The 144,179-nt window shown below is 41.7% G+C and overlaps 2 protein-coding genes and 1 non-coding gene across 22 annotated transcripts in view; 2 read left to right on the top strand and 1 right to left on the bottom strand.

Moving 5' to 3' along the window:
• The first annotated feature begins 24,130 nt into the window (after window positions 1–24,130).
• On the top strand, window positions 24,131–98,419 carry ZMYND11 (zinc finger MYND-type containing 11). 13 transcript variants are annotated; one of them, XM_043480651.1, is made up of 16 exons: window positions 24,132–24,290; window positions 40,983–41,117; window positions 58,724–58,883; window positions 66,155–66,199; window positions 68,832–68,993; window positions 84,657–84,734; window positions 85,187–85,279; window positions 87,156–87,243; window positions 87,729–87,784; window positions 88,905–88,982; window positions 89,812–89,930; window positions 92,391–92,598; window positions 92,976–93,044; window positions 93,812–94,084; window positions 94,399–94,584; window positions 96,305–98,419. In XM_043480651.1, the coding sequence occupies exons 2-16, from the start codon at window positions 41,002–41,004 to the stop codon at window positions 96,425–96,427; spliced, it is 1,854 nt and encodes a 617-aa protein (XP_043336586.1). In that variant the 5' UTR covers window positions 24,132–24,290; window positions 40,983–41,001; the 3' UTR covers window positions 96,428–98,419. The 13 variants fall into 13 exon arrangements, with proteins under 13 accessions (XP_043336593.1, XP_043336586.1, XP_043336585.1 ...); XM_043480650.1 differs by lacking the exon at window positions 24,132–24,290 and adding an exon at window positions 24,320–24,542; XM_043480655.1 differs by lacking the exon at window positions 24,132–24,290 and adding an exon at window positions 24,696–24,842 and having other exon boundaries at window positions 87,732–87,784.
• Window positions 98,420–111,022: 12,603 nt separating this feature from the next.
• Window positions 111,023–144,179, bottom strand: part of DIP2C (disco interacting protein 2 homolog C) — a 308,890-nt gene continuing 275,733 nt past the window's right edge. For 4 of the 8 annotated variants that reach the window (XM_043480646.1, XM_043480643.1, XM_043480639.1 and 1 more), the window contains 9 exons: window positions 136,638–136,806; window positions 133,214–133,384; window positions 127,313–127,342; window positions 125,861–125,922; window positions 122,553–122,610; window positions 121,089–121,163; window positions 119,295–119,469; window positions 117,159–117,282; window positions 111,023–114,868 (listed from right to left, as the gene is read on the bottom strand). In XM_043480646.1, coding sequence (XP_043336581.1) covers window positions 114,616–114,868; window positions 117,159–117,282; window positions 119,295–119,469; window positions 121,089–121,163; window positions 122,553–122,610; window positions 125,861–125,922; window positions 127,313–127,342; window positions 133,214–133,384; window positions 136,638–136,806 — 1,117 coding nt within the window. In that variant the 3' untranslated portion in view covers window positions 111,023–114,615. The remainder of the gene's footprint in view (window positions 114,869–117,158; window positions 117,283–119,294; window positions 119,470–121,088; window positions 121,164–122,552; window positions 122,611–125,860; window positions 125,923–127,312; window positions 127,343–133,213; window positions 133,385–136,637; window positions 136,807–144,179) is intronic. The other 4 variants (XM_043480648.1, XM_043480647.1, XM_043480640.1 and 1 more) reach the window with 2 other exon arrangements.
• On the top strand, window positions 118,095–118,163 carry LOC122449036. Its single transcript, XR_006271854.1, has one exon. It is a non-coding gene; the product is annotated as a small nucleolar RNA SNORD31 (small nucleolar RNA).

The raw sequence follows: 144,179 nt of genomic DNA, 5'->3' as shown, positions 1-144,179 counted from the left end.
GTACAATGGGCCCCAGGCAAGGAGTTTCGAGCTGCCTACTTGCTTCAGAAATCCCAAAGGGTGGAGCAAAGCTAGCACTGTCAGAAGGAAGAAAACAGCAATGGTTGGATTTTCAAGCAGCTGCTAGGCTGCACCACGTTAGGGCCCCCATAGAGAAAAATGCCAATTTTGCCCCCTAGGCCCAATATCCAGGTTGACACACAGGCAGGATCCAAGAATGTTCCAGACAGACCTAGGCTCACTAGATCTCTCCTGCAGAGGAAACAGGATGGAACAGACGTTTGGATGTTGCTTTAACTTTCCCTCTGAGTGTGGGACACCTCCCTACGGGCAGGGTCTCAGGATATATTGCCACTGAAAATTGACCTCCAAGCAAGCACTTTCAAGCAGTGTGTGACTCTCAGCATGCAGGAGGCTGGGAAAGCTATCTTCCTTCGAGAAAGGGAAGGCATCCACAGAGAGTGTGTTTTCAGGCCTCTATCTTGCAGCAACTGTTCTGCTTCTAAGACGTGAGACCTCCAGGTCTGCTCTGAGGACCTAAATTCCAGAGTCAGGGCCGTGTGTCTCCCTGCACTTTCTGAGCCTTGCAAATACATTCCTCGGTCACAGGGGTAGTGTCCATGAAGAAGCAGGCTGTGGGAGTGTGTCTGAGAGGATTGGGTGCCATATTGTGGTCACCTTGTCGAGGTGACATTCCACTGCAAATGGGCCCAAGGCGAGGAGTTGTGAGCCACCCACTTGCTTCAGAAATCCCAAAGGCTGTCAGAAAGAATGAAACAGCAATTGGATGGATTTTCAAGCAGTTGCTAGGCTGTACTGCGTTAGGGCCCCTGGAGAGAAAAACGCGAATTTTGCCCCCTAGGCCCGTATCCTGTGTCCCCACAGGATCCAAGAAAGTGTCAGACAGACCTTGGTTCTCTGCATCTCACTACAGAGAAAACACGAAGGAATAGATGTTTGGATGTTGGTTTGCCTTTCCCTATGGGTGTGGGGGCCTTCCCTACAGGTGCACCATCAGGGGAAATTGCTTCTATAAAATGACCTGCAAGCAAGAGTTTTCAAGCAGCTTGTGATTCTCAGCACACAGAATCCTGGGAAAGCCATGACCCTTCGATGCAATGAAGACATCAACAGGGAGTGTGCATTCAGGCCACTATCTATCAGGAACTGTCTAGCTTCTACAATGTGAGAATACCAGCATTGCCCAGAAGAGCTGAATTCCAGGGACAGGGCAGTGTGTTTCCCTGCACTTTCTGAGTCTTGTAAACACATCTCTCATTATACCGGAACAGCCCATGAGGAAGCAGGCTGCGGGAGTGTGTCTGGGATTGCTGGGTCCTTACTGTGGTTACCCAGACGAGGTGACATTCCACTGGAATTGGGCCAGTGGCTAGGAGTTGCATCAGAAATCCCAAAGGGAAGACCAAAGCTATCTCTGTCAGAAGGAAGAAAACAACAATTGGATGGATTTTCAAGCAGTTGCTACGGCACAGAGTTTTAGGGCCAACCTAGAGAAGAAGGTGAATTTTGCCACCAAGGTCCTATATCCAAGTTTCAACACAGATTGTGTCCCCTCAGTACCCAAGAAATTGACAGAAAGACCTAGGCTCTCTGGATCTCTCATAGAGAGAAAACGTGATGGAGAGGATGTTTGGATGTTGATTTGCCTTTTCCTGTGAATGTGCTGGCCCTCTCTACGTCAACATTGTTAGGGGAAATTGCTTCTGAAAAATGACCACCAAGCAGGCGTTTTTAAGCAGTGTGTGACTGTCAGCACAGAGAATGCTGGGAAAGCTGTGTTACTTCGAGGAAGAAGAGATATCAATAGAGAGTGTGTTTTCTGGCCTCTATCTAGCAGGAACCATGTTGCTTCGAAGATGTGAGAGCTGCAGGTTTACCCAGAGGACCTAACTTCGAGAGACAAGGTAGTGTGTTTCCTTCCCGTTCTGTGCCATGTAAACACATTCCTAGGTCATGCTGGGACTAGCCATGAGGGAGCAGGCTGCGGGAGTGTCTGGGAGTGCTGGGTTCCATGCTATGGTTACCCAGATGAGGTGACTTGCCACTGGATATGGCTCAGCAGCTAGGAATTGCAAGCCAGCTGCTTGGTTCGGAAATCACTAAGTAAGTGAAGTCGCTCCGTCGTGTCTGACTCTTTGCGACCTCGTGGACTGTAGCCCACCAGGCTTCTCTCTCAGGAGAAGCCCACTGGGATTCTCCAGGCAAGAATACTGGAGTGGGTTGCCATTTCCTTCTCCAACTAAGGGGGAAACAAATCTATTGCTGTCATAAGTAAGAAAACAGCAATTGGGTGAATTTTCAAGAAGTCACCAAGCTGCACCAGTTTAGGGCCAACAGAGAGAAAAATGCCAATTTTGCCACCAAGCCCTGGTATCCAGGTTCACACTCAGGATGTCTCCCCATAAAATAAAAGAATTTTCCAGACAGACCTAGGCTCTTGGGATCTCTCCTACAGAAAACATGATGGAGCAGATGTTTGGATGTTGGTTTGCATTTGCATGGGAATGTGGAGGCCTTCCCAATGGCCACACCGTCAGGGTAAATTGTTACCAAAAAATGACCTCCACGGAGGCGTTTTTGAGCAGTGTGTGAGCACTGCTCACATAGAGCAGCACATAGAATGCTGGGAAAGCTATGTTCCTTCGAAAAAGCAAAGACTTCAACAGAGAGAGTGTATTAAGGCCTCTATCTATCAGGAACTCTCTACCTTCTAAGATGTGAGACCTTCAGGTTTGCCTCAAGGACCTCACTTCTAGACAGTCTGGACAGTGTGTTTCCCTGCACTTTCTGCGCCTTGAAAACATATTCTGCGCCTATGCCATATTGGGACTTTCCATGAGGAATCAGGCTGTAGGAGTGTGCCTGGGAGAGCTGGTTGCCTCACTGTGGTTACCCAGATGAGGTGGCATTCACTGGAAATGGGCCAGCAGCTAGGAGTTGCGAGCCGCCTCCTTGCTTCAGAAATCCCAAAGTGTGGAGTAAAGCTATCACTGTCAGAAGTAAGAACACAGCAATTGGATAGATTTTCAACCAGTTGCTAGGCCGCACCTTTTCAGGGCCAACTGAAGGAATATTTCTAATTTTGCCACCAAGGTCCAGTATCCAGGTTCACATTCAGTATGTGACCACGCCAGAATCCAAGAGTTTTACATACAGACCTGGGCTTCCTGGATCTCTGCAACAGGGCAAATTGCTATTGAAAAATGACCTTCAAGCAAGCGTTTTCAAACAGTGTGTGACTGTCAGCACACAGAATGCTGGGAAAGCTGTGTTACTTTGAAGAGGAAGAGGCATCAACAGAGAGTGTGTTTTCCAACCTCTATCTAGCAGGAACTGTCTTGCTTTGAAGATGTGAGAGCTGCAGTTTTACCCAGTGGACCTAACTTCCAGAGACAGGGTAGTGTGTTTCCCTGCCCTTTCCACGCCTTATAAACACATTTCTAGGTCATGCTGGGACTGATTATTAATCTTCTGATTCAAGTTATTCATATAAATTAGCTGCTCTGATTCTGTTGGAGATGTGATAGGAATGAAACAATATAGAGACTTGGGGACGTGTCCTCACATGCTTCTCTTTTTTCAATTGACAGGAGGAGGAAACGAAGTGAGAAAGAGGCTTATGCTGTGAGTGCCGCTCCCATGTCTGTGCATTTTTTAAACAGTAAGCTTAGCCCCATAGGGATATAGGGTGTTTGTATGGCTGAGCTACTGGTTCTATAAATGTGCCACCTAAGAAATTATTTTGGCAGCATGGCTCGCCAGTCATTCAAAACCCAAACAGGCATAGCTAATCCACTCTCCCAGCAACCACACAGCAGGCTGTAGTGACTACAGGGCCATTATTCCCTCCAGCCAGGCATAAAAATAAAGGCTGAGTATACAAGGAGGTTTGTTTAATGGTTACAATCAGAGCCCACGTAACCAAGACCCACAGGGATCAAAAGAGGGAATTCTTTAAGCTATGCGGAGGTAGTGCCTCCTGAGAGAGAAAAACTATCATAACTTGGAGAGATTTTGTTCCTCAGCCGTTGGCGAATCCATGACTGAGTTCATGTCCAGGGTTAAACAGATCTGCTAAACACTTCTTTAATGGTGATCACTTTCACATGAAGGACTTGAAATTTAACTTTACCCAACTTTGTCAACATGCAAGATAAACATTTATTTTCTTCTAAAACACATTATTTAACAAAGATAGTTTAGGTAGAGAAAATCTTTCTGATTCTCTTTGGTAATCATTGCACCTTGTGTGAAATGACTGCCAAGTGCAGAAGCTGAAGGTGAGATAGGAGATATGTGTGCTCCAGCTTAGGAGCCTCCTGTTTGTACTTTGAAATAGAAATAACAAGAAAAAAGTAAATAGTCAGGTTTTGTCTCCTGAGGACACGTTAAGACAGCAGTCATGGCAGAAACAGAGAGGGGCTAGACCCTGTTTTGGGGTGAAAGATCAATAGGTGGTTTATCTCCCATCCTTGGGGCAAGGGAAACATTGTGCATACACAGAAAGCCTCCTTGAGGGTCAAAAAGAAGGGGTCACCACCCCAGGATAGGTGATGCCAAGGCCATCCTGCAGGCCTTTGGGCTGGAACCATCCTGGAAAGAACCTGCACATGCGTGTTGGGGAGGAATCCAGGGCAGGGCAGGTGTGGAAAAAGAAACCAGACAACTAACCAAAAGTAAACAAAGACCCAGAAGAACTGCTGTATATAAATGATTTAACCACCTCTTTACTGGGCTCCTCCTCCTTAGGGAGCTGCCCACAGGCTTGCTCTCCTGTGTATATTTCTGCCCTGCTTCTGTCTGAAATAAGCAAACTGTTTCTCTGCGTGATTTCCCATTTGTTGTGCTTTGTCTCTAATAATAAATTTTGTACCTGGTTTCACAGTTTTGTTTTTTTTTTTCTCCTTGAGAAATGAATTTTTCAATGGGGGCAAGGGCCAGAGGACTTTTGCTTCCAGCCTATAGCCCCTGGTAGACTAGCGGCTACCATTCCCAGTTTTTATCCAGGCTGCTCAGGCTCAATCCCTGGGCAAAGAACTATGTGCAAGAGCACTTCATTCTAATTGAACTCCAGCTTATTCTATTAGATTACCGTTTTCCTAAAAACACAGTTAAGTATGGTTTACCTCTTATTTTTCAAAATATCCCACTCAGGGAATCTGAAGACCAATACTATACGCGTGAACAACATAAAAGTGTCAATATTCAATTCCTTTGACCTAGAAAAATATTTAAATTTTGGAACAACTTCTTTTATGATTGCAAAATGAATACAGGATCAAGAAAATAAAAATAGAAAAAAGAAAAAGTAAACTATATATAATTTTATTTGTGGAGATGAATGTATTTAGCAATTTACCACCTATCTTTCTTGTTTTTATCTATTAATACTTATTTGTATATGGTTGTGATCATTTTCTCCAATGAATATCATAGGTTTTACTTAATATCTTTATCAACAAATTCTTTAATAGTTACATTAAACATATCTATGAATATATCACAATTTATTTAGTCAAGCTGCTATTGTGTGTGTGTGCCCATACTCATGAGAACTTGTTGACATATAACACATTTACATAAAGGATTCCAAAATGTTTTTTAACACAGAACAACTAAACACCTCTAGTAGAAACTCTTGGTTAAATATTAAGTAGAAATAAATACATAAGCATATGAAACAGCAAATTTTTATTTCTGTTAGAGGCTTAGCTAGAATGGAGATATACACTTAGACAGTTTTATAATTAACGTTCAGTAGAAAAAAGATCTTCATGACCCAGATAATCACAATGGTGTGATCACTCACGTAGAGCCAGACATCCTGGAATGTGAAGTCAAGTGGGCCTTAGCAAACATCACTACCAACAAAGCTAGGGGAGGTGATGGAATTCCAGTTGAGCTATTTCAAATCCTGAAAGATGATGCTGTGAAAGTGCTGCACTCAATATGCCAGCAAATTTGGAAAACTCAGCAATGGTCACAGGACTGAAAAAGGTCAGTTTTCATTCCAATCCCTAAGAAAGGCAATGCCAAAGAATGCTCAAGCTACTGCACATTTGCACTCATTTCACATGCTAGTAAGGTAATGCTCAAAATTCTCCAAGCCAGGCTTCAGCAATACATGAACCATGAACTTCCAGATGTTTAAGCTCGTTTTAGAAGAGGCAGAGGAACCAGAAATCAAATTGCCAACATCTGATGGATCACTGAAAAAGCAAGAGAATTTCAGAAAAATATCTATTTCTGCTTTATTGACTATGCCAAAGCCTTTGACTGTGTGGATCACAATAAACTGTGAAAAATTCTGAAAGAGATGGGAATACCAGTCCACCTGACCTGCCTCCTGAGAAATCTGTATGCAGGTCAGGAAGCAACAGTTAGAACTGGACATGGAACAACAGATTGGTTCCAAATAGGAAAAGGAGTACATCAGGCTGTATGGTGTCACCCTGCTTATTTAACTTATATGCAGAGTACATCATGAGAAATACTGAGCTGGAAGAAGCACAAGCTGGAATCAAGATTGCTGGGAGAAATATCAATAACCTCAGATATGCAGATGACACCACCCTTATGGCAGAAAGTGAAGAACTAAAGGGCCTCTTGATGAAAGTGAAAGAGGAGAGTGAAAAAGTTGGCTTAAAGCTCAACATTCAGAAAACTAAGATTATGGCATCCGGTTCTATCACTTCATGGCAAATAGATGGGGAAACAATGGAAATAGTGGCTGACTTTACTTTTTTGGGCTCCAAAATCACTGCAGATGGTGAATGCAGCCATGAAATTAAAAGACGCTTACTCCTTGGAAGGAAAGTTATGATCAACCTAGACAGCATATTAAAAAGCAGAGACATTACTTTACCAACAAAGGTCCGTCTAGTCAAGGGTATGGTTTTTCCGGTAGTCATGTATGGATGTGAGAGTTGGACTATAAAGAAAGCTGAGCACAGAAGAATTGATGCTTTTGAACTGTGGTGTTGGAGAAGATTCTTGAGAGTCCCTTGGACTGCAAGGAGATCCAACCAGTCCATCCTACAGGAAATCAGTCCTGGGTGTTCATTGGAAAGACTGATGTTAAAGCTGAAACTCTAATACTTTGGCCACCTGATGCAAAGAGCTAACTCATTTGAAAAGACCCTGATGCTGGGAAGGATTGAGGGCAGGAGGAGAAGGGGATGACAGAGGATGAGATGGTTGGATGGCATCACCGACTCAATGGACATGAGTTTGGGTGGACTCCAGGAGTTGGTCACGGATAGGGAGGACTGGAGTGCTGCAGTTCATGGGGTTGCAAAGAGTCGGATATGACTGAGTGACTGAACTGAACTGAACTGAACATAGATGGGACAAAGGTGGAAAAAGTGACAGATTTTATTTTCTTGGGCTCCAAAATCACTGTAGACAGTGACTGCAGCCATGAAACGAAAAGACACTTGCTCCTTGGAAGAAAAGCTGTGATAAATCCAGACAGTATATTAAAAAGCAGAGACATCACTTTGCCAACTAAGGTCCATATAGTCATAGCTATTGTTTTTCCAGTACTCATGTAAGGATGTGAGAGTTGGACCATAAAGAAGTCTGAGCACTGAAGAATTAATGCTTTTGAATTGTGGTGCTGGAAAAACTCTTGAGAGTCCCTTGGACAGCAAGGAGATCAAACCAGTCCATTCTAAAGGAAATCAACCCTGAATATTCACTGGAAGGACTGATGTTGATAGCTGAAGCTCCAATACTTTTGCCACCTTATGCAAAGAGGTGACCTAGTGGGAAAGGCCCCAATGCTTGGAAAGATTGAAGGCAATAAGAGAAAGTGAAAGTCCCTCAGTCGTGTCTGACTCTTTGCAACCCCATGGACTATATAGTCCGTGGAATTCTCCAGGCCAGAATCCTGGAGTGGGTAGCCTTTCCCTCCTCCAGGGGATCTTCCCAACCCAGGGATCAAACCCAGGTCTCCTGCATTGCTGGCAGATTCTTTACCAGCTGAACCACAAGGGAAGCCCAAAAATACTGGAGTGGGTAGCCTATTCCTTCTCCAGGGGATCTTCCTGACCCAGGAATTGAACCAGGGTCTACCTGCATTGCAGGTGGATGTTTTACCAACTGAGCTATGAGGAAAGGCAAGAAGAGAAGAGGGCGACAAAGGATGAGATGGTTGGATGACATCACCGACTCAAAGGAAGCGAGTTTGAGCAAACTCCGGGAGATGGTGAAGAACAGGAAAGCCTGGCATGTTGCAGTCCATGGGGTCACAAAGAGTCTAACACAACTTAGCGACTGAACAACGAACAATAACATTAGCAACTATGTAAGAAACTCCATACTTATCCTTTGATCTTGTTCTAATCTGCAGATTCACTTAGTTTTTCTTTCAGCAACTTTCCTTTTAAAAACTACAATTGCCAATTAAAAACATTGTGCTGAGTTTCACTTTCTCTTTGACTTTCTTTGCCCACATTCTGAAGTTTTCAAACTGGCAATAAGAAAAGGGAACTGAGTACAAATAAGAAAGGAGAATTCACTCCTGAACGACGTGTGTGAAAGTTAACACAGGCCTTAACCACTGTGTTTGAATGGTAAGAAAGGCAGATAAAGCCTCGACTGCAAGAGGTAGCCTGTTGGACCGACTCAGGTCAGAAACAGAAGCAATGCATTGATTGGTTTTTGCATGCAGCTGTCGAGGAAGCAGAACTTCCTGTGTTTGAAATTCTGTGTCTGCAGTTAAATAAAAAGAACAAAATAGGAAGTACATAGGGCTCTCTGCAGCTTGTCTCTAACTTTATCTAAACACACATGAGCCAAAAAGATCAAACTGGAGATATAGAGACAATGACCAAATGATTTGGGAAATATTTTTAGACTGTAATAATTTTAAGAAAGTATAATTTAGCCCTGAAATTATTTACTTTACATTTTACTGTTCATCTAGATTTTTAACTGGTACACATTTCCCCTGGGAGGTCTAAAATGTCTCATACATTCTTCTTCAGCTCTTTAAGGGATTTTTCACTGGGCAATACAGTGATATAGCTGTTTCTCTTTTCAAATACTACGGAGAAGGTAAGAACACAATAGGACAGTTTATATTTCACTACTGCTGCTGCTAAGTTGCTTCAGTCATGTCCGACTCTGTGCGACCCCATAGACGGCAGTCCACTACTAACAGAAGACAATTTTCTCATCAACTACTTATTTACAGTTGTAATCTTTAGTGTTCCTGTCTCTTAAAGCTCTAAAAAATTTCTCTCAGCTCTGCTGGCATTACATATCTGAAACATGCATAAAGATAATACTACTTTTAAATCTATGTCAATTACCCAAATCTGACAAAAACTTCTTTAAATATTAAAAAATAGAGGATCCTTCAGGACAAGAAACAATTCCAAAGTCAATGATAAAAAATACTCTGACTTTTCTTTTATTATTAGTTAATTAATTTTAAAATTGAAGTAAATTAAATTCAGTTCAGTACAGTCGCTCTGCAACCTCATGGGTTCCTTGCACTCCAGGCTTCCTTGTCCATCACCAACTCCCGGAGCTTGCTCAAACTCATGTCCATTGAGTCAGTGATGCCATCTAACCATTTCATCCTCTGTTGTGCCCTTCTCCACCTCCCTTCACTCTTTCCCACACTCAGGGTCTTTTCCAATGAGTCAGTTCTTCGCATCAGGTGGCCAAAGTATTGGAGCTTCAGCTTCAGCATCAGTCCTTCCAGTGAATATTCAGGGTTGATTTCCTTTAGGATGGACTGGTTTGATCTCCTTGCAGTGCAAGGGACTCTCAAGAGTCTCCTCCAACACCACAGTTCAAAAGCATCAATTCTTTGGCAGTCAGCTTTCTTCACAGTCCAACTCTCACATCCATACATGACTACTGGAAAAACCATAGCTTTGACTAGATGGACCTTTGTCAGCAAAGTGATGTCTCTGCTTTTTAATATGCTGTCTAGGTTGGTCATCGCTTTTCTTCCAAGGAGTAAGCGTCTTTTCATTTCATGGCTGCAGTCACCATCTGCAGTGATTTTGGAGCCCAAGAAATTAGTCTCTCACTGTTTCCATTGTTTCCCCATCTATCTGCAATGAAGTGATGGGACCAGACACCATGATCTTAGTTTTCTGAATGTTGAGTTTTAAGCCAGCTTTTTCCACTCTCCTTTTTCACTTTCATCAAGAGGCTCTTTAGTTCCTCTTCACTTTCTGCCGTAAGGGTGGTGTCATCTGCATATCTGAAGTTATTGACATTTCTCCCAGCAATCTTGATCCTAGCTTGTGCTTCATGCAGCCTGGCATTTCACATGATGTACTCTGCCTATAAGTTAAATAAACAGGGTGACAATATACAGCCTTGATGTACTCCTTTCCTAATTTTGAACAAGTCCATTGTTCCATATCCAGTTCTAACTGTTGCTTCTCGACCTGCATACAGATTTAAATTAATTTAAATTGATTAATTTTTAAATTTTGCATGCTAGTGAGTTTATGCTCAAAATCCTTCAAGCTAGACTTCAGCTGTATGTGAACCAAGAACTTCCAGATGTAGAAGCTGGATTTAGAAAAGGCAGAAGAACCAGAGAATAAATTGACAACATTCTTTGGATCAAAGAGAAAGCAAGGGAATTCCAGAAAACCATCTACTTTTGCTTCATTGACTACACAAATACCTTTGACTGTATAGGTCACAACAAACTGTGGAAAATTCTTAAAGAGATCGGAATACCAAATCACCTTACCTGTCTCCTGAGAAACCTGTATACGGGTCGAGAAGCAACAGTTTTAACTTTACATGGAACAACTAACTGACTGTTTCAACATTGGGAAAGGCATAAGACATGGCTGTATATTGTCACCCTGTTTATTTAACTTATATGCAGTGTACATAATGTGAAATGCCAGGTTGGATGAATCACAGGCTGGAACTTAAGATTGTCGGGAGAAATATCAACAACCTTAGATATGCAGATGATACCACTATAATGGCAGAAAATGAAGAGGAACTAAGACACTCTTGAAAAAGGTGAAAGATGAGAGTGAAAAATCTGGTGTAAAACTCAACAATAAAAAAACCAAGATTATGGCATCTGGTCCCTTTACTTCATGGCAAATAGAAAGGGAGAAAGTGGAAGCAGTGACAGATTCTGTTTTCTCGGGCTCCAAAAGTACTGCAGCCATGAAATTAAAAGATGCTTGCTCCTTAGAAGGAAAGCTACAATGGACCTAGGCAGCATATTAAACAGCAGAGACATTACTTTGCCTACAAAGATCCATATAATCAAAGTTATGGTTCTTCCAGTAGTCATTTAAGGATGTTAGAGTTGGATCATGAAGAAGGCTGGGTGCTGAAGAACTGTGGTCCCAGGGAAAAACCCTTCAGAGTCTGTTGAACAGCAAGGAGATCAAACCAATCAATTCTGGACATCAATCCTAAATATTCATTGGAATCAGTTCAGTTCAGTTCAGTCGCTCAGTCGTGTCCGACTCTTTGTGACCCCATGAATCAGAGCATGCCAGGCCTCCCTGTCCATCACCAACTCCCAGAGTTTACTCAAACTCATGCCCATTGAGTCGATGGTGCCATCCAGCCATCTCATCCTCTGTCGTCCCCTTCTCCTCCTGCCCTCAATCCCTCCCAGCATCAGGGTCTTTTCCAATGAGTCAGCTCTTCGCATGAGGTGGCCAAAATACTGGAGTTTCAGCTTCAGCATCAGTCCTTCCAATGAACACCCAGGACTTATCTCCTTTAGGGTGGGCTGGTTGGATCTCCTTGCAGTCCAAGGGACTCTCTCCAACACCACAGTTCAAAAGCTCAGCTCACAGTTCAATTTTTCAGTGCTCAGCTTTCTTCACAGTCCAACTCTCACATCCAAACATGACCACTGGAAAAACCATAGCCTTGGCCACACGGACCTTTGTTGGCAAAGTAATGTCTCTGCTTTTTAATATGCTATCTAGGTTGGTCATAACTTTCCTTCCAAGGAGTAAGTGTCTTTTAATTTCATGGCTGCAGTCACCATCTGCAGTGATTTTAAGCCCAAAAAAATAAAGTCTGACACTGTTTCCACTGTCTCCCCATCTATTTCCCATGAGGGATGGGACCAGGTGCCATGATCTTAGTTTTCTGAATATTAAGCTTTAAGCCAACTTTTTCACTCTCCTCTTTCACTTTCATCAAGAGGCTTTGTAGTTCCTCTTCACTTTCTGCCATCAGGGTGGTGTCATCTGTATATCTGAAGTTATTGATATTTCTCCTGGCAATCTTGATTCCAGCTTGTGCTTCTTCCAGACCAGCGTTTTTCATGATGTATTTTGCATATAAGTTAAATAAGCAGGGTGACAATATACAGCCTTGACGTACTCCTTTTCCTATTTGGAACCAGTCTGTTGTTCCATGTCCAGTTTTAACTGTTGCTTCCTGAACTGCATACAGGTTTCTCAAGAAGCAGGTCAGGTGGTCTGGTATTCCCATCTCTTTCAGAATTTTCCATAGTTTATTGTGATCCACACAGTCGAAGGCTTTGGCGTAGTCAATAAAGCAGAAATAGATGTTTTTCTGGAACTCTCTTGTTTTTTTGATGATCCAGAGGATATTGGCAATTTGATCTCTGGTTCCTCTGCCTTTTCTAAAACCAGCTTGAACATCTGGAAGTTCATCGGAATAGCTGATGCTAAAGCTGAAGCTATCATAGTTTGGCCATCTAATGTGAAGAGCCAACTTATTGGAAAAGACCCTGATGCTGGGAAAGGTTGAAGGCAAAAGAAGAGGGTGGCAGAGGGTGAGATGGTTAGATAGCATCACCAATTCAATGGACATGAATTTCAGCAAACTCTGGGAGGTAGTGAAGGACAGGGAAGCCTGGCATGCTGCTGTCTGTGGGGTTGCAGGGAGTCGGACAAGAATTTGCAACTGAACAACAACAACAAATAATTGATTTACAATGTTGCCTTAGTTTCTGGTGTACAAAGTGATTCAGTTATTCATAAATACACCTATATTCTTTTTCATATTATTTCTCATTATATTTTATTACCAACACAAGATATTGAATACAGTTCCCTGTACTATACAGTAGGACCTTTTTGTTTATCTATTTTATACTCAGCAGCTTGTATCTGCCAATCACAAACTCCTAATTTATCCCTCCCCCTAGCCTCCACTTTCCCCTTTGGTAACCACAAATTTGTTTTCTATGTCTGTGAGTCATTCTGTTTTATAAATAAGTCTGTAAATAAGTCTGTTTTGTATCATATTTGAGAATCCATATATGTCATATTATATGATATTTGTCCTTCTCTGTCTGACAAATCATTGTATGTGATAAACTCTAAGTCCATCCAAGTCACTGCAAATGGCGTTATTTCACGCTTTTTTATGACTGAGATGTGATCTATACATCACTCTTAAATGCTTCCATGTCTTGGCTATTGTAAATAATACTGCTACAAACTTTGGGGCGCATGTTTCTTTTTGAATTAGAGTTTTTATGATATATGTCCTAGGAGCAGGGTTGCTGGATCATATGATAGCTCTAATTTTAATTTTTAAAGGAACCTCCATACAGTGGAGTGGCTGAACCAATTTACATCCCCACCAACAGTGTAGGAGGATTCCTTTCTCTCCACACCCTCTCCAGCATTTGTTATTTGCAGACCTTTAAGTGATGATCATTCAGACTGGTGTGAGGTGATACTTCATTGTAGTTTTGACTTGCATTTCTTTTATAATTAGCAAACTTGAACATCTTTACATGTGCTTATTGGTCATCTGTATGTCTTCTTTGGAGAAATGTCTATTTAGGTTTTCTGCCCAGTTTGTTGGGTTTTTGTTTTTTGTTTTTTGTTTTTTTTTTTTTTGATTGAGTTGTTTAGCTTTTTCATTATTGAGTTGTATGAGCTGTTTGTATATTTTGGAAATAAAACCCTTGTTCATCACATCATTGGAGAATATTTTCTCCCATTCTGTATGTTGTCTTGTCATTTTGTTTACGGTTTCCTTTGCTGTGCAAAAGCTTTTAAGTTGGATTAGGTCCCATTTGTTCATTTTTGCTTTTCTTCCTTTCTTTTATTTATTTGACTGCATTGAGTCTTTGTTGCTACAGACAGGCCTAGTTGCCCCACACCATGTGGGATCTTAGTTCCCTGACCAGGGATAAAACTTGCATCCCCTGCATCTCAAGGCAGATTCTTAACCCCTGGACTGCAAAGGAAGTCTTTGCATTTATTTCTTCTGCTTTGAGAGACTGACTTGAGAAAACATTGATACAATTTATGTCAGATAATGTCTTGCCTATGTTCTCTTCTAGGAGCTTCACAGTGTCATGTCTCATAAAGTCTTTAAGCACTTCATTTTGAGTTTTTTTTGTGTATGATATGAAAGAGTGTTCTAACTTCATTGATTAGCTGTGGCATGGCTGTCCAACTTTTCCAGCACCACTTGCTGAAGAGACTGTCCTTTCTCCAATGTATATTCTTGCCTCCTTTGTTGAAGTTTAATTAACCTTAAGTGTGTGGATTTATTTCTGGGTTCTCTATTCTGTTTCACTCAACCATATGTCTGTTTTTGTGCCAGTACCATGCTGTTTTGACTACTGTAGCTTTGCAGAAGTGTCCAAAGACAGGGAGGGTTGTGCCTCCAGTTTTGCTCTTTTTTCTCAGGATTGTTTGGGCAGTTCTGGGTCTTTTGTGGCTCCATATAGACTTTAGGAAAATTTGTTCTAGTTTGGTGACAAATGTCATGAGTAATTTGATAGGGATCACATTAAATCTGTACAGTGTTTTGGGTAGAACAGTGATTTTAACAATATTATCTCTTCTAATACAGAGTATGGGATATCTTTCATTTCTTTGAATTATCTTCAATTTCCTTTATCAATGTTTTATAGTTCTCAGCATATAAGTCTTTCACCTCCTTGGTCAGGTTTATTCCTAAGGGTTTTAAAAAATATGTTCTAGAAAAAGATTGTTTTTGGACTTCCCTGGTGGGGCAGTGGATGAGAATCTGCCTGCCAGTGTAGGGGATGCAGTTTTGATCCCTGGTCTGGGAAGGTTCCACATGCTGTGGAGCAACTAAGTTCATACGCCACAATTAAAGAAGCCCATGTGCCCTACAGCCCACACACTGCAACCAGTGGGCCAATGTGCTGCAGCCACTGAAGCCCACACGCCCAAAGCCTATGCCCCACAGCAAGAGAGGCCACTGCAGTGAGGAGCTCGCACACAGCAACGAAGAGTAGCCCCTGCTTGCTACAGCTAGAGAAAGCCCACATGCAGCAACAAAGACCCACCACAGCCCAAAAATCATTTTACAAAAAAGATTTGTTTTCTAAATTTCCCTTTCTGATATTTCATTGAGTGTACATAAATTGAACAGATTTCTGTAAGTTAATCTTGTCTCAGATCTGCAGATGACACCACCCTTATGGCAGAAAGTGAAGAAGAACTAAAGGGCCTCTTGATGAAAGTGAAAGAGGAGAGTGAAAAAGTTGGCTTAAAGCTCAACATTCAGAAAACTAAGATCATGGCATCTGGTCCCATCACTTCATGGCAAATAGATGGGGAAACAGTGGAAACAGTGGCTGACTTTATTTTTCTGGGCTCAAAGATCACTGCAGATGGTGATTGCAGCCATGAAATTAAAAAACACTTACTCTTGGAAGGAAAGTTATGACCAACCTAGACAGCATATTAAAAAGCAGAGACATCACTTTGTCAACAAATGTCCGTCTAGTCAAGGCTATGGTTTTTCCAGTAGTCAAGTATGGATGTGAGAGTTGTACTATAAAGAAAGCTGAGCACAGAAGAATTGATGCTTTTGAACTGTGGTGTTGGAGAAGACTCTTGAGAGTCCCTTGGATTGCAAGGAGATACAACCAGTTTATCTCAAAGGAGATCAGTCCTGGGTGTTCATTGGAACGAATGATATTGAAGCTGAAACTCCAATACTTTGGCCACCTGATGCAAAGAGCTGACTCATTTGAAAAGACCCTGATGCTGGGAAAGATTGAGGGTGGAAGGAGAAGGGGACGACAGAGGATGAGATGGTTGGATGGCATCACCAACTCAATGGACATGGGTTTGGGCGGACTCTGGGAGTTGGTGATGGACAGGGAGGCCTGGCATGCTGCGGTTCATGGGGTCGCAAAGAGTTGGACATGACTGAGCGACTGAACTGAACTGAACTGAATCTTGTTTCCTTCTACCTCGCTGAATTTGTTTGGTAATTCTAGTAGTTTTTTTGTGGATTCTTTAGAATTTTCTATATAGTATCTTGTCATTTGAATATAATGACTGTTTTACCTCTTCCCTTCCAATTTGGATACATTTTATTTTTTTTACTTGTCCAATTGCTGCAGTGAGGACTTCCAATACTGTGTTGAATAGCTCTGGCATTTTCTTAAATATGAATTTGTATTGAATTGGGAAGGGAATTGTATGAATAGGGAAGGGAAATAACTACCCAATAACAACTATCATGAAGTTGAAGAAGGAGAATAAAAAAGAATACCTTAAATACTATATACCACAGTGCTGGGTTTTAAAGAAACTCAGAATATTTCTCAGAGGTTCTCATTTGTTAGGTGGCAATGAGAGAAAAGAATTTATGTAAAATGTAGCATTGAAAAGGAACTTCAGTTCACAATTCCTTGTGATCAGGTGGGCTCATCCACCATCTTTGAGAGTATAGACCTTGGTAATGATGGGTAATAAAGGGTAAATGCCGCTGTCTGTTATTTTAATGTAAACTCAATGCAAGAAATTCTTATTAAAATGCTGTTGTAGAATGTGACTAAATTTTGTCCTCCCTAAAAAGTGACAATTATAAAGGTATCTCTGACAAGAGGTTGGAGGATGATTACAAAAATGTACATGTGCATTTCCTGGTGTTTTCTATGTTTAAATGAAGAAGACGGAAAGAGGTGTCTACCCGGAGCCAACAGGTCTGATGGTGTTCGGTCAGAGGCCAAGGAATCATTTACCATCTCCCCCTCCAAAAAACAAATAATAATAACAGAAAGGGGAAAATGAAAGTAAGGAAACCAGGGGTAATGAGAACAACGGCATGTGAAGAGAAAGAATATCTGATAAGCAAACTTTCACGAGGGTCTTTAGAACAATAGCGACAACAGGACCTCTGGGAGCGGGTGTGAGACTAACATAGGAGGTCCCAGAACTGTACTGCTGATGGAGCCGGAAAAGGCAGTGAGATAGCCTTCCTCCTTTACAAAGCAGAAAACCAATGCCTGGAGACGTTGCTCTGATAACTACCCACATATATTCACATTCATTTTTATTAGCTTCAATTGCCCAATAATTATATTTTTTGGCTTTTTACATCAAGTTTTAGATGTGAACTATGGATAGATTGCAGCCACTAAATCTCTCTACACGCTAACCAAAGAAATCAATGAAAAGTAAGATGCTATAGAACTTAATTTTAGTGTTCTAAAAAGCATATAGTATTTCAAGTAAGGGACAGACAGTGTTATAGTAACAACCAGTCTCTTAGGCTATTATTATTAGCAATTTTTTTCCTAATTATGAAAAAAGATTTTTAAAAAGAGAAGGTATCTTGTAACCCAGAGAAATATTCATGATTAACACTTTCTTCCACAGTACTTCTTTTAATATCTCACAGAATTAAAATATATATACATATGTGATTTTATATTCTTTCCCAGTTAACAGTTTTTAATGCTGGATTTTTATCTTATTTTGACTTTTTTTATTGATATTACAAAAACATTATGATGAATCTCATTCACTAATTTATCAAATAGTTTTGAGTGCCAAATATTTTTGAGTTATAAATATCAGGAAAAAGTGTCTAACCCTAAGCAGTTATAAACCTTACTGCCATTTTCCTGCCTCCTCTCTTCCCGAATTTCATTCCAGCCACCATCCTGGGTAGTGAAGTTCAGGTCTCCTATGCCAGATCTGTAACTAAAAAAATTTTTTTTTTTAATGGTATACAGGATTTTCTTTCCTTTCTTCTTCTTTTTTTTTGCCACACCTCACAGCTTACAGGATCTCAGGTTCCTGACTAAGGATTGAACCCAGGCCCTCAGCAGTGAAAGCGCCAAATCCTAACCTCTGGACCACCAGGGAATTTTCTTTCCTGAAACTATCATAACATTGTTAATCAGCTATACTCCAATACAAAGTAAAAAGTTTTAAAAGAAATGAAACTGTTTTAAAAAAGAAGAAAAAGTGATTTGGAGAATTGCATTATAACAAAGCCTTGGTTGTAATCCTTTCATCTTGCTGCAGATTAATATTTCTTATTTGGGGTGTCAGCTACCTGATATTGACTTTCCTTCTATATAAGTTCTTGCTGTGCCAATCCTAATGCCCTTGAAGGTATATGAATGCCTTAGACAAACTGGGGAGTTTGTGCATGAAAATGCAAAGGAGAAAAGCATATTAATATGTTTCAAAAATATCATCCCACGTATACATACGTCTTCTGTTTCATACACACACACAGACACACACACTCACACACTCACTCATGCATACATGGCCAGAGAGAAAATTATTTGGCTCCTCTCAGGGTTTGGGAGACCTGCATTTATAATATTCTTTATCCCACAGTCCTGAGTTAGTAACCAAAGTATAACATGATCTGATTAACATATAATTTAGATTAAACTGCATTAACGTCTACTTTTCTTGAATGACAAAGCTGCTGGTATTATGTTACTTAAAAGCAAAACACTAATATCTTGATAGTACCTTCTCAGGTGCGATGAGACCACCAATTTTTTCTGTGCTATTTTTTTCCACTTAACCATATTCATTAAGTACCTTGGTATGCTATGGAGAACAAATTATCTCATTAGTCTATAAACTCTAAGGTAAATATATCACTACAATAATCTTATGTTATGGAGAAAGACACAGGTTTTAAACCGGGGACTTAGGAAGTTCTTTTTTGAAAAAGGGACAATTGAATAAACACCTAAAGAATGAGTAGGATCATGCCCAGGGAGATGGGGTAAGGATATTCCAGAAGGAGGGAGCAAACTTTATTTATTTATTTTTTTGAGGGGGAACAAACTTTATACTGTCCTGATATGGGACAAAGATTAGTGAGGCAGGCGCGAAATGTATAATGAGGTTAAAGTTAAAGGAGATAGGTAGAGGTCAGACAAAGCTGGCCTTTGTGAGCCAAAGAACAGAGTTTGATTTCATTCAAGATCCAACAGAAAATCTTTGATGTTTTTTAAGTTGGGAAGGATAATTTGTGCATACGTTCTTGCTTGTCTTCAGAAGATATATTTAGGATATATTTCTAAATGTGGATGTCTGAGCTTAAAGATATTAAATATAAATATTCTTAAGGCTCTGGTATTTTCAAAGTATTCATACCAATTCAACTTCCTATCAATAGTGTATGAAAGTATGTCCATCTTGCTAACCCTTGATAATATTATCATTGAAGAAGAAAAGCAGTGTTGTGTTACTTTGTCATTTTATTATTAGTGAATTTGAACATTTGTCAAATTATTAATAATTTATTTTTCCTGTTTTGTAAATCATCCATTATTTTGTTTCTTTTTTGGTGGAGTATGTGGCATCTTTTTTCCCTGGAGAAGGATATGACAACCCGCTCCAGTATTCTTGCCTGGAGAAATCCATAGACAGAGGAGCCTGGTGGGCTACAGTCCATGGGGTTGCAAGGGGTCGGACAGGACTGAAGTGAAAGAGCACACGTGCACATGACATTTATCTTACTAATGTGACACAGCTTTTTATATTTAAAGATTGTTATCCTAGTTCTTACTTCTTGCATATATATATATATATATGTATATATATACTCATTGTTGTTCAGTCGTGAAGTCATGGCCAACTCTTTGCAACCCCATGCACTGCAGCATGCCAAGCTCCTCTGTCCTTTAACAACTCCTGGAGTTTGCTCAGATTCATGTCCATTGAGTTGATGATGCCATCCAACTATTCCATCCTTTGCTGCCCACTTCTCCTGTTTACTTCACTACTTCCCAGCATTGGGGCCTTTTCCAATAACTCGGCTGTTTGCATCAGGTGACCAAAGTATTGGAGCTTCAGCTTCAGCATCAGTCCTTCCGATGAATATTTAGGGCTGATTTCCTTTAGGATTGACTGGTTTGATCTCCTTGCAGTCCAAGGGACTCTCAAGAGTCTTCTTCAGCACCACAATTCGAAAGCATCAATTCTTTGGCACTCAGCCTTCTTCGTGGTTCAACTGTCACATCTGTACGTGATTACTGGAAAAACCATAGCTTTGACTATATGGACCTTTGTCAGCAAAATGATGTGTGTTATCTTGACAAAACTCTGCTAGCCTTTGCCCTGATTCATTTTTACTCCAAGGCCAAACTTGCCTTTTACTCCAGGTGTCTCTTGACTTTCTACTTTGTCATTCCAATCTCCTATGACGAAAAGGACACCTTTTTTGGTATTAGTTCTAGAGGTTCTTGTAGGTCTTTATAGAACCAGTCAACTTCAGCTTCTTCGGTATCAATGGTTGGGGCATAGATTTGGATTACTGTGATGTTGTGTTGTTTGCCTTGGAAACGAACCAAAATCATTCTGTCGCTTTTGAGATGCACCCAAGTACTGCATTTTGGACTCCTTTTTGACTATGAAGAAATGACTACTCAATGACTACTCAAATGACTACTAAACAAATACTTTGTTACCAAGAAACCATTCATGTAATTTGAAAATGCAGTTACTATTATTTTAAGTTCAGTTCAGTCGCTCAGTCATGTCTGACTCTTTGCAACCCCATGGACTGAAGCACGCCAGGCTTCCCTGTCCATCACCAACTCCTGGAGCTTACTCAGACTCAGGTCCATAGAGTCCCTGTTGCCATCCAACCACTTCATCCTCTGTCGTCCCCTTCTCCTTCCACCCTCAATCTTTCCCAGCATCAGGGTCTTTTCCAATGAGTCAGTTCTTTGCATCAGGTGGCCAAAGTATTGGAGTTTCAGCTTCAGCATCAGTCCTTCCAAAGAATATTCAGGACTGATTTCCTGTAGGATGGACTGATTGGGTCTCCCTGCAGTCCAAGGGACTCTCAAGAGTCTCCTCCAATACCACAGTTCAAAAGCATCAAAAGCATCTTGAGCACTCAACTTTCTTTAGAGTCCAACTCTTAACATCCACACATGACTCCTTGAAAAACCATAGCTTTGATTAGATGGACCTTTGTTGGCAAAGTAATGTATTTTAAGTTACATAGGGTGATATACATATTCCTGAGTCTCCATAAATGAAAACACCAAGTCTCATTCAAATGGACTTATTTTACTTCAATGGTTTATAGTACTGTGATAACACAGAATAATAATTTCTATCCACTAATTTCTGTATAATCTACTGTTCATCTGCATTCCTGAAGATTTTCCATAGTTATTCTCTATATTACACTTAAGACTATGTCCTCCAAAAGCATGCATTCAGTATTCATGCATTACATACAGTGCTTATGTAATTCAACCTTTGAAGCAAAACAGAAACATGAAATGAAATTTTAAAGAAATAAAAGCAAGCCTTTCAGGAGCACATGCATGAACTTATTATTGCTATATACTAGCAAGCCAGAAACACTCTGAGATGGGAATTTAGCAGGCAAACCCAAACTCTATATCCTCTCTAAACTGGCCCTAAAAAATCTGAATTCATCCTCATTATGTGAGGAAAGTAGAGAAAAGGATATTAGAAGAAACTTCTTAAAAAGTATAAAAGTGGTAACCCTAATGGGCATATTTTAAAATAGGTCTATATTTTCTTTTGACACATTAGAGTAATAAATTTTTATATAGTCAAATTTATCACTCTTTTCTGATAAAAATAATTGGCTTAGAGCTTAGGATAGCACTTATTGGCCTTTTGGTTAAGATCAACTGCAGAGCTTCATATGTTTCCACATTAATCTTACTAACATTCACCTATATTTTCTTCTACCTTTAGAATAATCATTTTCAGTTTCTACAGTTGTATTTTTCAAGTCATTTGGATTATTTTAAAGTATGGCGTATAAGGTAAGGATATGATTTGATTTCGTTTTTTAAAGAAACAAAAATTCCACACCAATTTGTTGAGTAAACCATGCCCTCTCTATTTACATGATATTTCTTAAAGCAGAATCTGGAAAAAGTGATATGTTGATCAAGTCAGATGTTACTTAAGTGCCAGGTGTCAGCCAGGGTTGGGGAAGAACTAGGAGTGTTGTGTGGGTCCTTCTTTGGGTAGTGCTAAGTCCAAAATCACTGCGGATGGTGACCGCAGCCATGAAAGTAAAAGACGCTTGCTCCCTGGAAGAAAAGCTGTGACAAACCTAGACAGTGGATTAAAAAGTAGAGACATTACTTGGCCGACAAAGGTCCATCTAGTCAAAGTTATGGTTTTTCCAGTAGTCATGTACAGATGTGAAAGTTGGACCATAAAGAAGGCTGAAAGCCAAAGAATTGATGCTTTCGAACTGTGGTGTTGGAAAAGACTCTTGAAAGTCCCTTGGACTGCAAGGAGATCAAATCAGTCAATCCTACAGGAAATCTCCTGAATATTCATTTGAAGGACTGATGCTAAAGCTGAAGCTCCAATACTTTGACCACCTGATGCAAAGAACTGACTCATTGGAAAAGACCCTGATGCTGGGAAAGATTGAAGGAGGGAGGAGAAGGGGACGACAGAGGATGAGGTGGTTGGATGGCATCACTGACTCAGTGGACATGAGTCTGCGCAAACTCCGGGAGATGGTGAAGGACAGGGAAGCATGGTGTGCTGCAGTCCATGGGGTCACAAAGAGTTGGACACGACTAAGCGACTGTACAACAACAAAGTCTCAGACGTTGGCAATTTGGTGTAAACCATTCCTCACAGCCCACTACTCTCCCTTTCGCTCCTCTTCTTGACACCTGTTCCTTGCCCTCTCTTTGCAGTTTGACAGATAAATTCATGGTATAACCTAAGTTGCATGGAAATAATCCTTTGAGTCTTCTGGGCCTCTCCCCAGCTCCCAATCCCAAACCGGTTGTCTGCAACCATCTCCCCTGCCTATTACTTATTCAGCTGGGAGGAAAATAAGGTAAATAAAACTGTTCTGAAGGGAAAATAGGGCCAAGGGTTAAATTCTAGACAAAACAACAGAAGAATAAGAGATAATATCCAGGTACAAAAATAACAGTGATGGCTAAAAATTTAACGGGAGAAAAATGTGCAGTTAGGTTAGTGATCTCTCTCCTAAAATGTAAGTTTCCTTTTACACATATGTGATGTCTTACTTGAATGGCCTCTGTGAAATATGTGGGAACATGCAGTCCTCTATTTTATAGATGACTTTCAAAGAAAGATGATTTACTTAAAGCTATTCATCCTGAAATTCCTGGTCCCACATTCAAAGGCATGGCTTGATTTTTTCTGACATCTTTAACCCCTCTGCCTGATTTTATTGGCATATATTTATCCGTACAATTAAAATCAGTTAAAATTATTTTGTAATGTTCCTTGAGACAACGAAAAACTCTGGAATGAATCAGAACCAGGGCCTATGAAAGGCCATGTTTCTTAGAACTCCCTTTCTAAATTCTAACTGAGCCCTAGAGACCAGCTATGAAAGATTCATGAACTGAATTAGACTCCAGCATTTCTTGGACAAGAGTCTTTCAGCGATTTTCGGGTATATATGTCCAAAGAGAATCAGAGTAGGAAGTTTTGGTTGGTAGGTCTTCTTTCCAAACTCTTATGGACAAAGATCATTAGAGAAAATACTGTGAAATCTGTAAAAGTGTGCTTATCACTGATACTTTCTTAACCCACATATTGGGATCTCCTCAGGTTGGATCTAGAATTACAAACTAAGAAAGATAACCTCCTTCTCCTTACACAAACTGGTAGTGTTTTTGCCGAAACGATAATGCTTGCTCCCGTCCTTTCTTAAGACCTGTTTGTGTACACACGGAATGAAGAATTCAGCATGTTCCTGCCATACGTTTCGTTAACAGAATTTAAAGGGTATTAACATCCTTTTGCCGATCTCGCCGATTCAGGCCTCGCTGCTTTTCCAACCCGTGCCCTCCGGGCCGCCCAGGGCCGGCGCCTGCAGCGCCCGCGGCCGCGGCCCGCGCGGGCGATGCTCCGGGCGCCGGATCTTTGTGCGCCCCGCGCCCGGCTCCGCGCGCCCGCACGTACGTAGCTTTCACGTGCGTGTGGACTCGGGGTGCCTGTGTGGGTCCATAGGAATATGCTCGGATTAGGGAGAGGCGCGGAGCACAGGACGGCGGGAAGGTGGGTGTGGGCGTGTGGGCAGCCCGCCGGGAGGGAGCCCGCGCGGAGCCCCAGCCCGCGGCCGGCGGCGGCCACACAATAAAGCCCGAGGGCGGCGGCGGGCGGTGGGAGGCCGAGCCGGCGGGCGGCCGCCCCGCTCAGCCCGCCGTGTGAGCGGCTCCGCGGCCCCGCAGGACGCGAACTTTCCCGGCGGCGGCGGCGGCGCCGCAACTCCGCGCCCGGGCCCGGCCCGCCGCTCGGCGAGGAGACCTCGTAAGTGCGGCGGCGGGACCTCCGCGCCGCCTTGCCGGGTGCTCGCGAGTTTCTGTGGTGGAAGCTTGTAAACATGGCGCCCCTGAGGCGCGGGGTCCAGGCGGGCGGCGGGGGGAGGAGGCCGGGCCGGGGCGGGGAGGAGGGGAGGCCGGGGCGGGGAGCTGGGCCCGGAGACCGCAGCCCGCCCCCCCCCCCCCGCCCCGCGCCCCGCCGGCCCGGCCCGGAGGAGGCGGCGCGGACGGCGGGCCGGCGCGGAGGGGCAGGGCCTGGCGCGGCGGCGGCGAGCACCGGAGCATAATGGTGGGGACGCTCGGCCTCGGCGGGGGTGCGGGCGCGGGCGGGGCGCGGGCGGGTGTCCGAGGCGGGGGCTTTGTGAGGCCCGGCCCGGCCGCAGCCTTTCGGGCCGCGGGCGTGACCGCCGCTCGCCTCCGGCCGGCGGAGCTTTGTTCGCGCCGGGCCGGGCCTGCTGGGCCGCTCTTGGCCGGCGGGGGAGGCGGGCCCGCCGCCGGGGGAGGCCCCGCAGGAGCAGGGACGCGCGGGGCCTGCGCGGGCCGCGAAGCCGGGGAGTCGCGTGAGCGCCGCCCGCCAGGCCGGTCCTCCTTGCGCGGCCAGGCCCCTGGGCCACGGTCCGGGTCGGGGTCCGCCGGGACACGGCCCTGTGAGTGTCTGGGGTGGGTAGGGTGGGCTGGGGGCGTCCGCGGCGGCTGGGCAGCGTGGTCGGTCCGCAAGGGCCCTGGCGAGGCTCGGCCCCCCGGGTCCGGGAACCAGGCGGCAGCGAGGCCTCCGCCTCCCCCGCAGACCTCTGCACCGCCTGCGTGTCCGCCGCCCGTCCTGCCCGGCGTCAGGAGGGGAGCTGCAAGGCTGCGGCCCAGCGGGCTGGCCCGGGCCCCAGCTTCCGCGTGGACCGTACCCTCAGGCGTTTCTGGCCCAGCGGTGCCCGGTGTTTGTACGGTGGGGGCGTGAGAACCAGTGTCCATGGTGCTCGGTGTTACAGATCGTGTGGGCTGGCTGCCCGGTGTGTCCGTGGTGTGCGCCTGCTGTTACATACGTGGGAGCCTGCATGATACCTGGTGAGTGTGTGGTGCTCGTGTGACATGTGGTAAGGACGTGCTACCCGGTGGAGTTACTGTGCCGGGTGACACACCAGGTGTGTGCATGATACCTGGTGTGGGCATGTGATACCCGCGGTCACACACTGTGTTCATGGTGCTTCGTGTGCTCCTGTAGGGTGTGGGCCCAGTACGGGGTCCTGTTGAACTCAGAGACGGCACCCCGTTGAGGGATGGAAGAGATGCTTGGGTCAGACCTTGAGAGGCCCAGGCAGGGCCCTCTGAGATTTAGGTCCTGGGTCCTCTGGTCTGCTCACCCAGGTGTGCTGCATCCTACAGTAAGCAGAGTCCTGTGGAAGCAAGAGACTGGTTAAAAATAATTGTTTGTCTATTCAAAGGCGGGAAGTAAAACCTTTATTTTCTTTTAGACTGAGAAATGTAGGAGTTGTAGCTTAGTAATTATGGGATGCATAAACTTTTCAGGTTTGGGGGTCATTGATTCTCATGAATGGTTTGAAGCAATCAGGGAACTCGTTTTAGCTGTACTTTAAAAGTTTGAGTGCTTTCTGGTAAGCAGAGTCACCTGCGTGACTTTTCTGAATTCTAATTTGTATAAGCAGGAGATAAGATGTGAATTTTGTTCTAGCATGTTATTTTCCTTGTCTTTAGCATTGGTTACAGTCATTATTTTGGTGGACTGTCCTTTATAAATGGCCAAGTTAGAAAATTAGAGGTCAGAAAATATGATTATGACAGACTCAATAAAATATTTTTCTTGCTTAACTCAATGCATGATTAATAGAGGATCTCTGTTGCTTTTGTGGTACTTTTCCCACTTATATGCTGTTTATATGAAAACAGAATCTCCCTTTTACATTTTGTAATTGGGCAATTTATTTTTTCAGTTACCTGTTGCAAGGTGCTTAAATAAACATACATGTAAATGTTCCCAGCTTTACAAAGAAAAATCAATTAAAGTGTTAAAATTATCTCTTTATTTCATATGCGGTATTCCTAGGATATCATTATGTTGATACTTTGAATGCATGTCATGTTGCGTGTTTCCATGAATTGCCCTGTGTGTTCGCACTCTCACCCTTTTGTAATTGTACCCTCTTTTCCTTTAAGGGCTGTTCAGATAGTGTGTAAGAGTTCATATCCTTTGGCATCCCTAAATCGAGATACTAATTGAATGTAATTAAGAATTTTAGCATTCATAATAAAGTATGGAATGCTGTCCTACTGTTGCCTAAAGCCCAGATTTTGTTTACCTACCTCTCTGATAAATCGCTTCAGTTGTGTCTGACTCTTTGGGACGCCATGGACTGTAGCCCTCCAGGCTTCTCTGTCCATGAGAATTCTCCAGGCAAGAACTCTGTAGTGGGTTGCCATGCCCTTCTCCAACCACCCTTCAGTTGAAAAGCAAAGAGGCTGTGTCTGGAAAGGGGAAAATGTTAAGGAGAAGAGTCAGACTTGAAAAAACAGTTTCACTGTTTCAAAACCTTAACTTGGACTCAATAGTGAATTTCTTTACAGGTTGATTAGATTTTTGGTAATTGATTAGAGGTGATTACCAGCAGAGTTTGAGGCGGTGGCTTGGGTCTGAATCTCACCTCTGTCATTTACTAGCAAAGTGAGCTTGGACGAATTATTTAAATTTGCCTTGCCTGGCCTCAGTTTCCCCATCTGAGAGAGTTTAATTGCTAGCACTACTTCTTACGTGATGACTTTCAGTTACTTTCTTTCAGTGGCATTGTCAGAAGTTCAAAAAGTTTAAATCTCCTTTGGTACAGTGGTCTGTTCTCCTTTGGTCTTGAGTTTTGAAATGTTTTGGTATCCACAGGTTTGTTACATAAGTGAGTATCATGATAAAAATAGGTGTCATATTGTATGTTTACTAAGTCTCAACCATTTCACAAAGTTCTTTATGTATACTATCCCACTTTAAAAAATCATACATATGATCATCTTAAAAGCATGGCAGTCTTCCTTTTAATTGTGTAAGGTCTGACCTCCTTGTAGCACCGCCAGACCCCTCAACACATATGCATACTCTCTCATAAAAAGTGAAAGAAGTATTAGTAGTCAAGAGAATATAATCCATGTAACATTAAAATTTGAGATCTCTGTGATTAGAGTTGAAATGATAGAAATGAACATAATGGAAGGGAGATAAAATTCAAATCTAAATACCCAGCAGTGTAATGTAATAACTCACATGTAATGTCTTAAACATATGTACTCCCTTAAGATTTTTTTATGTGCATATGTGTGCCTGCTATTACTGATTTTCCAGTTAGAAAATTCTTGAAAAGCTATTTATAGGCATTCCTCAGAGATACTGTGGGTTTTGCTCTAGACCACCACAATAAAGCAGATATAATAAAACGAGTCGTGAGTTTTTTGATTTCCCAATATATATATTTAAAAGTTATATTGAGGCTATACTGTAGTCTGTTACATGTACAATAACATTATGTCCAAAAAAAATGAACATACCTTAATTTAAAAATACTTTATTCTTAAAAAATGCTACCCATTACCTGAGCCTTTAGTGAGTTTTAGTAGTAGCATCAAAGATCACTGATCACAGATCATGCTAACAAATATAATAATAATGAAAAAGCTTAAAATGTTGCAATAATTACCGAACTGTGACAGAGAAACAGAGAGAGAATGAATGCTGTTGGAAAAATGGCACCAATAGACGTTCAATGCAGGATTGCCATGAACCTTCAATTTGTTAAAACAGTATTTGTGAGGGGCTACAAGGTAAAGTGCAATGAGACAAGGTATGCCTGTAGTTTGTATTGTTGAAAATACTATACAATATTTGATATTAAAATTACTTACAAATGCAAATAAGTATTATGAAAAGTTAAAATATTTGGAAATTAAGAAAATATTTATAGAGAGCATTATGTATTTAGTAGGCAAATTTAGCAAATTGTTAGGCTTAGATACTCAACTCAATTTTACAAATTAATTTATGTACAACTAGTAAATATTTAGACATTTAGCTAATCTTTCATTGTATTTTGGGAGCATGCTTTCTATTCAGTCAATACATAAATGGCTAATATTTGCCTAACTTTATGTGAAATTAAAGAAACATGAATAGAAATGACAATGGAATACTGTCATAATAGGGTTTTTAAGGGATCATATGGACTCATCTTTTTTTTAGAGATGAGAGAAATATGTTGAGCAGATTACCCTGTGTTCTTGTATAGTAGTTGGAAAAATGTGTGTTGCTTAAAACTTATACACAGTATTTCCTTTTTTGTAAGCTGAGTAACATTTAAGTCTAGTAAACTCATTTTAAATAGCTGCTTTTATAAAGTTAATTTTGTGAGATCACATTAAAATATATTGACATTACTTATAATAAGTAGAATATGTTTTAATATCTTGCGTTCATTCGTTCATTCACATTGTTATTTATTGAGACTGCTTTATACTAGACACTTGGTAACAAATTACTGAAGCAAGTGCAGTAAAGTATAACAGAAGAAATTAAGTACAGGTGCTGTGGAACCATGTGTGTGAGTTAAGGTATGTTGTATTTGAGCTGAAATTACTTTTGAGGTCTTAACACAGATTTCAGATTCATTCTAATTTGTAACTTTATGACATTTTTTAGCTACTTGATGATTTTTAAAAGCAACTTTGTTATGGTTAGTAATTTTTTTATTCTTTTGTTACCATCTAAGCATTTAAATGAAAGGTAGACCCACTTAAAACCTTTAGTATCTTTTTGTAATTTGACCTCCTTGTATGCTAAGTAAACTTAAAGTTTAAAGAAAGAGGACATCTTTCCTATCCGTTTATTATGTAAACAAAAGAAAGATACATACAAATATTTAGAAGTGTATTGAGAGCTTGTTGTGCAGTGCTGTGCTTGGTCGCTCAGTCGTGTCCGATTCTTTGCAACCGCATAGACTGTAGCCCATCAGGCTCCTCTGTCAATGGAATTCTCCAGGCAAGAATACTGGAGTGGGTAGCCATTCCCTTCGCCAGAGGATCATCCCAACCCAGGGATTGAACCCAGGTCGGCTGCATTGCAGGTGGATTCTTTACCATCTGAGTCACCAGGGACTAACTTTATCGCTAAAGTTTTTGCCTTGCGTTACACGGGGCAGTCATTGTCTCAAGGAAGCTTCTACTGTTCCCATTGCTGGATAAGTTCACTTTGGCTTGAAATAGCTAATTTCTTATTTTTAACCCTTTACTTTATATTGGAATATAGCCAATTACACTGTTGTGATAGTTCAGGTGGACAATGAAGGAACTCAGCCATACATATACAGGTGTCCATTCTCTCCCAAGCTCCCCTCCCACCCACACTGGACAGTTTGCTGTTCTATACAGTAGGACCTTGTTGGTTATCCCTTTTAAATATAGCAGTGTGTACATGTCGATCCCAAACTCCCTATCTCTTCCTCCTATCCTTCCCTGCTGGCAGACATAAGTTTCTTCTCTAAGGCTGTGGATCTGTTTTATAAATAAGTTATCTGTATAATTTCTTTTTAGACTCTGCATATAAGTATGTCATATGGTATTTCTCCTCCTCTGTCTGACTCCACTCAGTATGGCAAGCTCTAGGTCCATCCATGTTGATGCAAATGGCATTGTTTCATTCATTTTAATGGCTGAGTAACTTTCCATTGTATATATGTACCACATTTCCTTTACCCAGTCCTTTGTCTGTGAACTTTTAGGTTGCTTCCATGTCTTGGCTGTCGTAAACAGTGCTGCAGTGAATATTGGGATACATGTATCCGTTTGGACTTATGTTTTTCTCCAGACATGTGACCAGGAGTGGGATTGCAGGGTCATATGGTAGCTCTATATTTAATTTTTAAAAAACCTTCATACTGTTCTCCATAGTCGCTATACCAGTTTACATTCTCACCAACAGTGTAGGAGGATTCCCTTCTCTCCACACCCTTTCCAGCATTTATTGTTTGTGGATTTTTTTGATGATAGCCATTTTGATGGCTGTGAAGCAATATCTCAGTGTAGTTTTGATTTGCATTTCCCCAATAACTAGCACTGTTGAACATCTTTTCATATGCCTCTTGGCCATCTGTATGTCTTCTTTGGGGAAATGTCTACTTAGGTTTTCTGCTCATTTTTTGATTGGGTTATTTTTTTTGGGTGGTGTTAAGCCTCATATGTGTTTGTGTTAGTTGCTCAGTCATGTCTGACTCTTGGCGATCCCATGGACTGTAGCCCGCAAGGCTCCTCTGTCTATGGAATTCTCCAGGCAGGCATACTGGAGTGGGTTGCCATTCTCTTCTCCAAGGGATCTTCCCAGCCCAGGGATCTAATCCAGATCTCCTGCATTGCAAGCAGATTCTTTACCTTTTGAGCAACCAGTGAAGCCTTATGAGCTGTCTGTAAATTTTGCAGACTAATCTCTTGTCGGTCAGGTCATTTGCAGATATCTCTCTCAGTCTACAGGTTGTCTTTTCTCTTTGTTTATTGTTTCCTTTAAATAGCTCATTTCTTGAAAGTTACTCCAAGTACGGAGGCTTCAAGATTCAGAAGGGGTTTATTGTCTAAAAATAAAATAATATGAAACGTGGTGAGGAAAGAACTGATCAACTGATTGGTAGCATGCCTAGGTTCAGATCATGCTGATGCTCATCAGTGGGGATATTACTCAAGGTTTTCTTATATTTAATAGCTATAGGAAGGTTTTTTAAAGAGAAATACTCTTAATGAAGGCTAAACTATCTCAGCTTGAAAATTATTATAAACACTGTAGTTTTTTTGTTTTTGTTTTTTGGTAGATTCTTGATTTATCTGCTCGTTGATTACTTTTCTGTTTCAAAACTGCATCTGATCTGAAAGAGGCACCCCAATGTTCATCACAGCACTATTTATAATAGCCAGGACATGGAAGCAACCTAGATGCCCATCAGCAGACGAATGGATAAGGAAGCTGTGGTAGATATACACCATGGAATATTACTCAGCCATTGAAAAGAATTCATTTGAATCAGTTCTAATGAGATGGATGAAACTGGAGCCCATCATACAGAGTGAAGTAAGCCAGAAAGCTAAAGACCAATACAGTATACTAACGCATATATATGGAACTTAGAAAGATGGTAACAATAACCTTATATGCAAAACAGAAAAAGAAACACAGATGTACAGAACAGAATTTTGGACGCTGTGGGAGAAGGTGAGGGTGGGATGTTTTGAGAGAACAGCATCGAAACATGTATATTATCTATGGTGAAACAGATCACCAGCCCAGGCTGGATGCATGAGACAAGTGCTCGGGCCTGGTGCACTGGGAAGACCCAGAGGAATCAGGTGGAGAGGGAGATGGGAGGGGGAATTGGGATGGGGAATACATGTAAATCTATGGCTAATTCGTGTCAATGACAAAAACCACTACAATATTGTAAAGTAATTAGCCTCCAACTAATAAAAATAAATGGAAAAAAAAAACTGCATCTGAGAAATGCTGTTAGAGAGATAAAGTTCTTAATTTTCAGTTGAGTTTTGACATGAAGCCCTTCTCGAATTATTGTGGATTATATCTACTTTAGCTGGCCAGTACTTGTAGGAACAAGTGAGATTGATTTATTTGGGCTTGCTGTTGATATGTGTAAAAGTTTTTTAGGGTATTTTATTTACCATTAGCAATGTTATCTTTTTAAAAATTAATTAATTACTTATTTTTGGCTGCACTGGGCCTTTGTTGCTGCGTGTGAGCTTTTCTCTAGTTGTGGAGAGGAGTACTCCCTAGTTGTGGTGTATGGGTTCTCTCACAGACATAAAGAACAGACTTAAGGACACAGTGTGGGGTGAGGAGGAAGGAGAGGGTGGGATGTAGGGAGAGAGTAATGTGGAAACAAACATTACCATATGTAAAATAGATAGCCAGTGGGAGTTTGCTGTATGATCCAGTTCAGTTCAGTTCGGTTGCCCAGTCGTGTTGGACTCTCTGCGACCCCATGGACTGCAGCACGCCAGGCTTCCCTGTACTGATTCAGGGCACTCAGGGCAGGGCTCTGTAACAACCTAGAAGGGTGGGGTTGGGAGGGAGGCTGAAGAGGGAGGGGACATGTGTATACCTGTGGATGATTCATGTTGATATTTGGCAGAAACCAACACAATACTGTAAAGCAATTATCCTTCAATTAAAAATAAATAAATTTAAAAAATATTGCACTTACTGTAATGTCAAAATATCTTATGGTTTTTATTTTGAAATACATGCATGCTTATTCTGCACATATAAGTAGGCTCCCAATTGTGATCAGTATTCATGTTAGATTGTTTTAGTTCAGAAACTTCCATTTGAGTAACTTGAAAGTTAAACTTTATTTTAGGATTATTGAAATAAAAAGTTGTCATCTCAGTTATTTCCAAGTGAATTAAAAGCTGAACAGCTACCAATACAAAGTTAGACTTTGTCTTGATTCATTTGCGTATTTTAAACAAATCCTAATGAAAAACATACTGTTGTAAACCTTAGTTGCTGTAGTGTTTGCATCTTTTAAATAAATTCTTTGGGATTTAGGGCAACACCTGGTAAGCTCCTGATAGTACACTGGTTCTCAAGAATGACTGAGCACCTGAATTTTTTTTTTCTTAACAAGAACATTAAGCCAGAATCTCTGGGGATGGTTCTGGGCTCTATTTTAAAGTTACAGTTGGGTTTTTTTGTTTGTTTGTTGAACTTTTTAAGTTCCACATTTTTATTTTTCAGTAGTCCAAGTATATATGCCTTCTTCTAGAAAGTTCTTTTTGTAATGGCTTATAGGAAATGATGTACCCTGTGACGTTTAGCTACCTGTCTCAGAAATTATTTTTCAGGAATCTTAATCTTGAAGTTTCCTGCAGAGGATAAACTAAATGACCTGAAAAATTAATGTGTCCCACAAGAAAACTAGTAGTCTTTTCAGGTTCCTCAAAAATACTCTGGCATTGTCACTTTGCTGATGATCAGGGGGGCTGGATAGCAAAGGTGGGGTTGGTTAGTGTTTCCTAATGGTCCTGCATTGTGTCTGGGACATTGATGTCTAGGCTGCCACCCAATTCAGTGTCTCTGAGATTTCCTGTAGTTGGAGCAGCAGCCTAGTGTTCTGGGGTTGTGGAGTAAGCTTGTGATCCTGACAGGCATCAGAAGCACCTGGATGTCTTTCCCTGGGCAGTCGTTATGCCAGCCATGGTGAAGTTGTGCCTCCAGGTGAGAGGTAGACCACCTGAGGAGGTTTTCCTGGCACTGCTGCTTAGCAGCCTGGGTATCCCTGGCTTTTGTCTGCATGTCAGGAGGTCCTTGATGTTCCTCCAGATTGGGAGTGTTGTTTCCACTTACAGGATCAGAGCAGAGCAGGAGCAGCTTCATTGTCTGAACCGTGTCCCAGAGAAATCCAAGGGAAGAAGCCTGTGAGCAGTGAGATTCACTGCCACTCCAGTCACCGGCGACCGACACCTGCCTTCTCATGCTTTCACACGTCTACCAGAGGCTTCCTGAGGACCTGTGGAGTTTCTGATAATTTCCACGGGTTTCTCTCCTTTCCTGTCTCGTGTAGACTCCGTCAATCTGCAGAAGTCAGGGCTTTTAGAGGAGGAGGAGTGACCTGGAGAAGCCTCCTTTGGCTTGGTGCTGACTGTTGGTGTTGTCTTCAGCAAGTTCTGAGCTGGTCGTTTGCTCTTCCAGCTGGTTGGCATGGCTTCGTCTGCAGTTCATTTCCCTCTCAGTTTTTTTCTAATTATTTAAACATATTTCAAGTCAAATTTTCTTAAATAAACACAATTTTCTCAGTTTTAGATGACTAGATACAGTGAGGAGTTATGGTATTAGAATCCCATTTTAAATAGAATATTCCTATAAAATTGGACCTTGAAGAATAGAGTGGAAAATGTTAGATGAGTATACTATTACAAGTCACTATTTGTTCTTAAGTAAAGATACTGTTTCATAGAATGAGCTTAAATATTATAATAATGGGAAGGGAAGCATATCTGACATCTGATTCATAGGAAAAGTAATTAACTAAAAATTTTGATTTCTGCCAAATGAAATAATGAGCTGAAAACTGGATACTGCTGTCTCTGGTCTGTCTCTTCCACTCAGGGAGGCCACAGGCTCTGTTCCTGTTTTCTTTCCCTGCACTGTGCCCTGAAGTCTGCTAAGAGGCAGTACTTATAGATGATCAGAAACCTCCTTCACATACCATCTTCCAGGGTATATAATCCTGTCATCAGGATATTCTGGAGTCTTAGTCTAATTTTGTGGTCTTTTTTCCTATTCTCTTCAGTAAAACTTTTACTTCAGCAAGTGTTTTCTTTAATGCACAAGTTGTACTATTTTATTAATTATACTTTGTGACTTTTGCTCAGGTATCCTCCTTTCCTTTCCCCATTCCACCACCCCCTTCCTGAAGTTAGCTTAAAATTTAAAATGTGGCATTTGAGCTTTCTATCAGGTTTCGTTTTCTCCATCAAATTGCTGTCCTGCAGTAATCTGTCTCTTTAGTTTAGCTTCTACAGCATTTAAAGTTTGCCTCAACTAGTTCTTATTCTATTGCCATTTATAATTATTTTATCTTCCCATAATTAACTTCCCAGTTCCTTGACCTGAGTACACTAACTTTTAAAATTTCTTTATATTATCTAGTACAGTGCTGTACGTAAATTAGGTCAGATAAGTGCATGTAGGTAGATGGAGGAACACCCCTTTATCCTTTCAGTGCCTGCATTGTATCAGTTCAGTTCAGTCGCTCAGCCGTGTCTGACTCTTTGCAACCCCATGAATCGCCGCACGCCAGGCCTCCGTGTCCATCACCAACTCCTGGAGTCCACTCAAACTCATGTCCATCAAGTCGGTGATGCCATCTGGCCATCTCATCCTCTGTCGTCCCCTTCTCCTCCTGCCCCCAATCCCTCCCAGCATCAGGGTATTTTCCAATGAGTCAACTCTTCACATGAGGTGGATGGAACTCCAGTCCCGTGTGAGTTGACTCTAACAGCATGCTTGCCAGTACAGGGAAACAACAGAGCTCCTGCCACTGTGTGTAGGCTCTTAGAAACCAACTTATGTGGTTGTCTGGGCGCTCTATCAGATTTTATTTATCTGATCAGTTCATTGTCTGCTTTCAGTGATGATTAACAACTCTTTCTTTACTTCCCTCGCACCTTTCTTATCCCCATTTCTCTTGTAGAGAATATCAATCTCTTTTTTCAGAGAAGGAAGGCTTCATGTGGGAAGTAAGTTGCTTTACTCCATATCTGCAGACATGCCTGCACATACCATTTCCTTTTGCCATTCTCTTCACCTGTGTGTCTGTAGATCCTGCCCTCTGGAAACCTCCTACCTACCTCACTTTCATCCTCTTCTGTACTTGCCCTCTTTGATTTCACTGTCTCTGGTTCAGCTTATTCAGAGCCTATGTTCCTATCTCCTCAAGGATGAGGATGGGTAGCTGTTTGATAACCTGATGGCACTGGAGTTGGGTCTGTTTGCTTCTTACACACATTAAATAACATCTTTTATTCAACATCTGTAATTATCCCTATACCTGCTGCCTTCTACTCCCAAATTTTTCTGGAGTTCTAGGCAAGCGGCTTGCTTTCGTCACTGTTGTTGTTCAGTAGCTAAGTCGTGCCTGACTCTTTGCAACCCCATGGACTGCAGCAACACCAGCCCTCCCTGTCCCTCACTATCTCCTGGAATTTGCCCAAGTGCATGTCCATTGAGTTGGTGATGCTATCCAACCATCTCATCCTCTGCCACACCCTTCTCCTTTTGCCTTCAGTCTTTCCCAGCATCAGGGTCTTTTGCAGTGAGTAGGCTCTTCACATCAGGTGGCCAGAGTATTAGAGCTTTAGCTTCAGCATCAGTCCTTCCAGTGAATATATAGGGTTGATTTCCTTTAGGATTGACTGGTTTCCTCTCCTTGCAGTCCAAGGGACTCTCAAGAGTCTTCTTCAGCACCACAATTTGAAAGCATCAATTCTTCAGTGCTCAGCCTTCTTTAGGGTCCAGCTCTCACTTCTATTACCTGACTACTGGAAAGACCTTAGCTTTGACTGAACTTCCCTATGTAAATTTGACCTTCCTCTCTTTGGCCAGAAACATACAATTCCTGTATTCATTGTGTGTCTTCACTTTTTGCGGAGTGTATGTTCTTCAAAGATGTTTGTTTTTGTTTTTCCACTTTTTGGGGGAGGGGCAGAAAGGTCTTTTACTCAGCATCCTAACATCCATGATCTAAGGGTATCCTTCTTAAAGCAGATCACTCGTACTCGCTTAAGTTTAAAATCCTCTCAGTTACTGCCATTGAAATTATGTGGAAATCCACGCTGGTTATTCAGGACTTGGGATCCTGCGTGGTTTGATCTTAGCTTCTGCCTCTCTGCCTCTTTTCACACGGCACCTCTCTTTATGATATTCCAGCCACTGTCTTTTCTCCACTTGAAATATACCAGGTCTTTCTCACTATGACCTTTAACTGGAAACTTTTACCTTTTGACTATTACCCATTTTTCTCCCACCTTCCCTGCCTTTGGCAACCATCAGCCTGTTCTCTAAATATATAGGTTTGGTTTTTAAAAAAATATTTGGCTGCCCCAGGTCTTAGTTGCGGTGTGCAGAATCTTGAGTCTTTGTTTTGGCACCTGGGATCCTTTAGCTGTGGCATGCAGACTCCCAGCTCCACCATGTGGGACCTAGTTCCCAGACCACAGCAAGGAATCTTTGCCACTGGACCACCGGGGAAGTCCCTATTGTGAATCGTTGCAGTGAATATGGTAGTACAGCTGACTCTATCTCTGAGATACAGAGTTTTCATTTTCTTCAGATAAATACCTAAAAGTGTAATTACTGGATCATATGGGAGTTCTGTTTTTCATTTTTTTCTCCATTATATTTTATTACATGATATTGGATATAGTTCCCTGTGCTATACAGTAGGACCTTGTCGTTTATCTGTTCTGTATGTAATAGTTTGCACCTGCTAATTCCAAACTCCCCATCCATGCCTCCCTCATTCCTCTCCACCTTGGCAACCATAATTCTGATCTCTGTGTGTCTGTTTCTGTTCGGTAAATAAGTTCCTTTGTGTTATATTTTAGATTCCACATATAAGTGATATCATATGATGTCTGTCTTTGTCTGATTTCATTTAGTATGATCTTCTTTAGGTCCATCCACGTTCCAGCAAATGGCATTATTTCATGCCTTTTTTATGGTTGAGTAATTTCCATTATGTATATGTACCACATCTTCTTTACCCATTCATCTGTTGGTGGACACTTAGGTTGCTTTCATGTCTTGGCTACTGTAAATAGTGCTGCTCTATGAACATAGGGGTGCATGTATCTTTTTGAATTAGAGTTTTCTTCAAATAAATGCCCAAGAGTGCAATTGCTGATGGTAATTGTATTTTTAGTTTTCTGAGGATCCTCCCTACTGTTTTCCATAGTGGCTTCATCAATTTACATTCCCACCAACAGTGTAGGAGGGCTCCTTTGTCTTTACACACTCCAGCATTTCAGAGACCCAGAACAGCCAACTCAGTATTGAAAGAGAGGAATGAAATCAGGGCCTGATACTACCCAGCTTCAAGATTTATGGTAAAGATATAGTACTTAAAACAGTGCGGTATTGGTGAAATAAGAGTCAGTTACATAGATTAGTGGAACAGAATAGAGAGTTAATTTTGGTTAAAGGCATAGGTTTGTGTTTAGGTTCATTTTTGTATATGTGGATGTGCAGTTGCACAGCAACACTTGAACAGACAGCTTCATTGCATTGCCTTTGCTGCTTTGTCAGAAATGAGCTGACTCTGACTCTTAACAGCTGGTAGGTCTGTTTCTGGGCTCTCTCTTGTGTTCTAAGTCTGTGTGACTTGGATAGGTAGATCTCAGAAATCTTGGTTTTAACTTCACATCTGCTTTCCTGAAATGTAGCATTGCTTAATTCTCTAATCTTGAATTTAATCATTTCTAGGAATTAAGTGACATCACTTTTAGAATTTCTGCTACCAGTCTCTACTGTATTCTCCTAATTGTTATATGATAGTTATATTTGCTATTTATTTTAGTATTTGTAAATGTTAACTTTGTTATTATGTATTTTCTGTATTTCTGAGTAAAGTATTCTTTACCTCTGTGTATTTTGAAAACATCTTATAAGTTGAGTTACATGTCAACTGTACCTGTTTGTATTCCAGTGTTTGAATCAGGAATTGTAGTATGCATCCAGGGATTGTAATATGCATCCATGATTTAATATACTTCCCTTTGAATTAATATAATAAATACCACTTCACATAAAATGTGAGAATTTACAATGATACAACTGCTTACTACCTCTCCCCTCATGTGTATTATTCTTGTCATCTATATTGTGCTTCTACATATGTTATAAATCTAATGATACCTAGCAATTATCTTTATGTTTGCATTAAACAGTCAGTTATCTTTTCAAGACATTAAGAAATTTTATATTTTCCCACATTTACCATTTTGTAGTGTTACTTAATCTAGAAGTAATGTCTCTGTGGATTCTCACAGCATATATTTTGGACCATTTATGTCATATATGATATTATAATTAGTAGTGCCATGTATATGTCAAATTTCCTCTGCTAGTTTTATGTTATTTTCTGTCAAGGACTAGAGTTTATACATTTAAAAATACTTCATTGTGTTTAGCACAATGCCTTACACAAAATAGGCAGCTATTTTTCTTTAAGTGTGTAAGAATGAAATTTTGTTCTTTTATCTGGGTATCTGTATAATCTAACAAGTTGTATTATTATGGTTCACCATTAGATGTCACTTTTACCAATAAATTCCTCATCATAATGTTACTGGATTTGGAAACTTGACATACCTGTATTAGTGCACTTAAACTGAGAAGTTTCTGTATGTTTTAAAATTATAACTTTTTAGAAAAAGGTACATTTGTAAATCATAATTATAATTTTAAAAATCTTCTAGTTTCATATTTCAGTCTGTGTCAACTAATTATCCTGAAGTTTTCTTTAAAACTTGAATGTTGGCGTTATTGTTTTGATTCTGAATTGATTTTGTAATTCTGAAAAGAACTTTCTTATTTCAGGAGCCTAACTGATCCTAGATTCACCAGAAGTGAGTCTCTGGTTTAAACTTTGGCAACTGCTGGCTTTATTTGGGTTTTTTGGAGAAAGAGGGAGAACTGACTTAGTCGTGAAAAGAAGTGTAGAGGTGGAGAAAAAAGAAATTTGTGAGGCTCTGTTGACTAGTCATGGAATACAGTGAAGTGCTAAGAAGGAGTGTTCCTTACAGATGAAAGATCAGGCCAGGGAGATTTCAGCCATCCCCGGCGCTTTACGTGTTTATCTTATGCATTTGGGCCTCAGGTTCGTAACCTGTGTGCTTTAGGGCTCAGGTGTCTTGTTGCCTAACAAGTCTGTGCCCGTGCACAGTGGAGAGTTCAGACGTGTGACCTCTTCATACAGTACCATCGCTCGTCAGACATTTAGGCTGCAACTCTTGTTTTTTCCCCCTCATCTTGCCAGGATGTAGCCGGTGGCCATTTGCCTCAGTCTGTTCAGAATATAGAAATCTGAATAAATTAACAATGTTGATTCCTTATAACTTCCTGAATGGCCAGCACCTGAAACTTTCTAATAATGTGGGTCCTTTCATGTCATCCACTCGTATACACTGCCAGCCTTTGACACCTCAGTCAGAAACAACTGTTCTGTATTTTCTGTTTGTGGTCTTATTTTTCTTTAAAGGAATGTTGTTTTCATCTATCAATATGATAGATATTGAATAAAGATAGAAATTGAATAAAGATATTCACTCTTTGCGACCCCATGGACTGTAGCCCACCAGGCTCCTCTGTCCATGGAATTTTCCAGGCAAGAATACTGGGCTGGATTGGCATTTCCTTCTTCAGGTTATCTTCCCAGCACAGGGTTCGAACCTGAGTTTCCTGCATTACAGGCGGAGACTTTACTGTCTGAGCCAGCAGGGAAGCCCCTTTCATGATGAAGTACCTAATAATTTGGATATTTAGTTTCCATTTTGCATTGATCTGTCAAATTACAGTGTAATATCAAAAAATGAAATTTTATGTAGTAATATTTTTGCTTTATAATAAATTTTATATGTGTATTTCTTTGTCATATTGATATAAGATGACTGCTCCTTCTTCTTGGGCAGACCTTTCTGACTATTGGTCTTTTAGTGTCATTCTTTATGAAGTAATGAAATGAAAGTTTTTATGGAGTAATTGGTGATGTGGATGGTAGAAAATAAAAAGGCTGTACTATACAGTGAGGTGCTGAGTGTTAACTCACTTATATTGATGATAATTCATTTTGTAATCTGTGCTTTTCCCTTATGTTTCCATATATTGCTACAGCTAAAGGAGTAAACAGGTCATGGCACGCTTAACAAAAAGACGGCAGGCGGACACAAAAGCTATCCAGCATCTTTGGGCAGCCATTGAGATTATACGGAATCAGAAGCAAATTGCCAACATTGACCGTATTACAAAGTAAGTCATTTTATACAGACAGATCTCTCAAATTTTATGTGGAATTTTGGGAGAAAAGGTCCAAGAATCATTTCTTTATTTATTAGGTTAATCAACATGTCTTACAAAGTACTAGTCACTTTTTGCCTTGTAGGATTGTAAAGTTGTTAGGGAAATACTGAAACATGCACAAGCACCTTGTGTTTAGAGGTTATGTAGAATGTCAGTGTGTACTGTTTCCGATAGTACACTAATACATTTTTAGTTACCAAAATTTTTTTAACTCTTGAAAGCCAATCTTTATTTAAGTCTTTTATCAAAAGGCATTTGGTTAATTACTTTCTTTCATGTAAACTATCTAAAAGTCTGCTGGTCATTGTTTACTTTAATGTTTGAATAATATATGCTACCATATAATGTAGTGTAGGTACAGTAAATAACTTCTTATTAGTTTGTAGTACACTAACCAGAATTTTTAACAGTTTCATTCTATATTTTTAAGTTACAGACAGTATATCTTCAGCTGAAAGAAGGAAGTTCTTCTTTATTTTATTTTCCATTGCTGTTTATCTTGATAGTCCAACATTCAGAACAGCAAAAAATCTGACTCCTGTATGAATGCTCTGTTTACATGTTATGTACTTACTATAAGGGAATGTTCAAATAGAAATTGATTTTGTTTTGCTTTGTATTTTTAAAGGAATACAACTAAATCTTTTTAAAATGTTTGAATTTTTTAGAATAATTTAGATAGAATTTCTTTATACTTAGTCTCTGACACATCCTTTAAATGCTAACTATAAAAATGGAAAACAGATGATTTACAAAAGCTCATTTAAATAAGTGGTTATTTTTGTCCTTGTTAATAAGCAACAAAGTTAAGTACTATATGTTTATATTTTTGTCACTTAGTCATATTCTAGTGAAGAGGTTTATAAAGGTTACTTAAGAGGGAAAGGCCAGGAGAAAGAAAGATGGTGTTGTATGTTGCTTTAACTCTGTATCCTGTTCTTTGGATATTTTAAAGTTGCCTATGTACAACTCGCTCCTATAGGTGACTCGAAGGGGAAGAAATAGGTAACAGCTGTGTGGAAAATAAGGATAAAATAATAATATATAATAATTAAGTTACCTTTAATATTGGTGATATTGGAATAAAATATTTTTTAAAAACCTCTAAGTACAGAAATATAAAAGTATTTTCCTATGGTTGGGATTTATAAAAAAACAAGTTTGTTTATATCAAAATTTACAGATGAATGGTGGAAATAAGATACTGTTCTTTGGATTTAATTTTTTAAATTAATTTAATCTTGACTGAACTATTTCAACTTACAGGCTGTTACTTCTTATTAATCCATGGCATTTTCTCTAAAGCTCTAGGGACATTCTCTAGGAACCTGTGGGAATCTCCAGGTGAGGTGTTCAGAGTTTGTCTGACAAGGTTGCTGATACGTGTGTCAGAGTAGTCTTTGGATGACCAGGTTGTGTGTACTTATGTATGCATGTTAAATGGTGAGACTCGCAGAGGCCATTAACAGCATTGCATACCTCTTCTCGGTGTGCACAGTGGACTGTCCATAAACATTCTCTCTTCTCCTTTCCTTATCAGTACAGCCTTAAGGGTGCCAAGGTTTATTTTTCTTCATGTCCAAAGGTTCGTCCATAGATCTTAAGATAGATAAGAATAAATTCATTTATCTGTCAGTTAGTCATTGTTGTATCAGTCTTATCTAAAGATGAAAAAAAATGGAAAATCAGAGGATGTGTGTTTGAGAGGTTTCTGGTATTCCTTCGGCCTTGTCTGAGAGTATGCTGTGTCTCTTTTTAGTACGGGATGCATTCATAGCATCTAGTACTTTCATAACACTAGTCACATGTAATTATTTCCCTGCCAGACTGTCAGCACCAGAAAGGAGCTGTCTAGATAATTGCCAGTGGTGTGGCTTCTCAGCAGTGTTAATTTCCTTGCTTGTAACCCTTGCCAAGGTAAGGTAGGAAGAGGCATTGGACCATGACAGGAGGTCAGATCTTTTGCTTTAAAGTCTAATAATCTTATTCTGTTTTCTAAGTAGGTAAGTACTTCTCAAACTTTAATGTTAAATCAAGGTACTCAGTTACAACTAAGTCTGAGCTTAGAAGTGTCTTTCCATCTTTATCAAATATCTTAAGCTGCTGAAGGCTTTAGTGGAGTTACTATGAGAAATGTATATGTAACCATTAAGTTTCATCCTGTATTTGACTGGTGAGCGACTCCCTAAGATAAAAGTTGCACAGTTTCAGTCACACATTACAAGTTTTGGGCTTTGGGGTCATGACTCTTTATACTTTGAAGTCTGACAACCCTAAACACTGTAGTTTATCTCTTGCTGTATAATGTTTTAGTTCTGCTTGTTTTTATTTGAAATGTCTTTTTAAAGACATTTTAAATTTATGTTTCTCATTTATCTTTTTTAAAATAATAGCAATTTTTATTTATTTTTTGGTTATATCACGTGGCATGTGGAGTGTGGGTTCTTAGTTCCCCAACCAAGGATGGAAACTGCCCCTGCTGCAGTGGAAGCCCAGAGTCTTACTGGGGCTGCCAGGGAAGTCCCTCTCATTCAAAAATTTTTTTTTTTCTTTGCAGTTTATTTATCTAAGGACTTGGTTCATTTACTCTGTGGTTTCTTATAGTCTGCCTTTGCGATTGCATCCCTGTGGTGTGCCTTATTCTGGTGCTCATTCCTGTGTATCTCATGGAGGCTACTAGAGATCTCTTCAAGAAAATTAGACATACCAAGGGAACATTTCATGCAAAGATGGGCACAATAAAGGACAAAAATGGTGAGAACCTAACAAAAGCAGAAGATACTGAAAAGAGGTGGCAAGAATTCACAGAAGAACTATACAAAATAGATTTTCATGGCTCAGATAACCAAGATGGTGTGATCACTCATCTAGAGCCAGACATCCTGGAATGCAAAGTCAAGTGGGCCTTAGGAAGCATCACTACCAACAAAGGTAGTGGAGGTGATGAAATTCCAGTTGAGCTGTTTCAAATCCTAAAAGATGATGCTGTGAAAGTGCTGGCAGTTAATATGCCAGCAAATTTGGAAAACTCGGCAGTGGCCACAGGACTGGAAAAGGTCAGTTTTCATTCCAGTCCCAAAGAAAGGCAATGCCAAAGAATATTCAAACTACCGCACAATTGTACTCATCTCACATGCTAACAAAGTAATGCTCAAAATTCTCTGAGACAGTACATGAACTGTGAAATTCCAGATGTTGAGGCTGGATTTATGAAAGCCAGAGGAACCAGAGATCAAATTGCCAGCATCCGCTGGATCATCGAAAAAGCAAGAGAGTTCCAGAAAAACATCTACTTCTGCTTTATTGACCACACCAAAGCATATGACTGTGTGGATCACAACAAACTGGAAAATTCTTCAAGAGATGGGAATACCAGACCACCTGACCTGCCTCCTGAGAAATCTGTATGCAGGTCAAGAAGCAACAGTTAGAACCTGATATGGAACAATGGACTAGTTCCAAATCGGGAAAGGAGTATGTCAAGGCTGTATATTGTCACCCTGCTTATTTAACTTATATGCAGAGTACATCATGTGAAATGCCGGGCTGGGTGATGCACAGGCTGGGATCAAGAGTGCCGGGAGAAATATCAATAACCTCAGATATGCAGAAGACACCACCCTTATGGCAGAAAGTGAAGAAGAACTAAAGAGCCTCTTGATGCAAGTGAAAGAGGAGAGTGAAAAAGCTGGCTTAAAACTCAACATTCAGAAAACTAAGATCATGGCATCCAGTTCCATCACTTCATGGCAAATAGATAAGGAAACAATGGAAACAGTGACAGACTTTATTTTGGGGGCTCCAAAATCACTGCAGATGGTGACTGCAGCCATGAAATGAAAAGACACTTGCTCCTTGGAAGAAAAGCTATGACCAACCTAGACAGCATATTAAAAATCAGAGACATCACTTTGCCAACAACGGTCCATCTAGTCAAAGCTGTGGTTTTCCTAGTAGTCATGTATGGATGTGAGAGTTGGACTATAAAGAAAGCTGAGCAGCAAAGAATTGATGCTTTTGAACTGTGGTGTTGGAGAAGACTCTTGAGAGTCCCTTGGACTGCAAGGAGATCAAACCAGTCAAGCCTACAGGAAATCAGCCCCGAATATTCACTGGAAGGACTGATCTGAAGCTGAAGCTTCAATCCTTTGGCCACCTGATGCAAAGAACTGATTCATTGGAAAAGACTCTGATGTTGGGAAAGATTGAAAGCAGGAGGAGAAGGAGACGACAGAGGATGAGATGGTTGGATGGCATCACTAACTGGAGTGAGTTGGTGATGGACAGGGAAGCCTGGCATGCTGCAGTCCATGGGGTTGCAAAAAGTTGGACACGACTGAGTGACTGAACTGAGCTGAGTAGTGAATCCTACCAGTGTGAGACTTCTTCATAGGTGGTAATGTATTTCATCTGGCAAGGTTAGTACTAAGCCTGTTGTACAGTGGCTAGATCCAGTAATTCATTAAGGATTGCGAAATAGTGATTATCTACCAAATAGTTTATCTTTTCTTTTTCAACTGAAACACTTCCATAAGAAAATAAACTTCCTATCACGTAGGGTGTGGTTACCATGTGGTATAGCTCACATCGAAAAGGTAGAACAACTGATTCTTTTAACTAGCAGTTTTCAAAATAGCATCCTCCAGTGGCGACCAAGTAGTTCTTTCTGGTGTATTTCAGTCTGTTTCTGTTATAATCCCTACTGATGCTTAACTTCCCTTCTTTGACCAGTTGGAGCCTCTTCATGTTGTCTCGTGAAGTTCCTCTCTGCTTTCTGATATGACAGAATTTTTTCGGGCTCATCTAGGATACACCTTGCCCCAAGCCTGGATCCACTGATTTCTCCAGAGGACGCTGGTTTCTTGCAGTTAGAAATTGTGTCTCAAGAGCATTTTCTGGCCCTCAGTATGCTTGTTTCTACCAGGTTGGTCTCTCTATCTAAGCCTTTTAGTGGACCAGTTAGGAAATACATATAGTTGTAAAAGAATAAAACCACATAATGAATTCATACTGATATTTTCCCCTTGAATTTATGGCTACTGGTTTTTACTGAGCTATCTAAAATCTTTCCCTTCCTTCCTTCACAATAAGAGTCATGATTCTTAAGGACACCATGGGTGGTGCATTTTAGATGTCATATGGTTAACTCAGTCATTCCTTCCAGCTTTGTCCCAGGCTGTCTGAGAATACCATCACCGGTGCTGGAACTGACAGCACATCCCATAGAAACCAGACAAGCTCTTTTACCCTCTCTGAACAACTGTACTGATTCTAAACTGTCATAGAATGTAGCAATTACATATCATACTTTGTACTTGAGCTGGCATTTAGTCTTACTTCTCCAAGTGTTTGTTTCATGCTTACAACTGACATCTGAAGTTCATTCTCTAGTAGAGTCTTTAAAGAAAAGTTTTCCACTTCCCCACTCTGCAGTTTTATTGAGATGCAATTGGCATTGATCCACGTTGTTACAAAATGATGGAATTGCCTTCTTTTTATGACTGAATAATATTCCATTTTACATGTATACTGTGTTTTATTGATCCATTTGTCTCTTGATGGACCCTTAGGTTGTTCTCATGTCTTGGTTGTTGTAGGTAATGCTGCTGAGAACACGAGGGTACAGAAGTCTTAAGATAGTGATTTCATTTTCTTCTGATAAGTACTCAGGAGTGGGATTGCTGGATCATATGGTAATTTCTGTTTTTAATTTTTTGAGGAAGTTTGTTACTATTTCCATGGTGGCAGCACCATCTAGTAGATTCATAATCAAGAATTCCTGGGGTCAGAGTTTTGAGTTCTTGTATGTTAACAGTTGGTCTGCAGCCTTTTTACTTGAAAGTGAATCTGGCTGGATATAAAATCCTTCGCTTTTATCTTCTTTCTTTGACGTTCTTATATATGGCTTAAGGCATCATTGTCAGCAAATTGGATGACAACTTGATTTTCTTTCTGCTGTGACTGTCCTTTTGCATAGATTCATAAAGAATTTTTATCTTTGAGGTCTAGTAATTTGACTGTATTGGTATTGGTCATTCTGGGTTGTTTTGTTGGGTATACAGTGTCCCTTTAAAAATGTGTTTTGAATATTGCAAATTTTAATTTAAAAATTGTACAACTGACCCTTGAACAGCATGGATTGAACTGTATAGGTTCACTTATCCCATGTGCCATGGGGCTGCATGCCTCAGGGTTGCCTGAATCCAGATGTGGATTCATAGAGGGCTGACTGTAAACAGGGATGCAGATCTTTGACTGCATTGGGCTGTGGTGGGCTCTGACCTCTATAGGTTCCAGGGTCAATTGTATATATATATCATTCATGGACTTTTATTATCTTGTTTACTTGTTGTTTTGGGGGGCTTTCTCTTATACTCTGTTGGTTTCTTTTCCTGTCTTCTATATTTGTAATTTTCAGTTTGGGCAGTTGTGAATAAAGCTGCTATATAGTTTTGGTTTTTTTCATATTTTCTTTCTTTATGACTTCTACTTATGTCACTTTTTTCCTACATACTGACTCTTGTGTGCCTTCTAGTTTGGACTTCTTCTGAAGTGAATTTTTTCATTCACTTCTCATGTTTACATCATTTCTGAGTTTTCTAATTCTGACATATCTTTCCTGTATCTTATATAATTTTCTTAATATCTTTTCATGTATTTAAATAGTAGTTATAGTCTCATCTGTGTTGTGGGCATGTGTCTTGGGCATGCTTCCACTTGGGATGTTCTACTCCTTCAGCCATAGTCCTGTCATGTGAAATCACTTTTCCTGAACTTGTGTCAAGGGAAGGTGGTTGTGAACAGTTTTTGGAGGTATGGCTCTAAAGCATCTTCTGTCATTCTTATGAAGTGCTGAAAATAATGCCTCACATTTACCGTGATCTCCTGCTTCTGTGCATTTTGCCAGAACCACAATTTCTTTTGTGCCCATTGTCCTTACATTGGAGGTCTTTATGACCAGACTTCAGTAGGGTTTGATACTTTTATTGCTAGCCGTTTCTCTGCACTGTGGAGTTCTGTACTAAAAGGGAGCTTTGGCTGATTAGTTGTGAGTGTTCACAGGTTTCTCTGCTCCAGCCCCATAAGAACTTTACCATGAGCTCATGAATTACCATCGGTTACCTGCAAATGGAGGTGTGCAAATCCTGTCCAGTGTGAACTGCTGTTCTCGATTTGGCCCACTTTGCTCTCCAGTGACTGCCTTTTAGCTGTTTTATCCTCCTGTTCTCAGTGTTGTGTCATGTCCCTCTGCCGCCTCCTGCACAGGTGTCAGTACCAACTGCAGTTGCAGCTTTTGGAGGCTTGTCCTCAGCTACTGGACTTTGGGATTCATCAGAATTCTCGTCACTTGTTTATGTTTTCCAAGGGTTGGGTTGTCAACTTGTTTTTTGCTAACGCTTCTTGTGACTTTGTCGAGGAGGTTGGGAGACATTAAAACCATGTTACTTCTGCCATCTTCCCAGCTCACAGCATCAAGTCATTTTTCTAAAAAGAAAAATAATTGCTAAAGGCACTGGGTATTTTCTGAAGTCCTAAAGCAGAGCTGAAAGCAATAAAAATTCCTTCTAGCAGAGGCAGATTCAAGGAGCATTTTTCATTTTTGTATATAACACTAGAACGTACAGAATCTACAGCAGTATCATCTTCAAAGTATCATTAAAATATTACATTTGTGTTGAAATTTGAAAAAAAATTTTATGAGTAGAAGGTTCAGATCCTCAAAGTTAATTGAACAAATAGGGACTAATAACAACTTCTATAATAAAGTAGGATTTTTTTTTTTTTTGTAGCAAATGTTTCTTCTGTGTAATCTGATGATGTCTAACTTCAGGGTTTATGGCAGTAGCCTTTTGTTAGTTGTCAGTTCACCTCCCTTGGAAAGAGTCCTGAGTCTTTTTAATTCTACCTTTTACGTTCTTTTTTTCCAATTGCTAGTTTTCTGTTCAAAAAAGTAGAAAAGGTGCTATAAATTACAGAGCCACTCTTGAGATTTATGGGCTTCCCTGATAGCTCAGTTGGTAAAGAATCTGCCTGCAATACAGGAGATCCTGGTTCGATTCCTGGGTTGGAAAGATTCACTGGAGAAGGGATAGGCTACCCACTCCACTATTGTTGGGCTTCCCTTGTGGCTCAGCTGATAAAGAATATACCTGCAACACAGGAGACCTGGGTTCAATCCCTGTGCTGGGAAGATCCGCTGGAGAAGGGAAGGGCTATCCACTCTAGTATTCTGGCCTGGAGAATTCATGCACTGTATAGTCCATGGGGTCGCAAAAAGTTAGGCACAACTGAGCAACTTGCACTTTCACTTTTCACTTTATTGAATATTTCAAGTATTTAAAAAATATCAGAGAAACTTCTTTGAAAATTTCTGTTATTTGAGGATGGAAGTTTTTGTGGTTTTTTTGTTTGTTTGTTTGTTTTAATTAAAAAAAAATTATTTGTTTTGGCTGCACTGAATCTTCGCTCCTTCAAGGGCTCTTCAGTAGTTGTGGAGAGCAGAGGCTACTCTCCGTTTGTGGTACCTGGCCTTCTCACCGCAGTATCTTCTCTTATTGGAAAACATGGACTCTAGAGCTTACAGGCTTCAGTACCTGTGGTTCCTGGGCTCTATAGTGCAGGCTCAGCAGTTGTGGCACACAGGCTTAGTTGCCCGATGGCATGTGGGGTCTTCCTGGATGAGGAATTGAACCCCTGTCTCTTGCATTGGCATGTAGATTCTTTACCACTGAACCACCAGGGAGTCCTGGGAATGGAAAGTATTTTTACAGAATGAGTCAAATCTGAAATCAAAATACATGTATAGGGTAAAGTTTGATTGTTTAAAATTAATAGTTAACCTGTGCCTCTGATTTAAAAGCTCATGTTTATAAATATGATTTAATAATGGTATTAACTTCCATACGTGTTCTTACTTGAAAAGTAAATAAGCACAAATAAATTTTGGCTTCTCCATAAAAATACTTGACGTTTTTAGGAGCTGAAGGATGTTTTGTGATGTTTAATCATAAGATGAAAACCAATGAGTCGTTTTATCTTGAAAAAGAATTACATGAGTCAGTTTAGATGAACGTAAGCATAGGCAAGAGTAGCTATAATACTAAATTATAAGTACTACATATGAATTTGTCCGTTTTATGAAATTTGGCTAGGTGTCGTGAAATTAAAGCTGTGAAATATTTGATTACAGCACTTATATAAAACAATTGTTTATAAAATATTTTTATGTTTGTACTACATCATGATGTTTTTAGCCCTTGTTTTACAGTTTTTAAATCAATGAGCAAAGAGATAAAGAACATATGACATCAAAACCAGTAACAGAAATGAAATTTAAGCTTTGAATCCCTAAGATTCCCAATATGATTCATAATTCATTGCCTTGTTATTTTTTAAAATGTCTCCTATATTTTAATATCCAATAAAAAAATAAGTTAACATGTCATTTTTTCCTCTTTAATCCAAATTATTCATATCTAATTTGGATAATTATAATACAATGTTAGACTTTCATAAGTATTCTAAGTAATAGTTACAAGACAAAGACATATTTTTGAAAGAAGTATGGGTTTTATTATAGTCTCTGCCTGTATTATTGGCTAACATTATTGGTGTCATTGGGAGAGATCAGATTATTTTTTGTTGTCTTGGAAAAAGCAGTTGAAATCTTGTTTCCTTTCTGTCTTGAGCAACTTTGATTTTGTGTTTCTAGAGGTGACCACATTTGTGACTAGCATGCTTATCAAACTGATATTGGATTGGTGGACTTAGTCCCATTCAAGTTAATGTTTCAGATTAGGGCATCAATTAATTACATGTATTGCTTACTTTAGGGTCAAACCCCAATTAGAAAATGTGACCTCTGACCTCTTGTGACATATTTGGCATTGAAATTTGAGTTCTCTTGGAGTTCTTCTTGTCACTGCAGACAGACATAAATCCAAACTGTAAGACTTCTTCATGTGTAGGTTGCCTTTGAAGTTGCAACTAGGTACCCATTATTTATTTATTTATTTACTATAGTTCAGTTTTATGAAACCCATGATTTCTAGGAACTATTTATCTTATCCCTGTCAATTTCTATTCCCTCAGTAGATTTATTGTAGGATAGGAAAGTGGCCATTGCCGAAGTTAAAATAAAGTTAGTTTTAAAAAAACTTAACAGTTAATGTTATATTGTATGTGTACTCCCAAGAATTCTTCGTTCTTATAACTACATTCTCATTTCAATCTGGGTTGATGTACTCTTTCTTACATACCATCCTATGGTAGCAGGTTGATAGGTACAGTTTACCACTGTTACCATTGTTATTTTATTTTATATAACAGCCTTACAGAAGAGTTACTGGTTCTGAAGAGCCATAACCACAGTCCCACAGTGAGTTTTGTCCAGCATGCCACATTCGTGGGGCACTCACCTTGGTTGGGATTGTTGTCCACTTGCTTTCATATGTTTCATGTTTCTCTGCAGTTCTGTGATGGAATCATACAGACAAGGCACAGAAAAGTACCATTAAAGAGTAAAAGAATATGGGGAGGGAAGTGGGGGGGCGTTTGGGACGGGGGGTACACATGTATGCTTGTAGGTGATTCATGTCAATGTATGGCAAAACCACCTCAATATTATAAAGTAATTAGCCTTCAGTTAAAAAGAATAAAAGAGTAGTACCAAATAATGGAAGAGGTATCCTAGACAGAATGCAGCTCTGCCCCATGTGAGTGGAATGTTTAATTAATAGTATGACAGGCCTTTGCTGGGAGAGATTGAAGGCAAAAGGAGAAGGGGACGGCAGAGGATGAGATGGTTAGATAGCATCATCGACTCAATGGACATGAATTCTGAGCAAACTCTAGGAAATAGTTAAGGGCAGGGGAGCCTGGCCTGCTGTAGTCCATGGGGTCGAAAAGGAGTTGGACATGACTTAGGAACTGAACAACAATGACAGGCCTTAATTGAAGGGGGAGGAGGTAGTGCTGGGTCACTGAGAGAGAATCAGGAAGACCTTAGGAGGATATGGAATTGATAGAGCCTTGCAAGTTGAGTGGGACTTGGTGAGGCAGAGAGGGGAGTTGAAACAGAGGGACTGTAGAGTCTTCGGGAATGAAAAGTCCAAAAGGCCCAAACCAAGAAGACCTCTAATGCCAGCATTGAGATCTTTATCCTGTGGCTAGAGGGGATGAGAAGTGTGTTTGGAGTACCCTAGACTGAGTAGATTGAATGGTCCTGTAAAATGTCTTTCTTTACCTGGCCTGGTTTTTAGCCTGTGTCATTTCCTGCCTGTGGCAGCTGGTTCCTAATTGGGTTTCTGGCCTCCTCCTGGTCTTGCTGGTCTGTTTCTTCTTTCCATCACTGGTGTCAGAGATGTTTTTCAATAACACCATCTTATCAAATATTCCACAGTATTCTTCTGTTGCCCATGCTTTCCCAGTCCTTGTGCAGGGTATCAGTACCTGACCTTCCTCATTTGCATCACCTCCTGCTGCTTCCTGCTTAGATTGGCCTGCATTCCTGGGCTCTGGAGGATCTGTTATGTTCTACACTCTGCCGAGTTAGACTTCTGGTTCAAGGTGGTGAAGTAGAAGGACGTGCACTCTTCTCCTCCTGTGAGAGCACCAAAATCACAACTAGCTGTTGAACAATCATCGACAGGAGGACACTGGAACCTGAATGCTTCCCAGCCTGGGGACCTGACAAAGGGGTTGGGAATCCACAGAGAATCTGACCTTGAAGCCCAGTGGGATTTGATTACAAGACTTCCACAGGACTGGGGCTAACGGAGACTCTAGACTTGGAGGGCACAAAAAAGACCTCTGTGCACCAAGACTCATGAGGAGTGAAAAGGAGTGTGAAAACTATGAAATGAGCAGTGAATTCACAGGAAACTGAACCAAAACTGCTAGTGTTGGAGGTGTGGGTCTGCAGGGGCTGACTGCAGGACTGGGGAACTGGCAACAGCTGTCTGGGAATGTCCTCTTTGGCATAAACACTCCTAACCTGACCATGCAGTCTGTAGGGCTGGGTCGCCTCAGACCAAAAAACTACCCAGGAGGGAGTGCAACACCACCCATCAGCAGATAATTGGATTAAAGCTTTACTGAGCAAGGCCCTGCCTACCAGTTCAGTTCAGTCACTCAGTTGTGTCCAACTCTTTGTGACCCCATGGACTGCAGCACACCAGGCTTTCCTGTCAGTCACAAACTCCTGGAGTTTACTCAAACTCATGTCCATAGAGTTGGTGATGCCGTCCAACCGTCTCATCCTCTGTCGTCCCCTTCTCCTCCCTCCTTCAATCTTTCCCAGCATCATGGTCTTTTCCAATGAGTCAGTTCTTCCCATCAGGTGGCCAGAGTTTTGGAACTTCAGCATCAGTCCTTCCAGTGAATATTCAGGGCTGATTTCTTTTAGAATTGACTGGTTGGATCTCCTTGCAGTCCAAGGGACTCTCAAGAGTCTTCTCCAACACCATAGTTCAAAAGGATCAATTCTTCAGCACTCGGCTTTCTTTATAGCCCACCAGAGCAAGACCCATTTTTTCCCATCACCAGGGATTTTTTTCCCATCACCCATTTTTTTCCCATCAGGAAGCTTACACAAACCTCTTAGCCTCCTCCTTCAGTGGACAGACAGAAGAAGCAAGAACCACAGTCCCACAGCAACTAAAACAAAACCAAATTACAGAAAGTTAATCATCATGAAAGAGCAGACAGTTATGTCCCGGATGAAGGGACAAAATAAAACCCCAGAAAAACAACTAAATGAAGGGGAGATAGGCACCCTTTCAGAAAAAGAATTCAGAATAATGATAGTGAAGATGATCTAGGATCTCTGGAAAAGAATGGAGGCGAAGATTGAGAAGATGCAAGAAATATTTACCAAAGACCTATAAGAACTAAAGAACAAACAAGCAGATGAATAATACACTGGAATGAATCCATAACAGGATAACTGAGATAGAAGAACGGATAAATGACCTGAGGACAGAATGGTGGAAATCCCTGCTGCAGGATAGAATATAGAAAAAAGAATGAAAAGAGATGAAGACAGCCTAAGAGACCTCTGGGGCAACATTAAACACAGGAATATTTACATTATAGGGGTCCCAGAAGGAGAAGAGACAGAAAGGACCTGAGGAAATATTTGAAGAGATAATAGCTGAAAACTTCCCTAACATGGGAAAGGAAGTAATCAACCAAGTCCTGGAAGCACAGAGTCCCAGAAGGAACAACCCAAGGAGGAACACACTGAGACACATGGTAATCAAACTGACAAAAATTAAAGACAGAGATAAAATAGTAAAAGCAACAAAGGAAAAACGACAAATAATATACAAGAGAACTCCCATCAGGCTATCAGGTGATTTCTCAACAGAAACTCTACAAGCCAGAAGGGAATGGCATGACATATTTAAAGTGATGAAAGTGAAAAACCTACAACCAAGAATACCCAGCAAGACTCTCCTTCAGATTTGATGGAAAACTCAAAAACTTTCCAGACAAGCAAAAGTTAAAAGAACTCAGCACCACCAAAACAGATTTTCAACAAATGCTAAAGGAACTTCTCTAGGGAGAAAACAAGATAAGGAAAAACCCTACCTATAGAAAATAAACCCAAAACAATTAAGAAAATGGTAATAGAATCATACATATCAATAATTACCTAAAATGTAAATGGATTAAATGCACCAACCAAAAGACAAAGACTGGCTGAGCAGATGAAAACGTGCACATATGCAGTTCCACTTACCACATCAGTCTGCTTAACCCCCCTCAATTACACATAATTACTTTATATTGTTAGGTTAATCATGTTCCCATTATGGCCTGCAATTATAATTATCTTTTATTTTTGTCTATTGATTGTGAAAATTGATAAACAACTTTTACTGTTCTGATTATGTAACTATTATTTATTTAATACCATAGTATCGTGATTTGTCAGCAGAAAAATTACAGAAATCTGTATCACTGAAACTACCATTTAATAGAAAACCCTGTAATCACTTTTTAAAATCCAGATGCCTATCAGAATTATCTTGGAATTTTTTGAAAAATACAAAGGCCCAGGTATTGCTTTTATTTTTGCCAGAACTCCACAGATATGTCTTATGAGCAGCCATATTTAAAAACAGCTGGACTATTTGAGGATCTTTTACTTTTATCCAATTTGTTTCATTTTTTCTATTTCATATTCAGTGCTTGCATTTCATTTAGTTTGTGTTTTCTAATTTCTCCATCTCTCTTTTTTTTTATATTCTTTCCTAAGCCTTTATCAGTGTAGTAGAAGAGCTTTTGTATACATATATATAAATAATATATATAATAGATATATTTTAGAAAACTTATGAATTTTTGCCTAACTAAAAATGTATTGACATTTTGATTCCACTTCTATTCATACTGTTTGACAGTATGAATTTTAAATATATTGTGTAGGATATGATTAATACAAATTAGTTATGTATAAATCTATTTAAATTATTAATGACATCATTCAAGATGCTCCTATTTTCATTTTTTCTGCACTTGATAAAATATTCTCAGAGTAATGTTAATATGTCTCACTATGATTATATATTTTTTTCTTTTCCCTTATATTTCTCCTGATTTTTGTTTTTTTTTAATCTTTATTTCTTTGTTGTTAAGGTGCCTAATGGTTTATGATGTCTATCTTCTTTATGAATGGTACCTTTTATCATTAAAAATAATCATCTTTGTTTCATTTTTTAAAAAGACCTTGTTAAGGATGTAGAAAAAGTTACAAATAGCAGTTTTTCAAAGTTAATCAGGAAAAATTATATTACAATTGTAATGGTATTTACCCTCCTCTAATCTAAATTACAGAATGGTTTTCATGAATCTTTGCCAACTGACTTTAAAATCATTATGGATAAGTAAAGGACAGAAGAGCTAAGATGAGTTTGGAAAGAAAGGAAGGAGCCTGCCCAAGACTGGCAAGCCCATGCAGGAGAAAGGAGCTATCGTACATTTGGAGGGGTGGTAAATGATGGCTACTTTTTTTGTATAAATAGTCTTCAGCCAGTAGATACATGAACAAAATAAAAAAGGAGTACTGTTGAAAAAGAAAGTACTCCTCACACCCCTTTTGGGTGAACCCCTGTTCTCAGAAGTAATCTCTTTTGACAGTTCCTGGAATATACCCCTAGAACTCTTATACAGAGATAATTATATAATGTTTTTGAGAAATTGTACCTATACCATGATTTCTTTTCAAAGATCCATTCTCTTAGCAACTTTCAAATATGCAGTATAATATCGTTAACCATAGTCACCACGATATCTACTGTATCTCCTTGAGTTAATTATCTAATAACTGAAAGTTTGTACCTTTTGACCATTGTCACGCATCTTGCCCATTCCCTCCCCACCCCTCATGGCTGGCAATCACCAGTCTGTTCTCTGTTATCTAATGAGTGTTTTTTTGGTTTGTTTCACGTATCAGTGAGATCATATGGTACTCGTCTTTCCCTGTCTGACTTATTTCATGTAGTATAATGCCTTCAGAATCCATCTATGTTGTCACAAAAGGCAAGTTTTTTTATGGCTGTGTAATACTCCATTATATATATATATCTGTATCTCACATCTTCTTTATTCATCTGTCCATGAGCACTTAGGTTGTTTCCATACCTTGTCTACTGTAAATATCTTGGCTGTTGTACATACTGCTTCAGGGAACATGGAGGTGCAGATGTGTTTTCATTTTCTTCAGATCAATACCCAGAAGTAGATCATATGGTAGTTCTATTTTAAATTTTTTGAGGAACCTCCATGTTCTTTTCCATAGTGGCTAAACCAGTTTACATTCCCACTAACACTGTACAAATGTTCCTTTTTCTCTACATCCTTACTAACACTTGTTATCTCTTGTCTTTTTGCTGATGGCCATTCTAACACGTGTGAAGGGACGTTTCATTGTGATTTTTGGTTTGCATCTCCCTGATGATTAGTGAAGTTGAGCATCTTTTCATGTACCTGTTGACTGTGTGTATGTCTTCTTTGAAAAGTGTCTATTCAGGTCGTCTGCCGGGTTTCTGATTGGGTTGATTATTTCTGTTGGTGTTGACCTTTATATATCAAAAGATATTTGTACCTCTACTGCATCATTTGCCACCCTTAGCTGGCAGGCAGCAAAGCTAACACATCAGTCTGTGGACCATTTCACCTTGTCTCCTCCTGCCCTTGTTTGTTACGGCAGTGGGGCATGGGAGTGGGGCTCCCATGTCACTTCCTTTTTATCTCTCAGTTAACTGCATTGGCAGAGAAAATAGAAAATAACTCTTTAAAGTTATCTGATGTCTACACAAAAACCAGTTCTCTTCCACAAGCTGTAGACACAGAGGCTCTGCATTCCCTCTGCCATGATTTACTCCTTGCTTGAAATGAAATTCATCTCCTGAGTTTTGAAGGTTTTTCAGTGATGAGATCTTGGTTTGTGGGTTTTTTTGGTTTGTTTTTGTGTGTGTGTGTGTGGTTGCGCTGAGCAACCCTGGACCGTCAGGGAAGTCCTGAGTTCTTGCCTTTTTTCTTGTTTTGACTGCTCTGATAGATACTTAAATGACAGAGTAACTAGATGCAGAATCCGTCTGTTGTACTCTAATTCCTGTATACCCTGGGGCACTCAGCCCTGTCTTGCAGCACAGGATGTTTTTCTGGAGAGACTGAGGCCAGCATGATTTGTCTCACAGTATGTTTTTGTGTCTATATCTAGACACAAAATATACCCTGGTATCCTAGTTTACCAGGGATATTGGGGATTGGAGTATTGGAGTATGGAGTATTGGGGATTGGAGAGGAATGGAAAATGGCACAAATTCAGTTGTGGCTGTAATGTTTTATTTCCTTGAAAAATGAAATGATATGAAGCAAATATGCCATAATGTTAACCTGAGTTTAGTACAATTGCTGAGTGCAAGAGAATCTGTAAACAGCATTCTCTGTGGTGCAGGGTGTGTTCGGAACAAAATTTTTTAATAAATATGCCATGTAACTATAAATCAGGGAGAGCTTGTATGCTTTAGTGATGCAGTTCAAAATATATTTAATTGAAGATCACATTTTTGCTTTATTGATCATAGCATGCATTCTTGTTTTCTTTATATGTTGACAATCAGCTGTGTACTTTCTGTATTTTCTTTTGTGTCATTTCCTAAGTTTTTAGTAAAAGTATTTTATATTCCAGTATCCTGAAGATGATAAAATTCTAGATTGAGAATCTGCAGAGTGGAGGTTAGCAGCAGTTGCCACAGAGGCTAGAACTAAATGGGATGTTTGACTATAAAATCTGTTAAAAGATTTATTTATGCTGGTTTGGGAGTATTTTGAACAAATGTTCCTCTAAATATGCAAAATAGATTTAAGGTTTAAAATATTATGATAATTGAAAGAGTTCAGTGTTCAGGACTGACTGACTTCTTTCTTTTCTTTCTGTAGGGCTCTCATAAGTATGTCACAATAAAGAAAAATATTTTCTTACTTTTATTCATTTTCATTTTTCAGGACTAAGAGATTTTAAATTTGTTTTCCTCTGTATTCAGGTACATGTCTCGAGTCCACGGTATGCATCCAAAGGAGACCACTCGTCAGTTGAGCTTGGCTGTGAAAGATGGTCTCATTGTGGAGACGCTGACAGTGGGCTGCAAAGGCTCCAAAGCTGGTATCGAACAGGAAGGATATTGGTTACCAGGCGACGAAATTGTAAGTTTTTTATTTTATAAATCTGGAACGTTACTTATGTATAGCCCAGAGAGATTTGTTTTCAGAAGTTTGTTAATACTTCACAGTAAGGACCTGCGTTGGTAGGATGGCTCCTTTCCTTCCTGATTGTTTGGGAGAAAACTCACCTGTGCAGGGAGTCTGCTTCTCCTGTCTGGGTTGCCTTGAATTTGAAAAATAAAGGAAAGCCCTTTGAATGTACACACAATTAATGGTATTCCTTAAGCGTTTTCTTCAGTAAATATTAGTAAAAAGAAGAAAAAGTTTCAGTGAGGATAATGTTCATGCGGTCCAGACAGACTGAAAAGAATATATACTTCTCTACTCGGGGTCACATACAGAAGTACCTTTTTTAAATGTAAAGATTGGTTTCATGTGTAATATGTCTGTCTTTCTTCCTTGTTTGCTATTAACTTTTCTTATACTTTAATGACAAGTCTGTTTTTGGAACAGAAAGGTTTAAAATAGGATAAACATTAATTTTTTAGTTCTAAAATGAATAGATTTGATAATCAGATATATTGAGAGTGCCTTATCATGAATTTTCTAAAATCTAGAATTATAAAAATGACATGGTATCTTAAAATTGGTTCATTTCCCCAGAACATTGTCTTTCCCTTCATGACTCTAGGCAGTTGAGCCAACACAGACACTCACTTGTCAAGTCTGAGAGCAGTGAACTAACAGCACAGTTTTCTGTGGTAGACTATTAGCTTTAACACTGTTTTTGTCAATTTAATAAGTGCTTTTAAAGTTTCAGGAAAGAAAATTCATGTTTTTCACAAATAGAAAACATGGAATAAAAAATGTTTAATTTCACTGGTATCATTTGATTTGTGCACTAGAAATATTCTTGAAAACTTAAGTGAAAATGTTTATATTAGAATAATTCTTCAGTTGCCATCCTTGGTGGTTTAGTTGCTAACTTGTGTCCAAGTCTTGCGACCCCATGGACTGTAGTCCACCAGGCTCCTCTGACCGTGGGTGGAATTTCCCAAGCAAATACACTGGAGTGGGTTGCCATTTCCTTCTGCAGGGGATCTTCCTGACCCAGGGATTGAACCCAGGTCTCCTGCATTGCAGGCAGTCTCTTTACCAAGTGAATCACCAGGGAAGCCCTTTACGTAAAATTAAAGTTTTTGCCAATAAAGAAACTCTGGGTGCCAAGCTATAATAATAATAATAATAATAATGTCAAGTGGTATAAATCTATCTATAGCAGACATTTAAAGGAGGGCCACTGATAATTGATAGCTTATCATATACTCAAAATGATCCAGATAATATAAAATTTTTAATCCACAACCACTTAGAAACATAAAGATTTACTATAGAAGGCTATATGGATAATTTCTGAGATGTCTGTAGCAACTGGCCAGTAGTAAAAGCAACTTAATCCGTAAGATTTTGGTTTGTGGATCATATGCGCAAGTTTTTCATAAAAGTGATTGATTTCTCCTGTTTAGATTTGTGCTTTTCCATATGCTTTTTTCCCTCTTCAAGTTGAAGTTTTTTGTTCAGTTTAATTCAGCAAGCAGTTAATGAGTTATATATGTTCAACCACATTAGGTTCTGTATTCTAGTTTTATGTATACATGTCCCCACTGCATATGTTTTTATAGCATCTTCCTTTTCTTTTTTCTAGATGAAATCTCACATGTAAGTCAAACAACGTATACAGATTTTATTAATTCTGGTTGGTTCTTATTCACAAGCATTTTTATACCAAGTATACATGTATGATTTAAGTACCACTGAGTATAAACATTGTACCTAGTTTATGAAATAGTGAAATAAAAAGAGGTAAGGTTTCTGTCCCATCTCAGATATTGTTTCTAGTTGTGTGAGGGAGTTTCTAACCTCTGATACTCATTCTTCAGCTGTAATATGGGCACATTAATATTGCTTTCATTTGGTTATTTTGAGGATTAAATGAGATTATCTATAGAAAGCATTTAACTATGCACTCAAAGAAAGTTTTTGACCAGTGAATAGATATGTTTAAAACAAGAAATGCCTTTTGTGTAGCAAAAGCACACAAATTTCTTACTAAACAGCAAGCAAAGATTCTCATCATTATTTTTTTTTACTTTTAACCTGTAATTGCAAACACAAGTTTTGTAATGACATTTTCCTTTAGGATGCTGGATCTGTATTTAAGATGTAGTTATAAAATGATGAGGCTGATTATACGTGTATCTCATGGTTGTGGCTGGTGGACCACTTGCTACCCAGGGCTGTTTGTGTGTTGCAGTTTTCATGCCCTGAGAATACTCTGGAGGACACACAACTGACCTGTGTCACCCTTGGCACAGCGCAGGCATCTTGCAGTGGCCAGTTCTGTGTGTGAGTAGGGACTGTGTGGCCTGTGCATGCAGGCTGCTGTGTACGGGGGCTGGTGTGAATTGCACAGCTTAGGAATTGCCACCGTCTCCTCAGATATACTTGTTGCATGTTTATTTAGCAGTTCTCTAGCACATGGCAGTGACGTGTCTTGTTCTAACAAAATTAGTCTTAGGGAAGGTCAATTTTCTAATCCGCACAAAGGTTTTCTGTGGTCTTTGACATCCCTGCATGCTGGCATTTGAGTCTGGGGCTCTTCTTTATAGTTTCTCCACTTCTTATACGAGATGATACCTCTGAAAGCTTGAGGTTTTAGATTGGAGAGTGTGCATTATTATTTATCTCACTGACTTTCTACTAATTATTAAGAGAAGAAAAAAATCAAGTTGATATATATGGCCTATAAAAGTCAAGTAGATTATATATGTAAGGAAAGGGATAGGATTTTTCTACTATTCATTTTTAAACCTTTATTCAGAGTTACAAAGACTCTTTACTCAGGGAGTTCTGTCATTTGAGAAATGTAGTGAAGCTACTCTTCTCTTCATTCTATAGCCTCTAAAAATAGCAGCTATAGCTCAGAGGTAGACAAGTTGGTTCCCCTTGAAAAGTCCTACAAGTTGTATCCCTTGGGATACTGTGTATTAGCAAAGAGGCTGGACTCCTTGTCCTCATGTCCATGGCTCTGTTGAGAGAGAAGGTAGGCAAAAGTGTTGTTTCTTAGGCCACAAAACCATCACTGAACAGAGTCCACTGTGTCATGTTTCTATTCCGCCTTGCTACCTTTTTTCCAATGTTTATTTTAAAAAACTTGATACAGTTGAAAAATATGCATATCTTAAATACTATTGTTTTATTAAATCCAGCTATCATGTAATAAAAGCCTAACTCTAAAAAGACTATTTCAGGATACAATTATATATAATTTTTTTAAGAGGAAGCCTGTGTAAGTCAAAGACGGTAACCTCCATTGTACTGAGTATTCTGCTAGGAATGAATTGATTTCTAGACACTTTGAGATGCTGATCTTAACCACCATTTTGTATCTCTTTTGAAGTGAGAATTCGTTTGGAGAAACTGATGAAATTCAGTAGTACATAAGCATCTTCATGGTGATATTTTAAAATGTCTATTTGAGATAGAATGAAAAGCGTAATTATTAAAAACGAAGCCTCTCTCAATTTTAAATGGTTAGTTTAAATATTAGTCAGTAAACAGTGGAAGTATGTACTAGCCATAGTACATAGTACATACATAGTACATAGTATGTATATGTACTAGCCAGTTCTTAAAATGACAGGCTTGCCGAGCCTGGGCAACACTCTTGTAAGTTTTCTGTGGTCATCTTTAATTTTCAGATATCTGTCATTACTATTCACTCAGATGATCTGAATAGCTCTTTTAGAGATCATTTTTAAAGCTTTTGATATTATACTGGTAAAAGGCCAGTAGATCTGGGTACATACTGAAACTTGTGTTTGTTTCATTTCAAGGCTTGTTTCATTTTTTTTTTTTTTTTTAAGGAAAAACTACATTTGCCTAGATTGCTTCATCATCTGCTTGCTCTAAACTAATGTACATGGATGGCTACATTCAGTCCGTATTCCATCATGATAGTTCATGTCCTCTATTTTAACAACTTGAGAAATATATTTCTTGGGCAGAAAATTTTACCATTGCTCAGCTAAGATGAGTTTGGTATTTAGTAGCTCCCTTGTGGTAAATGCAACTTAATTTCTTAATTCACTAAAGATAGGAAAGTCTTATAAAAGTATTTAATTTTACGCAGACATACCTCATTTTATTGTACTTTGGCTTGTGCTTTTTTTCACAAATTGAAGGTTTGTGGCAACTCTGCGTTGTCCAGTGACAGTTAGCATTTTTAGCAGTAAAGTATTTTTATAATTTTAATATAATTTAATGTCTGTACCTTTTTTAGACATACTGTTATTGCACCTTAATAGATTACAGTACAGTGGAAACACACCTTTTATATGCAATGAGAAACCAAAAAAATTCATGTGACTTTCTTGCAATAATCTCTTTATTGCAGTGATCTGAAACTGAACCCATAGCATCTCTGAGGTGTGCCTGTATAAGTGTAGCAGGGCAGGTGACCTTGAGTTATGGATCCTGTGCAGATAAAACAAATATGTGTTTTGATATTGAGGTTGTTGATATTATTTATTTGGTGACTCCCAACTTGATTCATGGTCCCTGGCACAAAGCTATGACTATCTATGATGTGACAGACACTTTTTAATCTGAATTAAATATTTTGGTCACCAGTATAGAGGATGGCATATAAGTGTGAAAAGGTGACATTTGCTACAAGACTACTTGTCTCTTTACTTGCCTGCCAGATCTGGACTCAGGGTCTCCTTTCTACTTGTGTGGGTCATGCCAGTCCAAAAACGAAATACCGGCTTAGGAACCACAGCTTAGGTTTTCAGTTAGTGTGCCTCCACCGGTTGTGTTGCCGATGACTGGAGAGCAGCTGCAGACATGAGCTCCCATCTCGGCTGGTCAGGCCTGCTCAACTTCAGCAGTTTTCACGTAACCTAGTTTGTTCTCTGACAAGCAGTACCTCTTGCTAGTTTTTACATAGGTCTTGAGTTAAGGTTGGTACCTTTTAAGAAGCATCATTAATGAAAACACAAATTTTGTGGTTTATTGAAAAGATTAACATATTGGGGATAAATGGATTTAGTTTTAATTTACAGAGGGACAAGATAGGTACTTTTTTCCCTGTCTTCATCTCTTTTTTCCTGATTCAAAAGGACCAGTCTAAAAGACACTGAGGTTTATATACCTCTTGAAACTTGGCTGAAAGCTCGCATCTTTTGTGTAAGAGGTAGGTTTGGACTTATGTCTTATTCTTCAGAAATTACATGATTAAACAGCCATGGCAAGATGTGTTCCCCTGCTTTGTTCCCGAAAAAACATTGAGAGGCCTGCAAACAGCCCACTTCATAAATACAGCATAACGAAGTAAGAATTTTTTTAAAAAAGTTTACATCTTTGTGTTTTCTTATTATACTTATAATCAGTCATGTTTTTAAACTTTTTTGTCCCTTGAATTCTGTTGGTTTTTTAAATGTGAATTATATTTTATTATGTTTGTTCTAATTATGTGCAGAACTACATATTTCTCCCAAAGGTCCATTACCTGCATCAGATACAATTTTTTATTTACTAAATATTAAGTAATAAGTGATGTATTGGTGATTATTAATTAAAAGTCAGTTATTCTGTGGTTCTATGTGCAAAAAAAACTGTTAGGTACTTAGACGTTCTTGCTTTGGTGATGAATTTCTATTTTACTCAGTAGAATATTTTGGGTCATATTGTCCTGTTATACTCTTTTCAGCTTGTGTGTGTGTGTATGTGAGAGTTCTTTTGTTTTCCTGTTTTTAAATTTTATTTCACTAAGCAGTGTTTTAATATTCTAATTAAAAAATAACATTTAAAATTACTGGAAATCTTTAACCATAAAAATCTTACCTCTCAGTGGTGAACTGAATTTATTATCAGAATTAAACTAAACCTAGAATTTGCATAGAATTAATTTTAGATTGTTTCTGTGTAAAATACCACACGAAAACACATACTTGATGATGTGAGGTTTTATCTGCTCACTGTGTAGAAACAGGGGACTGGTGTGAAAGCTAAGTCTCTTGCACATGTGAGGGAGGCTGTCTCCAGGCACAGTCCTCTCGCTGAGGCTCCTTGCTGCAGCGTTAACTCTCAGTCCGGTAACAGTGCTTCTTGTCCCATCTTGCTTACAGAAATGCTGGGAGAGTTAACAGTCCTAGTGCACTTAGGGTCCTGAAGAAGAAATTCACACGTGGGTAATTGCAAGTGTCACACCATTTAGTGCCTTATCAATTCCCATTTTGTGCATTATAGCAAATAGATCATCTTAACACCAGCTAACAGTTACTAAGCATAGTAACTTGTTTGATCCTTGCAAAAGCCCCATGAGCTGAGGTTTGTGCTAGTCTAGTTCTGGAGTCTTAACTAAATGCCTTAAGTGGTAAGAGCCATAGATCAGCAGGCTGCCTCTTGATGGTAGAATGTTTTCTACTCAGTTCTGAAGACCACCTGTATAAACTTCACACTGTGGTGAAGTACCAAGTTGACCACATTTATATTCATCACTCGGCAGGTTTTTTTTTTTTGGCCTTTTCATACTGTTCATGGGGTTCTGAAGGCAAGGATACTGAAGTAGTCTGCCATTCCCTTCTCCAGTGGACCATGTTTTGTCAGTCCCTGAGTACCTGGGACATGCCCTTCAGCCACTCCACATAGCTGGATGACACGCCTGGGGCCTTGGTTGTCCCACTGCTAGTTCTCGTTGAGCATGTAAACCTTCACTGGCTGTAGGATGTCAGGGAGATGGTGAAGGACAGGGGAAGCCTGGTGTGCTGCAGTTCATGGGATTGCAAAGAGTCGGACACAACTTAGCAACTGAACAACAATAACAGCAACCCCCAATTTTAAAAAAAACCCAGTGTGAATCAGTTTGGGATCAATAAGACACACATTTGTGATCATGCACAGATTTAAATGACACTGAATTTGTTAGTAAAATGTTTTTCTGTCATCTTCATAGGTTTCATGGAACATGAATTCCTATAGATTTTCTTTGTGTTCATTTTGTAGTGTTTGTGTTAGTGAAAAAAGTTTACTCTTAAACTAGTAATGATTCTTGAGTTTGTATGCTACTGTCGTTTCATTAATGATTACCACAATGATAGATTACTAGTTGATATCATCTGCCAGATACTATGTATAGCAACTAATAAACAGTTTGACCATGTACCAAACCCCTTTAGCTCTGTATATTGCCTGATATTGAGCAAAGCTATAGGAGAGAGACCAAGATTATTTTGTTTTTATTTTGAAAGGCCTACAGCATGCAGCCTTTCTTCAGGACAGCAACCCCAGCCAAGGTGAACCGATTTTGCACTATATTATTTTACTTTAATTCTGCTTTTTTAAAAAATTGAATTTCTCTTTCTTTAGGCCAGCTTAGTTAATTCTTGCTAGAATTGTTCATTTAAACCATACTCTTTACATTGCTTCTAGTTTTGGATTTTGTGCTCATAGGTTTGCTTTTTTTAAAACTTTCTTGTATTGAAGTAGCATTTCACATATTATGTTGATAAGGCTGAATGTTGAATAGTTGCTGACTTCTGATGAAATTCAGTGAAAATGCAAGCTTAGTTTTTTGGCATACACTATTGAATATTAGTCAAAAGCACTATATAAATCTGTTTACTGAAAGACAAACCATATACAACTCTTCCCTATAATAAACATATCATTTATACCTCAGAAAAACGTTTCCTGGATTCAGAGTGTAGATACTTTTGACCTTGACTTTGCATGTTCTGTGTATTTAAATAGCTATTGCAGTGATTGAAAGAGTAAACAACACATTCATTCCCAGCTCATGCTCTCTTTTATATCAGAAACAAAGTTAGTTGATGCCATTATATAAACATTTATCCAAATGTTTCTCTACTTCATTTGAATTATAATTTTGTTTTTATAATTTTTATGAAAAACTAGATCTAAAATTAAACACCCCATTGACGAAAGATCCGTTTTCATCCTTGTTTCATGGGTGGATGGGAGAAGGCAGGGTTAGGTGAAGGCAGGCGGTGTCAGGAGGAGGCCAGAGCGGTCCACCAGCATGTGTTCTCTGACTTCCTCTTAGTGAACCTAGTGATTGCCATGTTGAGAATCACAGGGAGATGAATTGATGTGTAAAAAAAATCTCAAATGATGAAGAATGGCAGTTTCTTTTGTTAATGAGTATACATAAGCCACCAAAATCCTTTTAAGATGTCTCTGAACAGTTACGAGGAAAATATTCTGAAACATTTGGTTTTAAATTTGGAAAGAGTAAATTTTAAAAAGCCATCTTATCTCCATTGGAAACTAAATTATCAATGATTTTTGGTGCAAACACTGAAATAGCTAAAACACAGCTTCCTTATGAGCTGCGTGAAAGGGCTACACCAAAGGTTGTTACTTTAGTACAGCCAAGCACCACAGTTTACTGTGGCAGCGCTATGTCAGACTTGGTGGGGGAGCTTTTTTCTACCATGCACGGATGAGGCTTTTATGTCAAATCAGTACCTTATGGTCTTTTAAATAGTCTGACTGAAATTATTCCTCCCTTACTGAGTGAGCAGAGTCTACACATAATGCAGCAAACAACTAAAAATGGTAGTGCTTTTTTCTTTATTACTTTGGTTGCTACAGATTGCCAGTTTCTTACTAAAAAGCAAGCAAAAGAGTTTACTTTTCTGCAGAACTTACTAGTGTACTTTAGCCGTGTCTCTAAAGGTGGATTGGAAGGTGTGAATTTCAGAACATGAGCTGCTCATGTTCATTTTGAAGGAGAGAGACGTATTCTTCTCATATGGTTGAGCAGCACTGCATTTGAACCCTTGCCAGAGTTAGTGCTGACTGAACAAGTGCTCTATCATAGCCATTTATTGCAGGAGTTATTGACATAAGGGGGATAAGAAAGCTGTTCACTCGCAGAAGCAGAGTGTAGACAATGATTTATAAAAAGAAAAATGATGGCAGAGCCCAAGTTTAAAATTTCAAGTTCCTCATTGGAAATGGCCTTGATAATACTAACTGTGGGTTTAACCCTTATTCATTCAACTACCACATCTGCAAGAGAAGGTTGAGAATTAATCCATCACTCTTAATAGGGGTGTTTTTTGATATATGCTAAGAGTGATATTTATGAAGAATGAATTCCAAATTAAGGGAAGTTACACTGGTCTCCTGTTTGTGTTTAAATGGTACTGGCTGTACAGAAAAAAAAAAGTGTAACAAAGAAAATGTTGAACACCTGTTATGGTCTTTTATTTCCAGGAATAGTCCCAATAAGAAAATAAGCCAGCTTCCTTTTTTTTTTTTTTTTGGTGGTAATGTCCTTTGGAGAATGTGATTAAATCTTTAGTTTCACATTTTCAATTTATTTTTCCAAATTCAACAGACCCTGAAAATTTGACAACCTATCAGAACATGGACATTCTGATTAATGATTATTTTCAATAAAGCATCCAATACCATGGATGAGAAGATAAGAATAGTGAGCATCACCATTTATTACTATTCTCTCCGTTTCCAAAGTATGCTAAGTACTTAGTATATTTCTTTAAAGAAAATCAGGACAAAACAGAGGTTTGTTTATTTGAAATACTAAGTTATAGATGTTGCTTTGGGGTATTCCATTTACTAAAGAAATTATCCCATAGATTCTATAAAAACTGAAAGATAATGTTAGAAGTTGGATTGGCTTTGGGCTTAATTCATTTTGGACTGGTTTTGTTATCAGATCACCTTAAGATATTTCTGAATATAAATATGTTTAGGAGAGAATTGAAAATTAAAAGAAGCAAATTTCTAGGTATTTTTTCCCTCTTGTTTTAACACAGTAAATGTTTAAAATTGTTTATAATGCCTAACTTCTGATGGACTTTAGTTTCAATTTTGTTCTTAGTCATTGCGGATATTGACAAAATGTCATACGAAATTATTTTGTATTTTTTGTAGGACTGGGAAACAGAAAATCATGACTGGTATTGTTTTGAATGCCATTTGCCTGGAGAGGTGTTGATATGTGACCTGTGTTTTCGTGTGTATCATTCCAAGTGTTTGTCTGATGAGTACAGGCTTAGAGACAGCAGTAGTCACTGGCAGTGCCCAGTTTGCAGGGTGAGTACCTATGAGCTTTAATGTGCTGGTCAGAGGGTTGGAATTCATTGATAATAGCTGCACAAAGATATCCCAGGTGGTCTTGCCAGGTTAATGGATAAAGCACTGGAGGGTGGGGGTTATCTACTGAAATGATGGTTAATGAACATAGAACACTCATAAATGAATATCACAGAACACATACTCAGGGTATGTATTTTAGAAAGTTTCAATCATGTAAAAATATACTCTCTTCTTTTTACAATTCCCTCTGAATTGTGTGACTCCTTTAATGGACAGACTTTGGGAATCAAGACCCACTGTCCCATACCAAGGTCTGTTCAATCAGTCCTCTTGGCTGCTCAGAAAACACAGGTAGCAAAAGGCACATTGTTGGAAAAGTTCTGTATCTACTTTCCATTTTATATCCATGTAATGTTGCCTTTATTTTTTTTGTCATGTCATGGGTTTATTTCTTTTCTTTGGAGGGTGGAGGGATGGGACAGTTGTGTATCAAGAATTCTCCAAAATGAAATAGTCTGGTAGGTAAAATAGGTACTTCCCATGATTATTTTCATTCATATTATTTCCCCGTTGAAAAGTGTACATGATTGTGCTTGTTGGCTGCCAGTGTGGTGTGTGTGAGTGATCGCAATGCCTAAATACCACGTGATGTATGGCCTTGATGGTGATCAGTCAGGAATTATTTGATTGGAACTTCTATTGTTTTGTACTAACTATTGTTAATATACTTACTTGGAATCATGCAAATTGCCGAGATTACTCATGGGTTCTGTTTGTGAACATGTTTTATAATACTTGTGTAACTTTAATAGTCACTTCTTCTTCAAAAAAGTCATGTCTTTATCTCCTCTTTGATACCAGCCAGAAATCATCTGGTTCATTTGCCAGCATGATGAGCAAAATACAGTGTCCCTTCTAGTTTTCTTTTAGTGACTGTGGCTTTGTGTTACCTAAGTATGTTTCTTAGCATCCCTACTGTACTTTTTCAGTAGGCAGACAGAAGACTATTGGTATAACATTTTAAATACGTGTGTTATGATGACATGTAATCAAATGCCTAAATGCTAGATAATTAGTGATAAACCTCTAGGTCTGAACAGATCAGTATCAAGCCTCAGGGTGTGGACCTTCTCTAGAGGCCTGCAAGAATTTGAAGGCTACAATAAATCAGTATGGAGCTACACTAATGTCCCACAATTTACTCTCATGGGTTTGTGTTTTACAAGTAAATAATACCCTGGTTTTCACTAACAGTTTACAGTAGAGGATATAAAGAATTATTTACATCTGAAGAACAAAAGTATTAAGGTAGTAAAAATATAAAAGAGGTGAGGTCACTGGTCAAATAATAGGGGCTCAGGGACATAGGAGGTACAGTTCCGGACACTCCTGAGTCTTTACAGCTGTAGCTTTGTAATATCTAATATTTAGCTCCTATCTCATAGCAAAGAATTTAAATAAAAACACTGGGATTTTTGAGGATCGGTTAAACTTTATGGTAGGTGTTTTATATTCCTTACATTAAGAGTTGAAGTTTAAAGAAACTTTTGAAGAAAATGTGTAATGCTTTTTCCGTCAGAATTCACTATCAAGTTGTCAGATGCCACTTTCTAAATATGTTTGCTCTACTGTTTACTGATAAGATGAAAAACTTTAAACTTCAGTGGGTTGCTGGCTTACAGAAACACGATAGCTGAAGGGGAATTTAGCCAATCCCATCCTGCCTTTGTGTTCTTCCCTTTGGGTTTCTTTTTGTCTTTATCAGCCTAGATATTCTCACATTGTGGTGTAATTATGCTTACTGAAATGATGCTATGAGTCAGTAAAACACTGGAATTCAGATTCCTTTCACAGACCGAGGGGCTCTTTCCTTATACTCAAAAAGCCTGTGTTTGGGTTGGGGTTGGTGAGTTTAGCTTGAGCTTTAAAAATTCCAAAGAAATAGTTATTTCTATGTTAGATCTGTTCTATTTTTTAAATTGTTATGTTCAGGAAAAAGAGAAGTACTAACAGTTTCTTTCCTGAAAAAAGGGATAATAATAAACTTGAGATTCTAACGCAATTTTAAATGTCTTTTTTGATTGGTATTGGGTTGATATATTTGTTTAAACAATGTGTCAAGACTTCAAGTAAAGCTGTTTTTTAATAATTAACTTGAGAGTGACAGACCAGATTTAAATATTCTTGAACTAAAAGAACTAAGGCTGTAGACTGAAACTTAGAAATTATGGTTCCATGTCAGCCTAATGATCTCTATTTTCATTTTTAATTAATGTCTAGAAAGAATATATAGTAATTAGATTTACTAATGAGGAATTTTTAAGATAAAATACGGGCCAAATTTCAGAACAGGTAAAAGTAGTAGATGGAAGCCAATCACTGCTATCTAAATTTGAAGATAAAAATATTTCTAATACTTTATGCTGGTCAGAAGACTTTTGTTTTATGTAACCTCTGACACTTACAGCATTGAATAGGTTATTTCTTACCCAGCTGTCAGCTGTGTTAGCAGATTCACTTCAGCTTGTTGAACAACTTTATCTCATATGTCTGACAAATTCCAAAATATTTTAAGAAGGCAATGATGGGTATTTTTCTCAGTTTAAAACAGTTTTTTCAATTTCATAATAATCTCAAGAATCTCAGAACCCTGAGGATATTTCTTTGAAATATCTGCCTTTCTAAACAACAGTTATACTATTACTTTACAAATACAATAGACTGTTACTGTAATGTAGCTTTGGATATCAGGTTAGCATTTTGCTTTGAAAAAATTCAGGTTATATCCAGTTTCACACTCTTGATATCAAGAATTCCTATTAATTGGAAAAAAGAATTTTAAATTCCTTTCTAAAAAGTTTTAAAAAATTCAAAGTTATAGGAAGATAAAGAAGAAAAACAATCACAGCAATGCTACCACATCACAGGTGAGTGTGCTCAGAGACCTGTGTATGTATGCACACTCTATCTGTGTAAAAGTGCTCACAGACCTATCTGTGTGTGTGCACACTCCATCTGTGTGAGTACTCGCATACCTGTATGTGTGTGCACACTCTTAGCTGTGTGGAAGTGCTCACAGACCCATGTGTGTGCACACTCCATCTTTGTGAATGTGCTCACAGACCTCTGTGAGTGCACACTCCATCTGTGTAACTGGGTAGACCCATGGACTAGGTACACTGCTGATGGCAGCTGGCTTGCTTCTACTCAGCAATGACCCAGACACCTTTTTTCTGTGATGTGAAAGGTTTCCACTGATGCACATACGTTGTGTCCATGTGCTGTCTGCCGCGCTGTCTCGTGTGCTGTCTGACCAGCAACACTGACTGAAACTCACCTGTCTGGGGCAGAGGGATGGTGGGGACTCCAGCACCTCCGTTCCAAAGCCATGGCCCATTCCATCTGGAAGAGCACTCTTCTCATCATTATTTCTGTATGAAAGTGAAGTTTATATTTTGTTAGATGTATTTGAATTTTAAATATTATTGAACTTTATTATTTTCAGGAAAAAAGAGAAATCATTAACTTTTAAATGAAAATTATTTTAAAAAATTTTATTTGCTTAAAGGTTGTATCTTTAAAACAAAATGTAGTCAATTTTACTTTTCTAAAAAAAGAATTAAGTTATACATGTCTATGCAGGTCTGTTTGATTGCCTTTACAAGTTAAATTCAATGAAACAGAATTTTTTAAGATAGGCGCATTTCTTTTTGTGATAAAAATTACCAAGTTGTTTGTCGGAAGATCAAACCCATTTATACCAACACTGAAAATATTTTCCAGCTTTTTGCTACCAATTTGACAGGCTCCAGAGGGATATCTCACTTTAATGTCCCTTCATTCTCATTTGCACAGCTTCAAAGTTATAGCCATTTGCGCCTCGATGCTGTAGCTGCAGAAGGCAGGCCTGTGTGTGTGTGCCTGTAAGCATACATGTATGCAGTACATGTCTGCGGGTGAACGTGCCTGTGTGTGTGAATGTCTGAGTTGTGTGTGTGCACGTGTATACACATGCGTATGTTTTGTGTGTGTGCACATGCACTGCACACTTGCTGGTGTCCAGCCCTGCTAGTAAACATCGTACTTTTTGAATGATATCTGCTTGGGTTTTTTAATACATGGCGAGATGACATCTTACAGGAAACCCTAAAACCACTTCCTAGATTGGCACCATGTAGCTTTTTAGATCATAGTTACTGGTAGATCTTTCTGTGGGCATGGAATGTTCTCCCTGTGCTGTCCAGTAGGAGCCACTGACATGTCTATTGAGTGCTTGAATGTGGTATGGAGACCCAGGCACTGGTTTTCAGTTTGGCAGTGTGACTTATGGCTACTTACTGTACTAGGCAATGCAGTGTTATAAATGCAAATCTAAATGCCTGTAGTAACTACTGCAAGAGAGACATGAGTGGCCTGGCATTTGTTCTCCCCGTGATGACGCAGTTCCACCTTGAAAGAGTTCCAGAGGAAGGATGTAGAGCAGCTTCTGCCTTGCTGCCCTCCGCTCCATAGCAGGTCATGGGCAAGCCCCGCATCATGCTGTGCGAGTTACAGTGTGTGTTCCGTGGTGTGCAGCGCACAGACGGATGGCTGTAATCGTTGATAGTGCTGTTTGCTCTGAGGCTGGTTGTTCCTAAAAATCAGAATACGAAATGCAGGGGAAAAGAACAGCAAAATAGTTGGCACTTTCCAGGTTAATGATCCTGATACAATAGTATTTTGAAGATAGGCCCCTGTTTCCTACATCCTCTTTTAATATGTTAGTGTTCCTTATGTAAATGAATTTCTTTATAACTTTGGGGAGTTGCAGATTCATGCTACTGCTCCTTTCAAATTCAAATAAATGAAAATTTATGTTTGGACTAAAATCTGTCACTAGGGAGCAGAGTGTAGAGCTCTGAACTGTGAGCACGTGGGAAGCACCAGAGAGGGTGGCCATGGTGAGCATCTCGTCTCCCTACTAGAGGGGTGGGCTGCAGTGAGCATCTCTCTTCCTTTTCCATGTCTGGTCCTCTATGCTGCTCCAGTGAAATTCATCCAAAGTTTTTTTTTTTTTTAAGTTGGGATATCTTTTATTATTGAGGTATAGTCAATGGACAGTATTGTCGATTTTAGGTGTGCAACATAGTGATGCATAATTTCTAGAGGTTATATTTCATTTAGTTATTATAAACATTGGCTATATTTCCTGTGTTGTACTATATACCCTTGTAGCTTGTTTACTTTATGCATTATAGTTTGTACCTCTTAATCCCTTACCCATATCTTAGGCCTTTTTAATTGTCTCATTATAGCATAAAAATATTGTATTACTGTTTATACCCTTAATATCTTTGGTTCACTTTTCATCCCTTTTATGACACACTTATTGTGACCTGTCTATGGAAAGATCAACCTAAGTCACAAAAGAAAAAGCGTCATTCAGGGAATTGGATAAGGGATATATTATTCCAGTATATCTTTAAAAACTTTTATAAAATATTCATCTGCCTACAAATGTTTCACATGGTATTTTCCCCTGTTTAAGGTCACAAATTTTAAGATTTGTGTTAATATACAAAGAGTATGGAGAATTAACTTAGCCTGCTAACAAAATACAGAAACACTAGAAAATGTAGAGAAGAAAATGAATGCATATGGGAAAATTTTACTTATTTAAGAATACTTTGGATCTACATCTAATCTGAGAAGCTCTCCCAGGTTTGCAGCTCCTGGTTTTCTGATCCCTGGCTCTTCCACATCTAAGAAGATGCAAAGAGGGAGGGACTAGTAGAAATGATCCCTGCAGTCTACCTACTGCTGCAGCTTCTCTTTAAATTTGAGAAAGAATATGTCTGTTTTACAGGAAACTTAATAGATATACAGAAAGAAGTCTACAGAGAGCATTTAAAGTTAACTTAAAGTTGATGTTAAGCCCCAGGTACTGTATATTTTTTTCACATGAGGTATAGTATACTCATTAGACAGCTACTGAAAATGAAGGAATTTAACTGGTTTACTAAAACTAAACCAAGAGTAAGTCACTGTTAGGACATCACCATGGGTACATACTGACTGGTCAATGTTAACTTAGCTCTGGGTAAGTTATATTTGAGTCATTTGCACTGAGACTCATGATGAAAGCTGTTTCTTGAAATTGGAGATGAAACTTTACTTCTGAGTTAATTTTTCATTCTTTTGGGAATGTAAGCAGTATAGTTTTTTAAATCTCAAAATTAAGGAGAATTCTCATTTAATGAATTCAAAATGAAACAGGACAGAATGCCAAAAGAAAATATTTTGAAACATATGCTTTATGTATCTACTACAAAACTGTTAACTGTTCTTGCTTTCTGATTAGTCTTCCTTTCTTAATGTGGGAAATTTATTAATATTTTCACCCTGAAAGTAAGTACCTTTACCTTTAAGATACATATTATCAATTCTGGAGTGGAGATTTCATGTTTAGATGAAATAGGAAAAACATTTTTTTTTAAAAATCTATGTTGTAGACTATCATAGTATTGAAAGTTACAAATGAACATTAATCAGTTTTTTTTTTACATTTTTTGAAGACAATTGGATTGTATTTCTATACTCACAAAAGTAGAAAATTAATTTTTAAAAAAGTCTGTGTCTGAACCAATTACTTTATAAGGCAGTTTTGATATTCAGTCTAGGCTTACTAGAGGAAAAAGTAAAGGAATTTAAAAATTGGATCTAGGATATAAAATTGTAAAATCCTCATGTATTGTTGTATAATCTCTTTATGAAACTACCTGGACCAAGCAAGAAAGGAAAAACCCATGTACTTCCCATATTGCCTTGTCACGCTAAATTAACAAGTTACATGGTCAGAAAGGGTTGGATGTGAGTGTGAAATGTTTGGGGTGCATTTTGTCTTGGTGATGTATCATTTTAGTGGCTTTTTTAGAACCTTAGTTGAATTTTATCTTTTATTTTTAGCTATAAGGGACTAAAGAGGTAATTGCTTGGGCTGGTTCCTACATCAAGATGGTTACAACTTAATCTAGATAAATAGAAGGCTTGTTTAGTGTTTGCAGCATTGATGTACTGAAAATATGTACAAAGTGCACACAATTTCCTTTTATTGTCTCTGCAGGTGTTGAAGCAGGAGGGGAAGGAGTAAGGGGTGGGCAGATAGTAGTATTGTTGGCTGGTTGTCAGCTTCATTGAGCAGAGACTGTGTGATAGGCATTCTGTGATTCCGAAACAAAGTTGTGTGAGTTGTTCTCAGAAGAGGCAGGAGAGGCTTACTACAGTGAGGAATCCATCCTCCCTGTGCCTTTAAATCTTGTTCTTTCTTTATAGACCAGTGTTGACAGAGGAGGGAAGGAACAAGTAGACACAGCCTGTGTTCTGTAAACTTTTCCTGAATGTCCCTTTCGTCTTCCTAAATCCCTATAACGTAGTGCAGAAGAGCTGAAAGTTACCCTCAAAAGAACACTTAATCCTGAACGATGAAACTCCAGACACAGTAGAAATAACATAGCAGCTGTCTCGTAGATCTAGTGTTCTCGCAATTTTTGTGTGGATGTAGTGTATATAGGAATACCACATGTTCACAGTACAGTCAGTTGTATGGCTTGTAGAATTAATTTGAGACTGTACTTTAATAGCTGGTAAATCACCCTAAACTGGGTGATGCAAAGCTGATTATATCATGTGAGTCTAGCCAAAACCTCCCAACCTCAAAGAGCAAAGAGCCGACTTTGTAAAAATTAATAAATATAGACACAACTGAAGTAGCATTCAGTGCTGTTCTGTAAATCTTTGCGAACAAGTCTGGAAACCTGTGCACTAGTGATTCTATAGGAACAACTTCTCATGAAGCAGAGTACCTGAGAGCAGAGTCGTGTTTGCCGGCACACTCCAAGAATCCACCTCAAGACCGTCTTTGTGGTTTAAATGATCCTCCACATTCAGCTTTTACCTGTGAACAAGAAGGCAGATTGGTGACAGCCGAGGGGAGGTTTTTAAACCTAATGTAAGTTCCTTTAACTTAAGTTTAAAAAAGAAAAACACAAAAAACTATTGCCAGAAACTCAAGTGCAATGATTGTTGCTGGCCTGGCCGTGGAGACGTAGGAGGGAGCTGTAGGGGATCATGCACTCTGAACGCGCAGGTGCTTAGCCAGGTTCTCGTCCTGGTGCCGGTGGTGGGTGTGGGTTCCACTCTTCTGTCCTTATGGTAGAGAGTTAGTTTCTGTGTGTTGGTGCTGGAGGTGAACAAAACTGAACATAGGTGTGTTTTTAGAAAACTGTCCCAGAAAGTGATTGTGTCTGCTGGGCTGCTGGGCACAGTGGTACAGAGAAGAAATGGCAGGGCTTGGGGCCACTCCCACCAGACCAGCTCTACTGTTAGTCTTAAATAGTGGATTTCTTATAAGTTCTTTGATTCTTTTATGTTCCAGCATTACAGGTGGTTACAGAGAATACTGTAGAGGCAATTTATGTGCGGTTAAAAGCCATTGTGATTCATTTATTACGGATGGTTATAGAGGAGAACTTGGAACATCTTAATTCCTCAAACACTGGAGGTAATTTACATGCAGAGTAGTGTTTCTCCAGTGAGCTCCAGAGACTGTGGTAGCAGAGTCCCTGGACACGCTTGTTAGGACATGTCCTGAATGGAGGCACAGGAGTCAGCCTGCCCACAGATACCTCACGTCAGGTGAGCCTCTGGTTGTTAGGGGCCCTCAGCTGTATTCAGGTGACAGTGAAACGGTGAGCACAGCACAAGTTAACACCGTGGTTTATAGTGGTCAGGATGTGCTAATACTGCTTGTGTGTTAGTAAGAATTTCACGTTTTGGAAGGATATCTTGTATTGTTGAATTCAATTACGTGAAATGTTTCTCTCGTAGGCAGTGAGGTTGGTCAGTAATCATGGCCGTTAGTTCATTTCAGCTAGTATTTATTTTGAATATTTACTATGTGATGGGTACTGTACAAGACCCTGAATGAGCAAAAGAATGCTGAACTAGATCATCATGGGCCTGCTGTCACAAAGCTTACAAGAGGTTGGCAGACCATGATCCACGGGCACATCAAGCCCACTATCTGTTTTGTACTGCTCATACCAGTGGGTTTTATACTTTTAAATGGTGGGGGAAAAAATTCAAAGAGAAATAACATTTTGTGACTTATAAAAATTATAAGAAATGAAAATTTCAGTATCCACATGCTTTATTGGAACACAGTCCTGCTCATGGAAGGCATACATTATTTGTAGCTGTTTTCTCACCACAGTGACAGGGCTGAGTGGTCAAGACAGCCACCAACTGAATGTCCGCAAAGCCTAAAATAGTCACTGTGAGGCCCTGACAGAAATTTTTCTGCCTCTGGTCCAGCCTGCTATGGGAAGAACATTTTGGGTCTTGGGAAGCCCTTGTTAGTAACAGACTTGGAAGCTTGGGTTTGGTGAGGTGCACAGCACCAATGTGTCTCTAAGAAGAAGATGCGTGGATTTCTGATTTTACACTTCTCTCTCTCTCTCTCTCTCTCTCGGATACTTGGTATGCAGAAGTGGTATTCACAGGAGTTAATTCTCTGCTAAAGTAGGTTTCTGCTCCTGAAGTATTGTATTTCTAGGGCACACTGAAAACTCCAGACCCAAATTCAGTCCTAAATGTTCCTTCAAATAATGGTGCTTGGGCATTGTTATCAATAATCAGCTGTGGATGAACCTTGATAGGACCAAAACTTGTTCCTGCCTTCTTCCAGCCAAAAACACTGTAAGTCACTGAGTTTGGCTGAATTATTCCACTTGTGTTTTTGTCTGTGATATATACCTGACACATCTGATTTGCTATAATCCAGCAGTTATTGTAACTGGCTTAAGAATTCTTAAGTCAAGAAGATACTCAAGATTTTCTGTTATTTTTCACTTTTAGGGAAGCAGCCACTCAGGGAAATGGTATGCACCTATGCCCATCTTAGGTTAGTGGGTGTGTTGTCCTCTTTGTGACAGCTTCAGCCATAGGTTGCTGTCGTCTCATGATGGCTGCAGCAGCTTTGGGCACGTAATAAAAAGTTCCACTCTTTATTATCTGTAGATATTGACCAAAGTCGGGTGGTAAGAGCAGTTATCAAAACTTCCTGGACTTCACGCTGATGGATCCTGAGCTGCCCCTTTATGAAGAGTCCTGAGGTCTGCTGGTGGAGGATAGGTGTGGTTCTTCAAAACCTCAGAAAAAAATCGGATCTGAGATAATCTGCAGGTTTCATGCAGCATTATTTTTTGTTTTTCTCCCCTTTTGTCAAGAGCTGTCTGCTTAGTTGTGTTACAGACAGGACTGTGTTTACCCTAGAAGCTACTCCTTTAATTTCCATTATAGTGGCTTTTTCTCAAGGCATATCCATGTTCTGGTTTGGCCAACAGGCACTGACTCTGCTGTGAATGTCATGGAAGGCGGCTCACAACACGTTACCTAAGAATTCCTCAGAAGTCTTAGGGTACAGCCCTGGACAGAACTGTGTGCACTGTTGATGTCTTTGGTGAAATACCAAATCTTTAAATTATAACCAGAAAGTGTTACAAAGCAAGCCAAAGAATTTAGCAAATGTGAAAACATGAGAAATGTTCTGTCCCTACAGATTGTTGTAAGAGGCTGTGCACATATTCTGGTCTTCTCTTTTATTTGCCTGCCTTCTTGGAGTAAGCTCCTCAACGACATGTGTGGGAAGTGGGCCCCCAACTCCTGAATACACCAGGAGCAGCATGAGGTCCTGGCAGCTCTTCACCTACCAACCAGTCAATCAGAGTGTTCACATGCGTTTTGAGTTCTTGCCCTGCATCTTCAGTGGAATCCCGTATTTGTCACCAGAAAAGATGTATTGGGCAGCAATTAAAACATTAAATAAGTTAACATAAAGACTTTCGGCAAAATGATCCTCCTTTGATATGAAACTTCTTTTGTTGACTCCTATACAGCAAGAGTCAGTGAAGTTTCCAATATGTAAAGTGAGAAGAACCAAGAAATAGTTAAAATGTCAGAAAGATGCCTTTCTGTTGTTGTGAGCAAGTAGACAGAGAGACTAGATCCGGTGTCACTCGAGAAGCCAGCTTGGCGGCCCTGCCTCTTGACTCTGCGCGATGTAGTGGCAGAGGTTGGGCGGGCCGCTGCCCGTGCTTGTGCACGGAGTGGCCTCTCACTTGGTGCTCGCAGTGGCGCTCAGTCAGGACCGCCTGTGAGAAGCACCTGTGGTGTGGGGACTGCCCGTGCCCAGGCTCCCTGTAAACCAGTTACAACAGCTCTGGGTAGCGCTTTTTCCCTTGGGGGTAAAATTTACAGCACAGTGATTTGCACAAGTCTTGCATGTGTCACTTGAGAAATAGACAAACACATAGCTCTGGACCCAAGTCCCACTGACTTACCACTGAGTGCCACCCAGACCAGACGGACATCACTCTCATTAGTTTCCATCAGATCTAAGTCAAGCTTGCCCCAGAACTTTGTATAAATGGATGCAGGCCATTTTTCAAGGCTTTCCCAGACAGTTCTAATGCACAGCCAGAGGTGATGAGCACTCAAGTGGGATGCCTGAATCTAGGCGGCACTTTATAAAACAGGAACAGACTTTCTGAGGTAGTAATATTTTGCCAGATTTGGAGCTGTGAAGGGTGGGCATGGGTCATGTTTCATTTTTTTTGCTGGAATAGTCACTCTTGCAAGTGTGTGCCACCACTTTGATTGCACACTGGAGAGGAGAGACACTCTAGCACCTTACCCTAAGCAAATTTAAGCATGATACAAAAATTAGATTTTTGTCCTCTAAATTATCATTTAGTTTTGTAAAATTAAGGCCCTCGACCTGAATTCTGTACATTTGGAGTCTTCCCTAAAAAAAATGTTGCTGCACTTGGTTATCCTAATTAGCAGTTAATCTGAAAATGTTTAAAGAGGTGAAACCAAAGTAAAAGCATTCTGAGAGCATGTAATATCCATCAATTTTGTAGATTCTCTATGGAAAGGAAATGGTAACTGAAAATAGACTTTTATTTAAGCAAGGGAATTACACGAACAATATAATGCACAGTTACCTAAACTTAAGCCAAGTGAAATAGGGTTTTCCCTACTGTTTGAAAACTTTCAGAATTGTGTTTCAGAGGAAGAGCAAACTGGTAAGGATGTACAGGCATGTGGTTGTGGTTTAGTTGCTAGGTCGTATCTGACTCTTGCGACCCCCAGACTATAGCCGCCCCCGCCCCCCACCAATGCGCCTCTGTCCGTGAGATTCTCCAGGCAAGAACAGTGGATTGGGTTGCCATTTCCTCCTCCAGGGGATCTTTCCGACCCAGGGATTGAACCCACATCTCCTGCATTGGCAGGTGGGTTCTTTACGGGGAAGCCCTTATACAGGCATACCTCGGAGATACTGCAGGTTTGGTTCCAGACCACAACAGTGGAGCGAATATCACAATCAAGTGAGCTGCACACATTTGTTGGTTTCCCAATGGATATAAAAGCTGTGTTTACATTGCACTGTAGTCTGTTAATATGCAGTAGCATTATGTCAGAAGAGGTAACTACCTTAATTAAAAAGTACTTTATTGCAAAAAACTGCTAACCATCATCTAAGCCTTCAGTGACAAAGTGAGCAAATACTGTTGGAAAAAGGGCCTTCACAGACTTGCTCAACACGAGGTTGCCACAACCTTCAGTTTTTAAAATGCACAGTATCTGCAAAGTGCAATATAGCGAGGTATGCCTGTAGAGGCACTCTGGTTCTAGCACTGTGTAAATCTCACCCATAGAGAAACACTGAATTGCTTTATTTTCTGAGGCACTAAATCAAAAGGGGTTGGGTTCTGACTCACAGTGAACGCCTTCATCGGTTGATGTTGAGAGTGCAGAGAGGAGAGAAATGCATTCCTGTGAACGTGTAGAGCACACAGCCACCCTGGAGACCCAGCAGCCCGGTTGTGGGGGCTGCAGTGAGCACCCCTTCCCTGGCGGTCTCTCCAGTGATGCAGACTGCCCGCACTGGTGGGCGTTGGCCTCAGGGGCACTCCTTGCCTGGTTGAGCTGGAGCTATGCAGTGGGAGACCATGAGTGGAGACTCTTCTGACCCTGCTCGGTCTGGCACATGTTAGTGAGCATTTAGTAGTATTTCAGCACTGCATACAATGCTGGTTCGGTGTTTCCCATGAATATTGTGTTACCTATTAAAAGAACACTGACCCCACTAGTAGTATGAGTATGACAGGACTTCTAATCTGATGTAGATTGCTGTCACACATGAACTCACACAGATGTGTGATTTAATGATCATGGTGATGTTTGGGATCAGCCGTGTTAGTGCTCCTGAAATACTTCAGAGTGGGCAGGACAGAGCATGTAGTTGGAAGCATTGGGTTTGTCTGGCTTGCAAGATCTGTTCCCCAGCCAGGGATGGAACCCTGGCCATGGCAGTGAAAGCCTGGAATCCTAACCATGAGGCTACTAGGGAACTCCCTGGAAGCATTTGTTCTTATTCTCCTCTTTTTCTAAGGGAATATAGGTTTCCCAAGAGGTAAGGAAAAAGGCTTCTTGGTCTTCTTAACATTTCTTCCCTGTATCCAACAGACCAGAGAGTTGTTTAATAGAGAAAGCAGTGCATGGAGGGATGGCCATGTCAGCAAGAGTGTTTCCACAGCAGTGTTAACAGCTGACGGGTTCAGATCTGTTGTTTTGCTCTCGCTTACCGGAGGGAGCAACTAATAGTTCTCATGTGTTTGTGTGCCTGGAGATTACAGGGGATTTATTTATTTATCTATTTATTTTTTAATTGAAGGATAATTGCTTTACAGAATTTTGTTGTTTTCTGTCAAACCTCAACATGAATCAGCCATAGGTGTACATATGTCCCCTCCCTCCTGAGCCCCCCTCCCATCTCCCGCCCCATCCCACCCCTCCAGGTTGATACAAAGCCCCTGTTTTTGGGTTTCCTGAAACATACAGCAAATTCCCATTGGCTATCTATTTTACATATGGTAATGTAAGTTTCTGTGTTACTATCTCCGTACATCTCACCCTCTCCTCCCCTCTCCCCATGTGGGAATTTTGTTTAAAAGTGTGAATTTACAAGCTACATCAAAGTCCCTTTTCCCAAAGATTATACAACCTGGGGTTCAGGAAATATCATTGCATTTTAAACTCCACATGTACACCATTGGCACATGGTCTTGGCCTCATGTCACAACCCGGCTTCCCTGGTGGCTTAGCTGGTAAAGAATCCTCCTGCAACACGGGAGACCTGGATTTGAACCCTGGGTTGGGAAGATCCCCTGGAGAAGGGAGGGCTACCCACTCCAGTATTCTGGCCTGGAGAATTCCATGGACTGTGTAGTCCGTGGGGTCACAAAGAGTCGGACATGACTGAGCGACTTTCACTTTGATGTCACAACCACCTGAGGAGTTAACAGTAAATGAATGAACAAATGGTGGAGACCTTTGCCTGGAAATTCCAGTTCAGATGCTCAGGGTGGGAGCCCACCAGTGTATCTGGAGTGTGGCCAGGGTGAGAAATGCGTTCTGCAGTCTGTAGACGGTAAAGAGTACGGCTGTTTACTCAGACGGCCTTGGAGTAAAGCTGAGCAGAGAGAGCACCAGCCACGCCCCAGAGCGTCTGGGGAGGGGGCGGCGATGGCGCCAGACACGGAGTGTGCGAAACTGCATCTCAACTCAGGGGACTGTTTCCACTTTTGACTCAGATGCTTTCGTGCTGTGAATGTATAAGCACTTGGTTAAGCCATAGCAAAGGTTTGTCATTTACACGAGAAAACTTTGCTCCTTCCAATGTATTTAGCATTATTGAGATGACTTCCTGTGTGTAAAGTTCTTAGGGGAGTAAGTAATGATGTCACTGGGTAGAGACTGATAATACAGCAGCCTGAAAAGTTACAGTGTTTATTCAGTAGTGGGCCAGGCTGCTCTGTCCTTTGCAGGGCGGTCTGCTTATGGTCCAGTGTCTCTCATGGTTGTCTTAGCCTCAGCTAAGAAGTTGAGAACATTGGTCCTTGTTTCCTAGCTGTCTAGAAGTGACATTGAAGGTAAACTCCTTCTTTAATTCGTGTGAAATTAAGTTTTCTGAGAGAAATTAAGAAACCTAATTAGCTTTTAGGCAAGACTAATGGAAATTGAAGTTATTACTGAAAAGACCCAGAACATTTCAAAGTAGATATGTAGATGTGTGTGCTGCAGTGTACGTAATTCCTAAGTGACAGACTTTTAATAACCTTTTAAATAGAGAATAACGTTAATAATTGAAATTCACTGTTCAACATTGTTATTTTAAAATATCCCTTAAAGGATTTCAGCCATTGATTTTTTTTTAATAAAATAAGTGATTCTACATTACATCATCATTATTGTTATTTTACTGTTATTGTCATTATTTTTTGTCATCTGAAAACTGAAATTTTAAAACATCAAGAAGAGAAAAATGAATAATTCTCTGAGGTATTATGTCAAGGATAGTATATTTTCTGATTCTTACATTGTTACATTAAATGCTACTTTTGGTATGCAAATTTTGAAGATGTGTTGGAAATACTACATTGTTTAAGAAAGTCTATATTTGCATACTATAATCTTTTATATATAGAGAGCAATCTTTAGCAAGAATATAGACTTACAAATGATCAGATTTTTATCTTGGCCTTCTGTTTCCAACAGAGCATCAAGAAGAAAAACACCAACAAGCAGGAGATGAGCACGTACCTCAGGTTCATCGTCTCCCGCATGAAGGAGAGGGTGAGTCCCGAGGGCTCTTAGAATCGCCTAAAGCATGTGTATTCTTTCAGAGTTCCTGACTGACAAGTAGCAAATACATGTAGTGCAGTATGAAGGGTGGAAACCATTGCTATCTTGTGTTTTTGTGCTCTGAATAGTTCCATAAAATGCTCTTAGATTTGTTTTGCCTTTGTTTTCAACACAGGAATTTCTTTAGCTGCATTAGGTTAGAAACATTTACATTTTAAACTTCCATTTATCAGAAAGAACATTTTTATTGATACTTAAGTCTTTAAAATGAAACTGAATTTTCCAAAATAACTGTTCTTTCTACTCAAACCTTAAGGAATGCCACATTAAACTATAGTACATATACATCTTTCATTAAGTTCTCAAGTACTTGTTGTTTAGAAATTGATGTTTTACCCCTCTCTGTAGCCACATTTAAACTGATGTGTTTCATGACCTTTCAGGCTATTGACCTTAATAAAAAGGGGAAGGACAACAAACACCCCATGTACCGGCGACTGGTGCACTCGGCGGTGGATGTCCCTGCCATACAGGAGGTAAAGCTTGCCACGCGCAGCCCTGGCTGTGCACCTGCCCCCCTCCTGCCTCAGCAGCTGTCCTTGCGAGGGGCGTGTGCACCCGCTGGCGCTCAGCAGGGGTCATCTCTTAAGAGTCTTTGTTTTAAGCAACCTGTAGATTCTTGACACTTGTTGATTAAAGAAAATGTATTACAGCCTGATCAGTGTAACCTTCCAGATGCAATCACCATGCAGCTGTGTCTTCCTGGGCTTGGCAGCAGCACTTGGGAGTTTCTCCCCAGGGAAGATGAGAGCGCAGACCTCAGGTCTTGGGGAACAATGACATGCACTTGAACAAAGCAGATTTTAACTAGAAAACTTAATCTCTCTAGTGAAGTTCCTGTAATTTTACCTACTTAGCTGAGGGCTATTAATGGGTTGTTAATATTTAATTACAAATGCAGTGAACATTTTGACATGTTTCCAGTTAGATTTGCAGATATACCAATTCTGAACCTATGTGTCATTTTGAAGTTTTAAAATCTTATGGTTGGCCATAATAGGAGTAATTTTAAATCATCTGCTCTTTCCTTAATCTGCTTAATAGCTGGAAAAACTGAAGATGTAGTATTTCAGTGGAAGAAAGGGGCAAATGAAGGTTGTTCATAAAAATGAGCAATTTTAATTTTACCTCTTACCCCTATGTTGCGTAACATCTTGACAACAGTGAAGAGCCCGGCCGTCCCTCCTGCACTGCCCCTATGGCACCCCCACATTCTGCAGTCTGACCCCCCTCAGTCCAGGGGGCTCAGGAGCTGGGCTGATGGTGTCTTATTAGCATGTGCTGACCATGAGCAGAAGCACCCTGAAGGAAATGAACAGGAGGAAGACCTGGTTTTTATGCTTCCAAAGATTTATGGTGGAGACCAAAATGCTAGCTGTGATGATGCATGGGGACTTCTGGGTGTGGGTGTCCCCACCTGGGTGCAGGCAGGCAGCCTGGTGGTACCTTGCACCCCTGAGCCAAAGACCGTGAGGCGCTCAGGGTGGAGTTTGGAAGAGCCCTGTGACCCTTGATGCCAGACAGAAGCCATCAACTGTCTTGATGCGCAGAGGACCACCACAGACTTTATTTTAAAACTATGTCAGCCACCTAGCTCTAATTCAGAATTGCCTTGTCTTCTTTGTGGTAATCTGTCACAGAGACTAACAGCTCTTTCTTCTTTCAGTTTTATTTTCCTGACTTATAGAAATGGTTTGGGCTTCTCTGGTGGCTCAGATGGTAAAGAATCTGCCTGCAATGCAGGAGACCTGGGTTCGATCCCTGGGTTGGGAAGATCCCCTGGCGAAGGGAACGGCTACCCACTCCAGTTTTCTGGCCTGGAGAATTCCATGGGCTGTGTAGTCTACGGGGTCACAAAGAGTCAGACACAACTGAATGACTTTCACTTTCACTTTTCATATTAGTGCCTGTTCTCGAAACCAGAGCCCCGAGAGAGTTGCTGAGAAAGTCATTCTTATTTTTCAAAGAAGCCCTGTTAATTCTAGTACAGGCCTGTGCATAGCATATTCCCTATATGGTAGGTGTGTAGTTAGGTCTCATGAACCCCACTACCAAAGCTTTCATTATGTATAGCACTTAGCCACAGCTTTTATCATTATTACAGATGAGATGTTCACACTGCAGTAACGTGGCTGAGAATGTGGGACCTTCTGCACTTCACTGTCCTGGAATACCCTGACTGTAGATGGAGTTGTGGGTTTCTTTTATGAACATTCTGTCAGTATGGACACAGGAGCAGTCGTAATGCCATTCTGGAAAATCTTGCTGTTTCCCACACTCTAACACTGTTAAATTGATGGCAAGTGTTTTCACTATTAACTGTTGGCCATTTTGGTTTTTTTCCCTCTGCAGAAAGTGAACGAAGGGAAATACCGAAGTTACGAAGAATTCAAAGCTGACGCTCAGTTGCTTCTCCACAACACAGTCATTTTCTATGGAGGTTCAATATTCTTTTTTGTGTAGTTTTTTTTAGTCATATGTTTACATTGCATGTTGAGAAATATCTTTTATAAAACATTACACTAAAACAATACCTGAACGATCTATAAGTAAGTAATGTTAGGGTTTAAACTTAAAAATATTTAGTAATATAGATAACTACATATAGCTTATAGAATTGACAGGCCAAAAGCAGAACTCTAGTATTTGTTTTTTCCCGTCAATATCCCCTCATTCAAAAGTAGTGAAAGAGGCCAATCTATACGGAGAGTATTAAGTTGTGTTGAATATAAAATTAAAGCCGCCTATTTACTTTTCATTTACTGCCTGAATTTTATTTTAAATACATGTTTTTATTTTCCGTGGTATCTGTCCACTTTTGTTAAACTGAAAGAAAATTTAAATGGTTATATTAATTTTGGTAGTCTTGTGTTTCTTGGTAGTCCTGTGATTACTGGTAATAGATATCTGTCTTTATAATTACAGCAGACAGTGAGCAAGCTGACATAGCACGGATGCTCTATAAAGACACCTGTCATGAGGTACTGTCCACACCTAATACCTGAATGCTTGCTGTTTTCTACATTAACCTATTTTAGAATTCCATTCTGATATGTACATTTTAACTTTGCCATTTCTTTAAATATGATCGTATTTCCATGTTTGACATACATGGTATACAATGCAAACAGAGAGACGGGGGCGGGGGAGGCTAGAATTCTGGCATAACTGTTCTCAGAGACTCTAATTCTGGGAATTAGACTTAGTTACTAAGTAACTTCTAGTTAGAACAAAAGGAAATTGTTTTCCTTAACTACCCTAAAGTGAATTAGTTAATATGACTGCATGTAAGTGTGTTGCACTGGGCAGGCACTCAATAAGTGTTACCCTCTTTGAATGAAAGATACAAATTTGAGTTCTTACTACACTACACAGGCAAAAAAGCAACCAAACATCAGCATTCATAATTAACAATATATGAAATATATATTTAGGAAAGATTTTTTTGGGTGGCTTTTCTTATTTGAAACATTCATCTATAACCATATTATCTTTGCAAAAGTGTCTCAATTTAAAAAGTTTTGTTTCTTTATTCCATTTCTGATATGACTTCCATTCATTAAACATGTTTATTGAGTGTGTGCTGTGTGCTGTGTTAGGAATAAAGTGGGCGTCAGGATGCTGGCTTCCTGTTCATACAGCTGTGTTCTGAGGAAGGAGACTGAGGAAAAGGAGAGACAAATCAGTTTCTTTACAGAAGTTACAAAAAATGTTGTGAAAGAAAACAGGACTGAAATGGAGAATGAGGCAGAGTAAGGGCTGCTTTTATTGGTAGTGGGTATTTTCTGTGGGCATATCAAGAAGACATTTCTGGGGAAATAGCCTTTCATCTGTGTGTTGAACTAGAAGGTATCGGTGAGGCTGGGGAGCCAAGGGCAGATGCAGTGCGCCCTGAGGAATCTGTCTTCTATTCCGAGTGTACTCTGGGCCCTCTTGGGAGGTTCAGGCAAGAAAGTGGCATTGGAGAATTCAAATTTGAAGCTTAAAGAACAAAATTGAAGGCTATCAACATGAAAGAGAATGCTGATTTACATGCATCTATCTATAGTTTTGTGCATGCATATATTTTATGTAAGCTAAATAGTTACTTTTCTTTTTCAGTTGGATGAACTACAGCTTTGTAAGAATTGCTTCTATTTATCAAATGCTCGTCCTGACAATTGGTTCTGCTATCCTTGTGTATGTGAAATTTTGAAATTTTCTTTTTTTTTTTTAACCTCTTCAGTGTCTCTGATGTACTGCTCTAAGGAAGTTTATTTCCAATTTGCTTGAGGATTATAATCCTTCTAAATATTTCTTTTCATATCATGCTCTTTATGGTTTTAATGAGTATAAAAAACTGAAATATAGGAAAAAACAACTTGGGATCAGTATCCATTTCTGACTTTAAAATGAGAACTTTAAGAACAGGAATAAACATTGAATCCCTTAATAAATAAAAATTTTTCATTCTCTTACAAGAAATCTAAGTTTTTATATATAGCTGTGTGATTTCCCCTAGAATGGCATGTTAGTGCCAAAGGTATCTCCTCTCCCCCTCCACAAGGACATAAGAGCCTGCCTGAAAGCTCCCACTTCTGAGACATTATTGTGCTCTTCAGTCACTTGACGGTCTCATTAAAATTTGCATCTCTGACTTAGTAGGTTGGGAGGAGGACCTGAAAATCTCCCATTTCTTACAAGCTTCCAGGGTTGGACTATATTTCATGAAGCAAAGTTAGGGTGTTCAGTTTGCCTTTGTTACTCACGTGGGGTTTGGTTTCCTTCCAGAGTTCCATGGGCTGTCAGGAGATTCTTTTTACTTCCACATTACTTATGGAAATTTTAATTTTTTGGTGTTTTTCTTGGAGGTAAAAATCAATCAATCCTGGGGTGGGGTACATTCTGTGTGTTAAGGATTTAGAAAAGAAGTATTGCAAATATTATACCTAAGTAGGTCAGTATTAATGATATACTTGTATTTAATACTTTACAAGTAATATGACAAGATAAAACATTTTATTTCCAGATACCTAATCATGAGCTGGTTTGGGCTAAAATGAAAGGTTTTGGATTCTGGCCGGCCAAAGTCATGCAGAAAGAGGACAATCAGGTTGATGTCCGCTTCTTCGGTCACCATCACCAGAGGTAATCACGACCCACAAGCCACCATCACCCCTGGGCCTCTAGGAGCCCTGAGGTGGACCCAGGCCTGCAGTTACCAGTGCTCTGGGTGCTTTGCCATCAGGAACAATGTGAAGTGTATTTTAAATTAAAAAATAAATCAGCATATAACTTGACTGGGCACTTAAATGGGACAGTTTCAATAGCAGAATTTAGAAGGGTGAACTCAGAAGGTGTCAATGGTGGGCATTAAGTAGAGAACTTCTCAGGATGGTCCATTTCACAGAATTGTATTGTCCTTCTGGGAGTTTCAGCCATCTTTTCAAGGTTCTGTCAGAGTCACAGACAAAAATAATCAACTTGGGAGTGTAGGAGAGTGTGGGTCTTGTGATCTAAGAATGGATATGAGGGAAGAACTTTGACTTAGTGTTTTGAATTTCACTAAGTAACAGTTAGCTTAGAAAAATGAAGAATTGTTATGCAGAGATCACCATGAATAAATACAGTAAATATTCTTTAGCTAGTTCCTCATATCTCTGCACCTAGTGGGGGAAGGAAAAGGTAAACACGTGATTATGGACTGTTCCCTCCATATGCTCAAACCAGAGCCTGCTGCTGCCTCCCGAGCCCAGATCAGGTTGTGATGCTTTGTCCTGGTGAGCAGGTCTGCAGGGCACGCATGTCTGCAGTGCTGACTCTTCGTGCTGCCTGTGGTTGGAGGGTGGATGGCACAGGCAAGAAAGAAGGGGTACATCCTGTCAGATCGTGGGCCCACCTCATTGTGCACATATTCAGAGAATTCTGAACTCAGATTGACAGATGTGTAGGTATAGCCAGATCCAATTTTCTTTTTATTAAACTTACTCTAAATTGTGGGGTGCTTTCTGTTTGCCTTTTCTAGTGTAGATCAGACTGCATGTCTCAAACTTGAAATCTGATTAAAATTTATAGTAATGGAGATGATTGAGAGAATAGATATGTTGTATGAATTGCTTTGAGACTTAATAAAGTCTCACATTAAGAATATTCATTCATTTTTATTAAATCCAACGGATACGTAATTTAACAGGATAAAATTCTCTCCTAGGTCACAAGTTCATTCCAGGTAGTCAGCACTGCTTATGATGGAAATCCCCCTCAAAAACATAACTGCTTTTAAAAAGTGTTTTAACAGTTTTTGATTGCCCAGTAAATGTTTGCTGACTGAAAGAGTAAATAAGAATACAGGATTTAATGGCAAGGAACTCTTCCACAAGCAAATTTGTATTTGCACTTTTTCTCAAGTGTAGTTTACTTTGGTTTCTCAATGTCAGATGACACTGTTAATGTAATATTTATAAACAAGTTCAAATTTAACAATGTCAGCTGTCATTAGCATGTAACCATATGGATTATTGTATATTAAAAATGTGCTTTTAAATTCTAAAGCAAATAGCTTAGTTTATACAAGCAAGTTAGAAGTCTGTGTTTATAACTTTAGGCATATATGCCAGAATTCTCTGATGCCTTCAGAACAGTTTTAGGTCTAGTATTTCTGTAACTCCATAGTAAGACTGGAAACAGTAAATCCTGGTTTATTCCTAGTGCTGTATCCCACCTAATATCCTCTCACTGGTGACATCCCTCCCTCTTCATGTCCAGAGTCACCTGAACTGTATATGCTGCATTGTTCCTCCTTGTTTCTCAGTTCAGGGCAGTGGCAATGCATGTAGAAGCGCTAGTGTATTTATTAGGAAACCTAACCATTAGGACCCTCGCTGGGTTCCAGCTGTTAATTAATAACTTACCTTAAGCCCATCTGGGCAACATCTCTGCCAGCCGTCAGACGAGGCAGGAACAGCCCTAGGACTGTACGCTCTGTGGTGCTTTCACTGGCCCATGGTCAGCCCCAGGTGAGTGGACACAGCACTCTAGTGGGAGACTAAGGCCAGTAGGTGATTCGTACCCAGGAAAATTTTCTTCAGTTTCTATTCTAGCTTTCTTCCCAATAGAACCAAATGTAGTTTTAGATCTACCCACTCCAGTATTCTTGGGCTTCCCTTGTGGCTCAGCTGGTAAAGAATCTACCTGCAGTGCAGGAGACCTGGGTTCGATCCCTGGGTTGGGAAGATCCCCTGAGAAGGGAAAGGCTACCCACTCCAGTATTCTGGCCTGGGGAACTCCACGGACTCTATAGTTCATGGAGTTGCAAAGAGTCAGAAACAACTGAGCAACTTCCACTCTCACTTTCTATAGTTCTAACATGCAAGTAGCTAGATTTTGAATAATTTATAGTATTCAAAACAATGAGATATTGAACACTTTAAAAAAGGCATATGAGTCATTCTCACCCTGAGAACTTTACTTTGATGACTGTGAAAAACAAGTCAATTCACCTTTTTTCTACTTGGTAAAAGTTTTTATTCAAGCCACTGTGCTTTACAGTGCACAGAGTTTCTGCTGTTTTGGAAACTTCTAACTATCCCTTTTCAATGTTGTTCACAGGGCCTGGATTCCTTCTGAAAACATACAGGACATCACAGTCAATGTTCACCGGCTGCATGTTAAGCGCAGTATGGGCTGGAAGAAGGCCTGTGACGAACTGGAGCTGCACCAGCGCTTCCTCCGTGAAGGGAGGTTTTGGAAGTCCAAGAATGAGGACCGAGGGGAGGAGGAGGCAGAGTCCAGCATCTCCTCCACCAGCAATGAGCAGGTAAGGGCACCAGTAAGAACCTGTCAGTTGTGTTCCAAAGGTGCAGGTGTCAGGATGCACTGGCGTGGAATGAGCAGGTTGTGACTTCTTCCTTGCACACATTTGTCAAGTGCTCTGAGAAACAAACCAGAACCAGTCCTAGTTCACAGAAGCCACCATCACCCTGATCCAGACATGACCAGCACATTAGCTCTTTCAGGCCCTCGGCCCAGAGGAATCATTCAGTGAGTGCCAACCACATGGTCTTGAAAGAGCTAATGTCACAGGGACACAGCAGGTGCCCACCTCTCCCCCATGGGTCCATGGCTAGTCTTCTCAGCAGAGAAGTGTTTTGTGGTGTCGGGAATAACGTGCTGTTACTTTTATAATGTCCACAGCTAAAGGTCACTCAAGAACCAAGAGCAAAGAAAGGACGACGTAATCAAAGTGTGGAACCCAAAAAAGAAGTAAGTTGCCCACCTTGCAGTGTCCAGGTGATAAGTGAAACAGGAAATACTTCCACAGTTGTGATCCAGGCAGTGCTCCTGACAGGTGACTTGCAAAAAGGACTGCCGTCAGTCCCAGGATAGCAACCAAGTTGGACCCAGGCTGCCCACTGCCCTGTCACTAGAGTAACACACGGGAGCATCCAGTTAAGCAGCACTGACCACATCTGGCTAAGTGGGACAGCCCTTTGCTGCATTGTCTGGGAACGTTGATATTTTCTCATGGCACTAATAAACAGTTTTTAGTGTTTACCCAGCAGATCAATGAGACCAGCATTTGAAAACTGAAAGAAACTATGGCTAAGTTCAGGCTTTTACAATTCTATAATCCAGGTATATTTTAAAACCAGGGCACAGTACTACCACATACTCAGTGAGGGGTGGTCTAGGGTATTTGTTTATGAATCTCATCCAAAGAAGTAACGATAAATTCTAATGATCTTACATAGTAAAGCTTTTTGTTCAGTCTCTTTTGAAAGGAAGCATCATAATATTATTTAATGGAATTGTAAATGAAGTTCCTGTAGAATGACTGTACCTACAAATTGCATGTGTTTTAATTTTTTTTTAATTTATTTTGAATTGTGGTTGAATACACAGAAGAATTTTCCATTTTCTTACATGATTGTTTAAACAGCAGTTGTATGGCTGTTTGTATCCCTCTGTTTTTCTTCAGATAGAGCTTGTTCTTGAACTAGTAAATTCTGTGGCACTTTCTTTATCCTTAGGAACCAGAGCCTGAAACGGAAGCTGTAAGTTCCAGCCAGGAAATCCCCACGATGCCTCAGCCAATCGAAAAAGTTTCTGTGTCAACTCAGACCAAGAAGTTAAGTGCCTCTTCCCCAAGAATGCTGCATCGAAGCACCCAGACCACCAGTGATGGAGTGTGTCAAAGCATGTGCCATGACAAGTACACCAAAATTTTCAATGACTTTAAAGACCGAATGAAGTCTGATCACAAGCGAGAAACTGAAAGAGTTGTACGAGAAGCTCTAGAAAAGGTAACACAGCCCTCAGTGCCAGTGCTGCCTTCAGACACACGGGTGGGTTAGGTGAATGGTCTTCATGTCGTGGTTTTACGTTGCTTAGGCATCAACGAGGTAGCAGCTCTTTAAAACAAGGAATATAAAAAGGCATCTTTTTACAATATTTTAAATAACAGGTACTTTTCTCACCTAAATATTTTATAGCCCTTAATGAAATAAAGGGAAGAGAGGTACATCAGTTAAGTAGAAACTATGTATTATGGTTTTGCTTAATGGTCTGTGTAAATTATGAGCTGACATACTGTGGGTTAACTTTTTTTTCATCTCAGCTGCGTTCTGAAATGGAAGAAGAAAAAAGACAAGCTGTAAATAAAGCTGTAGCCAATATGCAGGGTGAGATGGACAGAAAATGTAAGCAAGTAAAGGAAAAGTGTAAAGAAGAATTTGTAGAGGAAATCAAGAAGCTAGCAACACAGCACAAACAACTAATTTCTCAGACCAAGAAGAAGCAGTGGGTAAATACCACTATTTTCTTAGAATCTGATTTATGAAAAAAAAAAAAAATACCATAGGTATGATGAAAATTCAGAAAGATCTTTATGGCATATGTAAAAATCCTGAAATACAGTCTAATGTGGAACTGTCAACTTTAATTAACTTAAACTGTATTTTAACTCCAGAGCTCACATTTCTCAGTATTTGCTCAAAATTATTTTGTTACATTGAGATTATGATACTTTGGGACATAATATATATAATTTATACAACTTTTCCATCTATGCAGGTATTTTATTTTGATAAGTGGGCTGGCCCTAATAGGTGATATTAACTTATAAAATTGTAAATGTAAGTATCATAATAGCAAACTAAGGATTTTCAGATTTTACTGCACTTAACATACATTAGCTTCTAGTGAAGAAATTGATTACTTTTGCTTTATAAAAGTAACATCTCACTGGTCTCTAACTTAAGAACTGACAGTTCACTAAGGATGGTGCCCTGTGGGTCTTCTTAGGCTGTTTGCTCTTCCGCAGTCTTCTCCCCTGTCTTGTTAATTTCCATTGACCTGTTGTCTTCGGCTCACATCTGCCTTTGACTCCCTCCAGTCATTTTTCACTTCAGTTAATGGAATTCTCAGCTGCAAGTCTTTTTGGTTTCCATCAGCATCTTTTTATTAATATTTCCAGTTTGTTCATACATCATTTTCTTGACTTTCTCCATATCTTCCTTTAGTTCTTTGCACTTCTTTAATAGGTGTTTTAAAGTCTTTGTCTAGTATATCTGCCAGTAGGTTTTTTTACATGAACAGTTTGTTGATTGATTCTTTTTCCTTTGAATGGTCATACTTCCTGCTTCTTTGTATGCCTTGTGATTTTGTTGTTGTTGTTGAACACTAAACATTTGAGTCTAATAATATGGTAACTGTAACTCATTTTCTCCCCTTTATCATAGTTTGCTGTTGCTGTTTCTTTGTTATGGCTGTCTGTTCCCAGGATCAGACTGAGGTGTAAATTAAATGTCTTCTTAGGTCTTTTCTAAGCCTCTCCTTGGGTTTGCACATTGACTTCCTAATTCCCCTGTATGTGCAATTGATTTTGAATGGCTTGCAAAAGGGAAGTCACTTCAGAGGGAGGACTTGTGATGGGTGGGGGAGGGGTGCAACTATTAATAAAGTGGCCCGCCCATCTGACCAGAAGCAGCAGTCTGCAGAACACCTGCCAGGGGGCTCCCTGCATAGCCACCTGGGGCTGCAGGTGGGGAAGAGGTAGCTGTTTCAGTGCTAAGAGCCAAAATGACCAAAGTGACCATAACTTATTGTTCCACCCTTTCCCAGACCTCAGGGTTCCAAAACAGTCCCTTTAGATTGTGCAGCAGAGCTGGTGTGTGTGGCGGGGGGGGGTGGGGAATCCTTGTGCTGCTGCTCTGTCATCTTTTCAGAACCTTCAGACCTTTTTAGGAAAAGAGAAATTATTTATGCTTGTGTGCTGTTGATGTTAATGACCTAGTACAGATGGAAGAAGTTGATGTTGTGCTGAGTAAGCTTGAGATTGCTGATAATGACTGCATGCTGAGCCTCTGTCATCCCATTGTTTCCCTACTGTCCTGCTCAGGACAGAAACCGTGTTTTGATGTCCTAGTTTACACTTGAGTTAGAAAGATCTTTGAAAGCACAGTTTTAAAGTCTGTAGTTGTACCCAGTTTCGTTTACTTGCTGGTCACGGTTTCTTGCTACAGTGCTACAACTGTGAGGAGGAGGCCATGTACCACTGCTGCTGGAACACATCGTACTGCTCCATCAAGTGTCAGCAGGAGCACTGGCATGCGGAGCACAAGCGCACCTGTCGCCGGAAAAGATGAAGGCTGGCTCTTCCTGGAGAATCACTGACGACTATTCCTCTCAGACACAGCGGTTTTTGTTTCCAAGAAGCCAAAATTGTTTAGAATTTGCTTCCCATTTTGCACCAGCCTTTAAACACTTTTCGTGGAGAAATTTTGCACAGTAGTTTAAATCTTTTGTTAACGCTCCTCTGGAGATTTTCAGGGGGTAAAAGTAACATCAGTGGAGGGTATTATTTTAAATAAATTTTAATTGAGAGTTTGTTGCATTTTCAGCAAATTTTAAAACATTTTTAGGTTTTACAGAGATTTTAACCTTTAAACAACAGATCTTTAAAAAACAGGTGAATTACAAGTGAGTTTAACAAAGAAACATTTAAAATAGATCTGAATGTAAGAACTACAGAACTGTTTCAGAAATAAAACATACTACCTTGATGTGAAATTTATTTCTTAACCTTGTTGAGCTGGTTTTGTTCAGCTTACTTTACTGTTTAAAGGCATTATCTATTGGTTATGCCAGTGGGTATATGATTGAATTTAGGGAACAGGGTTGACACAGCAGGTGCTAGTCCTGCATATTTTTTCTTAAATATTTCCCAATTTGTTTTCATTATTTCTTTTCAATATATAACTTTTATAACAAATTATTAGCTTTGATCTTGTAGTTTAAAATTGCAGGGAACTGGGGTAATCTTTTACTGAGCTGGATCTTAGAGAAAATGAATATTTAAATTTTAAAGTTTGCACATTTCATCTTTGTCCTAACATGAGTGCTTGTAACAAAATAAACAACAAAAATAAAAAGCCAAAAACTACCTTTATCCATACATGAAATTATAGATGAGGCATACAGATTTCTTTAATGCTTCCCTTCCCTCCCCAAGTGTCATCTGATTGCCTACTATCTGGTGTCACCTCTTCTATCGTAAGTTAATACTGAAAGGAAAGAAAGCACTTAAGTTTCACAGAAGCCGTTATGTTTGTAGTAATGGATCATTGCCTACTAATGAACTCCATCACTGTACACAGAATGAAGAATAATGCATGTTAATTTTCTTGTATTAAAGATGCCGTGATTTGTAAAAAGTCTGTATTTTGCGGAATGTCTGGATTAAGAAGCATTACCAATAGGAATGGATCGATAGTTGAATAATGATTTTTTTTATACACAGATATATAAAATACAGCCAGGAAACCTTAATTTTAAAAAATAAAACAAACCCTCACAATTTATGTTTTTTCAAAGACTGACCTTAGACCAGTCAAATTCCCACTTATCATTTAGTTATTTTTAAGTTTAGAGAAATAATTTGTAAATATTTATTTACACCTTTGATATTTATTAAAGCAATTACACACAATGTAAGTGAGAGAATCAGGAGAAAAACCTTTCAAAAAGTTTTCTCCAGGTTTGTCAGGGTCACTCTAAAGACAAAAATGTACCCAAGTCTTCTGTGAAATAATCACCCACCCAGTCCTAATGCTGTTGCAGATGGTGGTGACACAAGTTAATCGACAAGCGACTGCCTGGTGGTGCCCCGTGGCTTGGAGGACCTGTCTGGTAGCCACACGTCAACAGCGTCCCTGAACTATGCAGGCACGTGGCATTCTCGGTCCCTCCTGTTGCTGTGAGATTGGTCAACGTCGCCACGGTGCTGTGGTCCGGTCGAGACGACGTAACTGAGAACACTTACCTTCTCTGATTGTTTTCCAAGTTTTAAAACTTCGATCCACCCCTATGAGAGCAAGTTATTGTGGAACTATTTTTGGTGTGAAATCATTCCAGAGTGTGTACTATTTACCGATAGCTGCATGAAAGTAAGACTCGTGTTACTTTGGCTTTTTTGTCTCCGTTGACACGGTTGCACATTTCCAAGTTACTACAGTGTAAAAACTGTGTGTTTAAAAAAAAAAAAAAAACAAAATTAAAAAAAGAGATTGTGGCCTGGTTTTGTAAAAGTTTTAGGTAAAATTACAATTGATTGTTTAGGAATCATTATTAAAAATTTTCTGCAAATCATAAAGCTATATCAAGGTGTTGAGCTTAGCCACTATGCACATTGTAATTACTCATTGTGGCTGTCCAGTTCTTCGATGCATTCTGGCATTTTGTAAGCTGCTCTGACTAGCAATATATAGACTCATTTAATGTGTTAACATTGGTTAATAAATGTATTTAAAAAAACTGCCTTTAATAAATTGTTGATTTAGTCCATTCCCCTAGGCCAAAACAAACACAAGTATATCACATAGTAATCATATACTGTTGGCTACCTGCTGGTGACTAACTTTATATAAAATCAGTGTGTTAAAAACAGTTCTCTTAAACATTATGTAAAGTTGGATTTACTTTTACCAGTTCTCAAAAAATTCAAATTTGACTACAAAGCCCTTTTTCTTGACCTTTAGACTAGGCTGAACATACAGATAGAAAATTGTTCAATAAACATTTGACATTAGTCAATACCATTGATTTCAATATATCCAGACTCAAATCCATCATCTTGTTTTCACTTCACTCCTCCAACCAATTCCCATGATGGTGATCTCAGTTCAAGCCAGCATCACCCTCCTGCCCAAACCACAATGCAGAAGTGGCCCAACCCTCTCTTTGCCTCCCCCTCTAATTCAGTGGTTCTCAAATTTCTGACATCAGGATCAGAAGAGGGCTTGTTCAAACAAACACTGCTGTCCTCTCCCCACTCCCACTTTCATTGCTAACAAGTTCCCAAGTGTTGCTGATGAGGCCATCCTTTCAAAGGCCACTGCTTTACTGATGGAAATAAACAGATATGCAGAAGGTCCCAGTATCTTACAGAGTCCTAGGGCCCATTCTTAGACTTCCACCCCCAGAAGGATCCAGGTCCCTCAAGTTAGCAATCCTGGATCCAGCAGGATTAGGCAAGCCAAGAATAGAATCGGTAGTAAGAGTGCTGTCACTTATTTAGATCAGAGGCCCTCAAACATCCAAGTGCACACAAACAACCTGGGGGTCTAGTTAAAGTGCAGAGTTCAACTTAGATCATCTGGGGTGGGTGGAGCTGGGCATTCTGCCATTCTGGCCACTGATGACACCTGAGAGGCAAGTTCTTGAACTCCAAAACTGCAACTCGCTGCTGAACAACCATCGACAGGAGAAGGTTGGATCCCATTAAAAAAAAAAAAAAAAGATACCCCACAGCAAAGGTAAAGGAGAAGCCCCAACGAGACAGAAGGAGGGGCGAAATCCCATTTAGAATCAAACCCATACCCGTCAGAGACGCTAGGAGGACTCAAACAAAATCTTGTGGGCACCAGGATCCAGAGACCCCACAGACTGAGCCAGACCTGCCTTTGAGTGTTTGAGTGTCTCCTGCAGACATGGGTCAGCAGTAGCCTGCCCTGGGGACAGGGGCTCTGGTTGCAGCAGACCAGGGTCATGGAGCATGTAACACAAGCCCTCTTGGAGGAGGTCGCTATTAGCCCCACCATAAAGCCGCTGAGCAGACGACCCAGAAACTGCAGAAGAATTATACCAAAGAAACTCTTGCACTGTCAAGAAAGTTCTAGGACACCCAACAGAGTTCCCAACTTGGGGATCTGACAAAGGGACTGAGAACCCCCAAGGAACCTGACTTTGGAGGCCAGTGGGATCTGCTTACAGAACTTCCACAGGACTGGGGAAACAGACTCTTGGAGGGCACAAACAAGACCTTGTGTGCACCAGGACCCAGGAGAAAGGAGCAGTGACCCCACAAGAGACTGAGCAAGACTTGCCCATTAGTGTCCAGGAGTCTCCAGCTGAGATCTGGGTCAGAGGTGGCCTGCTGCAAGGTCAGGGGCACTGAATACAACAGTGCCTGCACAAGACCTTCTGAAGGAGATCACCATCACCTTCATTACCACTACCATAGTTTGGCAACAGAAAACTACCATAGATTATCAACAGAAAATTGGATTGAAGATTTACTGAGCATGGCCCCATCCATCAGAACAAGGCCCAGTTTACCCCACACTCAGTCTCTCCCATCAGGAAGCTTCTATAAGCTTTTATCCTTATCCATCAGAGGGCAGACAGAATGAAAACCACCATCACAGAAAACTAATCAAACTGATCACATGGACCACAGCCTTGTCTAACTCAATGAAACTATGAACCATGCCATGTAGGGCCACCCAAGATGGACAGGTCATGAAGGAGAGTTTTGACAAAACGTGGTCCACTGGAGAAGGCAATGGCAAACCACTTCAGTATTTTTGCCTTGAGAACCCCATGAACATGATGAAAAGGCAAAAAGATAGGACACTGAAAGATGAACTCCCCAGATCAGTAGGTGCCCAATATGCTACTGGAAATCAATGGAGAAATAACTCCAGAAAGAATGAAGAGATGGAGCCAAAGCAAAACAGCATTTAGTTGTGGATGTGACTGGTGATGGAAGTAAAGTCTGATGGTGTAAAGAACAATACTGCATAGGAACCTGGAATGTTAGGTCCATGAATCAAGGTAAATTGGAAGTGGTCAAATAGGAAATAACAAGAGTGAATATCGACATTATAGGAATCAGTGAACTCAAATGGACTGGAATGGGTGAATTTAACTCAGATGACCATTATATCTACCTCCGTGGGCACAAATTCCTTAGAAGAAATGAAGTAGCTCTCATAGTCAATTTAAGAGTCTGAAATGCAGTACTTGGGTGCAATCTCAAAAATGACAGAATGATCTCTGTTCGTTTCCAAGGCAAACCATTCAATATCACAGTAATCCAAGTCTACGCCCCAACCAATAATGCTGAAGAAGCTGAAGTTGATCAGTTCTATGAAGACCTACAAGAACTTCTAGACCTAACACCCAAAAAAGATGTCTTTTTCATCATAGGAGACTGGAATGCAAAAGTTGGAAGTCAAGAGATAACCTGGAATAACAGGCAAGTTTGGCCTTGGAGTACGGAATGAAGCAGGGCAAAGGCTAACAGAGTTTTGCCAAGAGAATGCACTGGTCATAGCAAACATCCTCTTCCAACAACACAAGAAAAGACTCTACACATGAACATCACCATATGGTCAATACCAAAATCAGACTGATTATATTCTCAGAAGCTGAAGATAGAGAAGCTCTATAAAGTCAGCAAAAACAAGACTGGGAGCCGACTGTGGCTCAGAACATGAACTCCTTATTGCCAAATTCAGATTTAAATTGAAGAAAGTAGGGAAAACCACTAGACCATTCAGGTACGACCTAAATCAAATACCATACGATTACACAGTGGAAGTGACAAATAGACTCAAGGGATTAGATCTGATAGAATGCCTGAGGAACTATGAAGAGAACTTTGTGACATTGTACAGGAGGTGGTGACTAAGACCACCCCCAAGAAAAGAAATGTAAAAAGGCAAAATGGTTGTCTGAGGCAGCCTTACAAATAGCTGAGAAAAGAAGAGAAGCTAAAGACAAAGGAGAAAAGGAAAGATATACCCATCTGAATGCAGAATTCCGAAGAATAGCAAGGAGAGATAAGAAAGCCTTCCTCAATGATCAATGCAAAGAAATAGAGGAAAACAATAGACTGAGAAAGATGAGATCTCTTCAAGACAATTAGAGATACCAAGGGAACATTTCATGCAAAGATGGGCACAATAAAGGACAAAAACGGTATGGACCTAACAGAAGCAGAAGATCTTAACAAGAAGTGCCAAGACTACACAGAGGAACTATATCAAAAAGATCTTAATGACCCAGATAACCATGATGGTGTGCTTATCACCTAGAGCCAATATCCTGGAGTGCGAAGTAAAGCGGGCCTTTAGGAAGCATCACTACGAACAAAGTTAGTGGAGGTGATGGAATTCCAGCTGAGCTATTTCAAATCCTAGAAGATGATGCTGTGAAAGTGCACTCAATATGTTAGCTTATTTGGGAAACTCAGCAGTGGCCACAGGACTGGAAAAGATCAGGTTTCATTCCAATCCCAAAGAAAGGCAATGCCAAAGAATGCTCAAACTACAGCACAATCGCACTCATCTCACACACTAACAAAGTAATGCTCAAAATTCTCCAAGACAGGCTTCAACAGTACATGAACTGTGAACTTCTAGATGTTCAAGCTGTATTTAGAAAAGGCAGAGGAACCAGAGATCATATTGCCAACATCCACTGGATCACAGAAAAAGCATCACTTCCAGAGAAACATCTACTTCTGCTTTACTGACTACACCAAAGCCTTTGACTGTGTGGATCACAACAAACTGTGGAAAATTCTTCAAGAGATGGGAATTCCAGACTACCTTACCTGCCTCCTGAGAAATCTGTATGCAGACCAAGAAGCAACAGTTAGAACTGGACATCAAACAACAGACTGGTTCCAAATTGGAAAAGAGTACGTCAAGACTGTATACTGTCACTCTTTTTATTTAACTTATATGCAGAGTACATCATGCAAAAATGCTGGGCTGGATGAAGCACAGCTGGAATGAAGACTATCAGAAGAAATGTCAATAACCTCAGATATGCAGATGACACCATCCTTATGGCAGAAAGAGAAGAAAAACTAAAGAGCCTCTTGATGAAAGTGAAAGGGGAGAGTGAAAAAACTGGCTTAAAACTCAACATTGTAAAAACTAAGATCATGGCAAACAGGTGGGGAAAAAATGGAAATAGTGACAGACTTTATTATCTTGGGCTCCAGAGTCACTGCAAATGGTGACTGCAACCATGAAACTAAAAGACGTTTGCTCCTTGGAAGAAAAGCTATGGCCAACCTAGACAGCATATTAAAAAGCAGAGACATTACTTTGCTGACAAAGGTCTGTCTAGTCAAACCTATGATTTTTCCAGTAGTCATGTATGGATGTGAGAGTTGGACTATAAAGAAAGCTGAGCGCCAAAGAATTGATGCTTTTGAACTGTGGTGTTGGAGAAGACTCCTGAGAGTCCATTGGACTGCAATGAGTTCAAACCAATTAATCCTAAAAGAAATCAGTCCTGAATATTCATTGGAAGGACTGATGCTGAAGCTGAAGCTCCAATACTTTGGCCACCTGATGCGAAGAGCTGACTCATTAGAAAAGACTCTGATGCTGGAAAGACTGAAGGCAGGAGGAGAAGGGGATGACAGAGGATAAGATGATTGGATGGCATCACTGACTCAATGGACATGAGCCTGAGCAAGCTCCGGGAGTTGGTGATGGATGGAGGCCTGGCGTGCTGCAGTCCATGGGGTCACAAAGAGTTGGACGTGACTGAGCGACTGAAGTAATTATTATTATTAGATATTACTACTAAATATTAAACCATTAAGTAGTATCCAGTAACATTAACTATTAAACCATATAAAAGGAACAGGTTAAATTAATTTTAACATATCCTACCTAACCTCTGGAAAATAGTGGAAGACAAAGGAGCCTGGTGTGCTACATACAGTCCACGGGGTTGCAAAGAGTTGGACATGACTTAGTGACTAAACAACAACAAACCTAGTATGTCCAGAATACTTCAAAATTTAACTTATATAACAATGAGATATTTTACATTGTTTATACTAAGTCTTCAAAATGCAGCATGTGTTTCATGCTTTCAGCAAATCTCCATTTGGACCAGCCATGTTACATTCTCCTGTGGCTGATGACTACCCACACTGGACAAAGCAAGCTAAAAACAAGAGCTTTGTGTCACCAAGTTAAGTGCTCCCCGTCAGCACCTGACCAGTTGTCAGTATTCATTAAGCAAATGTGTATTAGAAGGCCTGCTTGATACTTAGGAGTTGATAAGAATTTATCAGTTTTCAGCAAAACTTGACCTCTTTTAATGGTAGGTTCTTAATTTTTCAGTCTGAATTTTGAGAGCTTAGAAATCTTCAAGTCAGCAAACCTCTAAACTGACATTTCAATTAGGCAGCCCTGCAAAGGTGTCCTAAGGATGCCTTTGGCTCTATAGGGCAGTTGGAAAACTACCTAACTCCTCAACCTCACACTGAAGAGGAAGTTGAGACCCAGGGCTGCTTCAATTCAGGAACCACGTTCATGGTATCATATTGCTCTTCCACAGCCCCATGAAGATGATCTGTGGTCTAATAAAATCCAGCAATAGTAAGAAATAACCCCTGCCCTCCAGGAACAGGAAACAGTGTAAGTGAAGGTACAGATTGCTAAAGCAGCTTTCTAGCAGACAGTGTAGACATTCATTCAGCACTTGTGTTGTATGCCAAACGCATGATAAACAGCACAACATGCTTCCAGTCTCTATGTAGCTTATATTCTAGTGAGGGCATCGTCCAAGTAAGTGCAGCATTAATTATAACCCAGAGTTCAGTGCAATGAAGAAAAAATACAGGGCTACAGGATACCGAGAAGGCTATGACAAGAGGGGAAACCATTAGGGGAGGTTTAAAAACCTGTATGTCAGCTGAGACATGAAATGTAAGCGGGAATCGCTGGAGAAGTAAGGCGAATATTCCAGAGGATCGAACATGATTTTGGATGATTCATTTTTTCCTTCATATTTTTACTATAACTGTAACTTTTAAGACCAGGAAAAAAACTTATAGAAGAAAAACAAAATTCTTGCTTAGAGAGGTCTAGAAGGTGAAAGGAAGCCGTCAGAGAGGAAGCAGGACTGAGGGGTGCCATGACTGAACATCTAGAGGGAAACCAGCACAGTGACTGCAGAAGACAAGGGGAGATGGCTCAGAACGGCAGATGAAGAAGTGATTCTGTAATTGCTTTACACCAAGCTTTCCTCTGAACCGGGCTTGTTCAGTGAGTAAGGTCACAGGCAGTAGGCAAGGTTCGGTTTAAACAAAACAAATTATTATATATCCTTTGTTGGAAAAAAAAAAAAAAAGGAATGACAACCCACTCTTTTCTAATTCATTTTAAAGAGGATCATAAAAATTAAGAACGTGAAACTGTAATTCCTGTAACCTTTTAATAATTACAGCTGCTGAGTTCTGCTCCCAGAGGTCAAGACGTGGCTGTGGACCACACTGTTTCCACTTGTCTGCCTCCGGTTTACATCTTGTGACCTGTATTCAGCTTCATTCTGCTGTAGATCTTTAGGGCAGAGTGTAGGAGTTCCTCTTATAAATAAATCACTTCCAAACATTTTATTTTGGATTTTACAGGAGTTTGAGGAGTTTCCGCTTCTGTTCAGAAGCAGAAAACAGTCTTAAGCACTGCCCAAGAATCCCACAGAGCCCTCCCTCAGACCCCAGCACCTTCTTGGAGAGTGGCTGTGACACCCCTACACTGGGTGGGGGTTGGGGGGCTCCTCACCTTGTTGTGTAGGGGGCTCCTCATCTGACCTGTGGGCGAGGAGCTGCATCTGCTCTGCTCCTGGTCCTTATCCTTGGCCGCCCTGAGCTTGGGTCTGAACAGAGAAAATCCATAATTAAGAAAGGCTCAGAAGAAAGGATGAGGGAAGGACAGACCGGTGGAAGAGGAAGTTCACCCGGCAGAAGGTTCCATGTACAAGTTACATCTCAGTCCTTATGCTGACTGTCCCCTGGGGAAGCAGCTGTCAGGGAAACCAGCATTTCAGCTCTTTATCTGTGTGGAAGCTACCTTTCCATGTCTGTCCATCTATGTATCATTTACCTCTGTTCTAAAACCCTTCCTTCAGCTCTGGGAGTGACAGTTGTCTCCAAGCCCCTACCTGTTCACACCTATCTTTTTTTGTTTTTCCTTTCTCTTTTGACCATCCAGCTCAGGTCCCACAGTGAACTTTTCTTTGAAAATCAGTCCTTCCCCTCTGGTCTGATTAGTAATTATGACCAGTTCCTCTAGCCGCAGCAATGGCTGCTATCTTGATGCATGTAGGTACTTCTTGGTCTCCTAGAAAGGGTTCCTCCGGTCAGTAACCATAGTCCAAGGCTCTGGGGTGTGAAACACATGGTAGGAAACCAGGAGTGAACTTAAGTCCTAGGTCTCTGACATACCTATGCTTTATTATGCTTCTCTTCCCCACCACCTCCCTACCCCAGAGAATTCTGTTTCAGACTGTACAATGAAAGAGGAGATTTTTTAAAAGTAATCTAGTTTATGCACATGCTCAAAATCCTTCAAGCTAGACTTTAGCAGTATGTGAACAGAACTTCCAGATGTACAAGCTGGATTTAGAAAAGGCAGAAGAACCAGAGATCAAATTGCCAACATCCACTGGATCATGGAAAAGGCAAAGGAATTTCAAGAAAACATCTATTTCTGTTTCACTGATTACACTAAAGCCTGTGACTGTGTGAATCACAACAAACTGTGGAAAATTCTTAAAGAGATGGGAATACCAGACCACCTTACCTGTCTCCTGAGAAACCTGTATGTGGGTCCAGAAGCAACAGTTAGAACCTTACATGGAACAACTGTTTCAACATTGAGAAAGGCATAAGACATGGCTGTATATTGTCACCCTGCTTATTTAACTTATATGCAAAGTACATCATGCGAAATGCCAGGCTGGATGAAACACAGGCTGGAATCAAGATTTCTGGGAGAAATATCAACAATCTCAGATGTGCAGATCATACCACTTTAATTGCAGAAAGTGAAGAGGAACTAAACAGCCTCAAATGAGGGTGAAAGAGAAGAGTGAAAATGCTGGTTTAAAACTCAACATTCAGAAAACTAAGATCATGGCATCCAGTCCCATTACCTCATGGCAAACAGATGGGGAAAAAGTGGAAACAGTGACAGATTTTATTTTCCTGGACTCCAAAATCACTGTGGATAGCCACGAAATTAAAAGACCCTTGGCTCCTTAGAAGAAAACTATGACCAACCTAGACAGTATATTAAAAAGCAGAGACATCACTATGATGACAAAGGTCCGTACAGTCAAAGCTATGGTTTTTCTGATAGTCATGTATAGATGTGAGAGTTGAACTATAAAGAAAGCTGAGCGCCAAAGAATTGATGCTTTTGAACTGTGGTGTTGGAGAAGACTCTTTAGTATCCCTTGGACTGCAAGGAGATCCAACCAGTTAATCCTAAAGGAAATCAGTCCTGAATATTCATTGGAAGGACTGATGCTGAAGCTCAAATTCCAATACTTTGGCCACCTGATGCGAAGAACTGACTCACTGGAAAAAGACCCTGATGCTGGGAAAGACTGAAGGCGGGAGGAGAAGGGGATGATAAAGGGTGAGATGGTTGGATGGCATCACCGACTTGATGGACATGAGTCTGAGTAAGCTCCAGGAGTTGGTGATGGACAGGGAGGCCTGGCATGCTGCAGTCCATGGGGTCTCAAAGAGTCAGACATGACTGAGCAACTGAACTGACTGAACTGAAGCAGACCAAAGAGAGGGCTTAAGTATTCACATTACAAAGGATGTAGGGTCTCTGTAAACACCTTCTCAAGTGTTTCTCCTTACATCCTGAACATCTGAGTTAGAAACTAATAGCAAATGTGTGAACCTCTGCTGACAGATGATCAATCAGGCACTGAAATAGAAAATTCTGAACTTGGCTGTTCAAAAACAAACTTGACATTTTGGGGACTCCCCTATTGTTCAGTGCAGGACATCACAGACACTGCAGCTCCTACTCCACAAAGGGTGGAGCATCGGCAGAAGCCGCCCCACATGCCTGCATGCCCGCGGTCATCCAGAGGATGTCCCATCCCCACAGTTCACTCTGAGCAACAAAAGCCCCTTTCTCCATGCAGCCCTGGATGGAGCTGGTCGGTTATGAGTAGCAGCAGCTGCTGGGTGTTTGTCTGGTTAGAGGTCAAACCTGAGGAACAGCGAGGGTAGGGAAACGAGACTGTCTGGCCTCAGCCCTTCTTCATGGCAACAGAAGTTTATGTGACCTCCTGCCCTGGCAGAACCAAGACTGACCATCAGTCTCTGAGCTGGAGTCAGAAGTCAGCTCAGGCCTTGCAGTCCCTGCTGGACATGGACTTGAGGGAGGTGGACTGCTCGGCCATTTCATCCCAGCAAGGACCCGTGGTTGGTACTCAAATATTTACTGACTGAGAAAGTGAAAGAGACAGAAGCCCAGAAATTAAAACATTTAGAGCCCAAACTATTAGACTCAGAAACTAATTATTGCTTTTGAAAGGAAAACCAGAATCAGCAGTTAATTCTCAAAAGTTTGCCTTCCTACCTGTGTGTCTTACAACAGCAATCAGCAAACTGCAATCCCAAACCTGGCCAAATCTAGCTACCATCTATCTGTGAAGGGATCAGAAGCTAAATATCACATTTACACTCGAAAAGAATCCAAAGAATAATATTCATGATGGGAGAAAGGTTGAAGCCTGTGTTTCTGTACTCATGTCACAAGTCAAGTGCTGTGGGGCCAGGTCCTTGCCCAGCGACTGAAGGGCTGCACTTACGTCAGGACAGAAGGTTTCAGACCGAAGCTGACTGGCCCGTCAGACACAAGTGTCACTGTGTCTTCCAGGCTGGCGGTGGCCTGGTTGAAGCCTCACGGGACCATGGCTGGGACACAACACACTCAACATGCCGTCGTCCGTCGGTGTAAGTGCCCACTAGCTACCAATGGTTCCTAAAGCATCCCTAAACCCCACTGAGACCAGACGACGCCTCGCAGTTCACTTATACCTCCAGGAATTTGGGCTGGTGACACGCCGCTGGCCCCAACGTGCAGGTGACTCCACCCTCCAAGCCGCGCTGCCCTCTGGAGCTGGAGCAGCTTCACAATCAGAGCGTCCATCTTCAAGGATCCACACTGGTTCTCGGCCTCAGATGCTTCTGCTACTGCCTGACCTGTGGGGAAGCCCCCTGGACAGCGGTCAGGACAGGTGGCCTCTGTCCTCTCCTGGGGAGGGTGGTGGAGGGGGACACATGGCAGTGCCATCCTCCACTTCTGGTGCAGGGACTCGCCAGGGGTGACTCAACAAGATGTGTGGGTACATCCGGTCCCTTGGAATGCATCCATGGGAAAGCTGTGAGGGGACGGCTCTGGCTGGGTTACCCTCACCTCTGCTCTGACCCGGGCTTCGCCAAAGTGTGGGTCCCAACGCTGTCCTCATCCTCCTGACGGTGAGCAGAGAAGGGAGGCATCGAGCTTGCTGACCTCGGCTCTAGGGCTGCTCCCCTGCACCTCCTGAACGCCTCCTGGGGCAAGAGGGGGTTGCACCTGCAGGGAACACTTGCTTCTGTCCCCCCAGGGTCCATACCAACATGGAAACAAAGTGCAGGGGAGCTGAGGCCAGGCTCAGACCCCTGTGCCCACCGTCTTGTCTTCCATTTCACTGTGCCTTCACGTTTCTGCAGGTCAGCCTGTCCCCAGAGCCCGACAGCCCAGGTGAGCCCTGCGCCCTCCCACACGGCGCCAAGTGAGGGGCTGGAGGAGAGGCTTTCCCGCCTGACTGTGCTCAGAGCCAGACCCCTGCCTGCCCACCCGCTGGCCTCCTGCCCCAGCCCTGGGAGGGTCCCCAACTCTTCCCCCCATGAATGACGAAGTCAGGGAGTGACAGTGACATGCAGGGTGGAGGGGTGAGGGGCAGGAAGGGAGAGGAGGGTCTATCCCAGCCTGAGGAGCTGACATGGGCTGTTCCGAGGCAGCAAGGCCCACCCAGATCTCACGCTGACCTTGGTGCTGCCATTAATTTGTTCACGGATTAACCTTAAAATCGAGAAGACAGCAGAGATGAGTGGAAGGACCCACTGGAGGGGAGCCAGAGTGGCCTTGACGGGAAGATGCCACTCAGGGACCAGGCACCGGCTACCAGGGATGGCGGAAGACAGAGACCGGCCCAGCAGTCAGCACCGGGCAGGCTCTGCTGAGCAGGGGGAGTGAGTCACAGAGGACCTGGTGTTGAGGGAACGGAACCTCTCTCCTCGGAAGCAGTGACACTACGTCCCTCCGTGTGGACAGAGCACCTGACTCAGGCCACCAAGACATCAACAAGGATGGTAAGACCCAGAATTACGATCAACCTGCCAACCAAACTCTGGCCTATGTCCCCTGGCCTCGGCACCATGCTGGAGGGCGTGGACCAAGGCAGAAGAAGGAACTCTATGCGTGCATGCGGGAACACACGTGCTGCCCAAAGCACGGCCACTCCGAGCAGATCTCCTGGCAATGCCCAGTCACCCAAACAGGTGGTCTACACCAGCCACCGACTTCCACACCCCCAGTTAGCATGGACGTTCCTTTCCCAGGGGAATTCTAACACAAAGGCACTTGGTGAAGTCTGGTGGTTTTATCCTTTCATAACCATTAGGCTGGAAGTCAGTTAACCCACTACCACTTTCCAAGAGACAAAGACAAAAGAAAAACAAAGATAATTGGGTTGGAATCGTCAGCGAGACCTCGGTCCTGGCCAAGGTTCTGGCCAAGGAGCAGCAGAGTTTGTGCACACAGACTTACACTCCTTGTCCCTCAAGGTTACCAATAATCTGTACACTTGGAGAAAATGTGAACAAATATATTTAGATATATTTAAAAGAATTAAAAAAAACATTTCACAAAACATTTGTTGCCATAGGAATTTTTTAGCAATAAATGCCCACATCAAAATTTAAACATTGTTCAAAGTATGATTATCTGTACTGGTAAATAATGCAACAAATTATGTAAACAGAGTGGGATCCATTCCTGGTAGGAGTCACTTCCTTCCTGGGATGGAAGCTGGCCCAGCTCTCCAGGGGACCAATTAAGAAACTGCTATTTTCAGAGCAACAAAAATAAAAGCTTTTATTTGTTCATTTGAATATAAAACAGGCGTTATCACAGATGTACAAAGCTTACTGGTGGTTTAACATACGAGAAGGTTGCTGTCCTTTGCACATAAAAATTTTGTTTGGAACCGTGATTGGCTGAGCACATGAATCTCTCTAACCAGTCACCACACTATGAAGCAACGCTGCTAGCATCTGACTATCAAGGGACCATTTCCCTTGGGGAAAGTGTCAAGCAGGGTTAGATAGATATAACAAACAAGCACCATGAGGAAGCCGCCCTGTTGGTTGGTCTGAGTCTTGGTGGTCGCTGTGTACCCTCCTTTGTGCAAGTTGACCACACGGTTTTGTCTGACTTCAAAAGCACAAGGTCACGAGACAAACACTGGCTATGTTCTCATGAACGACTCGTCCCAGCAGTTTCCATTAACAGTACAGAACGATCCTCCTTTATTGCTAAGTGGGTGGTACTGAGAGTCTCATTCCTTTTCTTGCACAACAGAACCTGGATCCCAGCCCTGAGCCCTTGGCCCTCACCGCTGGCACAGGCAGCAGGACCGAGGCCTCACGAGGGCACCAGCAACCTCACAACCCCTCGCTGGGCCTTAAGTCCCGCTTCCTCATCAGTGTCTGACCCGAAACTGCCCCCCCCCACCCTTCCACAGGGCGGGTGTGTGTCCTCTGTGTGTGGTGGGGGCCCCCCCCCCCACCTTTCCACACTGTGGGTATGTGTGTCCTGTGTGTGTGTGGTGGGGTGCCCCCTACCCTTCCACACTGTGGGTGTATGTATCCTCTGTGGTGGGGTCTCCCCCATACCCTTCCACATGGTGGCCATGTGTCTTCTGTGTGGTGGGGTCCCCCACTACCCTTCCACACAGTGTGTGTGTGTGTGGTGGGGTGCCCCCTGGCCCTTCCACATGGTGGGCGTGTATCTTCTGTGTGTGCGTTGGGGTCCCCCCTACCCTTCCACACGGGGTGTGTGTGTGTGTGTGTGTGTGGTAGGGTGCCCCCTGGCCCTTCCACATGGTGGGTGTGTATCTTCTGTGTGTGGTGGGGTCCCCCCTACCCTTCCACATGGTGGGTGTGTGTGTGGTGGGGTCCTCCCGGCCCTTTCACACAGTGGGCGTGTATCTTCTGTGTGTGGTGGGGTGCCCCCTACCCTTCCACATGGTGGGTGTGTGTGTGGTGGGGTCCCCCCGGCTCTTCCACATGGTGGGCGTGTACCCTCTGTGTGTGATGGGGTCCCCCCTACACTTCCACACAGTGGGCCTGTATCTTCTGTGTGTGTGGTGGGGTCCCTGTGGCCCTTCCACACAGTGGGCATGTGTCTTCTCTGTATATGGTGGGGTCCCCCTTGGGAAGCAGAAGACTGGGAATGTTTATCTGAAGCATGTGGAGAAATACTCATACACAGCAATGAAATCAAAATATTTTAAAAATCAAATAACTTGTGGAGATGGAAGAAACCCCACATGTAGACAAATTTTTTAAAAATGCCACTTAAAATTCTAACAGCAATTAGCCTTGGATCTCCGAAGTCAAACAAAACTCTCTTGTGGCAAAGGGCTCAGTGCCAGTGCACAGAGCAAGGCAGGTGAGACCACCACGCAGAGAGGGTCTCAGTCTCGCCAGCAACACTCTGAACCAGGCAGACCCCACACAGGAACCCCGGGCACACTGGGGCAATCATGGAGGGGATCTCACTCGGAAGCTGGTACCTCTTCTTGGCTGGACACCGACGAGCTGGTTCAATCCGGGAGTGTGCGAGGGGTTCTCAAAGTTTCAAGGTGCATGAGGCGGCAGCAGCAGCAAGAGACGGAAATCAGAAGCATGTCCTTGCAGCAGGAGCAACGACGGGGCTGGGGGCCTCCCACTCCAGCCAGCACAGCTGGGGCAGCTCCGTGCATGACCTCCTAGTGAGTCTCCTCCCTTAAAGCCGCTGAGGGAGTCAGCGCAACCTGCTGCCAATGACCACAGAACGACATTCCTTTTCATACCAAGGACCAAAAAAAGGTGACAAACAAAATGATGAAAACACTGTGCAATGAATTCTTGTAGCCGAGGGAGCGCGTGCAGTGGGCCAGCTGCTCCCCAGGCCACGCGTTGCGGTGGGCACGTGGCACCGAAAGTCCGTCACGACCCCGCGGCAGAGGGAAAGTGCACACCCGGCTCCAGTCTGCCACCTCCGAGGCGCTGGCCCCACAGCTGGTCTCTGGCTCCAGAATAGAAGCTCTGGGCTGCAGGCCGTCTGGTTGCTCACACCAGCAACGGCGAGAGTCTATCTACAGTGCAGCGGAGGGGACACCATGCAAGTGACAGGTTCTGTGTTTTAAACTTTAAAATTCCCTTTGTTCTTAGTGAACTTATATTTCATATATATATATATCTGTTGTGATGCTATCCACGCAAGATAATACAACACTTTTTATATTAGCAAACATTACAAGACTTTAATATTCTTGAATGTTTTCTCTGTTATACTTCTAAAGAGATCAAAATAAATTAAACGTTTTGTACATAATTACATATGGAGTTAACTTATTTTATCTTTTTAGTTTAGTACAAAGATATCTGCAAGGTAATTGCCGAAATACACCTTATTTATAATTTCCTCTCATTCTATGATAACTTGGAGGGCCGATCATCAGTCTGTTTCTTCAGTACATTTCTGACAAAGAAAGCGGCTAAAATCTAATTGGAAGGTGCTATTTGGAAGGTTTTCTCGTACCTTGACACACTGTCCTAAAAGGATGGGCTCCAGCAATGGCTTAAATCAGTAGCAGGTCCATGGCATTAAGATTTCATGACACATTAAAACAGAGAAAACAATTCTTTGTCACACTACATGAATTGTTTAAAAGAACCCATCTGGAGGGCAGAATATTTTTTTTAATTGCTATTTTGGCTTAACAAAATACCACTTTTACGAAGAAAGCACTTATTATTCAATAATTAAAAAAAAAGAAAAGAAAGTTCTTGAAATGGGCTTTTCCAACAAACTAAAGGCAGTTAATGCAAAGTCCTTGTGAGCAAACTTCACATTCACGTCTCATCCCTGTGTGACCAGGACGTGTGGGAAGTCTCCCCACCACACGGTGAGGCTCTGCTGGGGAAGGTGCCCTGGTGCCCACACTTGCGACACTGAACAGGGGGCCCCAGGCGTCTACATGTTGTAGGCCACGTAGATGAGACACTACGTGGGCATCTACATGTTGTAGGCCATGTAGATGGAGGCCCCAGGCGTCTACATGTTGTAGGCCACGTAGATGAGACACTATGTGGGTGTCTACAAGTTGCAGGTCATGTAGATGAGACACTATGTGGCGTCTACATGTTGTAGGCCACGTAGACAGGGGCCCCGGACATACTACGTGGGCGTCTACACATTGTAGGCCACGTAGATGGGGGCCCCGGGTATCTACATGTTGTAGGCCATGTAGATGGGACACTACTTGGCGTCTACATATTGTAGGCCACGTAGATGGGGGCCCCGCACATCTACATACATGTTGTAGGCCACGTAGATGCGGGCCCTGGGCGTCTACATGTTGTAGGCCACATAGAAGGGACACTACGTGGCATCTACATGTTGTAGGCCACGTAGATGGGGTCCAGCTGGTCGGCTAGGAAGCCATCACGCAGGTGCATGCGCTGCTTCTCCCCCCGGGAGTTGATGGGGATGACGCCGATGTCCACCACCACCACCACCCCCACCACCAGGTAGTGCTCCTCCAGGACCACGTTGGTCACCAGGGGGACCAGGTCCAGGGCTTCCTGCTCGGACCCATCGAGCTCAACCACAACCACCAGCAAGTTTGTCCAGGTGAACACGGCACTGGAAGAAAAAGAAGCATCACTGTACAATTGGGACGACTCCATTCTCTCTGGATGCCCCACTGGGCTCCTGCTGGGCACTGAGCCTTCTCTGGTCTGCAGGTTCCAGAGCAGCTCTGACACTCCTTGCGTCTACACCTCTTACCAACCTGCTCGCTGGGTGGCAGCCCACCCCCGCCTTCCCTGGATCCACCCAAGGCCCTAAGGGTGGAACCCATCCCAAAAGGCACTTAGGAAGCCTGCAGTGTGGTTGGTGGGACCGTTGCTGAGCTGGGACAGTGGGCACTAGGGCTAGTCCTGACCTGCCTCTGTCCCCAGGGGGTGAACGCGTGTGCACGTGAGCAGAAGAGCCACCATGCTGGGTCAGGTACCTCAGTGCTCGACTGCAGACCTGGGGCGCACGGACAGATTCTGTCTCAGGAACTGGGTGAGGGCAACACAGGGGACCTGATTCAGGTGGATGAGTTCCTGGGGATGCCAGAGCTTCATCCAGAAGTGTCAGGAGGACCACCCACAGTATCTTGTCTGCCCAGTTGGTAAAAGCTTAACTAAGTCCAATGTTTTACACTTTAGGCCACCTTGACGTCAGATAGTAGGGCTTTTAAAACATGAATGTTTAAGAACCTTAGAGCCCCGTGGAGGGCGGGGTAAAGCTCTGGGGCCTGCAGTGGCTGCTGAAGTCAGATACAGAAAAGGTTCTGTCTTAGCTGTGAGGCAGGTAGTGTCTGGGGAAAGTCATCTCTGTTTCCTAAAAGCATAGGGTATGCTTGTTAACAAAAAATGTGTATTTTGCTTAGTATGGCCAATGATCACATTAAAATGGAAGAGGGACACTGGAGACTCCTGGGGCTGGCTCTGTGACAAGCGTCACCCCGAGGGAGCTGCTCGAGAGAACTGCACGTCTGTGAGTCATGTGACTGCTCTTGGCCATGCTGGGGACGGTTTTATCCTGACATCTGGCATTGAGGGTGCAGCATCAGGGTCAGTGTGGATCCCAGAGTTCACTGAGAAGGGGTGCAGGGGGCAGCGGGAGGCTGCTGGAGCCCACCTGGGACCACAGCAGCTGAGGGTGGCTGGGCTGTGCTCAGTGAGGCAGTCACAGATGTGACCCAGCCTCACACCCTCCCTTCTCTGCACCAAATGACTGATGGGGCTGCCTGGGGGAGCCACAGCCTAGGGAGGAGGGTGACATCAGAGCCGTGGTGCTGCTTGCACTCTGAGGAGAGAAGCGCCTCGCGACCGAGCCTGATGCTCCTTCCCTCTTGGGGCCTCTGAGAGTAGAGAAAGGAGCAAGCTTCACAGTATCTAAGTGATGCTCAGAACAGACAAGAGAAACCCACACGGAAACCCTGGCCACACACTTTCCAGTGGAAATGGCACCTTTTCAACAAGACAGAAAATATGTGCGGGAGGAAACACAAGCCACTTGAAATTATTTTCTTAAAAAATACAAAAACAGAAGGCTGAGATGGCTATTTACACCTCAGTGCAAACTGAGGCAGACCCCTACCGTTTCTGGCTGACACCTTTCTCCACTCGAGTGGAGAGGCAGCTTTAGAGGTGGAGGACTTGTGCTCAGATGGGCTTGTCGCTGCTTGCCCTGAAACAAGGCACTGAGTGGGGACGAAGCTCTGCCGTCCACTTGCCCCTTCTGTCTGCCGAGCCCTCTGCGCGGTGCAGCATGTGGCCGAGAACACCAGCCTGTGTCAGCTGACAAGAGGCAGCTGACACTCACAGGCCAACCCATCTGCCCCCCTAGAGATTTCAGAAAGAGCCTCCCTGGGGGCTCCTGCCCTGAGCTTGCAGACAGGCCCCCTCAGGCCTCCACCCTTCAGGAAACGAGGGGGATGAGAGGAACAGCGGCCAGTGGTGCTGAAGCCACTGTCCATGCTCAAGTGTCACGTGAAGGCCCCAAGGAGTGGTGGGTGCTGCTGCTCCCAGGCACACTTGCAAGTTACAGCCACCAAATGGCCAGGGCGGGCACGGCGTGGCCTCCAAGGCCACCTCCAAGGGTGGTGGGATGGGTGACCTGTCACTGATGACCCTATGACGCTGCCAAGCATGGCCTCTCCTGGAGCTGAGGCCTTCCCACAGGGCTCGCTGGGTTCAGGCTCCCTGTGGAGAGTGTTTTCCCCTACATCACATTTTCCATAACAAAAAAACAAATTGGCTCCTTGGAAACACCCCCTAGCCCTCCGTCCATCACCTCAGGAAGAGCACCAACTGCGCCAGGGGTGCTCATTAGAGGTTCAGGTTCACCCTGGCCCTCGGGCTGCCTGCCTGCTCCTCACCATTCCGTGACGCTCTTGTGGGCTCTGATGACTGAGGTCTCGATGTCTATCGGGTGATACCTCATGCCGCGCAGCTCCATGGCCTCGTCCAGGGCCCCCACCACGTAGAGGGCATCATGGCGCTCTGTGTGGGGAATGGACACTATGTGAGCTTCACGGCAAAACTGCTCGAGTCTCATAACGAATAAAGACGAGCACTACCCTTGAACATGGAAGAGAGGCACAAAAGACCCCTGAGCAAGGGTCTGGTTTCCTTTCTCAGGGAAACTGCAGCCCAAGGCGCTCAGCGAAGAGGTGTGGCGGTGGGGGGTGGGGGCTGTGTGGCCATGTGACTGGCCGCATGCCTGCACGGTCCCCTCGCCCAAGGGGCAGCCTCCACATATATCCCTCGGCAGCACTGTCTGAGATGCAGTAGAGTCACATGAGAGGACCCAGCACAGCCAAAGCAACACCAAGCTCCCTGTGGTTCCATCACACGAGGGTTCAACTCTCTTATCACTACATGTCTGAGTGGGAAAGAAAGCGGAGTTTCCAAGAATGTTCATAAACAAAGATTCCCTTAGTTCATGTAATTGGTAAAGTTATTCTTGTCAATTGTGTAAACCTTGGGATAATGACAACATGCAGTCCATCTTTCCTTGAAAACAAGGAGATCTCTTTCATCTTTAGGGTACTGAGTGCATCAGGGTGAGTTTATGAGAAGTGACTGACACATTAAATACCAGAAAATAAATCTTCTCCATCTCTAGGCTAAGGCAGACAAGATGGAGGCAGTCACTTGCTGACTTCTGACCACAGCTGCTGGGGCCTCCCACCCTCCCAGCCCACGGACTCCACAGGCAGAACCAGCGCTGAGGTCTGTGTGTTGCTAAGCTTAGTTCCTCAGGGAATCCCAGGGGGCACCCTCTATGACTTCCCCAAACTGAAAATACAATGCCAGCCAGCGACGAGATCAGTGACGCTCCAGCCTGATCCCTGTGATGGGAAGGTGTTTTCTGAGCTTTTGCCTACAGTGAGAAACTGAGAGGGCTTCACAGCCAACAGGAAACTGTGTGGACCAGCTGCCAGCCTTACAATGTGTCTGTGCTGAGATCCCAGAGCCTGCACAGACGTGCCTGCCCTCTATGAGGGTGAAGAGGCTGGGCTCCCATGGAAAGGAGCAAGCCACGCTCCTGCTTAACACCAGTCTGAAGTTACAAGGTCTGAACAAAGAACAAAGCACACAAAATGGAATCCAGCTCTCAGAGGATGCAAAATACGGAATTTTCTTATACAACTTACCTGTTTCAAATTAGCATATAATCATTTCAGCCTTCCTAAATAAATGTTTTGTTTTTTAAATCTTAAAAAAATAAAAGAAAATACAACACCAGAATATTTCGATACTTTTCCCCTGCATTCTTCCTGGTCTGGCCTGGCTGGCACAGCTCCTACTAGGCAGGTGGGTTGGAAGCCTCGCTGATCTCCAGTGCTGGCAGATCTCACAAGAAACCTCAGGCCCCCCGCCCCGGAGTAACACCCAAGTCTTGCCTCTGTTTTCAGTGAAATAAGGAGTGGAGAGAGGACTCGAGGATCAGCAACGTGAGGAGCAGACAGGCTCCTACATGTTGGTTCTGTGTCAGACCCACACCCAGCGCTAGCCCTCTGAGCTACTGTTCCCTGAGGGCGCCTGGCAGGACCAGAGCACTCGAGGCCAGCGCCTCCCGCCCGGAAGAGAACAACGCAGCTTCGGGGGATCCTGGGTGGGGCTGGCAGCGCCAGAGTTGGTGACAAGCCGGTGAGCTGCACTTACAGGCACTTGTCAGAGACAACATAGCCCCCGGCCCCTGCCCTGGTTTTACATGTGTTCCTAGCTCACAGAGGAGGACAGAGCATGGGACGTGTGTCCTCAGCTGCCGACGTGCACAATCTGAGCAGGCTCTCTCACCCTGGGCTCTCTCTCTCGACCCCCCCCGCCCGCCGCCCAGCCCCTGCCCCCTAGTCTCTCTCGCCCCAACCCAGCTCTCTCACCCTTGGCTGTCTCCAGGCTGCCTGCAGCAAGCATGCAAGCACACACACTCTCCTGGGACTGGGATCCCAAACCCACATAGGTTTTTGGTGTCTGAGGACTTCCTGCCTCCTACTGGGAACTCTCACCTCCATTTGCATCAGTGAGTTCAGTTCTCCGTAGGAATCCCAAGTACCCTGTTCGTGCCCAGACTGTCTGTGTGTCTCCAAAGCTTAATCTTGAGTTGAAGTGATCTGACTGGAGGGATTCATCTCCATAAATAGTGAAGTAACCACTGGCATTGTGGGCACTGTGAACCCAGATCTGTAAGGAAGCAAAATGTACTACATAAGTTAACTTGACATGATGTCCAAGGCAGAAACTACTTTTACAATTCAACAGATTGTATTCCGTCTGTCCCTGGCCTGCAAAAACAAGACAGCTTGTTTCCAGAGAGACACAGACACCGCAAAGTTTGCTGAAATGAAAACATGACAGCACACTCATGGTTGAGCAAACAACCAAGCCCTCATCTCCGGAGAATCCTATTAAAGTAGATGAACTAAGGGCTTTTGAAATAAATATCAAATGAATGAGGTTGTAAGAGTTTCCTTGTATTTATTCAAATGCTTCCAAAAAGCAAGCTGGAAAAATGTTAAAAAGCTTTCTGGTTTATTTTCCCCCTTCACTTGGTTTGTATACTTTGGGGAATATATTGTAATAAAATAACACAACACAAAAACTCTAGAAGGGAAAGGCATGGTAACAACAAAAAATGGAGGATAAAAATGCCTGAATGTTGTATCTTAGGAAATGGTATTTGAATCAGGGACAAAGGGTCCAGCCAGCAGCCCTCAGCCACACCTGCCAGGGCAAACCAGGCAGCAGCCCAGGGATGAGGGTCTCCAGCAAGTGAGGGGAAGAGAACCTGTCAGACAGGTTCCCAGCACAACGCCAGGGTGCAGTGGTCTCCGCCCCTTGGCCCAGTACTCAGCTCTGAGAGGCTATGTGTTGTGAGGACAGCAGGGGCCAGATGCAGCAGGCACCATGTTCAATTTTCATTCTTAGATGTGCATTTAAAGGAAATTCCTAAATAAGGCCTGTATAGCATTTCATCATTTCGATTTTGATCTTCACATGGAGAGAGATGAGTGAGGGGCCAATAAACTGCCCAAGAAGGAGAAGGGTCTGGGGGTGATGGTGGCTGAGATTCAGGCCCCAACACCACTTCCTCCCTCACCATGTACACGTACGTGTGTGCCATGGTGCCCAAGAGAGCAGCGGGGCTGGTGTGTGAGTCGGGTGCCATCAGTGGCAGTGTTTTGTGTGCGGCCAGGACAGGCAGCTGACCACAGGGTGGGTGGCACCTATAGGAGTGTCCTTGTGGGCAGGTCATGGTCACTGTGGCCTGGCCTTGGAGAGGAAAATGGGGTTGGGGAGGCAGACGTGTTGGAAGCAAGTTAATCAGGGAGCGAGGTGGACGGGAAGGGCAGAAGGGTGCGCATGGCCAGCAAGCAGGGCGAGTTTCAGGACAGCAGCCCAGGAAGGGTCTCCTGTGGCCACATGCAGTCAGCAGTGTGAAGGGCACAGGGTGGGTGGGGAGTCACTGGGTAGGTTGCATCGTCAACACAAGGGAGTAAAAGTGACTTTCTGACCCAGACAAAATCCTGTTGTGTCCCCAGTCTGCCTGCCATGGTTGTTGGTGCTGCTATGATTCTGGGTTTGGCAAGATTCCCTCTGCACATTCGCTATCATGTTCCTGATGAAAGACTTCTCTGCTGTGAAGCAGGCACATGGAACTCAAATGGAGAGCTGAAAAACAAGGAAACTCTGCCCACACACAGGAAGTTTCCTTTTTGCTAAATGTTTTGAAGAGAAATGTGATACTCGTAAGTAAACACCACTTCATAATCCTGAACCTTCACAGACACCCCATTCCTCACCTCGCCCAGGTGTGAGTCTCCCAAGGGTCCTTTCGTTTCTGGATTGGCAATGATGATCCGCACCCCTGGAAGTATCTATATGGGGAGGAACAGTCTTGTCAGTGGGCAGACAGGCACATGCTTCATGCCAAGTGCCTGTTTTCCCTATTAAAATGGTTTAGAAAGTGAATGGCTTTAAATCAAAATTGCAAACCACAGCATCACATAATGACAGCAAATTGAGGACATTTCATTGTAATTATTTACAATGACAGAGCCTGTGTTAAAATGATCCTAAAAGTGAGACTTTGAACAAAAACATGATAAATGATATAATTTAACAAGCCTGATGCTTGCAAAGTAGAACTAGCGGAGCTGCTTTGTGGTGTCCAGAAGAGAATGCAATCCCGCCAGGGCGTCTGCCGCACCATGTGGATTGCGGCCCTGCCCCTCCTCTGCCACACTGCCCACTTTTCCTGTTGGCTGACAATAGTACAACATTGATACTGAGCACCTCCTTCTTAATGGACATTTAGCTCAGAAATGCTCTGAATTCTACCGGAACCATGTAAAGAATCAAAAGCTGATTCTGGAAATTTAGAATGGAGCCCCTCTTGGTTCAGCTACTAACTGTGCAGCTGAGATAAGGCAACACACCTGTGGTGAGAGCTATGGGAGCATGTCTGATGAATGACCCACAAGGTTGAGCTGGGTGGGCGGGCAGTGCTGAATCCCACCTTAAAGAAAACAGTACCAAGAACTCTAACCATCAGCCATGAAGACACAGACTGTAAAAGGTCCCAAACAACATGCCTCTAGAATTATGTTAAGTGGAGAAGAGATCTGATAATAGGGGCCGGGGGGTGGGGGGGAGTCTTCATTCAGATTTAAATACATTCCTTGCACTTTAGTTCTATAAATGACACAACCACCATGGCAGGAACAACTAGCTGTCATGATAACCAGTCTTTGTCTAGTTCCACAGTAAACAAGCTCTGCCTGCTGGCCAGGCCCATGGACATTTGGACCCAATGTACCGACGACACTGCCAGCCTGCCTTTCTCGGCTGGGGTAACCATGCCCAGAGGTGCTAGGTATGAGTGAAGAGGCTGAGAAGCGGCCGTATGGCCTCTTCCTTTTCCTGCTGCTCCTCCTCTGGGTGGAATGCAAGGAAGGGCTGCAGCTGGAAAAGCTGCTGTAGACCTGGAGACACCCGTGGGAGTGGAGGCCATGCAGAACAGAACAAGAGAGAAGGTGCCATGGCCCTGGGGGCTTCCTTTGACTTTCTGTGCTCATGGTCAAAACCAGTTGATATATTCAGTTCAGTTGCTCAGTCGTGTCCAACTCTTTGGACTTGATATATCACTTTTCAAGAAAACTTTTTTTTTTGTAAAAAAGTCTTCCATGTACTTCTTAACTTTCCAAAGCCCCCAAACTGAGACTTGTGTTCAAATGTATATGCACATGCCTTCCTTCTGTACTTACTTTTCCTGACTCCATCAGGGGCAAACTATGAGGAGAGCCTCTTTCCACTAAGCGTACTCTACAAAGAAAAACAGAAGGTGTTACTGTGTGCTCTGGACCCTGGCTTCCTCCTCTACATCTAGCACTTGGGTCAACGCCCAGCAGTCGGACGGGCACATTAGCTCTGTTGACAAGCACTACCCAATGCAAAGAGAGTCGAGAAGTCCAAGAAAAAGCAGACAATGGCAGAGAGGAGACAGCGGGGGCCACCACACAGGCCACAAGAGTATGGAGATGCAGCCCCACATATCAACCCACAAACGTCGGGAATGACTCTGCATTGATGTAATGGGGTCAACACAGTGTGTGCAGAAAAGGGAGAGTGAGGATTAAGCTGCATTCCTCAAAGAGCCGCCACTCCTGTGACAGAAGACCTCTCGGGCCTGTCCCCTGCAAACACAGGGGGCTGCAGACCCCACAGCACAGCATCCACCGCCCCAGCTAGGCACATTGGAGATGACTGGCCAGTTCAGACAGCACAATCTCCTTTCTGGAAAGAAGTGCTCTTCAACCTAAAAACTATCAGCTGGTGAGGTACTCAAGAACTGTGGAGGACCCTGGTGCCAGTCACAACCCATCCCACTGAGCCCTCCTCAGCTGTATTACTTTATCCCATGACTGGGTTCAGTTCTCTCCATGTTACTCTCAGAGTGTGATGCTGACCAATCATCTACAGACAACTTTTTCTTGAGGAAAATGGAGTGAAAGGGAACCCCCCTCATTTCTAATTTTATCAATTTGATTTCTCTTTTTTCCTTGATAAATCTGGGCTAAAAGTTATCAATTTTATTTGTCTTGTCAATGAACCATCCTTTTAGTTTTATTCATCTTTACCACTATTTTGTTTCTATTTCACTTTTTTCTGCTCTGATCTGTATGCTTTCTTTCTGGTATTAACTTTGGGTTCTGTTTGTCCTTTCTCTAGTTGCTTCAGGTATAAGATTATGTTGTTTCTTTAGTTGCTTCAGGGCAGCCGGCCTCCCGTCCTCATCCTGCCCTCGGAGTTCATCTTGTCTCCTGTCCCTGCTGGGCAGGTGGATCTTACCTGAAATGAGAAAACTCTACTGCTAAGAATTTCCCTGTGGCCTCCTCTCTACTGAGTGGTGGCAGGGACCTGGGCAAGCATGCAGGGTGGACAAAGAGTTTCTTCTCTGGTCAGCATGGAACAGTGCTCTATGTCAGTGATTCCAGGCAAGCAGGAAGGGGCACTAGGACCACTCAGGGGTGGTCCTGTCTTGTCAGAAATGCCACATGGCGGGGGTGGGGGTGGGTCTTTCACCCACTTGAGAATATCCACAAGAGCAAAGAAAAAACCAGCCCTAGAAGAAGGCAGAGCTGTGTCTCCCAGAAGAGCTGAGAGACATGCCCATGCATGCAGCACATGTGAGCGGGATGGGGGCTCACAGAAACCCAGGAAACTTGTGGGAGATAAGAGGGCATAGGCTGGGGTGAGGGGCAGCTCTGTCCACCGCCTGTGCACCACAGACAGGGAGTATCTCTCCTGACTGCACACCGTCACTCAGCACTCCCAGGACATGGCACAATTAGGAAACCACACCTCCTGCCCCACGGGTGCTGTCAGGACAGGAGCTGGTCACTTCAGAGCCATGGAAAACAGCCAGTATGGCATGTCCTGCTGCTGGTCAGGAGGGGCAGGGGTGTGCCTGTCTCTTAATGGCCACTCCAGTGATCACTGGTGACCTGGAGGACGAGCGCCACTCACACCAAGAGGAGCTGATGGAGCCTAGTGTGGTCTACCAGGCGGCCCTGCATTAAGTGTGCTGACAGTGTTCTGTATCCGGGGCGCCCACAACAGCATCTTAGGGAAAAACCCCAATGACCATTTTGGGCCAACCCAACATAAAATTATCTTCAAATAATTTTTGTAGGGAGTAAAGCAAATTTCTTTTTAAAGCCTACTAGTTATGTTTGGAAATGTTATGCCCCCGAAAGAGGTCACTTAATCTCTTCAGCGCTAAGGGTCTGCATCTTGAAGATGTCTGGATAGGCCTCTGCTGCAGGGGGCTGGTATCTCTTGGGGGCCAGTGGTTCTCTCTACTAGACAGGCTGTCTCCTGGGAGTCCCTGTGAACAGCGGGGTCTAAAACGAGGGTTCCAGGGGACCAGGAGGCACCACCAAGAGTGAAGAGGAACAAAGTGTTCAGGGGAACAAAGTGCTTCTTAGTCTCAGCACCACTGCCATTCTGGTCATCTGCTGTGCAGCAGAGGCCTGTCCTGGCCACTGCAAGATGCCCAGCTGCCTCGCTGGCCTCCACCCACCACACGCCACCAGGACCACTTCCCACACCATGCTCATCAGACACAGCACCACGGCAACCCACCCGCGGTTAGGCACACCACCCGGGTGTGACTGGCCTGCATGGCATGCCAGGCCCCTCTGCAGCCTTGCCCCCGATACTCTCTCACATGGGAACTCAGCAGGCAAGAAGAACACACTTGGCCAGGCCTGGCGGGGGCTCCTGGTTTCCCACCCACAACTCTCCCTAGCTCTCACATGCTGTGAGCAAATGCATATGTCAATAGGCACCACTGAGAACAAGCAGACAGGGAGCACAGGATCTGGGCCTCATAACACATCCACAAGCACCTCCAGCCACATATAAAAGGACACTTTGTATCAGAGTCACTCTATTATCATGTCAAAGAAACAGCAACGCATGGGCATCTCCACAACCACACAGAGAAACAACCCAATCACTGGGGATGTCTGTAGAAAAACGACAGAATTCTCTCCCCCTCAGGCACATCAGGAGGGACCCCTTTGGGAGCTGAAGTTCTGCGACAGATTCTTTATCTTGTCCCCACCTTCTGTCCCACCCTTTGAAGTGGACTCACAAATATCCACCAGCACACTCCCTTTCGTTCTTGTCCAAGGCTGCTTATTAGGAAGCTGCACAGAAAGGTAACTTGATTTACAGTTTAATTTTTCCTGGAAATGCATTGACAAAAATTTTCGATTCATGCAAAGAAATGTGAGCAGTGTTGATATTTTATGAGGTGCAAAACAGCGGCTGACTAGTGCTCAAGAAAATGTCAAGTCTGGCAGAGTGTGAGAAAAGGCCGCTCTGACTGCAGTGGCTCTGGGGCAGCTGTTCTCAGAATCAGGAGCTGCTGAGGTGGGACATGAGGTGACGCACGTGGAGTGCTGCGAGAGCTCACTCCGTGGCCCCTGTGCTCGGGGCAGATGACTGCACTCCTCCTTCCAGAGGAGCGCTGCACGCCGGGTGCTGGGAGACAAAGTCACAATACCTGTCGTGTCTCAGAGCTCTCATGTCCACATAGACGGTGGTTGGATCAGGCCCCGATGTTCCCTGCAAGCAAGGACACAATGCGATTAATCCCGTTTGCCTGGGAGGAGCTGCGTCTGTGCTTCCTACTGGCTGGAAACGTTTCTTTGGTGTCTGAAACTGAACAAAACCCCAAAGCACTAAAACCACACCTCTCACTTGATAACCTAATTCCGAAAGAATATCTTGCTAAGATAATACTGACTTTCACATAGCCTGACTGTTAGTCATTTATGAAAATTAGAAAGGAAAGGGGCATCTCGCCAAATAAAGAGGCTGAAGCTACAGAGGCAGCGTTTGGCAAAAGCAGGTTGTTGAGGAAGTGAAGCATCATTTGCTGAGAGGCTTTCACCACATGCATCCCCAAAAGTGTATTTTCAGAGCTCAAGGTACTGAAGCAGAACATGTGACATGAGCTGACAGACTGAGGAAGAAGAGATAAAAGACAGGATCTTGTTCATTCTGGTTCTACTTATGCCCTGGTTTTCCTCCAGGGTGGGAGGCCATTTTTGCCCAAGAAACAAGTCACAGAGGTAGCATGTTTATCATTGGTCATCTGGGCAGCACCCTGTGGTCTGAACTATTTATTTAAACACAGGGTCCTGAAATCTTATCTTGAGATCATAAATCTCTTCAAAATACATATGGAGTTGACTTCTGAACAATGATCTCTGTTCATGTAACAGCAATGGCATTAAAGCCACCTTACAAAGAAAAATTCTACATACATTTCCTGGGAAAGTAATGCACTACTTTTAGTGGAAAAAGACAGAACCTAAAAAAAAAGTCTGCCAAAAAATGAGACTCTCAGATTTATTTGAAGAACTACACTAAAATTCTTCATGAGAGAATCTTAACCTTGTATCAAAGGCACACTTCAGTATAAGAAAAAGAAAAAAATAAAGATACCTTCATTACACCACACTGGACCACACAATAACCTCCCCCGCCCCCTGAGAAAGCACATGCAATCAGCCTAGAGGAGGAGCTGCGCTGCCCTGAGGACACAGCACCCTCGCTGACCTGCGGCTACTCTGGGGGCTGTGTCACAGACCAGAGCTGAGTGGAGGAACAGTTTGTGGTCTGAGCAATGCAAAGCACGTAACCACAAGAGGCCAATTAAAAACCAACATATCAGAAAACAGGTCACTAGAAGCAAAAATGAGGCAAAATAGAGATGACCCCAAACTGGCAAAGACACCACAGATCGTGTAAATGGAAGCACAGCGTTTGTCACAAATGCAAGACGTCTGAAGAGATCTGGGACATGACATCACGCTGGCTGTCAGCCCTCCTGCCCACGGGTCCACAAGCCCAGCCCATCTCCGCACTCAACTCCTAATCTGCCCACTGCTGGGAGCTGATGAAACTGTGTGGTTGCAGGCACTGGTGTGGACGGGCGGGAAGTCCCTACCTGCTCGGCCAGCTTCCACAGCCGGTGAGGCTACAGCAGCAGGAGGTGGGAGCAGAGGACACCAGACCAACAGAAACCGAACATCGAGGACACACACAGACACAGAAACAGACAACCCAGCAGTAAAAGTGGGATGAAGAAGAGGGAGGGGTGGGGAGGAGAATGCAAAAAGCAGAGAACAAAGTAAAAAGAAGATCAAAAACAATGTCAAATATGGAAATCATTAAAAATCAATCACTGTACCATTAAAGGCTAAAAAAAAATCTAAAAAGATGTTCACATATCCACAGAGCAACAGAGGAGGTAACAGATGACTGGTAACGGGCAGGTTGGCCTGAGGAACTGCTTTTCATACATACGGTCAGTGGGTGTTGATTTTATGGTACTTTTCTCTAGTTTCTGTTCTTTACTGAGAAAGCGGGGAGTATGAATTTAATTGACCAAATCTGTCGAGTGTTCCTCACTGAAATAGCTTCAAGTTTCTTACTACAATAATGAAGGTGACCCTGGGAGTCTGTGAATCTTCAGGCTGTCTAGCCCTGCTCATCTACAAGATTAGGAGAAGAAAAGAGTTCAGAGTACGCATGAAGCATGGACCAAACCTCAGGTTCCTCCCTCAGTGGTGCGAAAGGGACTCCCCACAGTGGGCACCCTGCCTCCCACTCAGTTCTGTCCTCCAAGACGCTGTATCCCCTTTCCCTCTCATCTGCCAGGTTCCGGTCCCCACCTCCACCATCCAAAAGCATCCGAGTCCACAGGGGAAAGACCCTAAAGCCATTAGGGGCAGCTCCTCGGCTGCTTCGCGGCTTTCCTGGCTGACTGTCTCTCCCAACATCCCGAGAAAGCTGGATCAAGCCCAGGTTTCTGCATGGGCACAGTCCTGTGTGGGTCTGGCCTCGTGCCGCCCCACTCAGGTACCTCAGAATCTCATGCATCACCAACATTTCTTTCTGCAGTCACCACAACCTGCTGGCTGCACAACTCAGCCTCCCCAAGACCAGGGGACACTTCTGGAAGGGGGCCCATGGACACTAGAAATGTGATTCTGAGAGCACAGCTCAGATGCGGCTCCATTCCTCGGCTGGACAAGGTCCCTGGCTACGTACCTCGAGAGATGGAGGCCTGCCCTCTCCCAGAGCACTCAGTCCAGTCGAGGGCCCAGAGGAAGCATGGCGGGCCATCCAGCTGAGAAAACATGCCCTCAAACAACAACCAATCAACTGAAAACACTCACTGACTTCACACACGCTGGTAATTCTGAGGTTCCATAACAAAAATGGCATCACTTTCACAATACCTTCAAGCACTTAGGACAGGGCTTGGAATTTGGGAAATACCTTAGCATTTCTGTTTTTCATGTTTTTACATTAAGGAATTGATGGTGATTCTCTCTAGGGTGTTATTTATTGACTAGTCTGTATTTTCCGATTTTTGTTTCTTAAAATAAATATTCTTTTGTAAAAAATTCAGTCTCTAAAAATTCATAACTTCTCAGATTGTTTTCCTTATTTGTATAATCATTCTTAAAAATTCAGTTTTGGCATATTTAATATCTTTATTACACATTTCTTATGTGTCAGGCCCTGCAGAAATACAATGGAAACAAGAGATGTGGGGCTTCTGCTCTCAGACCTCAACCTCAAGCAATGCCTTCTCTGTTTGTTTCGGATCAGTTCAGTTCAGTTCAGTCGCTTAGTCATGCCCGACTCTTAGCGACCCTATGGACTGCAGCATGGCAGGCCTCCCTGTCCATCACCAACTCTCGGAGCTTATCCAAACTCATGTCCATCGAGTCAGTGATGACATCCAACCATCTCATCCTCTGTCATCCCCTTCTCCTCCCACCTTCAATCTTTCCCAGCATCAGGGTCTTTTCCAGTGAGTCAGTTCTTTGTATCAGATGACCAAAGTATTGCAGTTATTTCAGTGTCAGTCCTTCCAATGAATATTTAGGAATGATTTCCTTTAGGTTGGACTGGTTTGATCTTGCTATCCAAGGGACTCTCAAGAGTCTTCTCCAACACCACAGTTCAAAAGCATCAATTCTTTGGTGCTCAGCTTTCTCTATGGTCCAACTCTCACATCCATACATGAACTACTGGAAAAACCATAGCTTTGACTGGATGGATCTTTGTTGGCAAAGTAATGTCTCTGATTTTTAATATGCTGTCTAGGTTGGCCATAGCTTTTCTTCCAAGAAGCAAATGCCTTCTAATGTCATGGCTGCAGTCACCATCTGCAGTGATTTTGGAGCCAAGAAAATAAAGTCTCTCACTCTCACTGTTTCCCCATCTATTTGCCATGAAGTGATGGGACCAGATGCCATGATCTTAGCTTTTTGAATGTTGAGTTTTAAGCCAACTTTTTCACTCTTCTCTTTCACTTTCATCAAGAGGCTCTTTAGTTCTTCACTTTCTGCCATAAGGGTGGTGTCATCTGCATATCTGAGGTTATTGATATTTCTCCTGGCAGTCTTGATTCCAGCTTGTGCTTCATCCAGCCCAGCATTTCTCATGATGTACTCTGCATATAAGTTAAATAAGCAGGGTGACAATATATAACCTTGATGTACTCCTTTCCCAATTTGGAACCAGTCTGTTGTTTGATGTCTGGTTCTAACTGCTGCTTCTTGATCTGCATACAGATTTCTCAGGAGGCAGGTAAGGTGATCCGGAATTCCCATCTCTTGAAGAATTTTCCAGTCTGTTGTGATCCACACAGTCAAAGGCGTAGTCAATAAAACAGAAATAGATGTTTTTCTGGAACTCTCGTGCTTTTTCTATGATCTAACGGACATTGGTAATTTGAAATCTGGTTCCTCTGCCTTTTCTAAATCCATCTTGAACATCTGGAAGTTCACAGTTCATGTACAGTTGAAGCCTGGCTTGGAGAAATTTGAGCATTACTTTGCTAGCGTGTGATATGAGCGCAGTTGTGCTGTAGTCTGAACATTCTTTGGCGTTGCCTTTCTTTGGGATTGAAATGAAAACTGACCTTTTCCAGTCCTGTGGCCATTGCTGAGTTTTCCAAATTTAAATTTGGAGTTTAAATTTCCAAATTGAAATTTCCACTTTAACAGCATAATCTTTTAGGATTTGAAATAGCTCAGCTGGAATTCCATCACCTCCACTAGCTTTGTTTGTAGTGATGCTTCCTAAGGCCCACCTGACTTTGCACTCCAGGATGTCTGGTTCTAGGTGAGTGATCACACCATCATGGTTATCTTGGTCATGAAAATCTTGTTTGGGATCACAATCACATATTTTTTGATTTATGCAAAAATTAATAGAAAATAAACATTTCCACTGACCAACCCTGCCTTGCACCTGTTGCTGCTTTTGCCCACATTTTTGTACATTCACGTCACAGGGTGCTTTGCAGAACTGTCAACTCAGAGACGTCCTTCTTGGCTACCCTAACTGTAAAACTGCCTCCTCTGTCCCCGCTTTATGCTCTTACTTCATTTTTCCTAAGAATATTTTACTCGCTTACTGAAAAATTCATCTCTATGTCTACTGTCCATGTGGTTCCCTGAGGACCAGAACTGTGTCTTGAGTTTCTCTAAGTAAAATGTGACTCTGGCTGACACGAGGCTACTCCCAGGATGGAGCATGCCAGAGACACCACATCCACATGTGCGGTAACAGGGTTCTGCCCATAGCCTGCTGTGTGCTGTGTCCCACATAGCACACATGGTCAAGTTCCCCAAACCATAAGACTCCACAGTCCCGATGCACACCTGGTTGCAGGCATGGCAGGGAGAGAGAGCCTGCATTGCTTAGGAGGACGCACTTGAATTTACCTGATTTATCTCTACTGCCAGACTCATTAATACTTTCAGCTATTTTCTAATACTAACCATTCAGAAAAAGAAAAACGGGCTGAAAATTAGGTGAGAGTAAAGCACACGAGTAGAAAAACTTAAAATGTACAAAAACCCTTCAAGACGCGCCAACACTCCAAAAGAGCACTGTGACCTGGGTCTGGCAATGTCAACTTTGACCTCCACATCATGCTGATGGGACTGTTTTCTATAAAAGAATATATTATTCTTTTTTAAATTAAAAGTACAGAACTTCAAGTATTCAACATTCTTACAACACATATTTATTAAATATTTACAAAGCACCAGGTAGGTCCAGTTCTAGGTGGTAAGGACACAGACTGATGGAGCTTGTATTTCAGGCCACAAGGTGCCAAATACCTATGTGTCAACTTCATTCTTGGCTTCTTACCCTTATTTTCTGTCACCTCTACCTATTCTATTATTTTTAGTGTATTTTAGTTTTCCTACTTAATTTACTGCTTCCTTATAAAAACTTCTTAAAACATTTTGGATTAAGGAGATGGAAATAAATGAAAAAAGAGGTAAATAACATAAGTGCTTTATTTCTAGTGTCTACAAAGTTTTAATTTTATATAATAAAGTGTTGTAGAATTCTTTGTTGCCTGTATGAAGTGAACAAGTGCTAAATGATATTCGTTAATATGGGATCTATTCTATGTCCTTCTCCCTTCATCTGCCAGCATTTCGAGAGAGAGAAGAATAACATCGCTGTGGGCAGGGGCATGTCTCTCACAGATTCCTGTGGACTCGTGATTCACTCCCCACTGCTTGCAGGAGAAAGGAGTATTACAGAATCCTACAGCTGGATTCATCTAATGAGTGCATTTCTCATTTCCTCTCAAGCAGAACAGATAAAGGTGAAGAGGAAAAGAAAATCTCAGCATTTAAAGGACTAGCTGGGCAAATCAATCCAATCCTTCAGATTACTTCAATCACAGAACAAGGCTCAATGGACTCCTGAGGACTCTGGTAGTTACACATGTTTAAAAATGGAGCTGATTCAAAGAGAAGGGAGACAGAGTCAAGGAACATCTAATGAAAATCAGAAAAGCTTCCTGTAGCTGATTTTTCTAAAGCTATCTCATCAAACTGATCATGTGGGGAGAGTCAGTCCTTTGTCTCCGAAGTTCAAATACTGAGAGCCCTAGCCAGGAGGCAGCAGACCAGGAGCTTCCCATGGTTGCCCAAGGGGAACTAAAAGCAGCACCTCTGGCCACACACAGGGAACATGATAGGTGTCAGGGAGGGGAGCTTAGGAGCTGGTTTGCGGCAACTGTCCTCCACTCCAGCACCTGCTGTGAAGGAAGTTCCTGTCCTTTTTATATTCTCAAAGGAACAGAGCCTGCAGCTGAGCCTGGGACCAGCTCATTTTGGCTGAGGCGGCCTGAAGGGCACTGGGGGAGGTTCCCACACGACCTTCCTCTCCTTCATAAACTAGATCTCAAGTCAAGAGTTCAGAGCAGGAGAGAACAGTGACAATGGTCAGAAGTGGGCTAATGAAGAGACAGGAAACAAATATTTTTGGCCACATAGGATACAAGGCTACCTTATGAGGGCAGCCTCATGTACAGCTCTACCTTAGAAATGCAGCAATTAAGTGTTACTTCAATGGTGTCATCACAGGAGCAAATTTGTGAACCTGCTTAATGTACTGGAATTCTCCCTAAAGAAATCACTGTCTGCAATACAAGAGACTAAGTACTTCAAGGCACAGGATTTCTTGCCACAGTGAAACATTTGTTTAGTATTTCATCTTTAAAGAGCCTGACTTGAGAGGTTTGGACAAACAGGAACTCTTACTACAAAACTTAAAATGTCCCAGGACAGAGTAAGCCTGTGAACCCTAGTTATGAATAATGGTTACTGAGAAACGCAGACTTTAACTAAAATAAAAAGGAAACAAGTGTGCACCAACCACATGCATTTGATTGAAAGATTCCTTCTAAATGTGGGTTAGCATCAGCAGGGAACTGTGGTGAGCAGTTTGGCGCTGTATGCCTGTCTTTAAAAGTCACTCTGTGACCCAAGCACTTATTGGCATCAAGGAAACTCACCTGCAAGCAAATTGCCAGGTTCACTCGACAGCCAAACGAGGTGCTAACGGCCCGCGGGTGGAGGCCCAGGTCTTTGAACAGTTTCGAGAAAGACTGGGTGAGTGCTATTCGGGGCCGCTCCTCTGCCACCACCACACAGGTCCGCACGCGGGACAAGTCCAGTCCTCGTGCCTACAAATAATGACAGAGGCAGGAGGTCACACTTGCCAGAGTTAAGGTGTGACCTGCAGGCTCCTCACCCAGACCCACAAAACCACAGAAGCTCCACAGAGATATTCATTCCCAGAGCTCTGTGTCCATGCGAGTAATCAAAATGCTGTAGAACATATGTATAAACAAAAAACGTCCCATATCCGATTATCAAGGATGCCATTACAAATTTTACGTAACTGAAGAAGCATAATGAGGAGCAAAGTTGAAGAAAAACAAGATGGGGATAAAATAATTAAAGGACAGGGTATGGGGAAAACAGAAGCACCTGTTTGAAGCATCTGTGAGCCTGGATACACAGAACACACATTGGAGAGAAATGAGAAACCTACTTTTAATACAGGAATGGAAAACAAAAACATCTGGGCAGCTTCTTAAACACTGTTCTCCTTTCATGTTCTGAGCTTAAATTGTCATGATGAAGCACAGCTCAGTTCTGCCCAAATTCCATGGAAACACCCTGGAGCTGGAAATGAAGTGCCTTGAGCATAACAGTCCCAGACAGAGCCCAGGAAGAGCACAGACCATGATGGGAGTGGCAATGACATGGGAGCGTGGGAGCAACGGGGTCTCCAGAGCACACGGGAAAGTCACCAGGAGCCAGCCACAGCTGGGAGAGCTGACAGGGCTCCTGTGCTGAGGGTGACCTTCCAGACATGCTGCTACATGGGTCAAGATGAGTGTGCACAACAGGAGGGCCCCCGACACACATGTGTCCTGGGAGAATGCAGCCTAGGCTCTGGATGGTGCATTTGGGGTCAGAGATTCAAAATTTGGCCCTGAAGTTTATTAAATATAAGAACTTGGAAAAGGTGCTTGATATCTCTGTAACAAAAGTCTTCTCATCTTTAAAATGGAGACAATAATGGATCCAGTTCAGAGAGCCACTATAAGGGTTAAACTAATCAAAGTGTGAAGTGCTTAGATATCATTTATTTCATTTGGTCACTTACATATGCACCCTGTGGGAAAGTTCATGAAACATAATCCTTTTATAGCACAACATAGGTGGACATGAAAAATAATTATGTTTTATAAATTTCTTTTGCTATATAACTTCAAGAAATAATATGCCAGCAAATTTGGAAAACTCAGCAGTGGCCACAGGACTGGAAAAGGTAGTTTTCATTTCAATCCCAAGGAAAGGCAACGCCAAAGAATGTTCAAACTACCACACAACTGCACTCACATCACACGCTAGCAAAGTAATCCTCAAAATTCTCCTAGCCAGGCTTCAACAGTACATGAACCGTGAACTTCCAGATGTTCAAGATGAATTTAGAAAAGGCAGAGGAACCAGAGATCAAATTGCCAACATCCACTGGATCATAGAAAAAGCAAGGGAGTTCCAGAAAAACATCTATTTCTACTTTACTGACTATGCCAAAGCCCTTGACCGTGTGGATCATGAAAAACTGTGGAAAATTCTGAAAGAGATGAGAATACCAGACCACCTGATCTGCCTCTTGAGAAACCTACATGCAGGTCAGGAAGCAACAGTTAGACCTGGATATGGAACAAGAGGCTGGTTCCAAACAAGAAAAGGAATACGTCAAGCTTGTATATTGTCACCCTGCTTATTTAACTTATATGCAGAGTACATCATGAGAAATGCTGGGCTGGATGAAGCACAAGCTGGAATCAAGACTGCCAGGAGAAATATCAATAACCTCAGATATGCAGGAGACATCACCCTTATGGCAGAAAGTGAAGAACTAAAGAGCCTCTTGATGAAAGTGAAAGAAGAGAGTGAAAAACTTGGGTGAAAGCTCAACATTCAGAAAATTAAGATCATGGCATCTGATCCAATCACTTCATGACAAATAGATGGGGAAACAAGGGAAACAGTGGCTGACTTAATTTTGGGGGGCTCCAAAATCACTGCAAATGGTGACTGCAGCCATGAAATCAAAAGACGCTTACTCCTTGGAAGGAAAGTTATGACCAACCTAGACAGCATATTAAAAATCAGAGACATTCCTTTGCCAACAAAGGTCCATCTAGTCAAGGCTATGGTTTTTCCAGCAATTATGTAGAGATATGAGAGTTGGACCATAGAGAAAGCTGAGCACCAAAGAATTGATGCTTTTGAACTGTGATGTTGGAGAAGACTCTGGAGAGTCCCTTGGACTGCAATGAGATCCAACCAGTCCATCCTAGAGGAGATCAGTCCTGAGTGTTCACTGGAAGGACTGATGTTGAAGCTGAAACTCCAATACTTTGGCCACCTGATGCGAAGAGCTAACTCATCTGTAAAGACCCTGATGTTGGGAAAGATTGAAGACAGGAGAAGGGGATGACAGAAGATGAGATGGTTGGATGGCATCACCGATTCAATGGACATGAGTTTGGATAAACTCCAGAAGTTGGTGATGGACAGGGAGGCCTGGCGTGCTGCAGTCCATGGGGTCGCAAAGAGTTGGACATGACTGAGCAACTGAACTGAACTGAACTGAAGGAATAATTTATTTCTGTAGCTTAATATCAAAGTTACCATGCATTTTGCTTTCTTGTTCATGCTTAATGCATTGGGTCTGAATAGGGAAACAAAATCCAGGAGAGAGAAATATATTGCTTTACTAATGGCAAGTGTATAGGTAATTTGTATGTATATATACATACACACAAATATAACCTGGGTATATACATACACACTCTCTCTCTCTCTCACATGTATCTGAGCATAGAAACAGTGAACAGTTGGAATACTAACCATAATAGGTCTTATAACTATTCTCTCCTAGTTACTTGAGTATTATGGTATGTCTACCCAGATGTCCTTGGCTATCACATAATGGTAACTGAATATTAACAAATAAAACCAAACCACTGTTCACTGAACTGTACAACTGAAATCTGGTTAGGACTCAGATATACCAATCAAGATCTTCAAGAAAAACGAAATGTATGGCTAAATTAAGACCTATGACTGTAACCTCATCACTGGAATAAAACTGAATCCACCAACAATTAAAAAGGCAGTTCAGGCCCCTCCGAGCAGCCCTAGCAGAATTAAAGACATCAATAACATATGTTCTGATCTCTAACTCTGGCAGTGGGAAAACATTCATGGTATAAAACAAGGTTTTCATGTAGAAGCAACTCTGTAAACCCTCACGTGACAGTGGCTGCCCCACCACACCTCTTCCACGCCCTCAGATACTGTGCTTCCCCAGGATGCTGGCAATGCTCCAGGCACTCTTAGGTTGCTTACCTTGAGGGATTCTGTCTGTGATCCCAGCCCCTTGGTGCACAGTTCCATCACTGAATAGGAGCAAAACGTATCCCGGACTTTGTACTGACTCACGGCAAGCAGCCACAAGGCAGGGTTGGTCTCCAGCTCTGCCGGCGGGATGAGGATGGACTGGTGCCCAGAGTACACGCTGTAGAGAGACATGGCAGGGCTCAGCGAGGATAGAGGAGGGGGATACACTGGCCTCTGAGAAACACCTGCTTCCATTTGCAAGAGGGGACAGTCACATCAACTCTACTCCCAAGTGTTTTTAAATAAAAAACAAAAGGTGTTTATGAAAACATTCTGAAAAATACAAAAGAATTATGTAACTATGATCTGCAGTTACTGTCATTTTGAGCACTTAGTGAGGTATTTCAAAGCTATGATGCTGGTAGGTTTCTCTCAAAGCTACTACACTAACAAACTAAATCTCACAGTGGGAAACAGAGGACTGAATTTTGGTTAAAAGGTCTGAAAGTCTGGAAGAGCAGTTGACAAAGTGGATGCTGTCTGGTTTAGCAACTGAAGTTTCACTGGGACCTGGCCCTCAGTCCTTGCAGTACTGTCTTCCGTGGCTGCCACATCAACAGGCAGAGAAGAGGGTTGCAACAGAAGCCTTGCAGCCTACATGTGTACTAAACAGCCAACTGAGGAAAAGCATGCCCAACTCGAGTTCAGAAAATGGACATTCAGAGTAAATAAAACTAAGACAATTAGAATAGGATTATAATTTCACTCAAAATGATCCAAATAAATACCAAAAAATAACTAAGGAAAATACATGCATTCTCTTGTGTGTAGGCTCAGTCATGCCCTACTCTGTGACCCCACAGCCTGTAGCCCACTAGCCTCCTCTGTCTATGGAATTCTCCAGGCAAGAATACTGAAGCGGGTAGCCTTTCCCTTTCTCCAGGGGATCTTCCCGACCCAGGGGTTGAACCCAGGTCTCCCACACGGCAGGCGGGTTCTTCACCATCTGAGCCCCAGGGACGCCTGGAAGGAGTAGCTGACTGACAAAGCTGTGTTAGCTTCCAGGGTACAGCACAGTGATTCAGTTATACACACACACAGATGTATTTTTTCAGATTCTTTTCCCTCATATGGCATTACAAAATATTGAGTATAGTTCCCTGTGCTATACAGTAGGGCCTTCCTTGTTGGTTACCTATTTTATATATAATAGTGTGCATACGTTAATCTCAAACTCTTAATTTATCCCTCTCCCCACCACTTTCCCTTTGGTAAGTTTGTTTTCTATGTCAGTGGGTCTATTTCTGCTTTGTAAATAAACTCCTTTGTATCTTTGTTCTTTTGGATTCTACATATAAGCAATGTCATATGGTATCTCTCTCTGGTTTATTTCACTTAGCATGATAATCTCTAGATCAATCCATGGTGCTGCAAATGGCATCATTTCATTCTTTTTTTAGAGCTGAGTAGTATTCCTTTGTGTATATATACCATATTGTCCTTATCCATCTGTCAATGGACATTAAGGTTGCTTCCCTGTCTTTGCAAATTTCCATGCTGCTATAAACAATGCTGCAATGAACACTGGGGTACATATATCTTTTCAAATTAGAGTTTTCTCCAGACAGATGCCCAGGAGTGGAACTACAGGATCACATGGTAACTCCATCTTTAGTTTTTTTAAGGAAACTCTATTCTCCATAATGGCTGTACAAATTTACAATCTCACCAACACTGTAGGAGGGTTTCTCTTTCTCCACACCCTCTCCAGAGTTTATTATTTGTAGACTTTTTGATGATGGCCAGTCAGTTTTGATGACTGACTATATGAAGTGATATCTCATTATAGTTTTGATTTGCATTTCTCTAACAATTAGCAATGTTGTTAAGCATCTTTTCACATGCCTGTTGGCCATCTGTATGTCTTCTCTGGAGAAATGTCATTTTAGATTTCTGTCCACTTTTTGATTGGGTTTTTTAAAATATTGAGCTGCATGAGCTCTTTGCATATTTTGAAGGTTAATCCCCTGTTGCTTGCATCATTTGCAAATATTTACTCCCAGTCAATACGTTGTCTTTTTGTTTATGGTTTCCTTTGCTGTGCCAGAGCTTTCAAGTTTAATTAGGTCACATTTGTTTTTATTTCCATTACTCCAGGAGATGGAGTCAAGAAGATATTGCTGTGATTGATGTGTTTTGTCTATGTTTTCCTCTATGAGTATTATAGTATCTGGTCTTAAGTTTAGGTATCTAATCTCTTTTGAGTTTATTTTTGCCTGTGGTGTTAAAGAATGATCTAATTTTTTTTTTTTTACATGTAGCTATACAGTTTTCCTGGTATCACATACTAAAGAGACTACCTATTCCCCAGTATAGATAGTCTTTCCTCCTATGTCCTAGATTAATTAACCACAGGTGCATGGGCTTCTCTCTGGACTTTCTATCCTGCTTCCATTGACCTGTATTTCTGTTTCTGTGCTAGCACCATACTGTATTGATGACTGCAGCTTTGTAGTACAGTCTGAAGTAAGGGACCCTAATTCCTCTGGTTCCATTCTTCTTTCTCAGGATTGCTTTGGCTATTCAGTCTTTTATGTTTTCATACAAATTTAAATTTCCATACAAATTAAAGTTTTTTGTTCTAGATCTGTGAAAAATGCCCTTGGTAATTTGATAGGCATTATGTAGATTGTCCTGGGCAATACAGTCATTTTAACAATACTGATTCTTCCAGTCCAAGAACACAGTGTATCTTTCCATTTGTTTGTGTCCTTTTCAATTTCTTTCATCAGCATCTTACAGTTTTCAGAATACAGGTCTTTTTGCCTCCTTAGGAGGTTTATCCCTAAGTATTTTATTTTTTTTGATGTGATGGTAAATGGGGTAGTTTCCTTAATTTCTCTCTCTTCCCTTTCACTGTTAATGCAACCAATTTCTGTGTATCCTGCCAACTTACTAAATTAACTTTATGAGCTCCAGTAGTTGCAAGCCGAATCCAACAATATTAAATACACCACAATCAAGGGAAATTCAGCCCAGGGATGCATGGATTTTTTAGTATTTTCAAATCAGGGTAGTACTCTACACTAACAAATTGAAGAATAAAAACCACATGATCATCTGAATAGATGCAGAAAAAGCTTTTGGTAAAATTCAACATCCATTTATGATTAAAAACTCTCCAGAAAGTTGGAGAAGGAAACGGCAACCCACTCCAGTATTCTTGCCTGGAGAATCCTATGGACAGATGAGCCTGGGAGGCCATGGTCCATGAGGTTGCAGAGAGTTGGACACAACCGAAGCGACTAAGCACACACTCCAGAAAGTAGGCATGGAGGACTTATATGACAAACCCACAGCTAACACACTCAGTGGTGAAGAGCTGAAAGCATTTGCTCTGAGATCAAATGCTACAAGCTGGTGATTGCTTTCACTTCAGTTCAGTTCAGTTGCTCAGTCATGTCCAACTCTTTGTGATCCCATGAACTGAAGCACACCAGGCCTCCATGTCCATCACCAACTCCCAGAGTATACTCAAACTCATGTCCATTGAGTCCGTGTTGCCATCCAATCACCTCATCCTCTGTCATCACCTTCTCCTCCTGCTTTCAATTGTTCCCAGCATCAGGGTCCTTTCCAATGAGTCGGTTCTTCGCATCAGGTGGCCAGAGTATTGGAGTTTCAGCTTCAGCATCAGTCTTTCCAATGAATATTCAGGATTGATTTCCTTTAGGATGGACTGGTTGGATCTCCTTGCAGTCCAAGGGACTCTCAAGAGTGTTCTCCAACACCACAGTTCAAAAGCATCAATTCTTCAGTGCCCAGCTTTCTTTGGAGTCCCAACTCTCACATCCCTCCATGACTACTGGAAAAACCATAGCTTTGACTAGATGGACCTTTGTTGGCAAAGGAATGTCTCTGATTTTGAATATGCTGTCTAGGTGGGTCATAGCTTTTCTTCCAAGGAGCAAGCGTCTTTTCATTTCATGGCTGCAATCACCATCTGCAGTGATTTTGGAGATCCCCAAAATTAAGTCTCTCACTGTTTCCAGTGCTTCCCTATCTCTTTGCCATGAAATGATGGGACCAGATGCCATGATCTTAGTTTTCTGTATGTTGAGCTTTAAGCCAACTTTTTCACTCTCCTCTTTCATTTTCATCAAGAGGCTCTTCAGTTCTTCTTCACTTTCTGCCATAAGGGTGGCGTCATCTGCGTATCTGAGGTTGTTGATATTTCTCCCAGCAATCTTGATTCCAGCTTGTGCTTCATCCAGCCCAGCATTTCTCATGATGTACTCTGCATATAAGTTAAATAAGCAGGGTGACAATATGAGCCTTGACAAACTCCTTTCCCAATTTGGAACCAGCCTCTTGTTCCATATCCAGTTCTAACTTGCTTCCTGACCTGCATGTAGATTTCTCAAGAGGCAGGTCAGGCGGTCTGGTATTCCCAACTCTTTCAGAATTTTCCAGTTTCTCATGATCCACACAGTCAAAGGCTTTGGCATAGTCAATAAGGCAGAAATAGATGCTTTTCTGGAACTGTCTTGCTTTTTTGATGATCCAGTGGATATTGGCAACTTGATCTCTGGTTCCTCTGCCTTTTCTAAATACAGCTCGAACGCCTGGAAGTTCATGGTTCATGTTTTGCTGAAGCCTGGCTTGGAGAATTTTGAGCATCACTTTACTAGCGTGTGAAATGAGTGTGATTGTGCAGTAGTTTGAGCATTCTTTGGCATTGCCTTTCTTTGGGATTGGAATGAAAACTGACCTTTTCCAGTCTTGTAGCCACTTCTGAGTTTTCCAAATTTGCTGGCATGTTGAGTGCAGCACTTTCAGAGCATCTTTTAGGATTTGAAATAGCTCAGCTGGAATTCCATCACCTCCACTAGCTTTGTTCATAGTGATGCTTCCTAACGCAAAACTTGACTTCGCATTCCAGGATGTCTGGCTCTAGGTGAGTGATCACACCATCATGATTATCTGGGTAGTGAAGATCTTTTTTGTACAGTTCTTCTGTGTATTCTTGCCACCTCTTCTTAATATCTTCTGCTTCTGTTAGGTCCATACCATTTCTGTCCTTTATTGTGCCCATCTTTGCGTGAAATGTTCCCTTGGTATCTCTAATTTTCTTGAAGAGATCTCTAGTGTTTCCCATTCTATTGTTTTCCTCTATTTCTTTGCACTGATCACTGAAGAAGGCTTTCTTATCTCTCCTTGCTATTCTTTGGAACTCTGCATTCAAATGGGTATATCTTTCCTTTTCTCCTTTGCTTTTCACTTCTCTTCTTTTCACAGCTATCTGTAAGGCCTCCTCAGACAGCCATTTTGCTTTCTTGCATTTCTTTTTCTTGGGGATGGTCTTGATCCCTGTCTCCTGTACAATGTCATCAACCTCTGTCCATAGTTCTTCAGGCACTCTGTGTATCAGGTCTAATCCCTTGAATCTATTTCTCACTTCCACTGTATAATAGTAAGGGAGTTGATTTAGGTCATACCAGAATGGTCTAGTGGTTTTCCCTCCATTCTTCAATTTAAGTCTGAATTTGCCAGTAAGCAGTTCATGATCTGAGCCACAGTCAGCCACCAGGGAAGTCTTTGCTGACTATTTATAGAGCTTCTCCATCTTTGGCTGCAAAGAATATAATCAATCTGTTTTTGGTACTGACCATCTGGCAATGTCCATGTGTAGAGTCTTCTCTTGTGTTGTTGGAAGAGGGTGTTTGCTATGACCAATGCATTCTCTTGGCAAAACTCTATTGGCCTTTGCCCTACTTCATTCTGTACTGCAAGGCCAAATTTGCCTGTTACTCCAGGTGTTTCTTGACTTCTTACTTTTGCATTCCAGTCCCCTATAATGAAAAGGACATCTTTTTTGGGTGTTAGTTCTAGAAGGTCTTATAGGTCTTCATAGAATCATTCAACTTCAGCTTCTTCAGCATTACCAGTTGGGGCACAGACGTGGATTACCGTGATATTGAATGGTTTGCCTTAGAAACAAACAAAGATCATTCTGTTATTTTTGAGGATGCATCCAAGTATTGCATTTCGGGCTCTTTTGTTGACTATGATGGCTACTCCATTTCTTCTAAGGGATTCTTGCCCACAGTAGTGGATATAATGGTCATCTGAGTTAAATTCACCCATTCCAGTCCATTTTAGTTTGCTGATTCCTAAAATGTCGACATTCACTCTTGCCATCTTCTCTTTGACCACTTCCAATTTTCCTTGATTCATGAACCTACCATTCCAGGTTCCTATGCGACATTGCTCTTTACAGCATCGGACTTTGCTTCTATCACCAGTCACATCCACAACTGGGTGTTGTTTTCGCTTTGGCTCCGTCTCTTCATTCTTTCTGGAGTTATTCTCCACTGATCTCCAGTAGCATATTGGGCACCTACCGAACTGGGGAGTTCATCTTTCAGTGTCCTATCTTTTTGCCTTTTCATCCTGTTCATGGGGTTCTCAAGGCAAAAATACTGAAGTGGTTTGCCATTCCCTTCTCCAGTGGACCACATTTTGTCAGAACTCTCCACCATGACCTGTCCGTCTTGGGTGGCCCTTCACCGCATGGCTCATAGTTTCATTGAGTTAGACAAAGCTGTGGTCCATGTGATCAGATTGGTTAGTTTTCTGTATTGTGGTTTTCATACTGTCTGCCCTCTGATGGAGAAGGATAAGAGGCTTATGGAAGCTTCTTGATGGGAGAGATTGAGTGTGGGGGAAACTGGGCCTTGTTCTGATGTGCAGACACTGAGTGTAGCAGTACATGAATGGAAGGGACCTTTTGGAGGAGGTCACCATTGTCTTCATTACCTCCACCATAGTTTGGCCCCAGGTAAATAACAGGGAGGGAACACAGCTCCACCCATCAACCGAAAATTGGATTAAAGGTTTACTGAGCATGGCCCCACCATCAGAACAAAAGGTTCCTCCATCCATGAGATTTTCCAGGCAAGAATACTGGATTGGGTTGCCATTTCCTTCTCCAGGGCATCTTCCCAACCCAGGGTTTGAACCCAGGTCTCCCACACTGCAGGCAGACTCTTTACCATCTGAACCACCAGGGAATTCAAGAGCTCTGAGGATATACTGACTGGTCTTAGTAATCAGGATAAAGGATTCTAATACCCCAAACTTTCCTTTGAAAGTTTGCAAATATTTCCTCTGAAATCTTGCTAATGTGAATATTATGTGTTATTCACATAATATGCAAAACTGCACATTCCACTGGAGTCCTATGGAAACATATAAAAATTATTTTTATAGTCATTATATAAAAATCAGTAAGAGCCCATTCCAATAATTGTAACATTCAAAATTCTGTCAATTTTTCTCTAAGATCTGTCCTTTGGAAGCTGATTGAGGTCTTTAAGGATGACTTTATAACATGGTGGTTATTTAAGAGATCAAACAGCACTACAGCAAATATATCTGTATTAAAAATACTGACATTCTAGTCAAACAGCTACTTACTGCAAGTCAGATGGATCCAACAACACTTCTGCACAAATGGAGCCAAGTCCTACAGTTTGTGAAAACACACTT

This window comes from Cervus canadensis, chromosome 10 (assembly GCF_019320065.1).
Source record: "Cervus canadensis isolate Bull #8, Minnesota chromosome 10, ASM1932006v1, whole genome shotgun sequence".
NCBI lineage: Eukaryota > Metazoa > Chordata > Mammalia > Artiodactyla > Cervidae > Cervus > Cervus canadensis.
Note: the sequence above shows the minus strand (reverse complement) of the source record. Positions and strands in the feature narration are given on the sequence as shown.

What these genes read in the sequence shown, in the direction of transcription:
- ZMYND11 (XM_043480651.1), top strand. Translation starts at nt 41,002, where the DNA reads ATGGCACGCTTAACAAAAAGACGGCAGGCGGACACAAAAGCTATCCAG. An exon ending in AACATTGACCGTATTACAAA is followed by an intron (nt 41,118 to 58,723) that starts GTAAGTCATTTT and finishes CTCTGTATTCAG; the next exon opens with GTACATGTCTCGAGTCCACG. An exon ending in TACGAGAAGCTCTAGAAAAG is followed by an intron (nt 94,085 to 94,398) that starts GTAACACAGCCC and finishes TTTTCATCTCAG; the next exon opens with CTGCGTTCTGAAATGGAAGA.